Source organism: Lycium barbarum, chromosome 1 (assembly GCF_019175385.1).
Source record: "Lycium barbarum isolate Lr01 chromosome 1, ASM1917538v2, whole genome shotgun sequence".
Classification (NCBI taxonomy): domain Eukaryota; kingdom Viridiplantae; phylum Streptophyta; class Magnoliopsida; order Solanales; family Solanaceae; genus Lycium; species Lycium barbarum.
Window position 1 is genome coordinate 100,605,452 of NC_083337.1, and position 144,179 is coordinate 100,749,630.

Genomic DNA, 144,179 nt, shown 5'->3' on the forward strand with positions numbered 1-144,179 from the left:
ATGGGAGAGCCGTACGCGGCGTCTGTATATATATAATGCATGCTACCTATATATGATGTAATGTGTTGGGACACCGTTGGGGAGGGGGCTTGGGAGAGCCGATGTATTCGGCGTCTGTAAATGTGAATCAAAGATACTGTTCACTGAAATGTACTGTTTTCTGTACACGAGAATAAGTAATATATAAATTTTAATTCCTATGCTTCTGAAAAGAAACGTTTCAAAGACGAAAGGACAAGCCTACATGACAGCCGGCCTGAAAAGGGGCCTTCCTATGCACAGGTTACTTTCCCGCCTCGTTATATGCCCTGTGACTCCATGATATTATTAATCGTACTCTATGTCACTGCTTGTATTATTTTCTATGCCTTACATACTCGGTACACTATTCGTACTGACGTCCCTTCTTGTGGACGCTGCGTTTCATGCCGCGCAGGTCAGCAGACAGGTGGACTTGATCCTTAGGTGCTCTGCCAGCAGTACTCTACAGCGCTCCAGTCGTTCCGGAGCCTTATTTCAGTGGTACTATTTTGTGTATATATAATCTCGGGCACGATCGTACTCGGCCCTTTCTATGTATAAGTGTACTATGTCTAGAGGCTCGTAGGCAGATATGTACAGTCGGTCAAGTATAATTAGATATATGGTGTTTTGGCATGTTAATGTTGTTGTATAAAGTGCTAACGAAGTTTATTAGCCTATGTTCAGAATGACGCTGCTAATGTTAATGTTCAAAAAAAAAATATGGCTCTGTTTACACGGCTTGCTAAGAGGTAAAGGTAATATGATAGATAAGGAGTGCTCGGTACAAGTATCGGGTACTCGTCATGGCCCCTAGTCGGGTCGTGACATATGCTTTGGCTTTTTTGTTTGTGGAGTTTCTTGATAGAACTGCAGTGTCTTTGATCCAAAGAATGATCAATGTAGCACTTAAAGTGTTCACTTGATATCACCTGTTTGTTGCCGCATTTTGGGTCCTTGCTATGGCCAGTTTTATTGTTGCTATCTGTTGCTACCTTGCTGCTGATGAAAAGCCAAACTAAGGATATTTAGGCCTGAACCAATCTGCTATGATGTTTTGAGACATGTACTGCTGCATTGTGAAAACAAAATGGCTACTTTATTTTGGCCATTAGCCATAGCATTTCAGCCAAACTGTTTCCCTGTCTGGGCATGTGCTACTATTGCTTTTGAGAAACTGTTACATTTGGGAGAACAGATATTGCACCTTGACAAGGCTGTTGCCTTTTGCTTAAAAAATAAATAGATGCTACAAGAGAAATTTTACCACATTCTTGATTGTGGCTATTCTCTTGAAAAAACATAGCACTATATTTGATTGAAATTCACTGATTTGAGCTTGTGATACTACACTTGGGCCGATGAAGAGTTGTTTAACTTGAGGCCAGTTTTTAAGAATAGATTTCTATATTCGGTCTTACTGAAAGAAAAAATACTACATTTCAGATATTTCATTAAAAATAATAGATACTACAATTCGATATCTTACTGATTTGAATAGATACTTAACTTGAGAATGCCTAGTCCGGAAAGGATCTATCCCTTGGTGGGATAGGATGATGGCTCACCGGTGTCGCGAGGTAGGAACCGACATGCGCTCGGCGAGGCGACTAGAATGACCACTAGTTCGCAGCCACACATGCTTCGAGCTCCTTTGCCATATTCGGAACCGTGAGTCTAAGCCCTTCGTAATCAAAGCTCCCACAGTTTGATGCCAAACGAGGGATAATATATATATATATATATATATATATATATATATATATGTATGTATGTTTATAAACGTCACCCTATGAGGGTGGCGTATGAGCCAAGACGGCTTCATCATTAATCTCTGCATTATCCTTTCTTCATTTCACTATAACTGTATTATGATTTACTGACGATTATGGTTGAATCTCACAGGAATCATGCATCAAAAGATCAACAACGTCACTCGGCCGAGCATAATCACTACAAAACAGGCAAATCAAACATCAAGCCTTCAAAGACGATCGAAAATCTCAAAAGCCTAAGCCGAACGGCAGTATTCTTAACTCCACTCTCAAGTTTTAAAGATGACTTTGTCATCACTTTTTGAATACTAACGACTTTGCCTTGAAATCTTGCAGAGTCAACTTCAAAGCAATCAACGACTCCCTTTGGCCCGAAAAGGTAACCTGCTGAAAAGAAGGCCAAACCTTCCCAAAAATAGAAACTCCACGGAGAGCAAGACCTACAAAGAGAAAATAGTTGCTCAACGGTTTAGTATCTCTCTCTAAAAGTCCTTTTAAGATTATTTTTTATTAAAGTCGCCGGTAAAACGACTTCCATAAGATCAAAGAGCATCAGAGTTGCAACTTCCCCAGCGTCAAAGGGAAATTACTCAAGCCAAAAGGGCTATACATACGAAGCGCCACAAGGGCGACAATGTCAAGAAAGACAATGATAACCCCGTATGAAAACTGGGGCAGAATTGTTTGAGAAGGGATCTCAAAAAATTCCTTCAACGTTATGAAATCAAGAATCGATAAGTACACCCTTACACTGGGAATTTTTTTTTGAGGAAAGGTCTCAAAAATTCGCTTGACATGATGAAATTTGGTTTTGGTACAAAGTTGTATATAAACTGGGGCAAAATTTTCGAAAGGGATTCGAAAATTTTATTGAGAAACAAAAGAGAAAGGACTTTGTTCGAGTAACCAATGAAAGACTACATAAAGAAGGAAAGCATAAACATTTTTACACTAACCTGTTTGCGAGAAATGTTTGAAACAGGGACTACAATGGCGAAGCAAAGCAGAAAAGAAGACTATACCAAGGAGAAATCCAGAAAAATAGCGACGAAGGGTAACAAAACTACACTCAAAGTGAATTCAGTTTATGCTGATAAGTTTGTTCATTTTATAGGGAACGAAATTTTGAAAAAAAAAAGAGAGAAACAAATTGTTTTGAGAAAAATACTTCACATTTCTAAACGACGAAAGATATAATCACGTGAGATGAGATTCTACCTTTTCACGAACACTCTTGACGAAAACCTTTTGACGCGCACTCTTGACGAACACCTTTTGATGAACAATTGTTGACGATTTTGTATTTGACGGAAGATGTGAATCCTGCTGATAGGGTATTCTTCAAAAAAAATTGGGGGATGTGAATCCTGTCGACGGACGGGTATTCGCCCAAAGAATTTAAATATGGATAGATGGCTATGTCTCTGGAAGAATGAGTTATTTGTTCATATTGTAGTCAAAGATAGGTTAGCGCAACACCGACCCTGATTCCACGACTGTTGAAATACGGACGTGATTCTTGCGTCAGGATAATGGTCGTTGTTGCATTTTAGCCCAAGTTAACGTAAATCTGGACCAATGCGCGATATGCGGATAGGCCGCATTGAGAAAGAGGAGTCGTTAACTTGAAATATTCTAACCGAATGACGTATACCTGAACACCGAGATTAGTGACTATCACGAAGGAATGTGAGAAAGCACTCGAGGTACAGTTGTCATTTGGGTATCGCTTGACTATGGGTGGCGTTCGACTAACTGGTATACCGCGGTCATTCATATGCAGATAATGGGACCAGCGACACCAGATTAGACAGTCACCACGATATGCAGTCATGATGTAATTCAAAATTTTCGAGGGTAGTGGCGTAGTAAGAAACAAAAATGGCATCACACGAGAAAACACGGTTTTCATGATTGAACATATCGACAAAAAATATTTTGACGACGGGACTGGGGTGTGAAGTCACACAAATTTGCGGTAATTCCCGACCCATCTCCTAAAAGATTAGGACATTGAAAGAAAGATGAGGAAAGAGCCAACGGAATTCGTGATTATATTCAAGTAGTAGAAAATCATTTTTCAAAAAAATACACAAGCATATACACTTACAGGAAAAGAAGAAAACGGTAAAGCATTTGCAAAAAGATGGACATGACATCAGAAGTTGACGAATGGCGAAAATGTCGCTCAGGTATGACTAACTCAAATTTAAATACTTTAGACTAACCTGCAGGACTGGACATTTGAAGATGAGCTGGAAGCTACTAAAAGAAGGAAGCAAATCCAGACTAAAAATATGCGGAGCAATGTGGAACTTTTTCTCGGTAGCGAACCGGGGCAGTTCATAAGAGAGGAACAGACTCTTCGGGTGAGATTTGATGGACACCTTTCACCAACATAAAACTACACCCCTGTAGAAGCCGTGTAGGTATTTTTATTCAAAATAAAAAACACTAGCCGAAAGGCAAGAGTCGTTGTCTTTTGAGTTTCGCACACAGTATCTACGCTGGAGCATTCTCGTTCTTTTAAAAACCTAGGTGACAACATACTTAAGATATATGAAATTATGTCTGTGCAAGGACTTTATTATGAGTGTGAAGCATGCCAATTCATAACTTACAAATTGCAAGCCTCTTTTTCGTTCTCAAAAGTATAGTGTCATTTATCCCAAACAAAAGTGTACTTTCGCATAAGGAATACTCTTTTCTACCAATCGAGTCGAACTACATACGACCTGATTCCCAAGGGTAGGGATATCTAGGCGACCTTAATGACAGAGCTCGGTCGTGTTGCACACTCCCCCCAACTCATGTCCCAAAGTTCTCAGTCTAAGGATCCGAAATTGAAGATGAAAAATAAAAGAGGAAAAAGAGAGTTTTCAAAGAAAAGGGGGCAAGTCGAACTACAAGTGGCCTGAATTCTCATATGACCTGAGATATGTAGGAACCCAAAGACCAGGGTTCGGCCATACTTTTGCGCAAAAAGAGTTATAATTACAGTATTCAGCGAAAATTAGGTTCGTCAAATTCGTAGCTCAATGATGGCCTTGCCATCCTTGAACTCCAAAGAGGCAATTGTTGACACCTAATTTTCACCTCATAATAAGCGTATTTTAATTCTCAAAATATGCTCTCAAAATTCTACAATTCCAAAATCCCGAGAAAATTATAGAAATTGACAAAATTGACGATTACGAGTTATTTACTTTCGCAAACATGATTTGAAGATAAGATGCATATCCTGCTCCATCTAACTCAGGAAAATTATTAATTAAAACATTGTATGAATTACAACTCATTTTGACCACAATTTTCACATTATTTAAATATTGTCCAAAACTATGCCGATATTGAGCTCGTATTTTTGAACTATGTACTATGAATTTAATTTCGTACAAATGTTATTTTATGAGAGTGTCTTAAGTTAATACGTAGGTTTGGAACTATGTAAAGAGTATACTACATTTTAAAAGGGGGAGTTTAAGTTTTAATATTTCACTTAAACCCCTCCTAAACTGATCATCCCCTCAATTCTTTCCCTTTCCATTTTGGGAAAAGCAACGACAGATGAACCAAACAGACCCTACAAGTAGAAGAACAAAACAAAAACCAAACGACCCTTACGTACAACCACAACAGCAACCCAAACGATCCATGTACGATCCTCCTACCGATTTCCAGCTGTTCCAAACAAATTTTGGGGAAAAAAAAATTAAATCTGACTTATCCAGCTGTTGTTGTACGATTTCAGCACTATTGGCACTTTGCCCTCATTCTCAACGGTAACAGAATCTAACTTTTCATTTTACCTTTAGTTTTGGTACGAATTCAAGGTTTATCCAGCTAAGATTTGTCCTTTGGATTTGAATTTCAAATAAATTGAAAAGAGGGGGTACTGTACCGTGGAGGGGGATTTTTTTTTTTTTTGAGTTATGAATTTCAAAGGAATTTAGGAAAAGAGGGGGGAAATTGGAAAGTGAACAATCCCACATCGTTGGAGCTAAAAAATTGGGGCTTTCTTACTTTCTTTAAATAGAAGCCTTTACCTTTCAACAAAAGAATAATGAACAATGGTGTTGAGACCTAAATTATGGTTTCCACCATAAAAATGGGTTTTTTAACCCTAAGAGTTGAGAACACTCAAATTTTAAGGAAGTTCTCACTCTAGTATAATTTTTGGAAATAGTTTCCATTCGTCAGATTCGATTAAGGTGAAAGGTAAGTCATCGTCAACTCTCGTCGCCCCCATTCGTTGCTCGACAAAAAGGTAATCTTTGAATCCCTCTCCCTTTTAGTTTCAGTTTGTAGTTTTATATAGTTACTGTGATTACAAAGTAGTTAGTGTTTGTTTGTAAGTAGTTAGCATGTTATAACTTGTCCATTTAGTGTGAATATAGGTTAGTCGTATATATATATGATGGTAAGTTACCTTTTCTATGAGATCATCATCCTATTCAACTGTTGTTGCTAATTCTATGAAGAATGTTAGTTGGAAACCTGGTCAGGGTTAAATAACTAATCCATTTCTCCCTCGTACGTTAAAAAAATGCTTTACTTGGTTGATCTTAGCTGACTTGGACTGATTTAAAAATCTGTGACGGTGAATAAGGATATGGGGGAGGATTAAGTTAAATGCTTGAGGATGTAATGTTTGGGACAACTATTTAGTGGTGTTTAACTATGTGACTGTATAGTTGATCTTGCTTGGATTGAATAAGCTAATTGTTGTTTCCTGTACAGCTGTCAGCTGCTTTTTTTTTTTTTTTTTTTTTTTTTGTAGTTTAGCATATCCAAGTTCCTATTGTAGTAAGTTTCATTTGATCTTCTTAATTGTCTATGTGTTGCCAAAAGAAAATGAGGGCAGATTCCATAATTAGCTTAAAGAATAGATCATTATTTGATGTATATCATTTTTGTGCATTCTCACTTGAAACCGAAGTTTGATTTAGTTGAACCAAGATGATTAGGAGGCTATCCTAGGCTTCACCAACTATTAAACATTTTCTTTAACTGAATTAAGGGCTTGACCATGCTAAGTATAAATCTTGTCTATGGTAAATGATTTTTCACATTGGATAAGGATTCACTAATCTTATTGGAAGCTTATTTCTCTCTTTAGTTGAGATATATTATAAAGAAACTGATTATGAATAGGCTAAATTAATTTAGTCGATTGCATATCATGAAAACTATAAGCTCCCTGAATATCAATGTCTTGTGTGCTGGTATTTAGATTCAGATTTTAGCCTACTAGTTTTGAGGGCAAAGCAGCTTAAATATTTGTTACATAAGTTCCCTCCCTTTAGTTATTTTGAAAATATCTGTTTACTTGTTTTATTTAATTATCATCGGAACCCTTATAGATTAGAACTTGAGATTAATTCTAAATTTAGAGTTGCCAAAACAGATTTTTTCAAGCCTTGTATAAAACAGATATAAAAATACGAATTATTCTTAATGAAATTTTGTTTATTCATAATTTGACTATAAAATAAGGTTGATGCATTAACTTTAGGATTTTGAACATAAATGACTTAGATTTAAGAATTAAATTGAATTTAAGGAAGAATAAGGGATTAAAATAGAATAAGGTAAATTGACGGAATTTATAGCTGTATACCTTAATAAAAGGAGACCTTGAGATTGTCCAAAATACTTTTAAAGGGTGGGCTTATGTGGTGTTCTACTTAAGTTAAGTGCCTTCGGGTCTTGACCTAGGTGTCCAAGTCCGAAACCCGACATGTGATGTTTTTGCATGAATGATGACTAACCTTATTGTGGAAATCTAGACTTAAGCAATTTTTATCTAAAACAACTTATAATCATAAGGCACACTATTAGAACCCGTAGGTAAACCGCAATTGAGCGGATCCTTAATACCGGGGTGCGTAACACCTTCCCTGGGGGATCACCAAAACCCTTACCCAGACTTTGGTAGATTAGATTTCTTTTAAATAATAGTTTTAAATGAACCCTTTTCGAATCGATTTTCAAAATTTCGTAAAAATTAGGTGGCGAGTCTAAAATGTATCCTTTAGAGCACCATTAAGTAGTTGGTGGGTTTTTTTTTTACTTTTTCGATACGATTGACAACTGTACTTTCCCGCACACCTCCCTCCTTTTATGAGGCATGTACGAGTCATTAAAACTTTAAAATCCCAATGCCCGCTACACTTCCTACTCTGATGTCATATCGACGAACGATTTTTTGCGTTGGAAACTAGACTCGACGAACTTCATTTTAGGTTCTTGAAACACCTCAAAACTTCTGATATACTCGGAGATATACCTCTCGGAAGTTGACCCAAAATTTCTATCCAAAATTTTGCCAAATTTTTGACAAATTTATTTTCTTCAATTTGCTTGATCTCAGAACCTTTAGACACTTGCTTAATACTTGTTAAGAGTATTTATTAACCTTATAAGGGTTCCATGACCTCTCCGAGCTTACGTTAGTTTACTCACAATGCACACGACGCGAAATTTTTTGAGGTGTAACAACTTGTATGGCATTCATGTTGATATCTAACAACTTGTATGGCATTCATGCTTCAGCATATTTTGAAGCAAAAAGAGTTGAATTTGCATCAGAGGTGATGGATAGAACTATTGAAGGATTATGATGTCAACATCTTGTACCATCCTGGGAAGGCGAATGTAGTAGTTGATGCCCTTAGCCGCTGGTCCATAGGAAGCTTATCTTATGTTCAGCCTGAGAAAAGGGAGCTAGTTCGTGAGCTTCAACAGTTAGCTAGCCTATGAGTTCGATTATTAGACTCGGGCGATATAGGGGTTACTATTCAAAATTCAGCAGTCTCATCTTTAATAGTTGAGGTTAAGGAGTGCCAGTTGAGGATCCTATGTTAGTTCATTTTAGAGATACAACCCCTCAGAAGAAGAAGACACCATTCTAGATTTCTGCAAACAGAGTTCTCAGATATCGGGGCAAACTGTGTGTTCTTGATGTTGCAGGATTACGTCGTCAGATTATGGGTGAGGCTCATTACCCCTGCTATTCTATTCATCCGGGGACGACAAAGATGTATCATGATATTATGGAATTTTATTAGTGGGATGGAATGAAGAAAGACATAGCAGAGGTCGTAGCCCAGTGTCCTAACTGTGAGCATATGAAAATTGAGCATCAGAAATCCGGCGGATTATTGCAGGCTTTAGAGATTCCGACTTTGAAATGGGAAATAATAAATATGGATTTCATTACAAGCTTTCCCCACTCAGGCGTAAGTTTGATTCCATATGGGTAATTGTTGATAGACTTACAAAATCAACTCATTCTCTGCCTGTCGGGACTCTACCTACTCAGCCAAGGACTGTGTGAAGCTTTATATTTAGGAGATAGTACAAATCCATGGTTTTTCGGTATCCATTATTTCTGACGGGGGTGCGCAGTTTACAACTAACTTATGGAGGTCCTTCTAGCAGGGTTTGGGGACTCGGGTGAGTCTTAGAATCGCATTTCACATGCAGACAAACGAGCAGGCTGAGCGTACTATTTATACCCTTTAGGATATGCTACGGGCATGTGTGTTAGACTTCAGAGGTAACTGGGATGACCATTTTTCGCTTACTGAGTTGGCATATAAAAATAGTTATCATTCCAGTATCCAGATTGCCCCGTATAAGGATTTATATGGGCAGAAGTATAGGTCACCTATTGGATGGTTTGAAGTTGGGGAATTTAAGTTAGTAGGGTCAGATTTGATTCAGCAAGCGATAGAGAAGGTCAAACTCGTTCAGGATCAGTTGTTGGCCGCTCAGAGTCGTCAGAAGTCTTATGCAGAAAATCACCGATGAGACTTAGAATTTTAGGTTAGTGACTGTGTATTCCTAAAGGTATCACCTATGAAAGGTGTTATGAGATTTGGTAAGAAGGGTAATCTTAGCCCTCGGTACATTGGACCTTATAGGATTGTACGTAGAGTGGGAAAGGTGGCCTATGAGTTAGATCTACCTTCAGAGCAAGAATCAGTCCATCTGAATTTCCATGTATCGATGCTTCATAAGTGTATCGGAGATCCCTCCAGAGTCATAACCGTTGATGATGTTCATATCACCAAACGATTATCGTATGAAGAGGTTCCCATTACTATATTAGATAGACATGTTTGGAGATTAAGGGCTAAAGATGTAGATTCAGTGAAAGTCCTTCGCAAAAATAGGAATATCAAGGAAATGACTTGGGAAGTTGAGGAAGATACGAGATCTAGATATCCGCACTTGTTTCCACTCCTAAAGGAGGTCCAGATAGAGGCACCATTGTGTTCAGGTGCGTATTGTCTCATTTCTTGTGAGGCCATTACTGTTATTGTTTATTGTGGTCCTGTGTGGCGTTGTATATTTTGGGTTGCTATGTCATAAGTTGGTAGTGCTACAGTTACAAGGGAAACTCTGCCAAAATTTTTATATGACCCCTAGGATTTTAACATTCGTGGACTAATGTTCTTAAGTAGGGAAGAATGTTACACCTCGTTTTTCGCGTACATTAAAGTTTCATATTAAGTTGGTTGTCGTAGATTTATATTAGAAATCGTTTGGGAAGCTGTGTATAAGGAATACGGGTGCATCTCAGTGTTATCTAAGTTCTTAAACAGGTTTGGAAAAGAGTAGGAAGGTTGATCGTCAAACGAATTTCGGAAAGAATACGTTTTATCAAACAATTGGACTGACATATTTCACGACCACTTGCACGGACCGTGAATAATTTCACGGGCCGTGAAAGTGGTGGTTGGACACTGTGAAATGGTGGCAGTTTGGTGGACACACTGCGATGGTTTCACGGCCACTTTTACAGCCCGTGAAATAATTCACGGTCCGTGAAATTGAGGCAGTGGAACTTTTCCCTTTTGTTATAAATTAAAAGGCCACGACTTGGGGCTCATTTTTCATCAAATTTAGATACCTAGTACCTCTCCAAGATCTCTCAACCATCCCTAATCATCCATAAACATTCAAAACCATTTTAAGAGAAGATCAAGCTTTAAAATCCTAAGTTAGTTCATGGAAGGTGATTGTCCTTGCTTCTATTTAATGTTGTGGTGAGGTTGGTCGTGAAGCAAGTTGTGTGAGTTGAAGATCTTCAAGATATAAGGTATGTTCTTCATCCTATTTCTTATATTGAGTTTATTTGAAGGTTTAGCAAGTCTTAAAGGTGAAGATAGTTATGGAGGAAAAGGTCATAAGGTGTTGTGTCAAAGTTGTTGTTATAGATTGATTATGAAAGGAAGTTTTGGGACTAATTTGAGTTTAATTTGAATATAATCTTTTGGTTATGGCACTGTTGATGTTGTTATTAATGTTTTGGGAGCTGTGTTTGAATTTTATGGAAGTAGATGATATATGGGAAATGCTGCCCAAATTTCGTTAACTCACATATTAGTCTAGCTTGACCTTATGAGTGTTTCAACGACTTAACCTTAGCGTGAATCGTCTTGAATGTAGATTTGCTAGCTCGGGAGGATAGACATAGAGTGGTTAAGTGGACGACGAGGTATGTTAAGGTTGTCCCTTTCCTTCTTTTTGGCATGATCCTTATGAACAAGACGTATATGTAACGTTAATTCATAATGATTCTATTCTTAGAGCTAGGAATGATCCATTTGATTCATGTTCCATAATGTATCTTCAGGAAGTTTCCCTTCAGATTTAGTATGATCTCGAGAGTTACTTGCACTCTTATCTTGTTTGCGCATTGCATTTGATTTATATATATATATATATATTTGCAGACCTATGACCCCTCGGGCGTTATATACGTGTATATTATGTATTATATATATGTATGGGCCATGGGGAAGTTGAGAGTGTTATATACGTAATACTACCTGATCAGCTGGTCATATTATGATAATGGTGATGATGATGATGATGCTCAAAAAGGCCGATACGATACGATGGGATTCATATAGAGGCATTACAGGTGTTATATATACATATATATATATATATGTATGACCTTATGCATTCATGCACAGTATTTATGCATATCATTTACTCTCAGAAGTAGTTCACACGTACAGGTTGCACTCATTTACCCTATGTTTTCTTATGTCTCTCTTATGTTACTCTCATGCCTTACATACTCAGTATTTTGTTCATACTGACTTCCATTTGTTTGTGGACGCTGCGTTCATAGCCGCATCTAGACAAGGAGACAGTTCAGACCCTTAGGTTGTCATCTCAGCGTTGGTACAGGAGCATTCCACTTGTTCCGGAGTTGCAGTTCAGCTTGGTCTGATTCTTTTGGGTACATTTGGGCATGGCGGGGTCCTGTCCCGTCCTTACTATGTTATGCACTCCAGTAGAGGCTCGTAGACAAATGTGCATAGTTAAATGTTATATGACCTTCTCGGTCCATATTTTGTTATATCATTTAGTTAGCTTTGTCGTGAAACATGTTGGTACCTACACTGTCCCCCCAGGTAGGCGAACCATTCCCAAATAATTTTAGTCATTTATAAGAATTATGCAAAAATAAACAATAATTAAGCTAATAAGTTCAAATTATATATATGTTAAGTGCGGAAGTATTAATAACCCCAAAATCTGGTCTGGACTAGTACAAGAGCCACTATTATATAGATACAAGTCTGATAGAAAGTAAAAATCCATATCAATACCGTCCCAGGAATACAAAGTAGACAGTTAAATACAAAGAAGAATCTCCGGGTTGAGGAACTAGTCCAAAAGTTCACGCTGGAATCTCTGTCACGTACACTCGGATCACCCTTGACGACAGTAACTGAGACTAGTAGTAAACTCTGCACTGAAAAGAAGAGTGCAGCAAGAGTAGCATTAGCACATACAACACACACTGAGTAAGCATCATACGCTAACTAAGTTTAGTTCATGCATACAAACATAAAATTAACAAGATAAGCAAATAGACACATAATACTCAATCCAAGGTCACAAAATATCCCATAACTGAATCACAACCTAAGAGGAAGCTTCTAAGACCACAAGTCTCTCGAGTCTCCATAATCTTAATTGATAATTGCGAATCCAAGCCCTGAACCTGGGCAGAGTCACTGCTCTGCAATCTGACCCAGTCCATAATCCGATCCATGCCACCATAATGATACTAACAAACCATACCAAATCAGAAATAAGAGTTATATGATGATACAAAATAAAATGGTATGATGTGCAATGCAATGCACTGACCAAATACCTCAAACCTGTACACACATGCTAATGGTAATATTTACCCAATAGTCATGACCCATGGGGGACTCGCAAAGTCTATGTACCCCTCGCTCCAGAACAGACCTCGGATCACGAGTTCACAAACAGGTCATATCCTCACCCCCTATCAAATGTGCCCTATATACATATATCAGAATAGGCCACATCCTCACCTCCTATCAGATGTGCCTTTATACATATGTTGTATGCAAAATGAATATTCAAAATATGGTTCAAGTCTAGAACCTCAAGATGAAACATCCACTCAAAGTAAGCATGATTAACAATGAAATCAAATACCAATGAAAGTGCAAGTCGCAATGCCATAACCATATCAGGATATAGAATAATCACCTCATCCTTGGAAGAATCATACAATTCCTCTCGATCAACATAAGAGTATAGCATTCCCTTTACTTCCACATATAGCAAGTAACCCTCACCACTAAGTCTTGCATCACCAAAGTGTTCCATTTTCTTTCGTAGTTTCCATAAGTCTTTCATCAATCATTTTCGGACCATTTCCATCATATAAGAATTTATGAATGTAGGAATGAGGAATCAGTGCAATGAAAGAAAATGAATATGCTATGATGATCACAAACACCATAAGTTGTATCAAATCTTGCATAACTTCGTTACCATCAGCAAATAATAATCAAGATCTAATTCGAGCCTTATCTCAAGTACACACCCAATTCAAGCCTAATCTCATTATCTTATCACAATATGAATCTCAACGTATTTCTAGTTCAACAGTTAATAGGGAACATGATCAGCCAATAATATCAAGGTAAATGAGTACAAGGCATCATGCCACAAGTCATAACATGACTTATATAAATCACTAAACAACAGGAAGTATATGTAACCATCTCAATCAACAAGAAGAGTATATATTGACTCCTTCCTTCTTATATCACAGCAAATACGCCACAGGTTTCAGTACATAAAGTAATGGCGACAAGCCCACATAATCAGAAATCACACCAATCTAAATAATATCCAACCAAACACTATGTCTGGAGACCTAATCATGCTTTCTCTCGTCAATTACATATAATAAATATGTTTCACTAATCAAAGTCTAACTAAAGTAAGCCGTAACCTACCTCGAATGCAGAACAGGAGCCACAAACTACTCCACATGAGCCTTCTATTTCCGAAGCATCTCAAAACGATCAAAGTCTATCAATATAATGCTAAGTGACCAATAGACCTTCTAATAAATATAGGGACAACATTGGGGAAGAGGACCCAATTACTACTACCCTTTTTAAATGGTGAAATCATCATTAAATGGTAAATTTATCATAATCTCAATCCCAACAATCATTGTTGAGACCTAATTTTCACCGCATAAGATGTGTATAATAATTTTTGAAATTTCCCGAGTCAAAGAGGGAGTAAGGATATTCTCTTTCAATTTTAATATAGTAAAAATTCAGAGAAAATTGCAAAAGTGATGTTCAATTATTATTTCCTGAAAATTTACAAATATAAGAAATATGAGTTATTTACTTTCATCCCGCTCTGTCTAGTCCAGGAAAATCGTTAAATTAAATAACGTGTTAATTACGGCTCATTTTAATTGCTTTTTCACATTTTTAAATAATGCCTAGAACTATGTCAATATTAGGCTTGTGTTAAAGCCAATATTTAAATTTGCGAGTTTTAAATTTTAATTAGCCTAAATAATTATTTTACTTGGTAATACGCGAATTTATAATATATAATTTCTAATTGATTTAAATTAGGGAAGGGTTCCTATTAATTATTTTAAAACTAAGGGGGGGGGGGGGGGGTTTAATGTTGTTTTAAAACAAAATTCACACCCCCACATTATTATTTCCTCCCACTCCCTTGTCTCCTTCACCAGGCGATTTGCGATCTATTAGGGTTTCCTTAAACATGGCTAATTCATGGCGATTTGCGGCCATTTTTGGCCAAATTCTTGAGGGCTTTTGTGCCCAATCATGAATACTCGTGATTTCCAGGTTTATTTTCATTCGAATTTCATTTTTTCATGCCTAAATTGAATTACTAGATTTGTTACTCAGATTCCTTATGTGTATGGTTGCCATGGGCAGGGCCTTGAGCCCTTGGCCATCTTGTGCACCATGTGCATTTAAAATAAGGAATCTAGGGGGAACTTCCTAGATGCTTCACGGTTAAGGTGTAAATTTGGGGATTTTATATTCATTGTACTATTATGTACAATTGTACCGTTAGAGTGCTGCAAAATTTGTTGTATTCGTACTATCCTAGTATTTCCAATTTTTATTGGATTTTTTTTGTGGATTTTAAGGTACAACTAGTTGTCATTTTTGTTGTCTTATCTATTGGAAATTCAAATTCTAGGAGAGATGCAAAAAATCTGGGGTTTGGGGGGGAAAATCTAGGGCTAGGTGTCCATTTTCCATTCCTAGGATTCCTTAAAATGTGAAGTCTATAAATAGAAAGAGAAAAGTTGAAGAGGGGGATCCTTCTTTTTTTTTTTAAAATTCAGGAGGATAAGCCTTAAGAAAAAACCCTAAGAGCTACACCAAATCATATACTATATATATTCTACTATACATAGGCAGTCAAGAAAAAATACTAAAAAATACTAGGAAATATTCAATCAATATACATAGATATATAAAAAAAGGGAATTATTAAAAAGGGGATTTTTGAAGATAAAGAAGGGTTTTTGATTGCTTGAAGTTGGAGTTTGAATCCTTCTTTGGTCTTTAGGTTGCCCTACAAAAAGTTAATACTCATATTCCTCCTTATTTACTCTATTTTAAGTTTTTTTTATGTATTGAAATCTGTTTATTGAAGTTTGGATTATGTTTGGTATTTTTCTGTGTTATTAACTGTTTAATAGCTTACCTATGCTATAAGGATGATATTATGTAGTTTGGGCTGTTATTTGTTGATATTGGTGTTTGAAAAGGGTTTAAAATGAGGAGAAAGGTCTGTTTTAGCATATATTTTACTGTTACATTGGATTTTTTGAGATATGAACTTTTCATGTGGGTTTGCTGTGAAGTTTAGTGTTGTAGTGAAGGTTATTAAGGTGATTCTTCTCTGATTCTGGTTGTGTTGTTACTGTTTTCATTAGATTCTGAGGTCCTTAGTTTGTAGTAGCTTTTGGTTTCTTGAGTTTAATCAACTTAGTTATTGATTCTAGTTTAAAGGATAGAGATTGATACTTGCTTATTATAGCTTAGAGTTCAAGAAATGAGTTTTAAGGGTCGAAAAGTTAAATAATGGTTTTTGAAAATGAATCCTTTCATTCTTTGTTTGAAACTGTCTTGAGACCAAAAAATGAGTTTGTTTTCCTTCACTTGTTGATAATGGCTAAAATCTGGTCCAAAAGATGTCTTGTAATACTTTGTGTCTTTTGAAATGACTTGAAAACCTTAGGTATAAATCTGGTTGAAAAATGATTTTCAAACAGAGGTTGCTTGTGTTTTGGTATGTTTAAGTATCCCTGGAGTTTCTTGTTGTTTTGAGTATATAGCAGTGTTTGTTGTATGTCGACTCTATCACACTCTCTAAGACTGATCTTAAGCTCAAAGAAAAAATGACTTCGAAAATCTAAAATATACTCTTTTTTCTCTGTGTCAATTGTCTAGCCTAAACTAAAGATGTCCATGGCCTTTGCTACTTGGCTTGTTCTATCTTGTAACCTATAGCCATTGTTTTATAGAAAATCACCTTCCAAATTTTCCCAATATAACTTGTAACTTGGACTTGAAAGGTACTTGAAAATTATGGAACTTATTGATGCTGAGAACTTCTAAAATGAGCCTTGATTTCTTATTTTGGTCATTTGACTTTCAAGACTGTAGGAGAAGGACTTGTGTTCTTGACTAAAAAATAGAATAATTGATCTAGGGAAAGGATTAGTGTTGTTGGTGATTTTATCCTATTCCTACCCTATGTCCTGTTTGCAACTTGACTGCAGTGTCCACATAACTTGCCATTTGTGTCTTGTACTCCCCTTATACTGATGTTTCTTATAGCTTTCTTAGTCCCTTTGCTTAACATGACCACATAGTAGGCTAAAGTGGATCTTAAAACTGAAACCATGTTTAGGTGGCCCCGTTTGTGCTTGACTCACTTGTAGTGTCTAGTTACTTGACCTTATTTTTTGTTTGAATCAAGTTCTATCTAATGAACCATCTCTTGCACCTAGGACAGTGCCATTAATTTCTTTGCCTCAGTTTTTGGATTTTTGAAACCTGTCACACCACGTACTTGAAGTCTCTTTTTCACTTCTGATTTGCTTGTGTCTTACATACCATTATCCTGTCTCATATTGGTTACTTGTTTGCAATGCTCACGTTGGTTTGTCACTACTGACTTGTATTTTACACTTGGATTGCTTATAGATTACTTGGTTCTCTTTACCTAATATGATCACCTAGTAGGCTAGGTGTATGGAGTCTAAACTACGACTAAAGCTATTTTAAAGGACTGAGTGTGATAATTGCTTTTGTGATACACCTCCCCTTGCCATTTGCTTGTGAAATATGAGATTATCTCATATGAATTCTTTCCTATTTGCTTGAACCATGTTTGATATTGTTAAAGGCCTAGGACAGTTTCATGCCTCTTTAACATGATCTTTGAGACTTCTGAATACCCTTGTGGATCCTGTCCTTGCTGAATTAGTCATAGGATGCTGTCCATGCTTGACTTTACATGTGCTTGCACCCCCTTGCCAACTTTTGAACCATGCTAGGACTTGAGAGTTGGCTTAAGGCCAAACTTTCCCTTTCAAATTCTGCCTAAGTGTTTGGAATTTGTGATAGTTGCTATGGCTTAAATTCATATCTTTACTTACACCATTATTTTAGACTTAAATTTTATCCAAATCTGTTTGTTTGAAGCCATATTATGAACCTGTAAATTCTAGAATTTGTTGAACCTAGTGTAAAGCCAAAAACTGAAGTCAAAGATGCTTTGAAAGAACAAATATAACATCTACTTATATGTGCCTATTTTTATAACTTGATGGTGAATTCATGTGGTTCGTATGTATGGTTTCCCATTTCTGTTTGCTTGTTTGAATCAAGAAATGTTTAGTATAATGCTTTTGGAACCCAGAATGGTATCCTGACCCCTTCTAACCATAGTCTGGATTCGTATGGACCTGTAATTGTTTCCACATGAGTTCCCTACAACTGGAAGCCTGTTGTGACTGCAACTAAGACCATGTTTACACTTAGGGTAGTCTCATGCTTTCCTTTTACTTTATTATAGCTTTGGATCCTGTCTTAACTACTCATTGCACCTTAAGGCCTTGCCTGTTTTCTGTATTTGTGCATATGCCTATCTTGAGAATGGAACTAAGCTAAACCATCATTTTAAGAACCTGTTAATAGTTTCTATAAAATTGTTAATTAGTTCAACATCTTTGTGAGAAATGACTGAATCTAAAAATACGATTTAGAAGTTTAGGGAATATTAAGGAACTTACACTTTGAGTCCACTTGATACTGATACCTGCCTAATCTAAAAATAATTAAAGTGAATTCAGACGATGAAGTTTGCCTCTGTTGACTCTTTGGTAAGTGGTGAATGGGTAGAAGATGACTTTCTAGCATTTGGTTTAAGTTCCCTATTTGACTGAAATGAATTTTGGGCTGAATAATTCATCATCCTATCTTTGATAATTACTAGTAACTTGAACTATGTTGATTAGGACCTAGGCCTGATTCTTCTCTCCACATCTCAATTCTATACTACTTTGTTTCTTTACCCCCTCTACTATGGTGGCTACTTGTCTGCTATCTTGAAACATGTTAGGCCCTTCCTAACTGTGCCATTGTTGTTTTCTAAGTCTCACAACACTTGTTGTGTCTTCTCTTAGCTATCCTTGCACTGCATGAAGCTGTTTGTTTCCTCATTTGGTGTTTGTTTAATTACTCTATGGCATTTTTGTTTTGTGATGGCTAGCTTTGCAACTCGCTTGATTGTTTAGCCTCACATAATAAGCTAAAGCATGAGTTTGGGGGTTGTGGGATTACTGGGTAGATTTGAAGTTTCATGTGAGATCGAAGTTAGTATTGGAGGATTTATATGTGTTGGGCATATGGTGTATATTGAGGTGTATAGAGGGTATGCCTCTCATGGGTTTTGCTCTCTAATCCTAGTAAGTATATCCATGGTATACTACGTATACTGCAGCTAGGTACTTAGAAAACTTGGGGAAAGAAATAATTTTAACCCTGCTGCTTGGGCTTTTAATTCGCATTTCGCACCCAGGCTATTATTATCCCTATTTTGGGCCTAATTCTTACTTGGACCATCTGATTGTCTACCGCTACTAGTTTTAATAAATGGGCTTTGCCCAATAATGTCGTGATTCATTTTTGGCTATGTTATAATTATTGTAGGCTTTAGTTTGTGCATTTAGTTTGGTTTATGAGTGTATTATAATATTTTGTATACCCGGTTGTATTCTTGTCCATCCAAACCTGTTGGTGGGTCCCAACGAGGCCCACTAACGTATCTAGATCGAGTTAACCCAATTTGGAGCAATAATGGAGCATACGTTTTGGACCCGAGGATTTTCCGAAATGCATAAAATATTCTTATTGGCCTTGGTCGGCCCAATATCCCTATCTCTTTATTTATGCGTTTGAATTCTATACTTGTGTATTCAATTATAAATTGGAACCCTTAAATGATTATCCCTGTTTAAAGTCGCCAAAACTCAATTTTTATACTATGCAAAACCGATTTTGGTAAATTAATATAACGTGTAGTTTTAAAAATAAAAACATACTGTTTTAGTATGTATATTGGACTGAAAACGATCAATTTTATAAAATAGGGGGCTGATTTGGATTTTTTTTTTTGAAAACCTGTGGACTGTTATAAAGACTGGTGGACTATTGACTATAAGGACTGATTTAGACTTATTGGACTGATTTTGACTTCCAAAAACTTGGACTAAAATTGGATTAAAATTAATAAAAAATGTAGTTGACAAATGGACAATAATATTATGCCTTAAACTATTTTCTACACTTAAATAAAACTCTTTAAAAACTTAAAACTTAAACGGGTGGGCTTACGTGGTGTTCTACTTAGGTTAGTTTTAACCTAGGTGTTCTAGTCCGAAACCCAAAATGCCCAATTTTCGGCAAAACTCTACAACTTTTATTTCTTGAAAGTGTCATATTTTGCATGAATGGCTAAACCTTTCATTACGGGAATCTAAAACAAAAGCAGTTTTTTATCACAAACAATTTATATCTACAAAGGCATACTATTAGAACCCGTAGGTCAACCGTATTTTACGGATCCTTAATACTGGAGGATCACCAGAACCCTTACCCGAACTTTGGTTATATTAGGACTCTTTTAAAATTTAACCGTTTTGAATGAATCCTTTTCGAACTGGTTTTCCTAATTTTCTAAAAGTTAGGTGGCGACTCTAAAATAAAGTTCATTTAGAGCACCATCCACGTAGAAGTATATTTTTTCCTTTTTCCTGGTACAATTGACAACCGTACTTCCCCAGGACACTTTCCTTTTTAAATGAGGCAAGTACAAATATGAATTGAAAAAAATACGACCCGCTACAGATGGCAACTCCACTGGGGAAAATTTAAGGTTCTAACCATAAGGGTTCCAATAATTTGTGTGTTTATATGATATAAATTGTTTAAGTGATATAAATTGTTTATTGATTTAAATTTTCGCAAAAATATAACTGTCATTCATGCATGCATACTCCGCTACTCCTGACATTTATCTTATATTTTTCCAAGGGTGACGACGTGGGGTGAGTTGTGGTCATACCTTTACTAAAAAACCCTTTTGCTATATTCTTTGGAGGTCTCTAAGGTCGAGTGGGCATGCGGTCATCCCACAGCCTTAGAGAGCTCACCCCCAGCTTGTTCGCTTGGGTAACCTGTGTCATTAGCTTGAAAAACCACTCTAGAATAATTAGCGTAGAACGAAGCCAAATCCTTACTGATATAGCGCATGCTGACCATAGACTGGTTTGGGTATCTCAAACCTACCTGAATCGGACAGGATAGACACCTTACTGTGTTCGGATGATGTAAAAAACCTGAAGACATTTCATCCTACTATTTGCTATTTTGAAGCATTATTGTGCCTTGTGTGAAATAACTTACTGTTTCTGGGGGCAGGGAACTAACAAAGTTCTATCTTGCAGATGTCTCCTATTGTGCAGTCTGATATAATTGTAGGTCCACCACTAGGTTTAGTGATATGGTGGGAAGGTTTGACTAATGATCAAAAGAAAGAGGTAAAGGGTTGCATAGGGCATCTGCCCTCGTTAATGAGTATGAATGGGGATCCGGGTCTGCTAAAGATTATTACTGGTTATTGGAAAAATGACCGAATGGTATTCAGATTTGGATAAATAGAAATGACTCCCACTTTAGAAGAGATTAGAGATGTCTTGGAAAGCGTAGGAAGCACTAACAGGTCCAAAAAGAAGTTAGCTCAAAATATCCTCATCCCTCACAAACCTACCCCAAAAGAAATCAAAGACATGTTTGCTGTCAACAAAGCTGACTGGCCACAGGGACCCACTATAGCTTTTAGAGAGTTATATGGGAGGTATTAATCCAAACAGGGGTACGAAAACCACATTCTTAAATTTTCTTCACTCCAATCCTGGGAAGCTAACCAAACGCTAGCCTTTATCACCTGCTTATTGGGAACCATGGTATTTCCACAAAATGCCTCCCTAGCTATTAACACCCGGGTTGTGTTTGTTGCCCATGTTGTTCTTAGGGGAGTTACAACGAATGGGCTTACCAAATATTTTGACATCATCCCTATTATCCTATTAGATATATACCGAGCTTTGGGAAACTGCCACAACCATTATTATTACTTCCAGGGTTGCAACCTCTTAGTCCAATGGTGGATACTACAACATTTAGATAGGAATGGTTTATTTTTTCCTGCCGAGATCCGGCCATAAAAGTGGATGATTTGGGAATCACTGTTGTGCCTTTTGGGGTTCAAGATAAAAGAGGATGGTCTCACATCTTTTCCAGACTGAGAGAAGAGCATATCAGGTGGAGAGTACCTGATTTTCATGCCAAGACTATTTGTGCTAAGAGTCGTAGGCGTCCATATTTACCGCTTATGGGCATTAGGGGGATCAGACCATACGCATCATTGAGAGTACTTAGACAGTTTGGTATGAGACAGGTTATTCCAAATGTGGGAACTATGAGAGAGTTTTTATGAGATTACGAAGAAGGTCATATCGAGGGTATAAAGGATGCCCAGAAAGATTGGAAGAATGTGATAAGAGAAGATAAGTTAGATGAGGATCCAAACAATCCAAGTCATGATGAAGACTACTACGAGTGGCTTAGGGTTGAGCTGGCTGGTACTGCTACTCCAAGACCAAATTTGTACAAATTTCCTATAGATAGAGAAGCCGCGAATGCAATTCATGTTAGAAGAATGAAATGACGGGTGGAAGGAAGAGAAGAGGATCATCATGCAAAAACAGAATGTGGGATCAGACCATACGCATCATTGAGAGTACTTCGACAGTTTAGTATAAGACATGTTATTCCAAATGTAGGAAATATGAGAGAGTTTGTATAAGATTACGAATAAGGTCATATCGAGGGTATAAAGGATGCCCAGAAAGATTGGAATAATGTGATAAGAGAAGATAAGTTAGATGAGGATCCAAACAATCCATGTCATGACGAAGACTACTACGAGTGGCTTAGGGTTGAGTTGGCTGGTACTGCTACTCCAGGACCGTATCTGTACAAATTTCCTGTAGATAGAGAAGCCTCGAATGCAATTCAGGTTAGAAGAATGAAACGATGGGTGGAAGGAAGAGAAGAGGATCATCAAGCAAAAACAGAATATGACCAAGAGATAATTCAGAGTTTGACAAACGAAGCGGATGCCTCATTGAAGAGCTTAGAATGGCTTGACACTTTTGGTAAGGGAGCCATATACACAGGGACGTAGTTGACCGACGATCAGAGGGGTCAGTGGATCGGGACAGCATTGATGCCAGGCCACGTAGCCATTTAGACAGCCCTTCGAAGGGCTAAGAAAGCACAGACTGAGAGAGAGCAGATTTCGATCCGAGAAGTGGACTTCTTTTGATGTTTTACATTATTTACCTTAAAAGCCTTGTAATCCCACTTGGGAAGATATTATTAATGAAAACATTGGGATTTTGTTTTTGGGAAAATCGTCAGGTTATTTTACACATAGCACAATTTTACTTCATACGCTAGTAGCCTCGGAGCAACGGGGTATAGCAAATTCATCCAAAAATGCCACAAGTGTCAAATTCATGGAGACTTGATGAAGGTCCCTCCAACAAAACTGAATGCTATGACGTCACCTTGGCCATTTGCCGCTTGGGGCATGGATGTCAGAGGACCAATTAAGCCAGCTGCGTCATACAAACACCGTTTTATTTTGGTCACTATAGACTACTTCACCAAGTGGGTGGAAGCAGCATCTTACGCATCAGTAACAAAGAAGGTAGTAGCAAATTTTGTGCACAACAACATCATATGCCGATTCGGCATCCCAGAATCGATCATAACAGATAATAGGGCTAATCTGAATAGCCACTTGATGAAAGAAATGTGTGCGCAATTCTGAATCACCCACTGGAATTCGACCACATACCGGCCGCAAATGAATGGAGCTGTGGAAGCCGCCAACAAAAATATCAAGAAGATCCTAACAAAGATGATTGATAACTACAAAGATTGGCATAGGATATCGCACTACTGCTAGGACTTCAACTGGGGCCACCCCATACCTGTTGGTGTATGGCACTGAAGCAGTAATACCAGCCGAAGTAGAAATCCCTTCACTTCGAATCATACAAGAAGCTAAGTTGGATGATACGGAATAGATCCGCAAGAGGTATGAACAATTAGCTTTGATAGATGAAAAGCGAATAATTTATGTTTGCAATAGTCAATTGTACCAACAAAGAATGGCACGAGCTTTCAACAAGCATGTAAGAACCAGGGATTTTTCAATTGGGCAATTGGTTCTCAAACGAATATTCCCAAATCTAGAGGAATACAAAGGAAAGTTTGCACCCAACTGGCAAGGGCCCTATATGGTGCGAAAGGTACTATCAGGAGGAGCAGTGGTACTTGCTGAAATGGATGGTCAGGAGTGGCCAAGATCAATAAATTCAGATACCATCAAGAGATACTACGTGTGAAGAAGAAGAAGACTACGAAGATCCAGAGTTTTTTTTTTTTTAGTTTTTGTTGCTTTAATTGCATTCCTTTTCTTGTAATTTTGCATTTTTCTTAGAAAAACCAAATCCAGAAATAGGTATGAACTACGCGAGGACCTGATTCCCTATACTTATAAGGGGATACTTAGGTACTTTTCCAAGCTCGGTCGCTTTAAACCAAAGAACCCAAAATATGTATTTAGAACTACGTTATGACCTGATTCCCATTTGGGATTCGTAGGCGCTCTTTTGAGTTCGGTCTCACAAAAAAAATCAATATGTTTACCCTGAACTACGTTTTGACCTGATTCCCGAAACGGGATATGTAGGCGCTCTCCCGAGCTCGGTCAGTCCAAATAAAATTCCCAATAAGCCTTAGGAAACCTCAAAATTGATCTAACAAGAGAGAGATGAAAGTAACCCCACATGGAAACTGGGGCAGAATGTTTGAGAGGACCTCAAAAATTCTTTAAATATATCAGTACAAAGGAACGAACTGATTAAAACTTCTAAACTGGAGCAGAATTTTTGAGAAGGATTTCAAAAATTCCTCAAATACAGTAAAATTCAGAATCGATAATTACACACTTACACTGGGGCAAAATATTTGAGAGGGTCTCAAAATTTCCTTCGACATAGCGAAATTCGAGTTGGTACAAAGATGCATACAAACTGGGACAAAATTTTCGAAAGGGATACGAATATTTTAGTACAAGACAAGACCAAGACGAAAAAAAGTGATAGAGGACTTTGTTCGAGTAACCAACGTCATGACATTAAAAGGCTGCGTATAAAATATATCATTTTCAAAATATATATATATAAACCACTACTACAGATTTATTGCTACAGATATATATATGTTTTTTCCAAAATCATCGCCAAAAATTTTCAACTTTGCTAAAAAATAAAAGGATTCTTAAGGAAAATGAGCATTCGTTCCTGCCAAAGTATGAACGAAAGAAGTCCATGTGCAGGGAGAGCAGTAGACCATATAGGAAACTGATGAATTTTTTTGTGGATGTAGGAACAAACAAGCATGGATGCTTTTACACTAACTTGTTTGCTAAGATGTTTGAAACAGGATAATGACAATGAGCAAATTGAAGAAGAAACTTCAAGGAATAGCGGCAAAGAAGAGTGTATGAAAGGAATGAAGCCCTCCCTAAGTAAAGTTTGTTTTACGCTGACAAGTTTGTTCGTTTTGCAAAGCACGGAATTTTTTACAAAAATAAAATTTTAAGATTACAAAAAGATATAATCACGATTTACCGAAGTCTGGTCTCTACTAAATAGTATTGTATCAAAGTATTGAGACCCCGGCCTAGACGTCGCATGGCTTGCCTTGATACAATGATTGATTAGACATCTTAAATTTTAAGCACAGTCTTCACCTGAATCAGGTGACGTAATTCTGACATCAAATTTAAGATCGTCGACACAGAATGTCAGCAAAGATGGGTTAATTTGGACCGGAAAGGTGGTCACAATTTTCATCCTGAAAATCTGTGATTTGAAGACGACGCGTTGATATCGACATTGAAATGTCGTATTCACAATAGAGTCTAGTCCTTTCGGAAGATGTGAACCCTATCGACGGGCGGGTATTCTTCTATGGAGTCAAAAAAGGAAGGTGTCAGTTTTGCCACCGAGGTAAGCTTCATTCCTCAAGATAATGATATGGATTAAACAACTACATGCCGAAGGGGCTGAGCCGTCATCCATAGATATAGCCAAAAATAGGAAGCATAATTCCGAGGTTGATGTCCATAATCGTTGAAATACGAATGTGATTGATACATCAAGATTTACGGTCACTACTACAGTTTATTTCAAGTTAATGTAATCCTGGTTCAGGGATATTGGTAGTCATGAGAAAAGGCTCTACACTTGAGCATGGAGAAGTTAACTTGAATATTCTGACTAAATGTTGCAATTCTAGACACAGAGGTTAGTAGTCATCATAAAAGGAATATGATACTGCACTCTGATGTGTAGTCTACATTTGGGTATTTTTGACTATAAGTGATGTAGTCCCAAACTATTATACCGCAGACTTCATATGAGGATAACGATGCAGTCGATACCAGATTTGCGACAGTCACCGCAGTATGTGAAAATGATATAAGTCCAAAATTTTAGGGGTGGCAGATGTCATAAAAAACAAAAATGACCCCGCACTTGAAAACATGATTTTCATTAGTAGCATGTTGATGACGAAAACGACAATCGGACTGGAGTTTAAACGTTTCGCAAAATGCGGTATCGCCCGACCTAGATCCCAATGGAAGTTATCATTGAAAAAATGAGAACATCTGAAAATAGCAAGAAAAGAGCCAAATGAAGTATCGTGATTATTATTCAAAATTATTTCAAAAAAAAATACACGAAAGCACACACTTACAGGAGAAGAAGAAATAAAAACAGACAAGCATTTGCGAAAAGACAGACATAATATCGGAGGATGACAAGCCAATGTCAGCAAAATGGCAAAATGCCGCTCAGGTATGACTACCTCAAGATAAAATTTTGGATTAACTAACACGCAAGACTCGACATTTAGAGACGAGCTAGAAGCTATCGAAGACGGAAGCAAAAAGCCAGATTCAAAACATGCGGAGCATACGTGGAACCTTTTCTTGAGCAACCGGTCAAAAACCGTGTACGAAAGTCAAGCTTTCTACACCAGGATTGAAACATCACTTCAAGTATCTAAACCCTAATAAATCCTTTTCAAAATCGCTTCTTGTTCGGATTTTCAACCGAAAATATTCAAAGATATTCCAACATAAAGGATATTTCTTTTCGGGCTATCGAGTCGAACTACAATTGGCCTGATTCCAAAAGCTTTGGGATATGTAGGCTACTCAAATTTCGAGGATCATCCATATTCCTATAATTATTCCGGGACATTCCGAGATAGTTTAACGAAAATTCTTTACTTTATAGTCCTCATGGAGTCAGAACTACAAACGGCTTGAATTCTCATATAACCTGAGATATGTAGGAAGCCCAGAAACCGGGGTCCGGCCATACTTCCGAAATTTGCGCAATGTGAGCCATATTTTCTATTATTCGGTAAAAATTAGGTTTGTCAAAATTCGTAGTTCAAGGATGGCCTTGCCATCCTCGGACTCCAAAGGGGCAGTTGTTGACACCTAATTTTCACCTCATGAGATGCGTATATTAATTTTTCAAATTTCCTGAGTCAAAGACGGAGTAAGGATATTCCCTTTCAATTTTAAAATTGTAAAATTCCCGAGAAAATTGCAAAAGTGATGTTTAATTATTATTTCCTGAAAAATTGACAAATATAAGAAATACGAGTTATTTACTTTCATCCTGATCCGTCTAGTCCAAAAAAATCGTTAAATTAAACAACGTGTTAATTACGGCTCATTTTAATTGCTTTTTCACATTTTTAAATAATGCCCGGAAGTATATCAATATTAAGCTCGTTTTAAAGCCAACATTTAATTTTGCGAGTTTTTAATTTTAATTAGCCTAAATAATTATTTTACTTGGTAATACGCGTATTTATAATATATAGTTTCTAATTGATTTAAATTAGGGAGGGGGTTCCTATTTATTATTTTAAAACTAGGGGGGGGGGGGGGGTTAACGTTTAAAAAAAAGGGGAGTGAAGTTTGTTAAAACAAACTTCACACCCCCCACATTATTATTTCCTATCACCCGACTCCCTCGTCTCCTTCACCAGGCGATTTGCGATCTATTAGGGTTTCCTTAACCATGGTTAATTCATGGAAATTTGCGGCCATTTTGGCCAAATTCTTGAGGGCCTTTGTGCCCAATCATGAATACTCATAATTTCCAGATTTATTTTCATTTGACTTTTGTTTTTTCATACCTAAATTGAATTACTAGGTTTGTTACTCGAATTCCTTACATGTGTATGGTTGCCATGGGTAGGGCCTTGAGCCCTTGGCCATCTTGTGCACCATGTTCATTTAAAATAAGGAATCTAGGGGGAACTTCCTAGATGCTTCACGGTTAAGGTGTAAATTTGGGGATTTTATCTTCATTGTACTATTTGGTACAATTGTACCATTAGAGTGGTACAAAATTTATTGTATTCGTACTATCCTAGTATTTCTAATTTTTATTGGATCTTTTTTTGTGGATTTTAGGGTACAATTAGTTGTCGTTTTTATTGTCTTATCTATTGGAAATTCAAATTCTAGGAGATATACAAAAAATCTGGGGTTTGGGGGGGAAAATCTAGGGCTAGGTGTCAATTTTCCATTCCTAGGATTCCCTAAAATGTGAATTCTATAAAGAGAAAGAGAAAAGATGAAGAGGGGGATCTTTCTTTTTTCGAAATTCAGGAGGATAAGCCTTAAGAAAAAAAAACCTAAGAGTTATACCAAATCATATACTATATATATTCTACTATACATGGGCAGTCAAGAAAATATACTATAAAATACTACAAAATATTCAATCAATATACATAGATATATATAAAAAAAAGGGAAGTATTAAAGGGGGGATTTTTGAAGATGAAGGGTTTTTGATTGCTTGAAGTTGGAGTTTGAATCCTTCTTTGGTCTTTAGGTTGCCCTACAAAGGTAATAATCCTATTCCTTCTTATTTACTCTATTTTAAGTTGTTTTTATGTATTGAAATCTGTTTATTGAAGTTTGGATTATGTTTGGTATTTTTCTGTGTTATTAACTATTGAATAGCTTACCTATGTTATAAGGATGATATTATGTAGTTTGGGGTGTTATTAGTTGATATTGGTGTTTAAAAAGGGTTTAAAATGAGGAGAAAGGTCTACTTTAGCTTATAGTTTACTGTCACATTGGATTTTCTGAGATATGAACTTGTCATGTGGGTTTGCTGTGAAGTTTAGTGTTGTAGTGAAGGTTATTAAGGTGATTCTTCTCTGATTCTGGTTGTGTTGTTACTATTTTCATTAGATTCTGAGGTCCTTAGTTTATAGTAGCTTTTGGTTTCTTGAGTTTAATCATCTTAGTTATTGATTCTAGTTTAAAGGATAGAGATTGATACTTGCTTATTATAGCTTAGAGTTTAAGAAATGAGTTTTAAGGTTTGAAAAGTTAAGAAATGGTTTTTGAAAATGAATCCTTTCATTCTTTGTTCGAAACTGTCTTGAGACCAAAAGATGAGTTTGTTTTCCTTTACTTGTTGATAATGGCTAAAATCTAGTCCAAAATATGTCTTGTAATACTTTGTGTCTTTTGAAATGACTTGAAAACCTTAAGTATAAAACTAGTTGAAAAATGATTTTCAAACAGAGGTTGCTTGTGCTTTGGTATGTTCAAGTATCCTGGAGTTTCTTGTTATTTTGAGTATATAGCAATGTTTGTTGTATGTCGACTCTATCACACTCTCTAAGACTGATTTTAGGCTAAAAGAAAAAATGACTTTGAAAATCTGAAATATACTCTTGTTTCTCTGTGTTAATTATCTAGCCAAAACGAAAGATGTCCATGGTCTCTGCTACTTGGATTGTTCTATCTTGAAACCTATAGCCATTGTTTTACAGAAAATAACCTTCCAAATTTTCCCAAAATAACTTGTAACTTGGACTTAAAAGGGGTTTGAAATGTATGGAACCGATTGATACTGAGAACTTCTAAAATGAGCCTTGATTTCTTATTTTGGTCATTTGACTTTCAAGATTGTAGGAGAAGGACTTGTGTTCTTGACTAAAAAATACAATAATGGATCTAGGGAAAGGATTAGTGTTGTTGGTGATTTTAGCCTATTCCTACCCTATGTCCTATTTGCAACTTTACTGCAGTGTCCACATAACCCATTTGTGTCTTTTACTCCCCTTATATTGATATTGCTTATAGCTTGCTTAGTCTTTGTCTTAACATAACCACCTAGCAGGCTAAAGTGAATCTTACAACTGAAACCATGTTTAGGTGGTCCTGTTTGTGCTTGACTCACTTCTAGTGTCTAGTTACTTGACCTTATTTGTTTGTTTGAATCAAGTTCTGTCTAATGAACCATCTCTTGCACCTAGGACAGTGCCACAAATTTCTTTGCCTCAATTTTGGGATCCTTGAAACCTGTCACTCCTCCTACTTGAAGTCACTTTTTCACTTCATATTTGCTTGTGACTTACAGACCATTGTCCTGTCTCATATTGGTTACTTGTTTGCAATGCTCATGTTGGTTTGTCACTTGTGACTTGTATTTTACACTTTGATTGCTTATAGATTACTTGGTTCTCATTACCTAATATGATCACCTAATAGGCTAGGTGTAGGGAGTCTAAACTAGGACTAAAGTTGTTTTAAAGGACTGAGTGTGATTGTGATACACCTTCCCTTGTCATTTTCTTTTGAAATCTGAGATTATCTCATATGCATTCTTTCTCCTGTTTGCTTGAACCATGTCTGATATTGTTAAAGGTTTAGGACAATTTCATGCCTCTTTAACATGATCTCTGAGATTTCTGAATACCCTTGTGGATCTTGTCCTTGCTGAATTTGTCATAGGATGGTGTCCATACTTGCCTTTACATGAGCTTGCACCCCCTTGCCAACTGTTGAACCATGCTAGGACTTGAGAGTTGATTTAAGGCCAAACTTTCCCTTTAAAATTCTGCCTAAAGTGTCTGGAATTTGTGATAGCTGTTGTGGCTTAAATTCATATTTTTACTTACACCATTATTTTAGACTATGTTTGATCCAAACATCCTTGTTTGAAGCCATATTATGAAGCTGTAAAGTCTAGAATTTATTGAACCTAGTGTAAAGCCAAAAACTGATGTCAAAACTGCTTTAAAAGAGAAAATATAACACCTGCTTATGTGTGCCTGTTTTTATAGCTTGATGGTGAATTCATGTGGTTCATATGTATGGTTTCCCATTTCTGTTTGCTTGTTTGAATTAAGACATGTTTAGTATAATGCTTTTGGAACCCAGAATGGTATCCTGGCCCCATTTAACCATAGTCTGGATTCTTATGGACCTGTAATTGTTTCCACATGAGTTTCCTACTACTGGAAGCCTGTTGTGACTGCAGCTAAGATCATGTTTACACTTAGGGTAGTCTCATTCTTTCCTTTTACTTTATTATGGCTTTGGATCCTATCTTAACTACTCATTTCACCTTAAGGCCTTGCCTGTTTTCTGTATTTGTGCATATGCCTATCTTTACAATGGAACTAAGCTAAACCATCATTTTAAGAACCTGTTAATATTTTCTATAAAATTGTTAATTAGTTCAACATCTTTATGAGTAATGACTGAATCTAAAAATAAGATTTAGAAGTTTAGGGAATATTAAGGAACTTACACTTTGAGTCCACTTGATACTGATACCTGCCTAAGCTAAAAATAATAAAAATGAATTCAAACTATGAAGTTTGCCTCTGTTGACTCTTTGGTAAGTGGTGAATGGGTAGAATATGACTTTCTAGCATTTGGTTTAAGTTCCCTATTTGACTGAAATGAATTCTGGGCTAAATAATTCATCATCCTATCTTTGATAATTACTAGTAACTTGAACTTTGTTGATTGGGAACTAGGCCTAATTCTTCTCTTCACCTCTCAATTCTATACGACTTTGTTTCTTTACCCCTCTACTGCTATCTTGAAACTTGCTAAGCCCTTCCTAACTATGCCATTGTTGTTTTCTATGTCTTAAAACACTTGTTGTGTCTTGTCTTAGCTATCCTTGCACTGCCTGAAGCTGTTTGTTTCCTCATTTGGTGTTTGTTGAATTACTCTGTGGCATTTTTGTTTTGTGATGGCTAGCCTTGCAACTGTTCTTGATTGTTTAGCCTCGCTTAATAAGCTAAAGCATGAATTTGGGGGTTGTGGGATTACTGGGTAGATTTGAAGTTTTCTGTGTGATCTAAGTTGGTATTGGAGGATTTATATGTGTTGGGTATATGGTGTATATTGAGGTGTATAAAGGGTATGCCTCTCATGGGTTTTGCTCTCTAATCATAGCAAGTATATCCATGGTATACTATGTATACTACAGCTCGGCACTTGGAAAACTTGGGGAAAGAAATAATTTTGGGCCTGCTGCTTGGGCCTGTCATTCGCATTTCGCACCCCGGCTATTATTATCACTATTTTGGTCTTAATTCTTACCTGGACCATCTGATTGTCTACTGCTGCTAGTTTTAATATATGGGCCTAGCCCAATAATGTTGTGATTCATTTTTGGCTATGTAATAATTATTGTAGGCTTTAGTTTGTGCATTTAGTTTGGTTTATGAGTATACTCTAACATTTTGTATACTCGTTTGTATTCTTGTCCATCCAAACTCATTGGTGGGTCCCAACGAGGCCCACTAACGTATCTAGATCGAGTCAGCCCAATTTGAAGCAAAAATGGAGCATACGTTTTGGACCCGAGGACTTTCTGAAATTCATAACATATTCTTATAGGGCTTGGTCGGCCCAATATCCCTATCTCTTTATTTATGCGTTTGAATTCTATAATTGGGTATTCATTTATAAATTGGAACCTTTAAAAGATTATCCCATGTTTAAAGTCGCCAAAACTCAATTTTTATACTAAGCAAAACCGATTTTGGGAAATTAATATAACGTGTAGTTTTAAAAATAAAAACGGATTGTTTTAGTATGTATATTGGACTGAAAACGATCAATTTTATAAAATAGGGGGCTGATTTGTATTTTTTTGAAAACTTGTGGACTGTTATAAAGACCTGTGGACTATTGACTATATGGACTGATTTCGGCTTATTGGACTGATTTTGACTTCCAAAAACTTGGACTAAAATTGGATTAAAATTGATAAAAAATGTAGTTGACAAATGGACAATAATAGTATGCCTTAAACTATTTTCTACACTTAAATAAAAACTCTTTAAAAACTTAAAACCTAAACGGGTGGGCTTACGTGGTGTTCTACCTAGGTTAAACACCTTCGGGTTTTAACCTAGGTGTTCTAGTCCGAAACCCAAAATGCCCAATTTTGGGCAAAACTCTACCACTTTTATTTCTTGAAAGTGTCATATTTTGCATAAATGACTAACCTTTCATTACAGGAATCTAAAACAAAAGCAGTTTTTTATCACAAACAATTTATATCTACAAAGGCATACTATTAGAACCCGTAGGTCAACCGTATTTTACGGATCCTTAATACCGGGGTGCCTAACACCTTCCCCTGGGGATCACCAGAACCCTTACCCGAACTTTGGTTAGATTAGGATTCTTTTAAAATTTAACCGTTTTGAATGAACCCTTTTCGAACTTGTTTTCCTAATTTCAAAAAAATTAGGCGGCGACTCTAAAATAAAGTTCATTTAGAGCAACATCCACATAGAAGTATATTTTTCCTTTTTCCCAGTACGATAGACAACCGTTCTTCCTCGGGACACTTTTTTTTTTAAATGTGGCAAGTGCAAATACGAATCGGAAAAAATATTACCTGCTACAATCATAATCTTCCAATTTATGGGTTTCTAATCAATTTAAACCTTCCAAAACAGATTTTAGTACAAAGTTCCCCCTTTTATTAGAACCTTAAGTTTCAATACACAATTAACTAATTTCCCATCCTAGAAGGGGATTGCCCACCCTCCTAGATGATTAAACAACAATAAAATCAACAACCCATCAATTATTCTAGGGTTTAACAATTCTTGGGTTCGAGTCTTTTCATTCACCATTAAAGAACCTTAACTAGCATAAGAACTTAACAATGATAAGGGAATGAAAAATGAAAAGGGTTAAGACTTACCTTTAAAGGAGAACTTTATCCTAGCCTTAGAAAGTCGCCTTTCACTTTCTTGGGAACTGTTTTTTGGGGTTTTGTGGCTAATGACTTTGAAATTCAGTGATATAAAAGTGGGTTTCTGTCTCCTGTCGATCGCGGTAGCGGTCACTATGTTCGTTGCAGTAGTCTGACCCACCGCAGTGATCGTCTCCCCACTGTGGTGGATTCACTGCAGCAACATCCCGCTCGCTGCAGTGGTCGCATTCGACCGGTAACCTCTGGTTTTTCACCTAATTTTTACCCAAAATCCCATCATCATTCCGAGGCCATACAGACACAAACCAAACTTGCACACATAAGTAAAAACGCGCTACGGACTCACCCATGGTCCTAGAATTCCCAACGGAGGTCTAATTTACTAAGTCACCCCCCAACGAAAATAAAACCGGTTTTGAAACAATGCACAACATAAAACCAAATGCCTCAACTTTTAGAATTCTAACTCTTTAAGTTTTCATTAGGCTTACACCTAGTCTCTGAAATGAACCGGCAAGGGTAAATGGTGAAAACGCTCCTCGTTACATCAGAGACCAATTAAACAATCGTTCGTCCTTGAACGGAAAAAGGGAGTGTATGATAACTACCGGAAGCCTCTATGGCAAGAAACGCACCAACACACTTCCCGTTCACCCTATCAATCAAACTTCTTTAATTTAGCTCAAAGATCCAATTTCCCATACTCGAATTTCTTTGACAACTGATCCCCGAATATAAGGACTATTTCTGCTGGAATTCTCTGGTTAGATATAACCATACCTTTGAACGTAACCAATGGGTCCCATAGCTTTTCTCAACCCTTAATCTCCATACTGAAAGCATAACCATTTATTACCTTGCCGAGTCCAAACTCGTAAGGAACCCCCTGACTACTCACAACCATAGTACCTCCTCAAATCGTTACTAAGCCTCGACATAAATCACTAGAGTTGTCCGAATAACTGACCCCTGGAAGTGAATGCACATCTTCCTGAATACCACCAATAGTCACTCAAAACAACCCAAACTTTTCGAAACCAATCACAGTCCCACCACCCATCTTGGGTGACTAATTCTAGTCCTTTAATATTCTGAAAATGCCTAATCTAGCTATCCGATTAGTAATACCCACAACATAACACACTACCACGAATACGGTCTCATCCCCAAAATATAACTCTAGTCTTCACACTATAAGGATTTCCAGATTCTCTTTCCTTTAAATCACACTAACTCCTCCATGGAAGAGTGCTACGAAATTACCTAACTGGATACCACACAAGCCACTTCCCATAAGCCTTAACATGCCGATTACTCAAAATTTGCTTATCACTAGTCGCTAATCTCGAAACCTCACGAAACTATGTCATATCACTTAGTCCATTTTTGTAGACTCATTTTCTTAAGCGCACTCAACAACCACAACCCACCTGAAATGTGCAAGAAAACGGCACCACAATCCATACAGATCCAAGAAATTCTGAAGATGTGCCTCATCCTTACCGATTCTCGATTAACCATACCTTTTCTTGACTTTTCAATTCCCAGTTTCAATCACATCACAATCATCATCACTGTCTAACCATTCTCGAACCGTCTTGCCAACTTACCGGTCAATCCTAGAGATAGTAGCATGTCACACACTCTACACCCTATAGTTCCCTTAACGCATTCAACCCTAGATCTAAATACACTCTAGATCTAGAGTATCACATACACCGTCCTAGTAATGTCCCCACGTACCTCCCCCAAGGTGCCTTTGCTCAAATTTCAAAACGTTCTCTACAACTAGAAATAATTCAAACCTCATCGTTAATTTACCACTTCGATGCCTTACTTGTCTAACCAAAACCCCCTTAACCATTCGTGCGATTATCCATTTCATTCGATTAACTCAATCGAGTAGTAACACTAGTAGTAGTAGGAACTAGCCGAACTTACACAATAGATACAAGGATCTTAGCCCTAATTCATTATTATAAGCAACACCCAATAATTCTTTGAGTACTAAAACTTTATACTTGACCAACACTAGAGTCGTCCTTATTAGTCAACCACCGGCTCCCATTGGCCCACGGCATACCCAACTTACTGACTCCACACTAAACCCTTATGTCTATTCAAGCGTGTATGCCTGCAACATAATCCTCAAATCAACTAGCTATTGATTCCATGATATCCTTATAATTCCGCTAAACACGAAGAATCGATGAACATACCCTTTACTGAAGGACTAAGACCACAGCTGTCCAGCATCTTAAGTCTCCACTTGTCACAAGTAACATTGCTTCCCGATCTAAAATTGATAGCCACCTTCTTGAAAGAACCCACAAACTACTACCATATAGACACGTCTAAACCCAAATTAACTTTTCACAACTGAATACACAATCCACTCTCGTACAACTTATAACCTTAACCTGACGAACACGTCAGGTACTAATTGTTCCCTTCTTAATGGCGGAGATTAATCTATCCAGATCCTTCTTCTTACGCCTCCATCCCATTAACACGAAAATTACTTATACCAAAATACCGTAAGAAATCTTACCTCGTTACACTAACCCAAAAAGTGGCCTTTCAATGCCCTTATCCTTAATGTTTTAATCATGGTCACTATCCTTTAGTCAAAACCAGCAATCCTTTCCGAGCTTGCACTTGTTTCCATATATTGACATCTATACTCTGCCATTGCTGAACTATCTACTTGCCTTAGATACAATCATGCCACCCAAACCATCATAATACACTTCATGATGCTGAAATTTATTCCCAAATCCAATGATATCTCTAAAAATCATACTTGTTAAGTCATAACTGTACTTCTGCGACTTTCGAGCAACCTAACACTGAAAACATGGAGATCATGTGACCCTTTGTACCATCTCCCCTATTTCTCAAGAAAACCCACACAATGAACGAGTCTCAACCACCATCCCACACAACGGAAACCTCAAGTCATAGCTGGATACTGAACTCAGTTACGCGTCCGAATCAAGAAGACACATCTAGTACCATACCCGGCCATGTCATAAAAAAAATCGCTCCCGCAAGAGTTTAGGAAATGAGTTTCCACCATTCGTGGGAGAATGACAAGGAAATGCAGATACCAATTGGAATCGACTAGATACCAATTTGAATGAACTAGCAAGAAAGAATGAAAGAATAGGAAGTTTCCTAAATGTTCTATAGCCTCTTGCAGATAAGTATGGAGCTCATCGTACTGATCCGCAAAACTCTACTAGACATGCTCTTGTACTTGTAAGACTGGTAACCTAGGGCTCTGATACCAACTTGTCACAACCCAATTCGTGAATCATGATGGCACCTACACTGTCCCCCCAGGTAGGTGAACCATTGCCAAATCATTTTAGTCATTTATAAGAATTATGCAGAAATAAATAATAATTAAGCTAACAAGTTCAAATTATATAAATAATAAGCGCAGAAGTATTAATAACCCCAAAATCTGGTATGAACTAGTACAAGAGCCACTATTAAATAGATACAAGTCTGATAGAAAGTACAAATCCAAGTTCTATATCAGTACCGTCTCAGGAATACAAAGTATACAGCTACATACAAGAAAGAGTCTCCGAGAAGCGGATCTAGTATAAAGCTCACCCTAGAATCGCGGTCACGTAGACTCGGATCACCCGATGACAGGAACTGAAACTAGTAACAAACTCTGCACTCAAAAGAAGAGTACATCAAGAATAGCATCAGTCCAAACAACATTTACTGAGTAAGAATCATACGTCGACTAAGATTAGTTCATGCATACAAGTATAAAATCAACAAGATAAGAAGATAGGCAATTAATACTCAATCCAAGGTCACAAAAAATCCCATAACTGAATCACAACCTAAGAGAAAGCTTCTAAAACCACAAGTCTATCGAGTCTCCAAAATCTCAATCGATAATCGCGAATCCAAGTCCTGAACCTGGGCAGAGTCACTGCTCCGCAATCTGACCCAGTCCATAATCTGATCTATGCCACCACAATGATACTAACAAATCATACCAAATTAGAAATAAGAGTTATATGATGATGCAAAATAAAATGGAATGATGTGCAATGCAATGAACTAGCCAAATACCTCAAACCTATACACAGATACTAATGGTATTGTTTGCCCAATAGTCATGACCCATGGTGGACTTGCGAAGTTCATGTACCCCATCCTCCAGAGCAGACCTCGGATCACGAGTTCATAAACAGGCCACATCCTCACCCCCTATCAAATGTGTCTTATATACATATATCAGGATAGGCCACATCCTCACCCCCAATCAGATGTGCCTTTATACATATGTTGTATGCAAAATGCGTATGCAAAATATGGTTCAAGTCTAGAACCTCTAGATGAAACACCAACTCAAAGTCAGCACGATCAATCAAAGAAATCGAATACCAATGAAAGTGCAAGTCGCAATGCCATAACCATATTAGGACATAGAATAACAACTTGAACCTTGGAAGAATCATACAATTCATATCCATCAACATAAGAGTCTATCACACCCTTTACTTCCACATATAGCAAGTACCCCTCACCACTAAGTCTTGCATCACCAAAGTGTTCCATTTTCTTTCATAGTTGCCATAAGTCTTTCATCAATCATTTCCGGACCATTTCCATCATATATGAATGTATGAATGCAAGAATGAGGAATCAGTGCAATGAATGTAAATGAATATGCTATGAAGATCAGAAACACCATAAGTTGTATCAAATCTTGCATAACTTCGTTACCATCAGCAAATCATAATCAAGATCTCATTCGAGCCTAATCTCAAGTACACACCCAATACAAGCCTAATCTCATTATCTTATCACAATATGAATCTCAACACATTTCCTGTTCAATAATTAATATGGAACATGATCAGGCAATAATATCAAGGTCAATGGGTACAAGGCACCGTGCCACAAGTCATAACAAGACTCAGATAAATCACTCAACAACAGAAAGGATATGTAACCTTCTCAATAAAAAGAAGAGTATATATTGACTCCTTCCTTCTCATATCACAAAAAATACACCTCAGGTTTCAGTACATAAAGTAAGGGCGACAAGCCCAAACAATCAGAAATCACACCAATCTAGATATTATCCAACCAAACACCATATCCGGAGAGCTAATCATGATTTCTCCCGTCAATTACATATAATATATACGTTTCGCTAATCAAAGTCTAACTAAAGTATGTTGTAACCTACCTCGAGTGCAGAACAAGAGCCACAAACTACTCCACACGTGCCTTCTGTTACCGAAGCGTCTCAGAATGGTCAAAGTTTAGCAATATAATGCTAAGTAAGCAATAGACCTTCTAATAAATATAGGGACAACATTAGGGAAGAGGAGACAACTACTTCTACTCTTTTGGAACGGTGAAACCATCATTAAATGGTAAATTTATCATAATGTCAATCCCAACAATCATAATCTTCCAATTTATGGGTTTCTAATAAACTTAATCCTTCCAAAACAGATTTTAGTACAAAGTTCCCCCTTTTATTAGAACCTTAAGTTTCAATACACAATTAACTAATTTCCCATCCTTGAAGGTGATTACCCACCCTCCTAGATGATTAAACAACAATAAAATCAACAACCCGTCAATTATTCTAAGGTTTAACAATTCTAGGGTTCGAGTCTTTTCATTCACCATTAAAGAACCTTAACTAGCATAAGAACTTAACGATGATAAGAGAATGAACAATGAAAAGGGTTAAGACTTACCATCAAAGAAGAACTTTACCCTAGCCTTAGAAAGTCGCCTCTCACTTTCTTGGGAACAATGTTTTGGGGTTTTATGGCTAATGACTTTGAAATTCAGTGATATAAAAGTAGGTTTCTGTTCTCCCGTCGACCGTTGCATCAGTCACTATGATTGTTGCAACAGTGCAACCCACCGCTGCGTCGGACCTCATTAACTCCCCCAGCCCCGCCACAGCCCTCTGTGGCAGACTCGCTGCAGCGGCATCCTGCCCATTGCAACAGTCATATCCGACCAGTAACGTTTTGTTTTTCACCAGATTTTCATCCAAAATCCCAACATCAATCTGATGCCCTACAGACAAAAACCAAACACGCACACATAAGTAAAAACGCGCTACGGACTCACCTGTGGCGCCAAAATTCCCAGCGAGGTCTAATTTACTAAGTCACCCCCTAACAGAAATAAAACAAGTGTCCAATGCACAACATAAAATCAAATGCCTCAGTTTTTAGAATTCTATCTCTTTAAGTTTTCATTCGGCTTACACCTAGTCTCAGAAATGAATCGGCAAGGGCAAAATGGTCAAAACACTCCTAACGACCTAGTTGGTCGTTACATGTACACACATGCTAAAGGCATTGATCGGACAATAGTCATAACCCGCGGGGGACCCATGGCGTCCATGTACCACTCGCTCCGGAACAGATCTCGGATCACGAGTTCGCACAATAGGTCACATCATCACCCCCGTCAAATATGCCTTATACATATCATAAAATAGGCCACATCCTCACCCCCTGTCAGATATGCCTTATATATATATATTATGTATAGAAACCCCAATTTGGAACGTCAGCACAAATGTAAGCATTAGGAATGAGAATGAATGCATAATACTCAACCATGGAATAAATCAACAAACCAGTTCAATCAGCACAGAGATTCTATGACACCCTTTATTTCTAAATATTGCAAGTACACCTCACAACTAAATCTTGTGTCACTAAAGTGCTCCATTTTCTCATTTATCATCCTCGGTACCAAGTCATAATTCGATATCAATATACATGTGAAATGCGAATGTATGCCATGCATGATATCATCATCAACAGTATATCATAATCAAGATTTCAACCGTGTATTATCATAATAATACAATACGATTCAGGCCGAATATCATTATCTTTCCTTTCTACGATGATAAATGACACAACAAGAGAGAAATGAGTGCAACATGTATCACAACACAACAATTAAGGCAACAAGCCTAATCACAATAACAGGGCAACAAGCCATAATCAGCAACAACCAACCTAATAGAATTTCATCCCAAATACATACCCAAAGGCCTAGCATGCTTCCCCTTCAATATCTAACTCCCACATATGTTTCACTAATTGGAGTCTAACCGAAAGGTAAGCCGTAACCTACCTCGATGACGAGCTGGTGCCACGAACAACCAAATATGAACCTTGCCCATCCTAAGTGCATCGGATCGCTCGTGGTCTAACAATAACAATGCTAAGTAAGCAAATGACTACAATAAACCGATTAATCAGAAGAAGAATCGAATCGGGGGAAATTACTCGAAATACCGAAATACCTCTAACGAATCATATGGGTTAGAGCAGAAATTAAGAGTGAAATTACCCTAACCATAGTCCCAGTAGCCATAATCCTTAATTACATAGGTTTCTAATCACATTAGACCCTTCAATATCATCAAATTAACCAAAAACCCCAATTTGGGCAAAACCCTAAGTTTCATGAATTGATTCTTGAAATTAGGCAGTGATTCAATCCTAGAATGTGTCAATCTGCAATTCTAGATGATATAGAGAGTAATTTAAGCAACAATAACCAATTTATAAAAAGGGTTTCATGTTAATACCCTAGGTCTCATAACCCATCATTTTAAGGCCATAATCTCCCATGGAATCTTAAAGAGTGTAGCGGTTCTATATTTTTTCTGATTCGCATTTGTACTTGCCTCATTTAAAAAGGAAAGTGTCCCGGGGAAGTGCGGCTATCAATCGTACCGGGAAAAAGGAAAAATATACCTTTACATAATGGTACTCTAAATGGATAATGTTTTAGAGTCGCCACCTAATTTTTAGGAAATTAGGAAAATCAAATCGAAAAGGGTTCATTTAAAACGGTTAAATTTTAAAAGAAACCTAATCTAACCAAAGTATGGGTAAGGGTTCTGGTGATCCCCCAAGGAAGGTGTTAGGAACACCAGTATTAAGGATCCGTAAAATACAGTTGACCTACAGGTTCTAATAGTATGCCTTTGTAGATATAAATTGGTTGTGATAAAAACAGTTTTTGTTTCATATTTCCGCAAATAGAAATTAGTCATTCATGCCAAAAACACTCCTTTTCAAGAAACAAAAAATGGTAGATTTTTGCCCAAAATTGGGCGTTTTTTTGGATTTTAGACTAGAACACCTATGTTAAAACCCGAAGGCTTTAACCCAAGTAGAACACTACGTAAGCCCACCCGAGTTTAGAAAAAGATTTTTTTTTCTTTTAGAAAAAATGTTTTTAAATTTAGAAAATAGTTTTTGAAAATAGTTTTTATAGGCATACTAATATACTCCATAGGTTAGCCATATTTATAGAACCTATCCAATTCTTGGTCTTAATCTTTACGAAAAGTCTCAAAGTTAACTCATTAGCCTTTTAAATAGTCAAAACAGTTCACCCAAAATGATAATCCATGTTTACAAAACATCTTTTCCAACTCAAGTTTCAAATCAATAATCAATCATAGTAGTCCTAACGTTTGCCTATAAGTTCAAAATCATATCAAAGGTATCTAAAATCCTCAAAACCATCCGCAATCCTAAATTTGCCTAAACGGTTTTTTTTTTAATTTTGAAAATCAATTTTAGCAAATCTTATGCGTGATAATCTCATTCAGGGTTCCAATCTATATGCAAGCATACATATATATAATCAAGTAAATAATATAAAGAGTAGGGAATTGGGCTGACCAAGCCCAATAGAAAAATGCATAAATCAATATTTCCGCCTTAGTCCTTCCATGATAGGGGTTAACTCAATTTAGAAATGTTAGTGGGACTCGAAAGATCCACCAACAAATTGGGGAGGTCATAAAAGATAGGTGTACAAAACATTAATAATAGGCCGAGGCCAATTATTTAATTTACAAAGCAAAAAAATGAATTACAATACTTTTAAACCAAACCAATAATTATCATACTTATAAATAAAAGGACAATTTGTGCAAAAGACCAAATAGTTGCTATGAATTAGTAAAAAACTCACAAGAACTAAGATTTTTTGTTTTTATTTTTATATATCAAAAGCTAAATGAATGAATAAATCACACTAAACCTATCAACACAATGTTAAAATTCTAACTTAAGCTACTATTTTTCTTATTTTTATCAATTTTAATTAACCTAAAATCACTTAACATTGTCAAAAATAGTAATAAATCCGTAGGATACTCACTTAATCATGTAAACAAAGTTAGGTTAGCACATAGTCCTTTTCAACTACACAAGCATCATAAATAACATATAATCATAACTTAAAATGAAATAAGAGATGAAATCTCTTTTTCTTTTCTTTTTTTTTATTTAACTAACCTAAAATCAATTAACATTGTCTAAATCAAACTTCTAATTTATTTTCATCTTTTCAAATAGTTATAAATCCATAGGATACTCACTTGATCATATAAATAAAGTTAGGCTAGCACCTAATCCTTTTCAACTACACAAGCATCATAAACAATATATAATCATAACTTATAATGAAATAAAGGATGGTTTTTTTTTTTATCAATTTAACTAACCTAAAATCACTTAACATTGTCTAAATCAAACTTCTAATTTTATTTTCATTTTTTTCAAATGGTATCAAATTCCATAATATCCACTTAATCATCAAGCAAGATTAAGCTAGCAAAGAATTATTTTTAACTAACACAAGTATCATAATAAATATATAACTAGAAATGAAATAAAGGATATCAATTTAACTAACCTAAAATCATTTAACATTTTCTAAATCAAACTTCTAATTTATTTTCATTTTTTCAAATGGTATCAAATTCACATAATATCCACTTAATCATCAAATAAGCCTAAGCTAGCAAAGAATTATTTTTAACTAACACAAGTATCATAATAAATATATAATCATAACTAGAAATGAAATAAAGGATAGAATGAGAGGTTACCTTTTGATGGGGCAACCTAAAGATCGAAATGAGAATGGGTTCAATCTACTTCAAGCACCAAACACTTCACAAATTTTTAAACCCTTTTTCTTTTAATTGTTTTTCTTTTTCTATATGTATATCTTATATTTGTATCGTTTGCTGCTAAGCTTTGAATATATAAATCAAACTTTAGCTTTTAGGATGCCAGATTTGAAATCTTTTTTTTTTCGTTTTTGTCTTTTTCTTTTTTTTCGTTATTTTTTTCTCTTTTTTACTTCCCCCCCCCCCCCCCCCCCCCCCCAAATCCTTATTCAAATTTTTAAAATCATTCAACTAAGCATTTAGAATTCTATGGACAAAAATAGGCCACTTGGCTGTACTTTCCCCCCAAAATCCTATTTCAAATTTTCAAAATCATCCAACTAAGCATTTAGAATTTTATGGATAAAAATAGACCACTTGGCCGTACTTTCCCCCCAAAAAGACCTTATCCAAATAGTACCAACAAAGGTATAAATGGATAAAATCCCCTTCTTATTTTTTATAAAAATGTAGCATAGTTTTTAATAGTTTTAGATTAATTAGTCTAATACGCCCCTTGTAAAATAATATTTTGACGAAATAAAAATTATAGTACGTCGTTTTAAAATACGAGCTTCAAAACGAGCTCAATATTGATATACTTCGAGCAATATTTAAAAATGTGAAAAAATGCGGTCAAAATAAGTCGTAATTCATACGTTATGTTTAAGTAACAATTTTCCCAAGTTAGACGGAGTGGGATGTGTATCTTCTTTTCAAATCATGTTTGTGAAAGTAAATAACTCGTAATTTCTTATAATTGTTAATTTTTATGAAAATAATAACTAAACGTCAATTTTTGCAATTTTCTCAGGATTTTTAAATTTTAAATTTTTTAAGGGCATCCTGACTCTGTCTTGGACTCGGGAAATTTAAAAATTAAAATGCGCATTTTATGAGGTAAAAATTAGGTGTCAACAAAGAGGAAGGTAAATAAGCAAGATTATAGGTTACAACTTACCCCAATAGATGTTTTCTCCAAAATCTTTCAAGAATCGCATTTACTAGCTCTTAGAATAAGGTTTTCGAGTGCTTTGGACTAATGATTCGGACATAGCGTATTAAAATAAGGAACTGATCTGGTCAATTCTCCACGGCGGTCATAAGGATCACCATGGCAGTCCTGACATGGCGGTCAAGCCATCCGCCAGGACAAAACTCCACTTAAATACGTACCCTCGCCATAGCGAGCAAGACCCCGCCGTGACGGGCACTCTATGGCGTTACTGGGCTCGCCATGGCGAGAATACCAGCAACCAAATTTTTTAGTTTTTCACAAGTCCCATCCCAAAATTCTGACATAAATCCGAGGCTTCCTAAACACAAACCAGATATGCACACACTTAAAAACACGCTACGAACTCACCCATGACCTCGAAATTCTCAACGGAAGTCTAATTCACCAAGTAAACCCCCAAATGGAGAAAATCAAGTTTCCAACCAAGTACCCAAAATGCAACCAAATGCCTCGATAACCGAAGCATCCACCCCCACCAAGTCATAATCGGCATTCCAGACCTCTCGGAATTGACGAATTTGCAAAAAAGGTCTGTTTACCCAAAAGTCAACTATTGGTCAAATGCTTTTCTTTTTAAGGCTATATTTCACATAAGTCATCATAAACTCGCCTAACTACTTCAAGAATCGTACCACCCATCCCCGCAGGTCAAAATCATACTAATAGGGCTCAAGAAAGGGTTAACGAGGGTAAATGGGTCAAAACTGCAATAACGACCAAACGGGTCGTTACAGAGACAATGAGTGGAACATAATCTCATACTCTGTCACAGACATCCCACGCTACTCTAACCTATCAAACTGCTCACGCCTCTCATCTCTCAAGCTACGGGGGACCCATTTCTCCAGAAGCACGTGAGAAAACTCAGCCCAAGTAAGTGGAGCTGACCCAGTTGGTCTAGTCTCAATGGAAACCCTCCACCACTGCTGGGCGGGCCCAGCCATCTGCATCTCCACAAAATCAACTCTGTTAGACTCAACCAACCCGAGCAAGAGCTCATGACAACTAGCCAAAAATCATAGACGTCGTCATCCGGACGCCCATCATACTGTAGTAGCTTCATCTTCTCAAAATTACCCTACCTCTCCTGCTTCTCAACTGTTATAGTAGGCTGGGAAACTGGGTGAATAACAACACCCGAACTGGCAATCCCTAAAACTGAGGAGCCACAACAACAGTTAGCTGTGCCCTTGGGGTCCTATACCCTGCACCAACTACTGGGTTAGGAGTCTGAGCTCTAACTCTAGTTTAGGAACCCTGTGGAGTAGTCGGTAAAATGCCTGCCTGGTTCATACCCTCAAATAAACTCAGAATACGCACCAAAATGTCCTGAGTAACAGGAGTAGCAATGAATCCTGCTGGTGCTTGAGCGGGTCCAATCTCATCTACCTGAACTGGCTCCTCATCTGGAATCTACATTGGGTCTGGAGTAACATCTCTAGCATGGGTCTAAGCAGCAGTAGGTGCTCGGCCTTTGGCAGGTGTAGCAATGCGGGCTCTAGGTCTGCCTTACCTTCTACCGAGTCCCCTGCCTATCCCCATGAGCAACTGGGGCAGTGGTTCCGGGTGCAGGCTCCTGATCTCCATCCTTGGTTGATCATGCCCTCACCATCTGTGAGAAAGTGAAACAAAGAACTCTCAGAACCCATAAGAATCAAGTACGCTAGATAAGGAATGAAAGATAAGAGTTTTCCAAGATGTCCTATAACCTCTCAAAGATAGACAAGGATCTCATTTTGCCGATCCTCAAGACTCCACTAGACATTGTTCTTGTACTTGTGAGAGCGATAACCTAAGGCTCTGATACCAATTTATCACGAATAAATTTAATAATCCGTGAAGGCACAAACTCTCCCATGAATGCACAAACTCTCACCAAGTTAGTAAGCCATTCACAACCCGTTAAGACAATTTATAAAGACATTAAATGAAAGAAATCATACAAGTCACTTTAAAGTCTAAATAAGGAGATGGTCATAGAAAAACATGATAAAGTGTTATAACACCAAAATATCAGGTGTCACTTGTACAAGAACGGACTAAATAACACAAGTCTGAAATACAATGTGAAATACTGTCCAAAAGTAAAAGACAGAAAATAAAGGGATGGAGGGAAAATCCGATGCTACGGATCGCCATGTAGCTCACCCCGAACTCTCCAGAATAGTCTCCTCGATGAGCAACTGGATAATCTCGTGGACCACAGGTACTAGGCACCAAATCTGCACACAAAAGAGTGTAGCGTGAGTACAAAGAACAATGCGTCCTCAGCAGCATCGTCGATCGACCCTAACGAAAATGGAGACGAGGGCTGGTCTACGATTACTACTGCCACACTTAACCGCTATAAATCCTCAATAATAATAAAGAAAACAACATCTCATAATACTCTCAGTTATAAGACTAAGTGAAGCTTATAATCCACAAGTCTGGCAAGATCAAAAGTATACAGTTAAGGTAAAGCTGGCAATCAACTTAACAAACCACAATAAGCAAACAAGGAGATGATCAGATATTATATGATAAGGAATATGATGCAACGCAGGGCCTTTTTCCATAATCCGGTACACACACATTCAAATTCAATGAATCGTGACCCATAGGGGACTCGCGAGGTCCATATACCAATTTGACATTCTTAGATTTCCTAGATCACATCGGTTCTTAACCATTTTAGGCTTTCAATCACAACTCTTAGCCCTGTAGGCTCCAAAACAACATGCTCGGCCCTTAGGCCTACCTTACCTATCATTTTGCCAATCTGGCCTATAATACCATCATCACTTTGTCCGGAATAATTTTACCTCGAACTTCACAAATGTACCCTCAAAAGCATATGACATACTTTATAAAGCATGAATATGATATGTACATCCCAAATGTATCCTAAAAACCACATGAGATACGACATAAAGTATGAATATGCTATGCACAACCATAAGAAATCAATTTAAGTGATACAGACTCAATCCTTAGCTCTTTTCCACTTTTAAATGAGTATTAAGAGTGATGAGAAACACATAATCACAACAAGATAGGCAATAAGCACAGAAACATGTATATAACGGACCTCATATCCCATTCACAGACACTATCAATCTACGCTACTAACTAGCGCCCAAAGCATGGCATTCGGACCAGACTATACAATTTGAAAATACGCAAATTCCCTTATCATGACACCGTATCCGATACAAGTGCTCGTTAGCTTACAGTATCGGAACCCCCTTATGTTGCCCTATTGTCCCCTCTTATTAGTCCAATTTTAACCAGCTAAAAACGCTTAAGCTAAATTTCACAGTCTCCACATGCCTAGTAAAAAGTCCAACAAATCACAGCAGAGCCTTGCCCTTCCGCAGAGCCTCCAAATGATCCAAATCTATTCAAATATAGATTTTACGAAAGAGTACGAGTCAAACTATACCCATATTTCCCTCTAAAGGATTCAGTTTAGAAAGTCAACCCTATAGACCTCGTTCTAAGCCCCAAAGGTCAAGTCCATAATTTATTTGGAAAATCAGGTCCAATATGGTCTAACTATTATTCTAGGAAGTCATACGAATCTAAAGATATCTATATTAACATACTTTAAATTCGAACCCAAAAAGTCACCCAAAATAGGATTCCGAGCCACGAAGCGAAAAATAGGAAACTCAATCCCAAATTAGTTTACCCATGACTTACAGAATCTATTTACCAAAAAACAATCAAATCCATCCACAATTTCATAGTTAATTGAAGAATCTCTTAATTAAGCCTAGGGTTCATAAAACCCCTAATTTACTACCTGTAATTCATGAATTCTAGCATGGGAATCTCCACTAATTAAAGAAATAATCATAAAAGAAGGGTTAGAATCTTACCCACAGGATGTATCTTGAAAAATCTCCCAAATTCCTCTCTAACCGAGCTCCCAAATGATACTTTAGTGAATGAGGAGTCGAATCATGACTTTTTGTGTTTTAAAACTTGTCCAGAATAAATCCTTTTTCACGAATGTAAGACACTCCCGCGAACGCAGCCAGACCATCGCAAATGCGATGGTTGGTCAACCCGGCCCAGACCCCATTTCCTCTACGCGAATGCCAGGGGTTTATGCAAACATAACCCTTCTGGGTCTACTGAGCCTCGCGAACGCGATGCTTCTACCCCGAAATCCCGAGACTCACCCGGAACCTCCCGGATACAAACCAAATACGCATCTTAACTAAAAAGCACGCTACAAACGTATTTGCTCACTTAAAATCTTCAAAAGAGGTCGTCTTGACCCGGTCAACCCCAAACATCTTAAAACTAACTTCCCAACCAAAAGATCAAAATACCCCCAAGGACCTCGAGAACCTAACATCAACCACTCTACCAAGCTATAATCAACATTTCGGACCTAATGAAACCGTCAAAAATCTCAAAAAGACACTATTACCCCGATGTTGACTTTGATCAACCTAACACTTATGAAATTTCAAAATTTCCATTTTCTCACTCAAAATCACACCCGATTGCCTCGGGAATCGCACCAACGCTCCCCACTCGTTAATTTAATTAACCCATTTCACCCTTAACACTCTCTCTCTCTCTTCACTCCTCGTCAGTGACCTCACCGAAAAAACCCTAACTTCATTTATGTTGCGATTTTAGTGAATTGAAGGCTCGAATGTAAATTTTCCATCATTAAATATTGTCCATTTCTGTATTTAAGTTCTTTTATTGTTTTTATTTTAATATTTTTAAATATTGTCCTTTTATGTGTTGCCTTTTCGTTAAATAATAGTTTCTGATTACAACTTTATCCTTAGATTCTGTTAGTTATTAGGGTTTGGTTTTCATTTTTCTTTTAGTGGCTTTAGGGTTTGTATCAGGTGTTGTGGGATTGTGGTCCTGATATTAATGTGGGGTTGTTGTTTAAAGAGTGGTATATTGAAAGGATGTATATTGAAAGGTGGTATTGCTTAGTTTTTTTTTTTTTTTGACATATTCTTTAAGGTTTTGTGCTGGCTTATGTAAAATACATTTTGTCAAATGTTAGGGAATGTTGTCAATGTTGGGTACATGATTTAGGATTTTGGGATATATGTTAAGCAATTCAATGTTAAGTGTGTTCTTTGAGATATATGTTAAATAATTCCCTATCAAGTATGTGTTTTGGGATATATGTATGTGTTTTGGGATATATGTTAAACAATTCCCTTTATGTTTCTTATACTTTCTTCAGAATTTTTAATGCTTAGCGTGTGTTGAAATTTGTATTGCTTAGTGTGTGGTTTTTCTTTGGTTATTTGGAGTCTAGTAGTCTTGTGGGGCCCCTATTGTTATTCTATTATTTGTGGTCCCAAAAGTTGAATTTGTTTTTTCATTTTTGCTATCTGTTTTGGTTGTCTTTTTCCCTCAGTGTGGTGTTTTTGTTTATTCCTTTACTATTTGGTTTTCTATTTTTCTAATTGGTACTTTTGTTTACTCATTTACTTACAAATTAACTTCAAGTTAGAAAGATGGTAAATGTTAACTTATTCTTCTATCATGGTGGTGAGTGGATTAGAGAACCACATGTGTTGTATGCCAAGAAATGGGTTCACTATTGGAGAGAGTATGATCTCAATCTCTTATATTTTATTCACATTATGAATGAGTTCATTTCTCAGTTAGGATTTGTAGGTGTCCAGCAGCTAATTGTTGCTAGACCTTCTGGAAAGTACTTTGAAATAGAAGGGGATGATGGTATTGTGAAATTATTGCCATTTGTCTCTGAAGAATACCATGTCATTTATTTCTATGCTACTGATGAATGTGAATTAGCTGTACCTATTCCTAATATTCTATAGAATGATGAATCATTTTTCTTAGTAGCTAATTTAGTTAATGAAGTTGAGATAGATTGTAGTGATAGTGACAGAGATGATGAAAATGGTATGGTGATTAATTGTCCAAAATATGACAGCGGTGAATTAGAGAGACATTCTACCCAAAAGAGAATGGCTGTCACTGAAAATTTGAATGATTATAGGGAGTTAGTTAAGGGTATGACCTTTAAGGACATACTGAAAGCAAGACATTACTGTAGACTTTATGCAATGACAAACAAGATAGAGTTAGTTGTTGAAAAAAGGTGATACACAAAGGGTGAGATATTCATGTTCTGATGTAGGCTGCCCATTTATATGCCACATATCTGAGGATGGGATCATTGCTTGGGTGAGTGTTAAGACTTTAATTCCTCATAATGAATGTGCTAAAGTATATGATAACCCACTAATTGACTACAATACCATAGCTCAATATTTTAAGGAAAGTTACAAGATAACCCAAAGTATAAGGTTAAAGAGATGAGAGTTGTCTTACAAACGGTTTTTGAGTTAAATGCAAGTGAAGGAAAATGCAAGAGAGCCAAAATTAGTTCTAGAAATTGTGAAAGGTAGCTTTACAGATAATTACAATAAATAGAGGCTTATGCTAATGAATTGACAGAATCAAATCCTGGAAGTGATATTGTGAATAATTTACCTAAGGAGGTACTAAATCAGGGTAGAAGAAAATTTCTTAGGATGTATATTTATCGAGGCAAACATACAAACACAAGTTGCAGCTAGTTAGGGGTGTGCAATTCTGGATTGTTGACCCTGCTCAAGCCATGAAACCAACAGATTTGATCAAACTTGCTGGCAAACCCAAGCTTAAGAGAGATAGAGCGAAAGATGAGGCTCTTAAGAGGTAAGGTGAATGGAAGATTCAAGGAAAGGTGCGTGATTACTTGTAGAAACTGTGGAGTGCTCAATCATAATGTTAGGGATTGTAACAAGATAATTTAACAATTCTACGAATTGTTGTCTATATGATTTTGTATATTTAACTACTTTCTAACGAAATGTTTTCTTTTTGGTTTGTAGCCAAAGAAAGGAAAACTGCCTTTTAAAGGAAAACAACATACTAAAGAGAAGCAGCAAGTAAGGAAAAGCAGCCTGTTATGGGCAAAAGGAGGTAGACTAGGGGCTTAGTTGATGAAGATGGAGATCTCAAATTGAAGAAGCAATCAACTTAACAGCCCCCCAACCAACCTAAGACAATCAGCCCATGCCTTCTGACAGCAACACTTTTATACTTCTAGCTGCAACACTGTAATGACCCCGTTTCGTCGTTACGGTGAATTTTGGAAGATTCATGACACCGGCTCCCGAAGACATGCTTGAGCCTTCCCTTGCAACTTGGGAACCGTTAACTTGATTGGGAAATTATATGAGTTGCGCGTAAAGAATTAGATCGAGGCCTTCGAGCCCAGCTTTGACCGCTTCAGCTGAATACACGTCGCCCTAGCGGTGCCGTAGTAGCCGCTTGTTTGCTGCAAAAGCGGCAGCACAGAGAATCCCATTCGACCGCCCCAGCGTCACCTTTGATGTCGAAGCGGTGACAAGACCGCCCCGGTGGTCACGTACAGTGGTTCCACCTATTTAAGTGACATTTTGGGAATTGGCTTCATTTCTCAAAACCCTAGAGGGTCCAGCCGCCTTTGGAGTAATTTTGGGGCAAAAAATGATACTTCCTTGGGAAAGGTTATTCCCCTAACCTCTTCTATCCATTCTCCCAACATTGATTCTCATTAAGGATCCTTGTCTAGAATCACAAATGGCTAGCTCAAATCTCTTAAGTTCTAAAATGTTGAACCCTTGTCCTTCTTGATTTTAAACTCCTTAGAATATTTTCCTATGCTCATCATCCTAACATGATTCCCAACCTAATCCTTCACCTATCCCATTAAAATACATATGGGTCTCTATTTTATGTCTTGGAAATGAGTTTCTTGAAATAAGCCTAAAATAGCAATTTGCCCAAACTAGTGACTTGAGTAGGGTCATGAATGTCCTAAATAAAGGTTGATTGATCAACTAGCGTTGTGATAGTGAATTTTAAATAAATGTTGATTGATCAACTAGCGTTGTGATAGTGAATTTTTTGGTAGGATAAAATTCCATATCTATATTAGCAATTTTGAAGTCCTTAAAAGGGACCATAATGATGAATTCTACTCTTGGGTCTCGTGGTTGTTTCCGAGCTTTTCACATGGTTTACGCGGTGGTGATTAATTGAGGCGTCATTGGATGTACGTGGCACCCGTTCGGCCATGAGGTAGATTATGGCTTCCTTTCGGTAAACTCCGGTTAGTTTCCCGTATTGTTGTATAGAAGAAATGAAAAATGCATGCGTAGGAACTTGGAGATATGGGATGGTATTTGTGTGTGACTTGTTTGTTCAAGCTTGTGGCCTGCAGACTCCTTAGGTGTTGATGTGGTCTATTTCTCGATTATCGATGGATTTATTTGACTTGGGAGTAGCGAATGAATTCTATTTGTGTTTAACGATGAAAACTTCTCATAATACGTGACTACTTGTACTGAACTTACATGCTTAGTGAATGGATAAATTATGTTATGGTCGTGAATGAGTCCCAAATCAGTAGTGGCAAATAACTACGGCGTGAGTGAGAAACATGTTCTAAGACAATAGGCTGGGCTAGGAATGTGGTAATAATGTATATAAATGGTAGACCTGATATGTGTTGGGACTAGCCACCCCATTATGTGTGTGTGTTGTTCCATTTTGATAGTGATGCTATGAGTAGTGCTAAATATCAGAATCTGTGTTACTATCCTGATTGAGATATGGTTGACATACCGTTGTTGGTATTTGCATTGTGATACATTTTTGACATACCCATTATTGGTACTAGTAATATTGATATATTGTTGGGATACCCTTGATGGTATTGTGATATGATATATTGATGGCGTACCCCTTCGTGGTACTTGTGATATTGAACTTGATTGTTGAATACTTAATGTACGCATTGCACTCATTCTCACACATCCATAATGCATGGTTGATACCCAGTGATGATCTGGTATAGTTGATTGGTAAATTGATATTTGATAAACTCCTTATTTGAGTGATTGTAAAGGTCGATGTCCGAAGATCCATTCTGGAATCGTTGATTGTTTGAACTGATGTTTGATAAACTCTTTTACTTGAGTGATTGTGAGAAGGACAATATTCGAGGTTCAATTTCGGAATTGTTGATAAGTGCATTGCATACATTCCCTCGTATTAATGATGCATGGCCGATAGCCGGTAAGTATCCGGTTTCGTTGATTGAGCGACTCTTTTACTTGAGTGATTGTGAAAGGTCGATGACCGACGATCTATTTCGGCATCGTTGTTGCATGGCCGATGCTGAAGTTATTCCAGAATCGTTGTCAGTGCATGGGCTATACGGGTCCCCCAGGGTGGTGCCGGTGAGACCCCCATATGAGTAATTAGACACGGTCCCGTCTGTCTGTTGGGCAAAGATCCGGGTCGGGTGGAACTTAGACATCGCGAGTCACGCTGGGTTGTGTTACTAAGACGACGATATTTCCGTCCGGAGTACATATGTACACCTCATTTGCATGGCATGCATCGCATTCATACCATTATCGCATTGCATTCCATTATGACTCGGTCGGGATGTATGTGACGGTTGTATTGTGATGATTCTGTTGTGTTGATTGGATTATGATGAATCCGTTGTAATGATCGTAATGCAATGATTCTATCGAAGTGATTGGTTGGATTAAATATACTCGGACTTATCATATGGGGTTTAGATACTATACATAGGCAATGACGAACATTTGAACTCGATTCTTGTGACTTATATTGTTGACTTGTGCCTGTTAAATAAATCTAAAACTAGTAGTGTATTGTGTTAAACGAGGTTGGGCATGAAGGTGTCATAACAATGAGTTCGCTCCTAAAACACGAACGAGCTACTTGGGAATGGTAAAGATGTTGACAATTTGTATAGGTGTTTGGCCAACTTATAATTTATGGTAGATTAGTTGTGACTTAAGTTATATTGAAGTTGTGATCTGTGACTTGATTTAGTGATTATCATCATTATTCGTGAATTCTTTACTAATATGTGTTACTAACCGTTGTCGGCCTATGATACTTCCTCAGTACGTGTGGTTGTACTAAAATTGCACTTGCTACACCCCTTTTGGGTGTAGATTATTTCAAGTGATTGATCGGAGTATATGCGGAAGTTATGCGGTGCTTGTCTGCAAGGCCTCCTCCCATTTCATTCCGAGATTGAAGGTTGAGTCTTAGAATATGATGTCATTCTAAAATTTACTTAGTCGCTCTTGTATTAGCCTAGACCAGGTATTGTTAGATTATGAAACATTCGAGTTAGTATTTATAAATGAAATTCCGTTGTATTTTCTTAATTTCCTAACGTTTTTGAAAGGAATCTTGTGTGATTGAAATGTTATATAAATGAGAGGGTTCGCCTACCAAGGTGGGAAGGTAGGTGCCCGCACGAGCCTAAATTGGGTCGTGACAATTTGGTATCAGAGCCTAGGTTACCGGTCTACTAGGTACAAGAGAAATGTCTAGTAGAGTCTCATGGAATGGTACGTAGACGTCCGTACTCGGCCACGAGAGGCTATAGGGCATCTATGAAAATTTTCTTTCTTTCTTTTAAATCATGCTACTCCGATCAAATTGGTATCTCGGTGTGCCCAATTGGTATCTAGACAATTCTAATTGGTATCTATACGCGAAAATCAAGATGTAATTGAAATGTGGTGTGATGTGTGTGGAGCGTGGTCGAGTTAATATTTTAGTCACAAAACGATCCAAGTTAGTATAATATAGCAGCCAGGTATTACGCCTCAGTGATCAACTTACCGCTGTAGCGGTACCGCTGCAGTGGGTAGGTCACCGCTGAGGCGGCTCCTTCAATTTCCCCTCGACCGCTTCTGCAGCCTACACACCACTGAAGTGGGACCGCTGTAGCGGTCTGAGAGACCGCCGAAGCTGTAATACCAGAATCAGAGACTTGGACCCTTCCCCTATTTCCAGTTGATTTCCCCTATTTCAGTCAGTTAATAGACCGGATAAACAGCAGTAACAATTCAAACAACAGTTACGTCACAACAAGCCCGACAAGGGAAAGAATCATTAAAGTCACTACTACGAAAACGATTACCATTACCAAAACAAAGAAGCTAAGCAGTCAACATCACAAAACAATTATCCAAACAAGAGCCATGAACCAGGCTAACTGAAAACCCCCAAAACAATATCATCCAAATAGGAGAAACAAAACAAACCAAAGAAAAAGAAAGATTGTCTGACACTGCAGAACCCAACCTAGGCAACCATAACATCATCAAAAAGGAAAGGGGGGGGGGGGGAAGGATCTCTAATTCTCCATCTTGCTCATGGCATCATTATCATCAGAACTGCCAACTGCCTCCACCTGCCCAACTGCACCGCCAGCCTCACGGGGCATCTCCAGGAAGGAATACCTATCAGAGTCATCCTCGTCGCCCACTGGAATCGGCACGCCAGGGCGCATGGTGTCCCATATGGCATTAGTTCCTCTCCAGTTATAGATAAACACTTTATCCCGGGATCTATTCCTGGCAAACTCAGCATCGAAGACCTCCCGAAGTTTCCTGTAGTCTGTTGCCAAGGTAGAATAGACTGTCTGCATGGAGGCAAGTGACTCTCCCATAGTCTTCTGGGTATTGAAATAACCCTTCATCTAGTCCCTGGTGACAAAGGCGGCAGTATCACCTGATGAACTGGAACCATCAGCTGGCATGGGCATCGCTAGGAACATGGCCTCCATCTCATCAAAACGCGTCCCTATGCGCTCAAAGGGACCCTGAAGGCGAGAGGCCCCGGTCCCAGTCCCCTGACCGGCCTCATCATTAGCCCCAGCCCCACTGCCTCCCTCTCGGGCATCACTAACCTTCATCCTCTTGCTACTCTCCCTACTAACCACGGCAGTACCCCAACCCTTCCCCAGAAGTGGGTGAAATAAATTATTAGTGGGAACCTACTCATCCGTCGCATTTTCTTTTGGCACCTTAAACCTCTTGCAAAGCGAGGTGATCAAGGACAGAAACATCAAACTTGCACCCTTGTCCCTCAGGAAGTCCTTCCACTCTGCAACCACCTGAGAGCCGACATTAACTAGTATGTCCGCAAGGACACAAACAACAACCAAAGCATGAGGGAAAGGCATATCCCGGACATGCTTCGATGGTCGCACCCTACGAGCGACATTGTATAACCACCGCTTTGCCTCTGTAGTAAAATAGTCACTAGAGATCGCAACCTTGCCATCGGCCCAAATGGCATACCTCATCTCACTCTCATGAACCAACACCAAAGCCAACCACCTCGAATCCTGCTCCGCCGCCTTGGCTACAAAAGGCTCCTCTGGATGATTGTCAAGTTTGTACATCCTATTGATGGCCTTGGGCCACACCTTCACCCTAGTACCCCGGATAAAAATCTCCGGGCTAGGAGAATCCCAGTCCATTGTAGGAAACATAGCGTAAAACTCCCTCACCCAGTTTTGGTTGCAAAGCCTGCGGTCCTCTACTAAACGGTTCCACTTGATTCGATTTAACCGAGCAAGAAAATCCGAAGCCCATTTGTCCACATTGGTTATATGGAAGCCCCGCTCCAATAGTGAGGACATGGCCAGCTGCTGCAAGTACAACTGGTAGCTATTAGGCATGGGAAACTTCTCGTAGGCAGGAACCTCCTCCTCACCTTGAACTTGTTGAATTTCTTCTAGATTCTGTGCCATTTTACCTGCAAGGGATTTAGGAACGAGTTAGATTCATATCATAGCAATTCTGTATCAGTCTAGAGGGGAACAACTTGAAACGAACGAAATTTCCCCGCCCCCCGGTCGCAGAATCTGCCAGTTGCAGAAACTACAGGTACCGCTACAGCGGTCTTCAGACCGCTACGGCGATGATGCTGTTACGGTAAACAGGCCGCTGTACAATTCCCCACTGACCTCTAAAGCAGTAGGATGACCAATCCAGCGGTACCGCTGCAACAGTAATCCAACCGCTGAAGCGGTATCGTCATCCCCAATAGACACATCGAGAAATTTCAGTTCCCGACCCAAAATTTCGACCCAAACATCATTTTTCAGCCCGGATCTAACAAAAAATCAAGGTGCATGAAGTCTAAGCCCATTAAGGGACTGTTCTAACAACAAACTAACATAGATTTTGGGATAATCTAGTTAAAATCTTGAGTAAAATTTCTTTACTATGTTTGAGATTTTAGGTCCAAATTTTTTCATGAACTACGCATCACTCGATGTTTAGACGATCCTAATGCTAAATTAGTTGTAAAATTCAGCTTATCAACACCCCATGGACCCATCAACCAAAAATCCAAAAACCCCAACTTTGGCAGTTAATAAACCCATTAATCTAGGCATAAGGACTTACAAATCATGGTTACCTATTCTAATACAGGTAGAGAGGAGAAATTTCTTACCTTGAGGGTTAAAACATTGGGTGTGGTTGGAGATGATCGTGAATGGCCTGGGAAACCCTCTATTTCCTTCCCCTTAAGGAACAATTTGTTGCAGTTAAGTTTGGGATTAAGTGAGGGTTGAAGTTTGGGCTATTAAGGGTGTTTTATGGGGATGAGAGGGGAAGTTGAGGGTTTGTAACCGATTGGGAATGGGAGACGAATCGTGGGTGAGGGGGAGTATATGTGGAATGGAAGAGGTGGAGTAGAGAAAGAGGTTTTAGTTTTTTTCTATTTCTGTCGACCGCTCTAGTGGCAGACATACCACTTCGGTGGTAGCGCTGAAGCGACAATTATACCGCTGAAGCGGTAAACCGTGGCAAAACTTCCACCAGTCTACTGATAATGACATTAAGTCTCACCCATATGTTTTCCCCATGGACCTATGTGTAAAATTTATCTAAGCTTACCCGATTCATTACCCTCAGTAAGCCCTTACCGTTCAGGGACGAACGGTTGTTTAATTGGTATCTGATGTAACGATCCGTTCCGTCGTTATGGTGAATTTTGAAATATTTGTGACACCGGCTCCCGAAGACATGCTTGAGCCTTCCCTTACAACTTGGGAACCATTAACTTGATCGGGAAATCATATGAGTTGCCCGTAAAGAATTAGATAGGGGCCCTCGAGCCCAGCTTTCACCGCTTCAGCGGCATACACGTTACCCCAGTAGTGCCGTAGTGGCGGCTTGTCTGTAGCAAATGCAGTAGGGTAGAGAATCCCATTCTACCGCCCCAGCGTCACCTTTGATACCGAAGCGATATCGCCAAAGCGGTGACGAGACCGCCCCAGCGGTCACGTAAGTGGTTCTACCTATTTAAGTGACATTTTGGGAATTGGCTTCATTTCTCAAAACCCTAGAGGGTCCAGCTGCCTTTGGAGTAATTTTGGGGCCAAAAATGATACTTCCTTGGGAAAGGTTATTCCCCTAACCTCTTCTATCCATTCTCCCAACATTGATTCTCATTAAGGATCCTTGTCTAGAATCACAAATGGGTAGCTCAAATCTCTTAAGTTCCAAAATGTTGAACCCTTGTCCTTCTTGATTTTAATCTCCTTAGAATATTTTCCTATGCTCATCATCCTAACATGATTCCCAACCTAATCCTTCACCTATCCCATTAAAATACATATGGTTCTCTATTTTAGATCTTGAAAATGGGTTTCTTGAAATAAGCCTAAAATGGCAATTTTACCAAGCTAGTGACTTGAGTAGGGTCATGAATGCCCTAAATAAAGGCTGATTGATCAGCTAGCGTGGTGATAGTGAATTCTTAGGTAGGACAAAATTCCATATCTACATTAGCAATTTCGAAGTCCTTAAAAGGGACCATAATGGTGAATTCTACTCTTGGGTCTTGTGGTTGTTTCCGAGCTTTTCATGTGGATTATGCGGTGTGATTAATTGAGGCGTCATCGGATGTTTGTGGCACCCGCTCGGCCATGAGGTAGGTTATGGCTTCCTTTCGGTAGACTCCGGTTAGATTCCCGTATTGTTGTATAGAAGAAATGGAGAATGCATGCGTAGGAACTTGGAGATTTAGGATGGAATTCTGGGATGGTATTTGTGTGTGACTTGTTTGTTCAGGCTTGTGTCCTGTAGACTTCTTAGGTGTTGATGTGGTTTATTTCTAGATTATCAGTGGATTTATGTGACTTAGGAGTAGCGAATGAATTCTATTTGTGTTTAACGATGAAAACTTCTCGTAATACGTGACTACATGTACTGAACTTGCATGCTTAGTGAACGGATAAATTGTGTTGTGGTCGTGAATGAGTCCCAAATAAGTAGTGGCAAATAACTAAGGTGTGAGTGAGAAACTTGTTCTAAGACAATAGGCTGGGCTAGGAATGTGGTAATAATGTATACAAATTGGAAGACCTAATATGTGTTGGGACTAGCCACCCCGTTATGTGTGTGTATTGTTCCATTTTGATGGTCGATGCTACGAGTAGTGCTGAATATCAGAATCTGTGTTACTATCTTGATTGAGATATGGTGGACATACCGTTGTTGGTATTTGCATTGTCATACATTGTTGACGTACCCGTTATTGGTACTAGTAATATTGATATATTGTTGGCATACCTTTGATGGTGTTGTGATATGATACATTGATGGCGTACCCCTTCGTGGTACTTGTGATATTGAACTGGATTATTGAATACTTGATGTACGCATTGCACTTATTCTGACATATCCATGATGCATGGCTGATACCCAGTGATGATCTGGTATCGTTGATTGAGTAAATTGATATTTGATAAACTCCTTATTTGAGTGATTGTAAAGGCCGATGTCCGAAGATCCATTTTGGAATCGTTGATTGTATGAACTGATGTTTGATAAACTCTTTTACTTGAGTGATTGTGAGAAGGCCGATGTCCAAGGTTCAATTCCGGAATCATTGATGAGTGCATTGCATACATTCCCTCGTATTCATGATGCATGGCCGATAGCCGGTAAGTATCCGGTATCGTTGATTAAGCGACTCTTTTACTTGAGTGATTGTGAAAGGTAGATGACCGACGATCTATTCCGGCATCGTTGTTGCATGGCCGATTCTGATGTTATTCCAGAATCGTTTTCAGTGCATGGGCTATACGGGTCCCCCAGGGTGGTGCCGGTGAGACCCCCCCCCCCCCCTATGAGTAATTAGACACGATCCCGTCTGTCTGTTGGGCAAAGATCCGGGTCGGGTGGCACTTAGACTTCGCAAGTCACGCTGGATTGTGTTACCAAGACGACGATATTTCCGTCCGGAGTACATATGTACACCTCATTTGCATGGCATGCATATGCATTCATACCATTATCGCATTGCATTGCATTATGACCTGGTCGGGATGTATGTGACAGTTGTATTGTGATGATTCTGTTGTGTTGATTGGATTCTAATGAATCTGTTGTAATGATCGTAATGCAATGATTCTATCGTAGTGATTGGTTGGATTAGATATACTCGGACTTATCATATGGGGTTTAGATACTATACATAGGCAATGACGAACATTTGAACTCGTTTCTTGTGACTTATATTGTTGACTTATGCCTGTTAAATAAATCTAAAACTAGTAGTGTTTCGTGTGAAACGAGGTTGGACATGAAGGTGTCATAACAATGAGTTCGCTCCTAAAACACGAACGAGCTACTAGGGAATGGTAAAGATGTTGACAATCTGTATAGGTGTTTGGCCAACTTATAATTTATGGTAGATTAGTTATGACTTAAGTTATATTGAAGTTGTGATCTACTGTTTCGGGATATGTGACTTGATTTAGTGATTATCATCATTATTCGTGAATTCTTTACTAATATGTGTTACTAACTATTGTCGGCCTATGATACTTACTCAGTATGTGTGGTTGTACTAATATTGCACTCTCTACACCCCTTTTGGGTGTGATTGTTTCAGGTGATTGATCGGAGTATATGCAGAAGTTATGCGGTGCTTGTCTGGAAGGACTCCTCCCATGTCATTCCGGGATTGAAGGTTGAGTCTTAGAATGTGATGTCATTCTGAAATTTACTTAGTCGCTCTTGTATTAGCCTAGACCAGGTCATGGGAAAATTGTGTCGAGTCTGTAAAAACATATTGTTGGATTAAGAAGCATTCGAGTTAGTATTTTTAAATGAAATTCCGCTGTATTTTCTTAATATCCTAATGTTTTTGAATGGAATCTTGTGTGATTGAAACGTTATATAAATGAGAGGGTTCGCCTACCAAGGTGGGAAGGTAGGTGCCCGCATGAGCCTAAATTGGGTCGTGACAAACACTTTTCATGCTTCTAGTATAGCAATTTTCTTGACTTTGACTACCCTACTTGGAGGTGTCACACCCTAAGCTTGGGAGATATGGCCGACACCCGGCACCCGAAGGCTCGAGTGAACCAACCGTGATATTTGTACTTCATAACATGAACCGTGGGCCGTCTAGGCCGCCAAATGATGACAATATGAATAAAACATGATAAACCATAAGCAGAAAAGGCCCAACCAGATATACATATGCATAGCTAGGGCAGACAAGTCCACAACCAAGAAAGACAACAAGTTAGAAGGCTGGCAAGGCCAAACATGACACTTGTACACTGACTAATAGTCAGTAAGCCTCTAAGAGTACTACAATACGTCAACAGGTCAAGACGGGGCCCCTACGTACCCATATCCATACTCATAATATATATACATGCATGCATTCCTGCACAGGACTCTGACCAACAACTCCGGAAAAATGGAGTGCAACAACCAACCGGTGAACATCCAGTACCCTACCGGGTTGGCACACCAACCTATCTATCTGTACCTATGGGCCTGATCACAGCGCAAAAAAAGGGCATCAGTACAAAAGATGTACCGAGTATGTAAGGTGGTAAGCATAAACGTAACATAAACTGAAGAGATATAGATAACATAAGAAGAGTTACGGATAGACAACCTGAAACTCAGAAAAAAGCCACTGTGGGAACCAATAACTCTGATATGAATATAAATACATGCTTGTAAAATCATTCCTCACTATGGAGACATCTATCATAGAATATAATAATAAATTCCCCTGTGGGGTGAGCTCAGCATCATCTCTGCCCAACTGATCAGTGGCAATGCACAGCTACGTACCTACCCGGCCGTCTACGATACGACTCGGTAAAGAAAGAAACATGTCTTGGTGCACATATAAGTGCCTACTCGACCGACTATAGTGCGGCTCGAAAATGAATATATATATATATATATATATATATATATATATATATATATATATATATATATATATATATATATATATATATATATATATATATAAGTGGAATGCAAGACTGACCTCAGAAAAGATATCATAAGAAGAGTCGGAGTGACCTATCGACGTTATCCTCCGACTATCGTTATTGTCGCTACGTTCTTTATCTTTTCAATTCAAGAAACAACATATGTAGAAAATAGGAGATATACTTCAATAAAGATTACCTAAGTGATAAATATCAGCTCAACTGAATAAAATACCTTTAGCACAACTTCAACATGAAGAATAACATAGTGAACAACCTTTTTCTAATTGATAATAAAGATATGAGGTGCGGGAAAGAACTACAACACAAGCCATACATAAATCAAGGAAACAACCTTCACCATTAGGGAGTTAAATCAACTCAAAATTAATGGGAAAAGTATCACGATGAACATTATACTTCTCTCCGTAAACAAGAAGGATAAGGAATGTGAGAAAGTATTTCAATGTAGACTATTCATGAGAAGAAGTAAGGTTAATCATTTTGGAACACCCTTGATACATGTTTAACGGAAGACCTTTCAAATGATAACCAAACGGAATATGCAAGCATGGAGAGTTTTTTTTATATAAGTCATATAGAAAGTAGAGATTAGCACGTTCATTCTTGAATATGATCGACACAAGTTAACATGATAACGTTTCGAAAAAACGCATTTGAATTCTAGTCATGCCAAGAAAAGAAGAGAAAACCCTACATACCTTAGCAACAAAGTTTTCCACATTCCACGAGTCCTCGAATATCTTACAAACTATTACCTACATCATACGACCAATTTGGGATCAATTCCAAGTTCATAGCTTATGGAAATACTCATTGAAGCATTGCGTCGAACACTTGCGGGCGTAAGTTCGTAGGGTCATTTGTAGTTTAATTTCTTCATTCAAGACTACCATTTTCTTCTCTTTTAATCCTATTCTTCATTATCAATCCATTCGTAACTTCACAATCCCAAGAAAATACATTTAAACCACATAAATCAGCTCAACTAATCAAGTTCATCCATAATAGTTTGTATTAGTTCATAGAGTTGGTATTCATGGGAATTCTTCCATAATTTCTAGTCTAAATACTTGTAGAATCATAAGGAGACCATAATAAGAGTAAAACATACCTAAAATCCTAAGAATCTATCCAAAATAAGAGTAGCTTCAAAATGTCATTTTATTCGAGAAGCGAATTGATGGAGGAATGAAGGTCTTGTGATCACCATGATCTTTGTCACGTTGAATTAGCTTGTTTAACTCTTGAATTCACCCATGATTGATGAAGAATGGTTTGTGAGAGATTAGGGTTTGGACTTGACAGAAAATAGATTTGCAAAACGTTTGGAATGTTTTTATATAAGTTGGAACATTGTCCATTGACTTTGGGGCTTTCTATCCCGCGGCAGTTTACATCCTTGGACAGAAATGCGAATATCCCTCTACTCCGATGTCATACCGATGAACAGTAAAATGCGCTGGAAACAAAACTCATAGAGCTTCAATTTGGTGGGTGGATCACCCTGTAAATCCAAGTATATTGAGAGAAAAGTCTGCAATATTTGACCCAAATTTCAGTGAAATTTACAAACTTAACTTGCGACGCCCTTTGTTGACTTTCGTATTACAAATCGTTTGACTTCCAATATTATCAAGAGACCATTATATGATTCAAATACTTCATATCATTACTTTCTTAGCATGTGAAGCCCTCCTAATCTCACCCAAAAGTACAAGTTATCGTATTCCCAACTTGCCGACTTTTGACGAAACTCATCCTTATTTGATTCATTCACCCTCCAAACCTTCCGACACTTACTAATCTTATTTGTAGACTCTTATACCCATTTATATAAATAAGCTCAATCCCTTTTAACCTCAGGATAATTTCTTTTGAACTTGTGTCGACTAACTCATGATGCGACTTTAATGTGCGAAAATCCGAGGTGTAACATCCTTCCCCCCTTAAGAGCATTTGTCCTCGAATGTTGAGGGATATTCTAACACTCGGGATTTTCAAATTTTTTGGAAGAGTTTCCTCGGTAAATAGGACAATCCAAAACATGTCAAACAGCCCAAACAAATGTCCAAAGCCACACAGTCCCACACAACAACATAACAATATCAATTTGGCCCCTCACAACTGTCTATTTATACAAAAATCATAATAGGTTAGCCATAACTTACCTCAACCATCCTTTGCAGAAGTCTGCAATATACTGACCATATTTGTCTCAACAATAAAAATAACAATATGTATAAAAGTTCAATATATATAACTGGAAAGGAGGTATCGTATCACATGAGTGTCAGTATAAATCAGAGGTCTGAAACAGATGGGGGGTATCCAGCCTATACATCTTCCCTTGTCTCCTTATGTCGTTTTCATCTACGTTATCACTTCGTTAGAATGCTTTTAACAGAAGTCACATTCTTAGTGTGCAACTCACAGACTTGCTAGTTACAAATGGTAATGGGGTTTCTCTTTAGAATGGATCTTCCTCCATAGACGGGTCCTTTTCCATCGATGGGTCTCCTTCCATAAAATAACTCAAAATGTACAGTAAATCACCCCAAAATTGAAGTACCAGACTATAGCAGGAAACCTCAAAATGAGTACAGCCATACATGTTTAAACACAACAGTCATTCAAGAGATTTGCATTGAATCTAAACCTCAATTTAAGCCTTTAAAGACAACAACGAGACAACCTCGAAATGCAGCAATTACTCATCAAACATTCAGCAGTAAGTTGCAAAATGCAGCAGTGATTTGGCTTAAATTGCAATGACATTTTAATTCAAAAATATGTAGTACTAATCTGCCTAAAGTACAGCAGCAGAAACGTCAAAATATAGCAACAAATTGGCCCAAGATGCAACAGCTCATGGCCCCAAATAAAGCAGTAAAATGGAACAGCCAACCATATCAAAGTATAGAGAGTATTTACCTCAAACACAGTCATTGTTTTACCTTAAAATGTGGCAGCAAACATAGAGAAACAAGAGTGACAGCTAACAGCTATTTCTACATTAGGCTCAGTAGCATCTCAAATACATTTGTGATTTGAAACTCCCCAAGTCATGGAAGAAAGAGAGGGGTGAAGAATGAGTATACCGGGGTGAGTAGTTTCGATAAAAATAGTAACAAAAGGCATTTCATTTCTTAGGTAATTGTCACAGCTTAGTCGAGCCTTTACACATCAGGTAATTGTCACAATTTCTTAGGTAATTGTCACAGCTTCTTGTCATGCCAAAGTATCCAGACCTCACAAGTCACAAGAGACATAGACCTTTAATGCTAGGAATCTGTCAAGAACTTAACTTAAGAGAATGTTTGGTAGTCAGTCATTTGGAGTAGTTGCCAGCAAGTAACCAGACAATGACAACGACCCAACTTAGTAGGCTTTCACTCTATGATGTAACCAGACAATGACAACAGTTCAAACAAGAAGAGGGAAAATCCAAAACATTGATGAACCACTTCACCAGTCTTTCATTCTCAAGTATTTTCAAAGAATAACAGTCTCAGCACATTGTTTGCAAAACGTTATTCTCTTTTCATAGGCAAACATCAGGACATAAGGAATAGGTTTCAAATCTTAAATCTGAAACTATATGTTTAAACAAGTAAAGACAAATCGAACATATTTGAATATGCTGCAAAACAGTCTGGGATCTAGCTAAACACCTCTTATTTAAGAACAGACAGAAACGGGTAATATGGCAGTACTCTTCAGGAACTAACATTAAGCAACATGGTTGAAAAACACATAAACTACTAGAGAGAGGAAATCATCCCTAATGTACTGCAAGCCCCTTTATTATTTAAATAATTACAACAGTCTTCTACTTGTAAAATATGTTTTGAACTTAAAAGCTAGAAACAACAACTACTCAAATAGTAAAATTAAACCCAAAAACATCTCCCAGTAATAAAGAAATTAGATTTCCAGCCTCTATTTTGGTTGAAGAGCTTTCATAGCCAAGAGCATAAATAATTGCCATGCACTCCTGACTCCTTTAAAAAAAAAACTTTGACCTATCAATAGAGTGAAGATGGTCTCCAAAGTCCAGCCTGAAACCCGGTTGCTGTGTTGGTGGGCTGTAATAGGTACCCCGTGGAGTTCAGCTCTTTGTTGCATAAATTAGATGGCTCTTCTTTACAAGTGTCTCCACCATAAATATTTGTCCGTTTATCAAGTAAAACAAGGCTCTCTTTGTAAGTATTAACATAGAGTGCACCGTGAAACAGTCAATTGGTAGTGCTATGAATGCACAGACACTTTTTTTTTTTTTTTTTAACTGCAAGATCATATGAAACCAAGAAGGGGTGGTACGCTCTCCACAAAATTTCACCATTTTTCCTTGACACCACTGGCTGAAACAAGTAATGAGTAACTTGAGGCTCATGTGGAAGAGACCCACCATAAAGCATCGAGAAAATTCATTAGCAACTACACTGAATGTAATGCGTAGAGAGAGAGGTTGAACAATTTCACCTACAATTGTGGGTCACCATACACTTGCATCATCCAAACATCATTGTCTAACCATTATCATTATGAGCCAAACAAAGTGACTGCTGTGATTCGAAAAGGATAAATTCCCAATCTTCTAAACAGAACTTTTCAACTAAACTAGCAGGTAGCATTATCTCTCGGAACATCTTATCATGCATATCAAATGGGAAAATCATAGGGTGAGACTTTCCATAAAAACCCAAGTCGTGTTGCTCTCCCTTTAGAGGCAACCAAATGGAAAGCCCCATTAACATACAACCCTGCTAGTACGCGCAGAAAGAAATCATCACATGGAGCAATAAGAGTAATGTCTTTCCATACACCTGTGCTTAGCTTATAAAGCTCAAAAGTGGGTGACTCGAAATCAATACCATGACGAGTGTTAACTATTCTTACCACCTTATAGTCTTAGTAACAGAATCACACCCAAAACCCAGCATATGATGAACCGGAGCACGAGTTCTTTTTTTTCTGAAAAAGCGGCTGTTGACACTTAATTTTTGACTTCTCATAATTTATTTTAATCACTCATAATCCTTGAATATCAAATGGAGTTTAAATACATATTTCCTGAAGCCAAAATGATTTTTATAAAAATATTCAGATAATATTTTACCATTATCATTTGGTAAAATAATTTCTAAATATTATAGATTGCTTGGGAAATGATTTACATATTATTATAAATATTAACCGCAAATTATAACACTTATCTTATTGCCTAAATTATCAAGTATTTGTTTTACTCCATTTAATTCAACCAAATTGGCTAATTAAAATAAATAACCATTTTACCCCTTAAACTTGGATTTTATGCATAACCAAGTTGTTTGTATAAGTTTCAAATTAATCATAATTAATATAAAGTAAGTTAATTATGATCATATTTGCAAATTTGGCCTATTGGTGTCTAATTACGGCTATATATGAAATAATCAATTAATTAGCTAATTAGGACCATAATTAAAATAGTTAAAATTCATTATTTAGTTAACTTGAGTCATTTGTTTTTTTTTTAATTGCAACCCTAATTACGTTTAGTCCAACTTATGGTTTAAATTTAATTAAGGACATCTTTGCAAATTTAGTTTTTAATTGGGTCAATATGGCTATAATTGAAATGTCCACCAAATAGACATTTTGGCTATATATTTAATGTGCCCAATATCCTTCCCATATACATATATACATGGACATACACTCGTGTATACATATACACGTGTATATCACGTGCATACATGTATATTAGGCCTTCCCTTCCTTTCTATTCTTTTTTTCAGACCAAGCCCAGTCCACTTAGGACTGATTCGGCCCAAAAACCCCTAAATATAAAAACCCCTTTCAACGAGGCCAAATAGACCCTATAGGGTCATTTGTAGTTCGTTTGCTAGGGTTTCTATTGAGACCTTGCGCCGCCAGGCGGCGACCTCTCTCTTTCCTCATCATATTGCCATTTCCGACAAGTTTGCAGGTGGACCAACCCTTCTCCAGGCTTGGTGTGACCAGATGCTCTACTCGTTTCTCACCAAACACCGCCCAAACAAGGTGCTATTCTTCCTTCTTTCTTACTTTTTTCACTTTAACGTCTCTAAAATTCTGCAAATCTTAATGGGTTTTGTTTGCATGTGTTTGAAATGCTTGGTTTTAATTGGTTCACGAAGAACATCTCGGATCGACCAAGTTTGGGGTCAAATCTGGTCCTCTATATGTTTGTTGGATCGATTTCTAGCTGTGGATACTTTTGAATGTTGAAATCGTGACCCTTGAAACGGTGTGAGGAAACCATTGTTGTTTGTCCCACATCGATTGAAAAAGCTAGGGTTTTGAGATTTGGGGTTCTATAAATAGAACCCCCAAATCACATTATTGACCAGTTCGCAACATCGAATATTACAATATTCACGAAAGAAACTCGGAACTCTTAAGTTTTTGGGCATATTTAGCTTTCAAAAAAACTTTAACCTTTCTTGAATTAAGTTTAATTTTAAATATTTTATCTTTTCTTTTGTCTGTGTGGCAGTGAAGAATTTGGGGTTGGCGGAGCAAGAGGCATCTTGCAAAATCCATTCTCTATGATAGGGTGCACATCAAAAAGGTATGCTTAGTCCCTTTTAGTTTAATTTTTGTTATTTTCTGCATTTTTGTTACATGTGATTTATTGTTGTTATTTTCTGCATTTTTTGTTATGTATGATTTATTCCAGTCTTTTATGTGAATTTCTGTAAATTAAAATTTGCCTTTTTGTTTTTAGATAATATGTGTTTTGCTTAATGGTTATCCCTTTGTTTAGTGTTGGTTTTGGTTCAGATTAGTAATTAATTATTTTTTGTATGATTAACTATGGTTAAATATTCAAAGCTTTGTTAAATCTTGTTTAGGGGATGCTTTAGCTTAATATGGCACAAACATTAGTCTTGTTTTAAAATATATTGATTCTTTGTCAAGCAGTGTAGTATCATTTCATCTTTCCTTACTTATTTATCTGAGAAGTTGTGAGTTTCATAATTGTTGGGACACTCAGTTATGCATTGGAACTTGTTGGTACTTGACTGATTAATCTTGCTCCTATTTTCCTTAATGAGTCATTGACCTTGTTGTTCATCACCCCCTTAATATAATACATCATTGTAAAACTAAAGTGATACCTATAGTTGAATCTATATTGTTTTTTCCCTTGATACTTTTAAAAGTGATACTTGCTCTACTTAAATTAAAATATGGAAAATTTGGGTTCTTTATTCCTACTTGGTACTGTTTGGTGTTGTTTGGTATATAGAAACATAATAAGGATACCTAGATTCTCTTTCAACATGTTTCCCCTATTTTGAGACTCAGTACTGCCTCTAAAAGCTAAAACAATACTTCTGTGTGTGTTCAGCCTTATACTGTTTGTTGTTAGGACCTGCAATACCTAGCTTGCTCTAGTTAACCTCAGTATATTAACTTTGGAGTTTACTTTTTTAAACCTGGATTAGTATTCAGTTAAAGTGTTAACTTGTTGAGAAGAATGTATCCTCATCCACTTAGAACTTTGAAACATGTAAGTTTAGCATACTTAAATATGTAATTAAGATTCTGGTCATGTGTAGAGAACTGGTTATCATCCTAAGCTGTTATTAAAGGCTGTCACTTGAGGTTTGTTTGGATCATGGGTGTGACTTACCTAGGACTAGAAAGAGAGTGAACAAAGCTTGGAGTTTCTAGCCAAACTCAGCCTAGTCATCCTCCTTCAAGTTGCTAGGGTTTCCTTATGTAAGAACACACCTCATGGGACCCTTAGAGGATAAAAGGAGTAGAAGTATATGTAAAATTCATGATACAACTATCTGCTAATTTGTAAAAATGGCTTAGAGATACTACCTTAAAAATGGTGTTCTGTATGCTTGAAGTAATATGTTTGGCTTAATCATATTATCACATAGTAATTTGGTTTAGCACATCAACTGGTTTATGACTGTTTTATCACACTTAGAGTTGAGAAATTTAGTAAAAAATGATTTAGGTTCTCAAACCATTCTTAGGATATAAGACTATCTTCTTTAAATGATTTTAAAACTATTGTGCCTTAGGGTCTGGATTGCAGCATTTTAACTATGAGTGGTATATCCTATTTGAGTTAGAGTCACTTTTTCCTAAAACTTTGTATTTTCCTGCCGCTATGTGTTGCAAACAGTTTTTGTTATATGGGGAGTATATGTAATATACTTGTCTTGTACCTTGGTGTATACAAGAAGTATACCTCATATATTTCTTTGGGTTGGGTTCTGGCACTTGCTAGGAAAGCCAATGAGTTGGGCCTATTTTCTTTTCTTTCTTGTTCTGATATGTTATCATATGGGCCAGTGTTTGAATGTGGTTTAAGTGGAAACCGGATTTACATGGGTTTTGCTTTTGCTATTTCCAGTCTTTGAATCATATTGATTTTCATTTGGAAATTTGTGACATCTGTTATGTGAAAATATATGTTTCTCTATCTTTGATGTTTATTTAGGTTTACTTAAACATTCTAAGTGAATTTAGACACCCACTAATCTTTATCCTCTTTGTATTCTATGTGATTCAACGTGGGCCACTTGGGCCGTGTCATTGCATTAAAACCTGTTAGGCTAAGAGGTCCAACCCCATTCTTGATCTAGTCCAGAGGAGAACTAAAAAGGAAGCAAATATTTGTGAAGGCCTATCCATGGGTGAAAATGGAGGCTGGTGGCGACTCTGCTAGGGATTTTATAGGTTCTAACCATAAGGGTTTCAATATAATGTGATTTTAACAGTATTTATTTGCCTATATGTTTAATTCCGCAATTATAACGGTCATTCATTCTCATATCATAAACTCTGCCACTCCCGGCAAAAAGCATGGTTTTCAAAGGGGGACATACGGGATTGCGGTCTTGCCTTCTCTAAAAAACCCAAAACACCCTTGCTTTGGAACACGTTGAATGTTAAGTTGGTGTGCGTTCACCCAACGGCCGACAATGGTTCACTCGGAGTAGTCCGTTTAGGTCCAAGGTCAATTCGAAATATTCATCTTGCATGTGCCTAGGTTAGAGCTAAGCCAAATCCAAATGTGAAATAGATCAGGTAGCTCGGATATTTTAGACGCATCCAAACCTGATAGGAAGACTACCCCATGTCAAGTACGGTCTATGACCCGAAAAACACTGCATCTCATATTATGTGCAATTTGGAAACATATAATGTGCCTATGAAGGAAACCATTTCCTAGTGGGGGGGGGGGGGGGGGGGATTAGCCTTGACTTCTGTTTGTAGATGTCGATCGTCTTGAATTTTGACATGGTTTTGACCACACCAGAGTTATTGCGTATTTGGTGGGGCCAAATGTCCCCGGAAGAGAAAAAGGGGATTTCATATTTAGGAAATCTGACATCCATCATGACTATGACGGGTTGCAAAGAATTGATAGAAGTAATTACCGAGTTTTGGGACAGTGATAGGATGGTTTTCCGATTTGGGGACGGCGTCGAGATGACATCGAATTTAGAGGAGTTCAGGGATGTGTTGACTATCTTAGGCTCGGGATAGAAAAGAAGAATGAAATCCGACCAAAATGCCTTAATCCCAGAAAAATCCACCTACTCGCAAATTTGCAAAACGCTTTCCTTGAACTAAGCCAATTGGGCCCATGGACCAACCATACCCTTTAGAGAGTTATACAAAAGGTTTGGAAGCCTAAATGGATTTGTGGAGCATCTCAGGGAGTTCAAGACTTATGCCGAATGGGCGGCCACCAGACCTTTAACTTTCGTCATTTGCTTTCTGGGAACCATGGTTTTTCCCATAGATTACTCCTTAGCCATAGAAACTCGAGTCATTTCGGTCACCCATACCATCTTCTACGGCATAACCCAACAAGAAAAAACTAAATATTTTGACCTGACCCCAATCATCCTAGTCGATTTGTACCGAGCCTTGAGCCTTTGCCGAAAACACTACAAATACTTCAAAGGTTGTAACTTACTCCTACAATGGTGGATCCTCAAGCACATGATCAAAGTTAAGGGTGAACAACACTTAAGTAAGCCAGTCAAAATGGATGGTCTTCGGAATTTTTTCCCGAACTTCGGAGAACGAAACAGACAAAGTTGGACATTCACCTTTTCAGGTTGAAAGAGGAAAGAGTTCAATGGATGTTCCATGATTCATGTCCGATAAATTTGTGGTTAAGGGTAGAAAGTGTACATTCTTACCACTTATGGAAATTCGAGGGATTCACCCTTATGCGCCTGCTAGGGTCTTGAGACAATTTGGGAGGATCCAAGTCGTACCCCGGGTCGGAGGCATGAAGACTTTATCATTGACTATGACATCAATAGACCGCCGAGGGCATTAGATTGCGTACGAGAATGGAAGGGTCACATGATTTGGGGTCCCGACACCTTAGACGAAGATTTGTTTCGTCCGGGTTATGTCACGGAGTATAAAGATTGGTTAAGGGCTGACTTATAAGGTACACTTCCTCCCAGACCTATTCTCTACAGTTGTGTGAAAGATAAGGATTCGCAAGAAGAGATTTGAGCCCGTTTGGTTCAGAGGAGAGCTGACGACAGAGATGCCAAGTAGTTGGAGAAAATTGAGCATGACAAAGTCGTCATAAAGAGTCTAAGACATGAGTTGGAGTTTACTAATGACTGTTTAGTTGAGCTTGATGATTGGATGAAGAAGATTTTAGATGATGTTGCTCCACTGACTTTCACACAGAAGGTTTATGGAAGCCACATTGACATCAGCCCATCTTCATATCCAGACTGCGCTCCGAAAGGCAAAGAAGGCCAAGACCGACCAATATCGGGCTTCATCATCCTCCACCTGAGGACGCTTTTATTGATTTACTTTAGGAACTGTCTTTACTTTATCTTTTGTACCCCTTCGAGGACGAATATTATTATTAATGATTATGGGGATATGGTTTGATTCAAATGGCACATTTATGTTTCAAACGATTAGTATGTTTAGCAACACAAGTAGTGTAAATTTTATAACTGCTTTGGGTGACTTACTTGCTTTCATATGTTTCGCTTAAATGCTTAATTGATCTCAAGTACCGCCCACTCTCTCGAAGAAAAACAATGAACAACAAATACACGTACTAAGTCTAGCAAGATTCTTAGAATCTGAAGATGAACACCAAGAACGCACTAGAGTTGGACGCTATGAGGAAGAATGAGGTCTCTCTTCGCCGTAAGATTCAGGATCTCGAAAAGCAAATTTGAGCAGTCAAAGCTAAGATCAGAGAAGCTGATGAGTTAATGGATTGGGTGGAAAGTCCGCCCAAGGAACCAATTAAAACTCAAGGAGAGAACGTCCTGGACAAGGAAAAAGGGATCCTTCCCGAATACATCCCGATAATATAGGAGTCCGAGGAGGAAGATATGGAATCGGACCCGCAGGAACCTACTTGGCCATCAAGGGAAGTTGCCTCTGCTGCGCCACTTAGCCCAAAAAGGGAAGGAACTTTTGTTGCGCCGTCAAGTCCTAAGAAAGAGCCCGAGGAACTGATAGAGCATGTCCGACGAGCCTTGCTCGAATAGTAGGCCATTGCGCTTAAGGCATTGGATTGTGCCTACCGCATTTTGCCTAAGCACATAACAAGCGAAGAGATGATGATAAGTTTCGAAGAAAAGGGATAGTCAGTATCAGCTTCGACAGGTTGCCACGGTGTGCTCCGATCTTCTGTTACACCTCGAAAAATTTCCCGTTGATGCACACTGAATGGGCTAACGAAAAGCACGAAGTGTATGGTATTTCAATAAGTAAATAATGACATTTTATGACCCTAAGTAAGATTTCAAAGACATCCGATGTTAGACAAGAAAGTTACCAAGAGAAGGCAAGGCATACGATAGGTATCAGACGAGAATTATGAGTAACAAGTTGATGACAGCTTAATAATGTTTGGGGAAGAGTTATAACGTCCCTTGGATTGTTAATGAAGTGTTAAACAAGTGTTGAGAAGATCCCATAAGAATTGGAGATCAAACGAAGTAGCGAGAACACGTTCAGTGGACTGATGGGTTATACGGCTCATTATACGGACCGTATAATGGACCACAGAACCATCACAGTGAAGATCGCTCACTGGTGGGATTATACGGTCAGTTATATGGACTGTATAAATTTATACAGCCCGTATAATGGTCACAGAGGCGAGTGAATGAAAGGTCCATTTCACGGTCACTTATACGGACGGTATAAGTGTCCTTATAATGTCCTGACAGATCAGATTTTTGGGTTATTAAAAAGGAGACCAAGTTCATTATTTCATTTCCACATTTCACTCCTTCTCTCTAGAACTCTCTAGAACGTTTCTCCCACACAAATTCAAGAGATATTAGCGATCATCTACATCAAGCTAAGTGAATCAAGTGTAAGAAACCCATTAAAGTTCATCCAAAGCAAGAAATCCAAGTGAAGGTGAAACTAGGGTTTTTATCAAGTGAAGTGTTTACACCTAAGGTTCATTCCTACACCATCTAAGATAAGTTTTATGACATTTCCTTATTGTTTAAGGTACTTGAAAGTTGAAATACTTGGATTATATGAGGAAATAGTAAATGGGTCATGAATGTGGGAATAGTGTCACTTTTGAGTAAATGTTTGTATTGAGTTAGGACTCTTGATACATTATGATTATAATCATGTTATAAATGACATTGAGAACGTGGACTAGACTTTGTATATGAATGAACGAAATTGTGTGATATGGCCATGAATATGGATGAATTGGGGTGAAATGAGAAGTAAGGATACTGTAGGTGAATAAAGGCTATTGTGATGATATTGTGAATATTATTATTGATGTTTGGGAGTTGATATATGATATGGAGGAAGTCGTATAAATAAAGGAGATGTTGTTCAATTTTCCCTAGCTTTAGTCATGAATGCTAAGCTATCAATTCTGTCACACCCCAATCCTGATAGGGCATGATGGGCACCCGACCCTTACTTAGAGCCGAGCGAACCCGTTGGTTCTCGTTATACTCATAATCTCACAGGACTCTTAAGTCATGAAATGAAACGCATAATGGAAGCTTTTCGAAAACATTCTTTTCGTCTTTCTCGAATCAAATAAAATCTGTAATCATATGAATCTGTAAAGTAATGCATCATGATACATCGGCTTAAATAGCCGCTTACAAGACTGGCATACTGTATACATGACTCTATCTGCAAAGTCTCTAACATAAATTAATATACCATAACATAGATACTCTGACTCGGCAACACTCCGGAAAGAAATGGAGCTCGCCAATCCAGCTGGAACATCTTCTAGCAATATCTTCTACTCATATGTATACACATACGTGGCATGAAACGCAGCGCCCACAAGAAAGGGCGTTAGTACAAATAATGTACTTAGGATGAAAGGCATGAGTAACAACATAACACAAATATGAAAAGTAACAAGGAATAAGAGAGATAACCTGTACATCTGAAGGCCTCGTAAGGCGGGTGTCATGCATGGTTAGCCTTTTAAAAAAAACATTTCTATATGTATACATAGTACCATGCCCGACCATTAAGGCTCGGTGTCATATATATAGTATCATGCCCGGCCAGTAAGGCTCGGTGTTATCATCATTATCCCGCGTCCGGGGCGATATCATAACATGCCCACTGCAGTGGTGTGCACATCTATGTGCCATGCCCGGCCGACTATAGCGCGGCGCGGTGTGAGAAAATACATATGTATATATAAAGCATGCATGAGAGCCAAATAAAAGCTATGAGTACATCAGAGTGACGTAAGGTCGGTAACCTCCGATTATATTATGGAATAATCATCGTCGCTTTGTCTCACCTTGAAGGAACAATTATTATAAGGTGAGACCAAAAACAATGAATGAAATTAAGAATGGTCAAAAGATAACTCAATATTCTCATATCGTCATTGAAATCATAAACTTGGAACCTTTGAACATAAAATCGTTCTCATCATAGTCATCATAATAATGTAAAGCTCATGTACATGGAAATCTCTATGAATAAAATAATCTCATAAAAACATTGATCTCATAACTTGAGACTTTTAGCCATAAAATCATCATCGTCATAATCATCATAGAAAATATCCTCATATTTGACATCATCATTATCATCGTAAAAACATGCTCATCGCTGTTATCATAAGAGCTCACAGAATCATAAATCTCTGGTTTGGAAAATACGGCATTTTGAGAAAACAACTATGAATTATTAGGAAAGGAATTATGCCTTGGAGTCGTAAACATTTAACTTTTGAAAACGAGGAAGATATGGAAACATTAATGAAGCCATAGTATCGAAATCATGCCTTTAGAAGCTCAATAAGATTATAAGGATCATGAAATTCGTGGACTTCTAGCATTTGCGGAACCAATGATATTATGAGTACGACACAAAGATTTATAACGAAAGGACCATGCCTTTAGAAAGAAGGGGACTAGCCTTAACATACCTGGAAAATAATTTCTCGACTTCCAACTTACTTCCTGTCTTGCAATTCACTTAAGATTATTCGTAGCTTCGTAATATACATATACAACCATTCATATCATTGTTAGGTTCGTCATCATGCTTGTCTCAAGACTTTAATAAAAATCCTTTTAGATTCTGTCAAAATTCGGGCAGCATCTTCCCTGTTTATAGGCCTATCTCGAAATCATAATATCAACAACCAATCAACAACAACAATACCAACATCATCAATACCATTATCTGTGCCAATATATCTCCTAAAACATCCCACACGATGTTTTTCTAAATTTCTCAACTAACCAACTTGTGATACGACTATTTAATAACTTTATTTCCGTAAAGAAGCCAAAATTAATACCAATAATAACTACAATAATACCCTCAGCATTCTACAAGATAATTATACATATTTTCATCCAAAATTCTCTTCAAACCTCAATCCATAAGCCAACAACAACAACATAACAACTATAACTTTTATTTCTTGCAAATATTCCTTAATCAAGGTTGATAAAGAGAAAGATTCAATGATTCATACCTTATTTTTATAAAGGTAGCAAAATCTTCATCATTTTCTTGTCCCCAAGCTAACTCCAACGCCAAACGAAATTATAATCGTGTCTACGTGTTGCCCGGACCTCGATTGATATTCCGTAGCTTGAAATTTTGCTCAAAATCTTCACTTTTATGTGAGATTAAGAGCCCTTTTGATGCTGAAAATTCTGGAACATTGGAGCATTTTTTTGATGATGAAAATGGGGGTTTTTTGCTTTTTTATAGTGGGTTGGGCCGGTGGTACCGTAGCAGTACTGTAGCTCCCTGTTTCTGCGTTGACAGCTCAGTTTGTAATGTTTATAATTCTCTACTCCGATGTCCTATCGATGAGCGGTTTATTGCATTAGAAACTAGACTCAACGAAATTCATTTTAGGCTTTTGAAACGCCTTAAAACTCCAAATATACATGGAGATATACGCCTCCAAAGTTGACTTGAAATCTGCCCAACATTTCTCAAATTTTCGTCAAACTTATTTTCTTCAATTTGCTTGACCTCGAAACTTTCCGAAACTCTCCATAAATTATATTTATCATTTATTATATATGATAATGGCCAGGTTCTTGTGTTTCAAAATAGTCTTTCCCGATTACGACTTACGAGATCATAATCATCCTTTACTTAAACAATATACTTAATAATGCCTCGTTCCTCATACTCCAAGGTTGTTTTACCTAGTCGTAACTCGACATACTTACATTCAAATTTAACCAGTGCTTCTCCGAGGTACGGGGTGTAACATTCCCCCCCCCCCCCCCTCCCTTCAAAAACATTCGTCCTCGAATGTTGAGTTAGAGTTCGCTCCGAGGTAGATGTCAATGTTTTTACCCGTATTTGTCGGTCTTTACTTTACTTACTTGTAGTCTTACTTGCTCATTAAAACTGAACTTATTCGAGTTATGCAGTTTATCCTTCCTCTTTTGCAGAAAACATTTATGCCTGCACTCAAGGTCATCCCTTTTCTTATTATTAGTCTATCTACTAACTCTCCATGCTTTATCGCTTTCATTGTCTCTTCAGCCTTCGTTGTTTACATTCTTTTATGCCCTTTCATCCCATTCTTACTACATACTTTTATCCAATTTTGATCTCATCTTCTTTTTATTCAGAAATTCTTGTTCTCTTCGATCTCCACACGCCTTTCTTATGTTTCACAGATGTCCCAAGCCTTTGTCTTCTTGGAGTTGGCCTATTCTTATTCTTACTTCCTTAAAGGTAACCTCAAGACTGGTCCCACTTAGCATCCTTTGCTTTCTATAGCAGTCGAATTAATCTTTGCGGTACTTTATCTTTAAACTAGTTTAACACAGAAATGTCTCACTTAATTTCTCTTCCCTTCAATTGGACTTCTAGCACTTGGCTAACTAACGGTAAATTTCTCTTTCCTTCCATTTACTCTTAAAGTTTCTGATCCTTAGTTCGGCTAATAAATTAGGGGTGAATTCAGATGTTTTCCAAAAATAACCAAGATTCTTAGTTATGCAGCGAATTCGGATCTTTTCATTTTTTTTTCTTTTGTCTGTAACCTTCATTTGTTTTTTTTTTCCAATAAGAGCCATCATGTTGCTTGTTCCACAGGGTTTCATTGTCACCCTCTTGCTCCAATCAAAAGTGATATCCTTTGATCATTTCCTTTGGGGTTCTCCTTCTACTTTTAACCTTTTCCTGATTATCACTTAATAAGTCTTTCCCATAGTTTGACGCAATTATCTGTCATTTCGATTTACTAATCAAGCGGATCTCTTAATTCCTCACATGTCCATATCCTTTAGTTATATCCTTGAATCCTTTTCTTGCGATCTTGTCTTCATTTACTTCCATGACTTCACCTTCCGTTGACTTAGTCCGTCCTGTTTCGCAGTCCTCTATTTCTCTACTAGTGGACGACTTTCTTATTTAGCTGCGGCACTTTTCCTTGCTTGCTTCTCTAGTGCCACTTTATATTGTGCTCTTAGCATTAATCGATTTTATATACACATCATTCCATCTCCTTTTTAATGCTTTTGTCAAACTCCTTAATTCCCTTCAATGTCATCATGGTTCCACCTACGGTAGCGCACAGATGGTTTGCAATAGCATTTCCTTGTCGATGCTTTTATTATTCTCATTAATTACTTTACTTCAGATTACTCATCCAATGCGTCAAAAATACCATAGCCACGGGATCTATATTCAAATGGGACTCCATTCGACCCGTACAACAATCTTCAGTACCATTCCTTATACTCTTGTATACAACATTTTCTTATCATCGTTGTTATCTCCTAGCACAAGATTATACTTACAATATACTAATCCACTATTCAAAATATTTTCAAATCCTTGTTTGAATCTTTCCTCCAATTTCTTCTGCTCTAACCTTAACATCATTACAAAATAACTCATTAGCATGAAACAAAAATAAAATCTTACTTAATCACAACTTCCTTTCAATACAAGTGTGCTTCCCTCTTTAAGTCCTTGGCTCTCCTATAGCAGCGGCTAATTGAGACTTAACTAGCTTTCATTCCTCTTCAAATATTTATTGTCGTCTCCACACCATTTTCCTAGCCATTCCATCAGGACGATTATTTATATGGTCATGTGACATATACTCTCACGATTTAATATAAATGGTGACTTATGATTTCACGATGCAGGAGATATTTTCTAGTTTCAGGCACTACTGTCGTCATGCTATCCATAGGCATACTGTCTTTCTTTCTTCTAACGATCATTGAAATTCCTATAAATATCCTCTTTCAAAACTCTCATCTCTTCCAACGCTGCGATTTTTCTTTAGTAATCCCGTCTGTCTCTGATACTTATTCTTGATCACTTGTGGCATTCTCACTTCCTTCGTTACCTTTTTGGGGTACGTCTATTGCATATTTACTTGTAACAAAAATTTCTCTGGTACGAGCGATTCGAATCATAGCCCGGGACACCACGTATTGCATTGACAAAAACTTATTTCCTTTGAATTGCTAAACCTTTGTTATCTTGTCATGCCTCCTTTCCCATGTCTGTCTCATAATATACTTGCATGTAGTCCATTTTCACTTTTTTAGCACATCCTTGTTGTATTAGTTCATCTCGAATTTCGACTCCTTCAAGCCAGTACATTTCCTTCTTCTGTACTTGGTGATATTCTAATTCATCTAAGAGTGTTCTCATTTACCGGTAACATTTGAGTATTGACTGCTTCGATAGTCATTCGGCCGACCCTAGCGATCCTTTAACTCCTCTAGTCCATACAACGTCGGAGTTACTTTTATCACCTGGTTTAACTTATTTCTCTTTTGCTAACCGGATTCTTGTATCAAGTCATATGTCCACACATATTGTACACAACTCAACCCACTTCCTTCCTTCATGCCTAATAGGCCCCGAGGTTAATGAATCAATGGTGACACTAGAATTCGTTAAGCTCCTTATATAATGCCTGACTATATCGTGCTCCTTCAGTCGTAAAATAGTGCATTACATTTATTCATACGTGTATACCATTATTGGTCTGGTCCGAAAAAAAAACTGTGCAGGATTCCGCTTTTATTCCGCGATGCGGAAGGAAAGCACAATGTCCTGACACCTTCCTCTTTCCTTCCGCGATGCGGACGAAAAGCGTAAAGTTGTGAGGCCTTCCGCTTTCCTTCCGCGATGCAGACGGAAAGCGCGATTCCCTGAGGCTTTCTGTGCAGGACTCCGCTTTTCTTCCGCGATGCGGAAGGAAAGCGCAATGCTCTGTGGCTGGTTTTTGAATGAGAAGTCAATGATCTAGCCTTGGCCTTTCGGAGTGACATGAGGTCGATAGTCTCCGAATAGCTTATGGAATTCGTATCGAGTTCAAAGGAGTAACCGATATGAGTAAAATAATATTTCCAAGAATCAATCAAATAACAAGACATTAAGATTTGATATATCAAACATGGGAATGGAGTGGGTTTATTACGGAACTCTCATGTTCATGTTCTAGTTGGGTTCATACCATATCAATAAAAGTCGATACTTCCTCTCAAATTCTCGCAATTCATCCTTTTCTTAATTTCGCTCATAGCGTCCCATAGTTTCTCTTAACTAATTGATTGTATCATAATCATGCGTCATAGTCCTTCTAAAGTCCCGCCGATTCTTGTTCTCATCATGAAATTTTAGTGAAATACGCCATTTTCTTTCTTCCTTCGTTCATTTCTTATTTCCCTTTACGATAGCATAGCTTGCTCGTATGTATGTTTATTTCTCGTACATTCGTCGTGTTTCCTTAATATTGTATCTCTATCCCAAGTCCACTGTCGTATGCCATCACTGTCTATCCTTGGACAGCCTTATTAAGTTATTAAACTTCCTCTCATAGTCGCCAATCACATAACTTCCTTTAATCAATTCATAACCACATTTCCTCGTACTTCTGTCCTGAAGGTCCTCCTAGATTTCCGTTGCCCTTAAGGTGCTCTTTTCCCGTTTGCCACTTAATAGTATCTACTTAGAAGTTTGCAGGACATTCCACTATGAGTACAACCCGCCTTGACCTCATATATATATATACATACATACTTCTAGGGTGAAACTTTCCCGTACTCGTTAACTTCCTTTCCATATCGATCTCTCTTTGTCATCACTTACTAACCAATCCAATCTATAAATCGTAATACTGTATTTGAGTTCATGATGTCAACTTTCTTTATGTTTTCAATAGGTCCCAATCCTTCGAAATCTCGGATACTACTCATCCCAGTTTCTTAACTACTAATCATTTTTTGCCTCCAGGATTCCTCCCTTAAATTAGATTAAGATCATTCTAAAACTTTTTTTGAAAACCTCACATAGTTGTTCCTTCAACCATGGCTTACCAAATGGCTGATGGTCATATTTTCTCTTTTACTCTTTCACTATAGACATGCAAACAATTCAATTTGCAAAAATTTTGGCAGAGTTTCCTCTATAATTCTTACTGCCTCATTCCTGCACACAGCCCAGAAAACACATCCAATGCTCACAGAGCAATCACAAATACCCATAATATCTTGCTCAAGTTCTTATATCAACATCTATCTACATTAATCAAACAGGAAACATACCTTTCAAATGAACAGCTTCAATTCGAAGCAATTTCCTCGTAGCGACATAATCAACTGCTTATCCATGATCAAAGCATTTGGGATTCGAATCAGGGGCATCATATCCTATGATTTAGCTCTATGGCACGATCTACGATAAGAAAGAAAGGTCAATTTTTCCTAAATGCCCTGCAGCCTCTTGTTTATAAGTGTGGCGCGCTTCACACCCATAAACAAGACTCTACTGGACACGACTTTGCAAACATCCCCTAGGACGAACTGCTCTGATACCAATTTGTCAGACCCCAATCCTGATAGGGCATGATGGGCACCCGACCCTTACTTAGAGCTGAGCGAACCCGTTGGTTCTCGTTATACTCATAATCTCACAGGACTCTTAAGTCATGAAATGAAACGCATAATGGAAGCTTTTCGAAAACATTCTTTTCGTCTTTCTCGAATCAAATAAAATCTGTAATCATATGAATTTGTAAAGTAATGCATAATGATACATCGGCTTAAATAGGCGCTTACAAGACTGGCATACTGTATACATGACTCTATCTGCAAAGTCTCTAACATAAATTAATATACCATAACATAGATACTCTGACTCGGCAACACTCCGAAAAGAAATGGAGCTCGCCTATCCAGCTGGAACATCTTCTAGCAATATCTTCTACTCATCTGTATACACATGCGTGGCATGAAACGCAGCGCCCACAAGAAAGGGCGTCAGTACGAATAATGTACTGAGTATGTAAGGCATGAGTAACAACATAACACAAATATGAAAAGTAACAAGGAATAAGAGAGATAACATGTACATCTGAAGGCCTTATAAGGCGGGTGTCATGCATGCTTAGCCTTTAAAAAACATTTCTATACGTATACATAGTACCATGCCCGACCATTAAGGCTCGGTGACATATATATAGTATCATGCCCGACCAGTAAGGCTCGGTGTTATCATCATTAGCCCGCGTCCGGGGCGATATCATAACATGCCCACTGCAGTGGTGTGCACATCTACGTGCCATGCCCGACCGACTATAGCGCGGCGCGGTGTGAGAAAATACATACATATATATAAAGAATGCATGAGAGCCAAATAAAAGCTATGAGTACATCAGAGTGACGTAAGGTCGGTAACCTCCGTTTATATTATGGAATAATCATCATCGCTTTGTCTCACCTTGAAGGAACAATTATTATAAGGTGAGACCAACAACAATGAATAAAATTAAGAATGGTCAAAAGATAGCTCAATATTCTTATATCGTCATTGAAATCATAAACTTGGAACCTTTGAACATAAAATCGTTCTCATCATAGTCATCATAATAATGTAAAGCTCATGTACATGGAAATCTCTATGAATAAAATAATCTCATAAAAACATTGATCTCATAACTTGAGACTTTTAGCCATAAAATCATCATCGTCATAATCATCATAGAAAATATCCTCATCTTTGACATCATCATTATCATCGTAAAAACATGCTCATCGCTGTTATCATAAGAGCTCACAGAATCATAAATCTCTGGTTTGGAAAATACGGCATTTTGAGAAAACATCTATGAATTATTAGGAAAGGAATTATGCCTTGGAGTCGTAAACATTTAACTTTTGAAAACGAGGAAGATATGGAAACATTTATGAAGCCATAGTATCGGAATCATGCCTTTAGAAGCTCAATAAGATTATACGGATCACGAAATTCGGGGACTTCTAGCATTTACGGAACCAATGATATTATGAGTACGACACAAAGATTTATAACGAAAGGATCATGCCTTTAGAAAGAAGAGGACTAGCCTTAACATACCTGGAAAATAATTTCTCGACTTCCAACTTACTTCCTGTCTTGCAATTCACTTAAGATTATTCGTAGCTTCGTAATCTACATATACAACCATTCATATCATTGTTAGGTTCGTCATCATGCTTGTCTCAAGACTTTAATTAAAATCCTTTTAGATTCTGTCGAAATTCGGGTAGCATCTCCCCTGTTTATATGCCTAACCCGAAATTATAATATCAACAACCAATCAACAACAACAATACCAACATCATCAATACCATTATCCATGCCAATATATCTCCTAAAACATCCCACACGATGTTTTTCTAAATTTCTCAACTAACCAACTTGTGATACGACTATTTAATAACTTTATTTCCGTAAAGAAGCCGAAATTAATACCAATAATAACAACAATAATACCCTCAGAATTATACAAGATAATTATATATATTTTCATCCAAAATTCTCTCCAAACCTCAATCCATAAGCCAACAACAACAACATAACAACTAGAACTTTTATTTCTTGCAAATATTCCTTAATCAAGGTTGATAAAGAGAAAGATTCAATGATTCATACCTTATTTTTATGAAGAAAAATGTTCATCATTTTCTTGTCCCCAAGCTAACTCCAACACCAAACGAAATTATAATCGCGTCTACGCGTTGCCCGGACCTCGATTGATATTCCGTAGCTTGAAATTTTGCTCAAAATCTTCACTTTTATGTGAGATTAAGAGCCCTTTTGATGGCTGAAAATTCTGGAACATTGGAGCATTTTTTTGATGATGAAAATGGAGGTTTTTATCCCTTTTATAGTGGGTTGGGCCGGTGGTACCGTAGCAGTACTGTAGCTCCCTGTTTCTGCATTGACAGCTCTGTTTGTAACGTCTACAATTCTCTACTCCGATGTCCTATCGACGAGATGTTTGTTGAATTAGAAACTAGACTCGAGCAACTTCATTTTAGGCTTTTGAAACCCCTTAAAACTCCAAATATACATGGAGATATACCCCTCCAAAGTTGACTAGAAATCTTCCCAACATTTCTCAAATTTTCGTCAAACTTATTTTCTTCAATTTGCTTGACCTCGAAACTTTCCGAAACTCTCCATACATGATATTTATCATTTATTATACATGATAATGGCCAGGTTCTTGTGTTTCAAAATATTCTTTCCCGATTACGACTTACGAGATCATAATCATCCTTTACTTAAATAATATATTTAATAATGCCTCGTTCCTCATACTCCAAGGTTGTTTTACCTAGTCGTAACTCGACATTCTGACATTCAAATTTAACCAGTGCTTCTCCGAGGTACGGGGTGTAACAAATTCTCTAATGTTAGTATGCACTCTAATGAAGGTAGAAATGTGAGCATTGAAGAAGCACGTGCGAGTGATAGAATAGTCGAACGGACAGGTATGTAAGGCTAACCCTTTCTTTCATAAAGCATGGTTCTTTGGCCAATCATCTAAATCTTCTATAAGTCTATGACATATTCCAAATGATTCTATCTTCAAAAGCTACTAAGCTTATGACCCTTGATATGTATTACGACTGTACTAAGTTCCTCATATGACGAGTAATCCTATAAGGATAGATGTAATGAACGACGATGATAGTGATAACGATAATGATAACGATGATAATGGCGATGACGATAACAATGACGATAATGATAGTGATGATAATAGTAAAATGCTTATGAGCTATTATGTATGTGTATCTATGTATGACTATTATGGAACCCCGAGCTTATGAGGCCGGGTAGGATATGTATCTATTTACGTAACGCGCGCACACCTTTGCAGATGGTACGGATAACCCTGAAGCCTTGGTAGGGCCAGGTAGATATAACCCTGAAGCCTTGGTAGGGCCAGGTATGTGTAACCTTGAGCCTTGGTTGGCCAAGTATGTATGAAACACCGATCCTTCATGGTCGGGGATGCTATGCAAATGTTATGTATATGGTATGATTATGTATATGATATAGATATGAGTATGAATACGAATATGATACGAATATGAATAAGACTATGTATATAAATACGGCGATGAACGCAACGTAAATGGGTACGGATATGAGTACGGACACGGATATGGATGCATGTACACAAATACGCATTAGAAATGGAAAGTTCCTATGAAAGCCAAGTAAGTGCTTATGACGATGATATTACTATCTCCCACCCTTTGCTATTTCTTATGTTCTATATTATGCTTCAATGTTGATATTGATCATGCTTTACATACTCAGTACATTCTTCGTACTGACGTCCTTTTGTTTGTGGACGTTGCGTCATGCCCGCAGGTGCACAGGGAGACAAACTTGATCCATAGCTATATTCTCAGGGACTACATAGCGGAGCTCCATTTCATTCGGAGCTATAGCTTTTGGTAGTGATTCTTTTGTGTACATAATTATGGGCATAGCAGGGTCCTGTCCCGCCTATATGTTATGACATACTCTCCTTGGAGGCTCGTAGATATGTGTATATGGTTAGATATGCCTGGCCTTGTCGGCCTATATTTTGTATATCATTTTGTTAGCCTTGTCGGCTTATGTACATTGATATGCCATAGATGCCAATGATGATATAAAAGCATTGCTGTCCAATAAAACTAGCATGATAGATGAATAGAAATATATGTTTTATTATGTAAGCTCACCTAGATATAAGTGTAAAGGTACGTTAAGGGGTGCCAGGCTGGGCTAGCACCGGGTGCCCGTCGCGGCCCTCCGGTTGGGCCGTGACAAAAGTGGTATCAGAACAGTTCAGTCCTAAGGTGTGTCTACGAGCCGTGTCTAGTAGAGTCTTGGTTATGGGTGTGTTGCGCGCACACTTATAAACAAGAAGCTGCGGGCATTTTAGGAATAAATGACCTTCTTTCTTCATAAGAATCGTGCGATAGAGCTATGATATAAGAATTTCCTGTTCATTAGCTTGAACCCTCCAGAATTCTTTGGATCAAAGCCGGATGAGGACCCTCAAAACTTTATTAATGGGATGTTGAGGACGCTTCGTTTGATACATGCTTCGGACACCGAATCGGTGGAGCTTGCGTCATATAGATTGAGGGATGTCTCGAACCATTGGTACACAGTTTGGATGGTTTCACGGGGAGCCAATGCACCTCCCTCGGTATGGCAAGAGTTTTTTGATGCTTTCCTCCAACATTATATGCCTCCAGAAGTTCGGCGAGCTAGAGCCGATAAGTTCTTAAATTTGAGGCAAGGTAGCATGAGTGTTTTGGAGTATAGTCTCCGCTTCAATTCTTTGGCTAGGTATGCTTCGGCCATGGTAGCGGATATGGGTGACCGAGTGCACCGATTTTTAAAGGGCCTAGGGCCACATTTGATGGATAGGTGCTTGACTGCGTCCCTTCAGGACAATATGGATATTGCACGCATTCAGGCTCATGCTCAGAACTTAGAAGAAAGTCTGCAACAACAAAAAAGTGAACGTGAGCATGATAGAGGACATAGCAAGAGGGCTAGATCTTCGGGTCCGATGAGTGAGTTTAGAGGCGGGCACAGACAACAGTTTTCTAGACATTCGAGCCATTCTATGATTAGTGTGCCTCCACGGTTTTCAGGCCAGAGATTTGATAGATCCACTCATTCCGGGCCGAGTCAGTGCTTTTCGGGATCTCAGTTTAGAGGTGATTCGAGTCAGGCGAGATCACACGTGCCACGATGTTCCCAGTGTGGGAAGTTACATTGGGGTCCATGCCGATCGGGTTCAGATGTTTGCTATTCATGTGGTCGACCAGGCCATATTATGCATGATTGCCCCTCAGTTCATGGTAGTGGTAGGACCCAGCCATCAGGGTCAGTAGTCGGGTCTTCAGCATCTGTACGCCCTATGGGGCCAGGTTCACATGAGCCAGTCGGCCATGGTAGGGGCAGAGGGAGAGTTCCCAGTTCTAGCGGTCCTCAGCACCGTATTTATGCTTTGGCTGGACACCAAGATCTTGAGTCTTCTCCTAATGTTGTCACGGGTATATTATCGGTATTTTCTCATGATGTATATGCTTTGATAGATCCGGGCTCCACATCATCATATGTTCCGTATGTTGTGGGTCGGTTTAGAGTCAAACCGGAGTCGATCAAACCTTTTGAGGTGTCCACACCCGTTGGTGAATCGGTAATAGCTAGCCGAGTATATAGAAATTGTGTAATTGTAATTTGTGATCGTCGTACCATGACTGAATTGCATGAGTTAAAAATGGTGGATTTTGATGTTATTATGGGTATGGATTTGTTGGCTTCTTGCTATGTCAATGTTGATTGTAGAATGAAAATGGTTCGTTTCCAATTTTTAGGAGAACCAGTTTTAGAATGGAAAGGGAATACAGCGTCACCAAAGGGTAGGTTTATTTCCTATCTAAAGGCAAGGAAAATGATTACAAAAGGTTGCATTTATCACCTAGTTCGGGTTCAAGATGTAGAAGCTGAATCGCCAATACTTCAGTCAGTTCCCGTGGTGAATGAATTCCCGGATGTGTTTCCGGAAGAGCTTCCAGGCCTTCCTCCTGAGCGGGAGATTGATTTTGCCATTGATGTGCTACCTGGCACTAAGCCTATATCTATTCCTCCTTATAGAATGGCTCCCGCAGAATTGAAAGAGTTAAAGGGGAAATTGAAAGACTTGCTTGAGAAAGGCTTTATTAGGCCTAGTTCATCCCCGTGGGGAGCACCCGTATTGTTTGTCTGAAAGAAAGATGACTCCTTGAGAATGTGCATCGATTATCGGCAATTGAATAAGGTGACGATTAAGAATAAATATCCTCTTCCGAGGATTGATGACTTGTTTGATCAATTACAAGGAGCCAAATGGTTTTCAAAGATAGATTTGAGATCCGGGTATCATCAGGTGAGAGTTAGGGAGAAAGATATCCCTAAGACAGCCTTCAGAACAAGTTATGGCCATTTCGAGTTCCGAGTGATGTCGTTTGGGCTAACTAATGCACCGGCAGTATTTATGGATTTGATGAACAATGTGTTCAGGTCCTTCTTAGATCTGTTTGTGATTATATTCATCGACGATATCTTGGTGTCCCAGACCCCACATGGTGGGATTATACTGGGCTTGTTGTTGTTGTTGACGATATCTTGGTGTATTCTAGATCCGAGGAGGAACATGCGGAACATTTGCGTACTATCCTCAGAGTTCTTCAAACTCGAGAGTTGTTTGCAAAATTTTCCAAGTGTGAGTTTTGGTTTAACTCAGTGACATTTCTGGGGCACATTGTTGCAGCCGATGGTATTCGGGTAGATAGCCAAAAGATTGAGGCCGTGAAGACTTGGCCAAGGCCCACAACCCTTACGGAGGTTCATAGCTTTCTGGGCTTAGCAGGTTATTATAGGAGGTTTTTCTTCTATCTCTGCACCACTAACAAAGCTGACCTAGAAATCAGCAAAGTTTCAATGGGCAGATGCTTTTGAACGTAGTTTCCAAAAGTTAAAAGGTAGATTGACTTCTGCCCCCGTCCTGACACTTCCAGAGGGATTGGACGGATATGTTGTTTATTGTGATGCTTCAGGCGTTGGGCTAGGCTGTGTATTGATGCAACATGATAAGGTGATTGCGTATGCTTCAAGGCAATTACGGAAACATCAGAGGAATTATCCAACGCATGATCTAGAATTGGCTGCCGTGGTTCATGTGTTAAAGATATGGAGACATTATTTATACGGTGTCCATGTGGATATTTATACAGATCATAAGAGTCTTCAGTATATCTTCAAGCAGAAAGAGTTGAATTTGCGGCAACGACGATGGTTGGAACTGCTAAAGGATTATGATGTTGATATCTAGCATTACCCCGGAAAAGGGAATGTTGTGGCTGATGCTCTTAGCCGTAGATCTATGGGAAGTTTGTGTGATGTTCAACCAGAGAAAAGAGAAATGGCTCGTGAGCTCCAGTAGTTAGCTAGCCTAGGAGTTCGAGTAGTAGACTCAGGTAATAGGGGAACTACCATTCAGAATTCAGCAGTCTCGTCGCTAGTAGCGGAAGTGAAAGATCGACAATACGAAGATTCCATGCTAATGCATTACAGAGATACACTCCCTCAGAAGGAGGAGTAATCATTTGAGCTTTCAGGAGACGGAGTTCTTCGATGCCAAGGCAGATTATGTGTTCCCAATGTGGCATGTTTACGCCACCAAATATTAAGAGAAGCCCATTGCTCCCGTTATTCCGTCCACCCTGGAGCGACAAAAATGTACCATGATCTTAAATCGATATACTGGTGGAATAGGATGAAGAAGGATATAGCAGAATTTGTAGCTCAATGTCCCAACTGTCAACAAGTAAAAATCGAGCACCAAAAGCCGGGAGGATTCTTGCAAGCTATAGAAATCCCAACTTGAAAGTGGGAAGTGATTAACATGGACTTCATTACAGGCTTACCCCGTTCTCGACGTAAGTATGATTCCATATGGGCGATTGTGGATAGACTCACTAAGTCAGCTCATTTCTTACCAGTCAGAACGACGTATGTGGCAGAATACTATGCAAAGCTCTATGTTAAAGAGATAGTGCGACTTCATGGTGTTCCAGTATCTATTATCTCAGACAGAGGAACCCAGTTTACGGCTAATTTCTGGAAGTCCTTCCAAGAGGGTTTGGGGACTCAGGTGAGCCTTAGCACAGCATTTCACCCGCAAACTGATGCACAAGCCGAACGTACCATTCAGACTCTTGAGGATTTGTTACGGGCATGTATGTTAGATTTTGGAGGTAACTGGGATGATCACTTACCACTCATTGAGTTTGCTTATAACAATAGTTATCATTCTAGCATTCAAATGGCACCGTATGAAGTGTTATATGGGCGAAAATGTAGATCCCCAATTGGGTGGTTTGAAACAGGAGAGGCTAAATTGATAGGGCCAGACTTTGTCCAGCAAGCCAAGGTTAAGTTAATACAAGATCGGTTGTTAGCAGCCCAAAGTCGTCAAAAGTCCTATGCGGATAATCGTCAAAGGGACTTAGAGTTCCAAGTTAAATATTAGGCATTCTTGAAAGTGTCGCCAATGAAGGGCGTTATGAGATTTGGAAAAAAGGGGAAGCTTAGTCCCCGATACATTGGGCCTTATGAAATTGTGCGCAAGGTAGGCAAAGTGGCTTACGAATTAGATCTACCTCCTGATTTAAAGTCAGTTCATCCAGTTTTACATGTCTCGATGCTTCATAAATGTGTTGGAGATCCCACTAGGATCATCCCAGTAAATGATGTTCAAGTGACAGGAAGGTTAACTTATTAAGAAATACCCATTACCATACTAGATAGGCAAGTACGGAGGCTTAGAAATAAAGAAGTGGCCTCAATTAAAGTTTTGTGGAGAAATAATAACCGACAAGAGATGACATGGGAAGTGGAAGAAATTATGAAATCCCAGTACCCACACTTATTTCAGCCCCTGGAAGAGGGCCAAGATGAGACATCAAGATCATAACGTATGTATGTTTTCCGTTTTACGCCTTTGGGTCGTGTGTGGCCAAATTCCATTGCTATTATGTTGTGGCCCTGTGAGGCATTGTTATTATGGGTTGTTGTGACAGGATGGTAGTGCCATATTATAGGGGAAACTCTGGCGAAATTTTCGTAGAATCCCCGAGTGCTTAACATTCGAGGACGAATGTTCTTAAGGGGGGAAAAATGTTACACCTCGGAAAATTTCCCGTTGATGCACAATGAATGGGCTAACGAAGAGCACGAAGTGTATGGTATTTCAATAAGTAAATAATGACATTTGATGACCCTAAGTAAGATTTCAAAGACATCCGATGTTAGACAAGAAAGTTGCCAAGAGAAGGCAAGGCATACGATAGGTATCGGACGCGAATTATGAGTAACAAGTTGATGGCGGCTTAATAATGTTTGGGGAAGAGTTATAGCGTCCCTTGGATTGTTATTGAAGTGTTAAACAAGTGTTGAGAAGATCCCATAAGGATTGGAGATCAAATGAAGTAGCAAGAACAAGTTCAGTGGACTGATGGTTTATACGGCTCATTATACGGACCGTATAATGGACCACAGAACCATCACAGTGAAGATCGCTCACTGGTGGGATTATACGGTCAGTTATATGGACCGTATAAATTTATACGGCTCGTATAATGGACCGTATAATGGTCACAGAGGTGAGTGAATGAAAGGTCCATTTCACGGTCACTTATATGGACCGTATAAGTTTATATGGATCGTATAAGTATCCGTATAATGTCCCGGCAGATCAGATTTTTGGGTTATTAAAAAGGGGACCAAGTTCATTATTTCATTTCCACATTTCACTCCTTCTCTCTAGAACTCTCTAGAATATTTCTCCCACACCAATTCAAAAGATATTAGTGATCATCTACATCAAGCTAAGTGAATCAAGTGTAAGTGTTTGCACCCAAGGTTCATTCCTACACCATCTAAGGTAAGTTTCATGACATTTCCTTGTTGTTTAAGGTACTTGAAAGTTGAAACACTTGGATTATATGAGGAAATAGGAAATGGGTCATGAATGTGGGAATAGTGTCACTTTTGAGTAAATGTTTGGATTGAGTTAGGACTCTTGATACATTATGACTATAATCATGTTATAAATGACATTGAGAACGTGGAATAGACTTTGTATATGAATGAACGAAATTGTGTGATATGACCATGAATATGGATGAATTGGGGTGAAATGAGAAGTAAGGATAATGTAGGTGAATAAAGGCTATTATAATGATATTGTGAATATTATTATTGATGTTTGGGAGTTGATATATGATATGAAAGAAGTCGTATAAATAAAGGAGATTTTGTCCAATTTTCCCTAGCTTTAGTCATGAATGCTAAGCTATCAATTCTCTAATGTTAGAATGCACTCTAATGAAGGTAGAAACGTGAGCATTGAAGAAATACGTGCGAGTAATAGAATAGTCGAACGGAAAGGTATGTAAGGCTAACCCTTTCTTTCATAAGGCATGGTTCTTTGGCCAATCATCTAAATCTTCTATAAGTCTATGACATATTCCAAATGATTCTATCTCCAAAAGCTACTAAGCTTATGACTCTCGATATGTATTACGACTGTACTAAGTTCCTCATATGACGAGTAATCCTACAAGGATAGATGTAATGAACGACGATGATAGTGTCACGACCCGACTAGGGCCGCGACGAGCACCCGGTGCTAGCCCACCCGGGCACCCCTTGACTTACACTTACACTTACATCTAGGTGAGCCACATAATTAAACATATAATTCTATAAATTCATCATGCTAGTCCCATTGGACAGCAATGCCTTTATATCGTCGTTGCCATCTATGCCACATCAATATACTTAAGCCGGCAAGGCTCACTCACCGGACCCGAAAATCTGGCCATCTTGCGATGTCCCCTATCATGCTCGCGTTCACTTCGTTGCTGCTGTAGGCTTTCTTCTAGGTTTTGAGCATAGGCCTGAATGCGTGCAATGCCCATATTGTCCTGAAGGGACGCAGTCAAACACCTATCCATTAAATGCGACCCTAGGCCTTTCATAAATCGGTGCACTCAATCACCCATATCCGCTACCATGGCCAAAGCATACCTAGCAAAAGAATTAAAGCTGAGACTATACTCTAGAGCACTCATGCTACCTTGCTTCAAGTTCAAAAATTTATCGGCCCTAGCTCGCCGAATTTCTGGAGGCACATAATGTCGGAGGAAAGCATCAACAAACTCTTGCCATACCGAGGGAGGTGCATTGGCCCAACGTGAAGCCATCCAAACCGTGTATCATTGGATCGAGACATCCCTCAATCTATATGACGCTAACTCCACCGATTCAGTATCCGAAGCATGTATCAATCGAAGCATCCTTAACATATCATCAATAAAATCCTGAGGGTCCTCATCCGACATTGATCTAAAGAATTCCGAAGAGTTCAAAGTAATGAAGTCACGGGCCCTTGCACTAATAGCCCTATCACCTTGCCCTGCACTTTGCCGCTGAGTTTGGACAGCAACCAACTGAGTAAGAAAATGTATGGCCTCTTTTACATCTTGGCCTAAAGTATCTGGTGGAGGAGCAGGAGGTGCTGGAGCTGGGGCTGAGGCTCCCTCACGCTCCTCTAATATAGGTACTGAACTGGAGGACTGAGATTGATCCGCACTCTGGGACTCACTTTCCTCTACTACCGGTGGCTGTGCTCTTTCGGCCCGCTTTTCTGCCACCGTTTTGCCCTTTTGGGCTGCTATAGCCTTCTCTTTACAGGCATTTCTGAAATACACAACACACGGTTAAGGAACAGGAAATTCTTATATCATAGCTCATTGGCACGATTGTTATGAACAAAGAAGGTCAATCATTCCTAAAATGCCCGCAGCTTCTTGTTTATAAGTGTGGCGCGCAACACACCCATAACCAAGACTCTACTAGACACGGCTCGTAGACACACCCTAGGACTGAACTGCTCTGATACCACTTTTGTCACGACCCCGACTAGGGCCGCGACGAGCACCCGGTGCTAGCCCACCCGGGTACCCCTTGACTTACACTTACGCTTACATCTAGGTAAGCCACATAATTAAACATATAATTCTATTCATTCATCATGCTAGTCCCATTGGACAACAATGCCTTTATATCGTCGTTGGCATCTATGCCACATCAACATACATAAGTCGGCAAGGCTAACAAAATGATATACAAAAATATAGGCCGACTAGGCCAGACATATCTAACCACATACACATGTCTACGAGCCTCTAAGGAGAGTATAACATATCATATAGGCGGGACAGGACCCCGCTATGCCCATAATTACGTACAGAAAATAATAAGTACCCAATACCTATAGCTCCGAATGAAATGGAGCTCCGCTACGTAGTCCCTGAGAATGTAGCTATGGATCAAGTCTATCTCCCTATGCACCTGCGGGCATGACGCAGCGTCCACAAACAAAAGGACATAAGTACGAAGAATGTACTGAGTATGTAAAGCATGATCAATATCAATATAGAAGCATAATGAGCATCATAAGAAATAGCATAAGATGGGATATAATAACATCATCATCATGGGCACTTACTTGCCTTACATAGGATCTTTCCAATCCGCTTGCGTGATTGGGTACATATATCCGTATCCGTATCCATATTCATATCCATACTCATTACGTATACTTATTCACATTCATATCATGTACATACTCTTATTCGTAATCGTATCATATTTGTATTCCTTCTCATATCTATATCATATATATCATCATATCATATACATAGCATTTACATAGCATACCCGACCGCGAAGGATCGGTGTTTCGTACATACTTGGCCAACCAAGGCTCAAGGTTACACATACCTGGCCCTGCCAAGGCTTCAGGGTCACATCTACCTGACCCTGCCAAGGCTTCAGGGTTATCCGTACCATCTGCAGAGGTGTGCGCGCATTTCATAATCATATACATATTTATTTACATATCCTACCCGGCCTCATAAGCTCGGGGTTCCATAATGGTCAAACATAAATACATATACATAATAGCTCATAAGCATCTCTACTACTATCACTACTATCATCATCGTCATCGCTATTATCATTATAGTCATCATCAATATCATTATCGCTATTATCGTCATTCATTACATCTATCTTTATAGGCTTTCTCGTCATATGCGGAACTTAGTACAATCGTAGCATATCAAGAATCGTGAGCTTACTAGCTCGGAAGATTGAATCATTTGAAGGACATCATAGTCTTATAGAAGATTTAGATGTTTGACCAAAGAACCATGCCTTATGAAAGAAGGGTTAGCCTTACATACCTTTCCGTTCAACTATTCTACACTTGCACGTTCTCCTCCAACGCTCACGTTTCTACCTTCATTAAAGTCATACTATCATTAGAAATCGATAGCTAGTATACATGACGGAAGCTAGAGAAAATCGGACAGCATCTCTTTTATTTATACGACATTCCCTCATAGCGTATATCAACTCCCAAACGTCAATAATACATTCACAATACTATAATAATAGTCATTATTCATCCACATTACCCACATTTCTCAGTTCACTTTCAATCACCCATATTCATAGTCATAACACACGACTACGTTCATTCACATACAATGTCCATCCCATGTTCTCAACGTCATTTATAACATGTTTATATCACAACTCATCAAGAATCATGACTCAATTCAAGCTATTACTCAAAATGACACTATTCCACATTCATGACCCATTTTTCCATATCTTTCTACAATCCGAGTATTTAAACTCTCAAATACCTTAAAAAACATAGAAATACCATAAATCTTACCTTAAATTTTGTAGGAACAAGCCTTGGTTGATACTACTCTACTTGAGCAAAAATCCTAGTTCATCTCCAATGAGATTTCTTGACTTGAATGATCTTCAATGGGTGTCCTTACACTTGATTCACTTGATTTATGTTGTTGATCACTAATAACCCTTGAATTCTTGTGGAATAAATGTAGAGAGATGTTTTAGAGAGAAGGGGTGTGATGTAGAAGTGAAATGTAATAAACCTTGGTCCCTTTATTTATTAAGCAAAACAGTCCCCGACCGTATATACGGACCAACATACGGTCCGTATAATTTATACGGGCTATATGTTTGGCCGTATATTTGGTCCAGAAACATATGCCATTCTGGGTTGATTATACGGTCCCAAAGATACGGACCGTATAATTTATACGGCCAGTATGTTTGGCCGTATAATCCCCAGTGATTCCGAAGCTCGTTTCGTCAACTCGTTTGATCTCCAATCCTTATGGAACCGTCTTATCACTTGTTCAACACCTCAATACCAATCTAAGGGACGTTATCGCTCTTCTCCAAGACATCATTAAAGCCACGTTAACTCGTTACTCGTATTTGCTTTCCGATACCTATCGTATGCCTTGCCTTCTGTTGGCCAACTTTCTCGTCTAACATCGGATGTCTTTGAAACCTCACTTAGGGTCATCAAATGTCATTTCTTACTTATGGAAATATCGTAAACTCGTACTCCTCACTAGTTCATTCACTTGTGCATCAACGGAAGATTTTTCCGAGGTGTAACATTCTTCCCCCCTTAAGAACATTCGTCCTCGAATGTTAAAGTCTTCGGGGAATCTTATCACCGGAGTTTCCCCTATAATATGGCACTACCATCCTATCACAACAACCCATAATAGCAATGCCTCACAAGGCCACAACATAATAGCAATAAAAATTGGCCACACATGACCCAAAAGCATAAAAGGACTACATACATACCTTATGATCTTGATATCTCATCTTGGATCTCTTCCAAGGGCTAAAATAATGCGGGTATCTGGATCACATACTTTCTTCCATTTCCAATGTCATTTCTTCTCATTTACTGCTTCTCCATAAAACCATAACTGAGGCCACTTCTTTGTTTCTAAGCCTCTGTACTTGCCTATCTAATATGGCAATGGGTACCTCTTCATAAGTCAATTTCTCTGTCACTTGTACATCATCTATTGGCACGATCCTAGTAGGATCTCCAACATATTTTCGAAGCATCGAGACGTGGAAAACTGGATGGACTAACTCCAAATCCGGAGGTAGATTTAATTCATAGGCCACTTTGCCTATCTTTCGTACAATCTCATAAGGCCCAATATATCGGGGACTAAGCTTCCCCTTTTTGCCAAATCTCATGACACCCTTCATCAGTGACACTTTCAAGAATACCCAATCTTTCACTTGAAACTCTACGTCTCTTCGACGATTATCCGCGTAGGACTTTTGACGACTTTGGGCGGCTAACAACCGATCTATGAGCTTGACTTTCTCTATGGCTTGCTGGACCAAGTTTGGCCCCATCAACTTAGTCTCTCATGTTTCAAACTACCCAATTGGGGATCTACACTTTCGCCCATATAAAGCTTCATACGGTGCCATTCGAATGCTAGAATGATAACTATTATTGTAAGCAAATTCAATGAGTGGCAAATGATCATCCCAGTTACCTCCAAAATCTATCATACATGCCCACAACATATCTTCAAGAGTCTGAATGGTGCGTTCAGCTTGCCCATCAGTCTGCGGATGAAATGCCGTGCTAAGGCTCACTTGGGTCCCTAGACCCTCTTGGAAAGACTTCCAAAAAGTAGCTGTAAAGTGAGTCCCTCTATCGGAGATAATAGATGCTGGAACACCATGGAGTCGCACTATCTCTTTAACATAAATCTTTGCATAATCTTCCGCTACATACGTCATTCTGACTGGTAAGAAATGAGCTGACTTTGTGAGTCTATCCAAAATCACCCATATGGAATCATACTTACGTCGAGAACGGGGTAAGCCTGTAATGAAGTCCATGTTAATTACTTCACACTTCCAAGTTGGAATTTCTATAGCTTGTACCAATCCACCCGGTTTTTGGTGCTCGATTGTGACTTGTTTACAGTTGGGACATTGAGCTACGAATTCTGCTATATCTTTCTTCATTCCATTCCACCAATATATAGACTTAAGATCATGATACATTTTCGTCGTACCGGGGTGAACAGAATAACGGGAACAATGAGCTTCTCTCAATATCTGGTGGCGTAAATTTGCCACATCAGGAACGCATAATCTGCCTCGGCATCGGAGAACTCCGTCTCCTGAAATATCAAATGATGACTCCTCTTTCTGAGGGAGTGTATCTCTGTAATGCATTAGCATGGAATCTTCGCATTGCCGCTCTTTCACTTTTTCTACTAGCGACGAGACTGCTGAATTCTGAATAGTAGTTCCCCTGCTACCTGAGTCAACCACTCGAACTCCTAGGCTAGCTAACTGCTGGAGCTCACGAGCCATTTCACTCTTCTCTGGTCGTACAACACATAAACTTCCCATAGATCTGCGACTAAGAGCATCAGCTACAACATTTGCCTTTCTGGGGTGATATAAGATATCAATATCATAATCTTTTAGCAATTCTAACCATCGTTGTTGTCGTAAATTTAACTCTTTCTGCTTGAAGATATACTGAAGACTCTTATGATCTTTATAAATGTCCACATGGACACCATATAAATAATTTCTCTATATCTTTAACGCATGAACCACTGCGGCCCATTCTAGATCATGGGTTGGATAATTCTGCTCATGTTTTCGCAATTGCCTTGAAGCATACGCAACCACCTTACCGTGTTGCATCAATACACAGCCTAGCCCAACACCTGAAGCATCGCAATAAAAAACATATCCTTCCGATCCCTCTGGAAGTGTCAAGACCGGGGCGGAATTCAATCTATCTTTCAATTCTTAGAAGCTACGTTCACAAGCATCTGTCCACTTAAACTTAGCTGACTTCTGGGTCAACTTTGTGAGTGGTGCAGAAATAGAAGAAAAACCTTCAACAAATCTCCTGTAATAACCTGCTAAGCCCAGAAAGCTACGAACCTCCGTAGGAGTTGTGGGCCTTGGCCAAGTCTTCACGGCCTCAATCTTTTGGCTATCTACTCGAATACCATCGGCTGCAACAATATGCCCCAGAAATGACACTAAGTTCAACCAAAACTCGCATTTAGAAAACTTTGCAAACAACTCTCAAGTTAAAAGAACTCTAAGGACAGTACACAAATGATCCGCATGCTCTACCTCGGATCTAGAATACACCAAGATATCATCGATGAATACAATCACGAATAGATCTAGGAAGGGCCTGAACACGTTGTTCATCAAATCCATAAATACTGTCTGTGCATTAGTCAGCCCAAATGACATTACCCGGAACTCAAAATGACCATACCTTGTTCTGAAGGCTGTCTTAGGGATATGTTTCTCCCTAACTCTCACTTGGTGATACCTGGACCTCAAATCGATCTTTGAAAACCATTTGGCACCTTGTAATTGATCAAATAAGTCATCAATCCTCGGAAGACGATATTTGTTCTTAATCGTCACCTTATTCAATTGCCGGTAGTCAATGCACATTCTCAAGGAGCCATCTTTCTTTCGGACGAACAATACGGGTGCTCCCCACGGGGATGAACTAGGCTTAATAAAGCCTTTATCAAGCAAGTCTTTCAACTGCTCCTTCAACTCTTTAAATTCGGCGGGTGCCATTCTATAAGGAGGACTAGATATAGGCTTAGTGTCTGGCAACACATCAATGGCAAAATCAATATCCCGCTCGGGAGGAAGGCCTAGAAGCTCTTCCGGGAACACATTCGGAAATTCATTTACTACAGGAACTGACTGAAGAGTTGGCGATTCAGCTTCTACATCTTGGACCCGAACTAGATGATAAATGCAACCTTTTGTGATCATTTTCCTTGCCTTTAGATAAGAAATAAACCTACCCTTTGGTGACGCCGTATTCCCTTTCCATTCTAAGACTGGTTCTCCCGGGAATTGGAAACGAACCACTTTCATTCTACAATCAACGTTGGCATAGCAAGAAGCCAACCAATCCATGCCCATAATAACATAAAAATCCACGATTTCTAACTCATGCAAGTCAATCATAGTACGACAATCATAAATCACAATTACACAATTTCTATACACTCGGCTAGCTATTACCGATTCACTAACGGGTGTGGACACCTCAAAAGGTTTGATCGACTCCAATTCGACTCTAAATCGACCCGCAACATACGAAGTAACATATGAAAATGTAGAGCCCGGATAAATCAAAGCATATACATCATGAGAGAATACCGATAATATACCTGTGACCACATCAGGAGAAGACTCAAGATCTTGGCGTCCAGCCAAAGCATAACTACAGTGCTGGGGACCGCTAGAACTGGGAGCTCTCCCTCTGCCTCTACCATGGCCGACTGGCGCATGTGAACCTGGCCCCATAGGGCACACAGATTCTGAAGACCCGGCTACCGACCCTGACTGCTGGGTCCTACCTCTACCATGAACTAAGGGGCAATCACGCATAATATGGCCTGGTCGACCACATGAATAGCAAACATCTCTACCCAATCGGCATCGACCCCAATGCAACTTCCAACATTGGGAACATCGTGGTATGGGTGGCCTTGCCTGACCCGAATCATCTCTGAACTGAGACCCCGAAAAACTCTGACTCGGCCCGGAGCGAGTAGATCTATCGAATCTCTGGCCAGAAAACCGTGGAGGCGCACTACTCATAGAATAGCCTGAGTGCCTAGAAACCTGCTGTCTGTGCCCACCTCTGAACTCACTAACCGGACCCGAAAATCTGGCCCTCTTGCTATGTCCCCTATCACGCTCGCGTTCACTTCGTTGCTGCTGTAGGCCTTCTTCTAAGTTCTGAGCATGGGCCTGAATGCGTGCAATGTCCATATTGTCCTGAAGGGACGCAGTCAAACACCTATCCATTAAATGCGGCCCTAGGCCTTTCACAAATCGGTGCACTCAGTCACCCATATCCGCTACCATGGCCGAAGCATACCTAGCCAAAGAATTAAAGCCAAGACTATACTCTAGAGCACTTATGCTACCTTGCTTCAAGTTTAAAAATTTATCGGCCCTAGCTCGTCGAATTTCTTGAGGCATATAATGTTGGAGGAAAGCAATAACAAACTCTTGCCATACCGGGGGAGGTGCATTGGCCCCACGTGAAGCCATCCAAACCGTGTATCATTGGATCGAGACATCCCTCAATCTATATGACGCTAACTCCACCGATTCGGTATCCGAAGCATGTATCAATCGAAGCATCCTTAACATATCATCAATAAAATCCTGAGGGTCCTCATCCGGCTCTGATCCAAAGAATTCCGAAGGGTTCAAAGTAATGAAGTCACGGGCCCTTGCACTAATAGCCCTGTCACCTTGCCCTGCACTTTCCCGCTGAGTCTGGACAGCAACCAACTAAGTAAGAAAATGTATGGCCTCTTTTACATCTTGGCCTGAAGCATCTGGTGGAGGAGCAGGAGGTGCTGGAGCTGGGGCTGAGGCTCCCTCACGCTCCTCTAATATAGGTACTGAACGGGAGAACTGAGATTGAACCGCACTCTGGGACTCACTTTCCTCTACTACCGGTGGCTGTGCTCTTTCGGCCCGCTTTTCTGCCACCGTCTTGCCCTTTTGGGCTTCTATAGCCTTTCTCTTTATAGGCATTTCTGAAATACACAACACACGGTTAAGGAACAGGAAATTCTTATATCATAGCTCTATCGCACAATGATTATGTAGAAAGAAGGTCAATCATTCCTAAAATGCCCGCAGCTTCTTGTTTATAAGTGTGGCATGCAACACACCCATAACCAAGACTTTACTAGACACGGCTCGTAGACACACCCTAGGACTGAACTGCTCTGATACCACTTTTGTCATGACCCGACTAGGGCCGCGACGAGCACCCGGTGCTAGCCCACCCGGGCACCCCTTGACTTACACTTACACTTACATCTAGGTGAGCCACATAATTAAATATATAATTCTATACATTCATCATACTAGTCCCATTGGACAACAATGCCTTTATATCATCGTTGGCATCTATGCCACATCAACATACATAAGCCGGCAAGGCTAAGAAAATGATATACAAAAATATAGGTCGACTAGGCCAGACATATCTAACCATATACACATGTCTACGAGCCTCTAAGGAGAGTATAACATATCATATAGGCGGGACAGGACCCCGCTATGCCCATATTTACGTACAGAAAAGAATAAGTACCCAAAAGCTATAGCTCCGAATGAAATGGAGCTCCGCTACGTAGTCCCTGAGAATGTAGCTATGGATCAAGTCTGTCTCCCTGTGCACCTGCGGGCATGACGCAGCATCCACAAACAAAAGGACGTCAGCACGAAGAATGTACTGAGTATGTAAAGCATGATCAATATCAATATAGAATCATAATGAGCATCATAAGAAATAACAAAAGATGGGAGATAATAATATCATCATCATGGGCACTTACTTGCCTTACATAGGATCTTTCCAATCCACTTGCGTGATTGGGTACATACATCCGTATCCATATCAATATTTATATCCATACTCATTACGTATACTTATTCACATTCATATCATGTACATACTCTTCTTCGCAATCGTATCATATTTGTATTCCTTCTCATAACTATATCATATACGCCATCATATCATATACATAGCATACCCGACCCTAAAGGATCGGTGTTTCATACATACTTGGCTAACCAAGGCTCAAGGTTACACATACCTGGCCCTATCAAGGCTTCAGGGTCACATCTACCTGGCCCTGCCAAGGTTTCAGGGTTATCCGTACCATCTGCAGAGGTGTGCGCGCATTACATAATCATATACATATTTATTTACAAATCCTACCCGGCCTCATAAGCTCGGGGTTCCATAATGGTCATACATAAATACATATACATAATAGCTCATAAGCATCTCTACTACTATCAATACTATCATCATCGTCATCGCTATTACCATTATAGTCGTCATCAATATCATTATCGCTATTATCGTCATTCATTACATCTATCTTTATAGGCTTGCTCGTCATATGTGGAACTTAGTACAATCGTAGCATATCAAGAATCGTGAGCTTACTAGCTCGAAAGATCGAATCATTTGAAGGACATCATAGTCTTATAGAAGATTTAGATGTTTGACCAAAGAACCATGCCTTATGAAAGAAGGGTTAGCCGTACATACCTTTCCGTTCAACTATTCTACACTTGCACGTTCTCCTCCAACGCTCGCGTTTCTACCTTCATTAAAGTCATACTATCATTAGAAATCGATAGCTAGCATACATGACGGAAGCTAGAGAAAATCGGACAGCATCTCCTTTATTTATACGACATTCCCTCATAGCGTATATCAACTCCCAAACGTCAATAATACATTCACAATACTATAATAATAGTCATTATTCATCCACATTACCCACATTTCTCAATTCACTTTCAATCACCCATATTCATGGTCATAACACACGACTACGTTCATTCACATACAATGTCCATCCCATGTTCTCAACGTCATTTATAACATGTTTATATCACAACACATCAAGAATCATGACTCAATTCAAGCTATTACTAAAAATGACACTATTCCACATTCATGACCCATTTTTCCATATCTTTCTACAATCCGAGTATTTCAACTCTCAAATACCTTAAACAACATAGAAATACCATAAATCTTACCTTAAATGTTGTAGGAACAATCCTTGGTTGATACTACTCCACTTGAGCAAAAACCCTAGTTCATCTCCAATGAGATTTCTTGACTTGAATGATCTTTAATGGGTTTCCTTACACTTGATTCACTTGATTTATGTTGTTGATCACTAATAACCCTTGAATTCTTGTGGAATAAATGTAGAGAGATGTTTTAGAGAGAAGGGGTGTGATGTAGATGTGAAATGAAATAAACCTTGGTCCCTTTATTTATTAAGCAAAACAGTCCCCGACCGTATATACGGACCAACATACGGTCCGTATAATTTATACGGGCCATATGTTTTGCCGTATATTTGGTCCAGAAACTTATGCCATTCTGGGTTGATTATACGGTCCCAAACATACGGACCGTATAATTTATACAGCCAGTATGTTTGGCTGTATAATCCCCAGTGATTCCGAAGCTCGTTTCGTCGACTCGTTTGATCTCCAATCCTTATGGAATCTTCTTAGCACTTGTTCAACACCTCAATACAAATCTAAGGGATGTTATCGCTCTTCTCCAAGACATCATTAAAGCCTCGTTAACTCGTTACTCGTATTTCCTTTCCTATACCTATCGTATGCCTTGCCTTCTCTTGGCCAACTTTCTCGTCTAACATCGGATGCCTTTGAAACCTCACTTAGGGTCATCAAATGTCATTTCTTACTTATGGAAATATCGTAAACTCGTACACCTCACTAGTTTATTGACTTATGCATCAACAGAAGATTTTTCCGAAGTGTAACAGATAGTGATAACGATAATGATAACGATGATAATGGCGATGACGATAATGATAGTGATGATAATAGTAAAATGCTTATGAGCTATTATGTATGTGTATCTATGTATGACTATTATGGAACCCCGAGCTTATGAGGCCGGGTAGGATATGTATCTATTTACATAACGCGCGCACACCTCTCCAGATGGTATGGATAACCCTGAAGCCTAGGTAGGGCCGGGTAGATATAACCCTGAAGCCTTGGTAGGGCCAGGTAGATATAACCCTGAAGCCTTGGTGGGGCCAGGTATGTGTAACCTTGAGCCTTGGTTGGCCAAGTATGTATGAAACACCGATCCTTCATGGTCGGGGATGCTATGCAAATGCTATGTATATGGTATGATTATGTATATGATATAGATATAAGTATGAATACGAATATGATTCGAATATGAATAAGACTATGTATATGAATACGGCGATGAACACAACTTAAATGGGTACGGATATGAGTACGGACACGGATATGGATGTATGTACACAATTAAGCATTAGAAATGGAAAGTTCCTATGAAAGGTAAGTAAGTGCTTATGCCGATGATATTACTATCTCCCACCCAATGTTATTTCTTATGTTGTATATTATGCTTCTATGTTGATGTTGATCATGCTTTACATACTCAGTACATTCTTCGTACTGACGTCCTTTTGTTTGTGGACGCTGCGTCATGCCCGCAGGTGCATAGGGAGACAGACTTGATCCATAGCTATATTCTCAGGGACTACATAGCGGAGTTCCATTTCATTCGGAGCTATAGCTTTTGGTATTGATTCTTTTGTGTACATAATTATGGGCATAGCGGGGTCTTGTCCCGCCTATATGTTATGACATACTCTCCTTAGAGGCTCGTAGACATGTGTATATGGTTAGATATGCCTGCCCTTATCGGCCTATATTTTGTATATCATTTTGTTAGCCTTGTCGGCTTATGTACATTGATATGCCATAGATGCCAATGATGATATAAAGGTGTTGTTTTCTAATGGGACTAGCATGATAGATGAATAGAAATATATGTTTTATTACGTAGGCTCACCTAGATGTAAGTGTAAAGGTACGTTAAGGGGTACCCAGGTGGGCTAGCACCGGGTGCCCGTCGCAGCCCTCCGGTTGGGTCGTGACATCTTCGCTCACAAGAGATTCCCCTATCATCGGGATCAGGTCGGGCACACCATCAACAACGGTTTGTCCTTCAAGAGAAGGCACATCGAGCTGATAGATAAGAAAAGCATCACCAACATATGGGGCCCACAATCATTTTGGGTCCACGACAATATCTCCCCAACCGAAGGGATTACGCTAAACACTCATATTTGGCATTATGACTTTAAGGTAAATAAGGACAGTTACGCCAGCATCTTCCAGAAGTTGGTCAACATCGAAAAGATTAGTCCTATCAGAACTAGAAGAGCTCAAACTGAAGGACTTAGCCGCTGCAAAATGTGCCTGTACCACTCTGGAGCTTTGGGGCATGACATAGAAGAGTGTGACGCATTCAAGTTTGAGGTAGAGAACCTGGCCCACAAAGGGGCCATTTGGTTAGTGCTCCCACCTCAGTATTAGAATTTTAGGGCCGGAAAAGGGTTGAATAGACAAACAACCTGTTTTAACCTCAAAAGAAAGGTCACCTTTTGGGTAATTTTAGGGGATCCCATTTTGTGTACTTAATACGGATTTGTCCCCCCCCCCCCCCCCCCCCTCAATTTTGTGTAAATGAAACTGCACGATCTGATGTCCCGAGGAGGGATACGCAGGAAGCCCCTATCTGGCCTGGTCACACGTAGGTTTTAAGGTAAAGAGTCTTATCTTATGTAAACCGAACTACGGAAGGGCCTGATTTCCCGCGGACGGATACGTAGGCAGTCTACGTAAGACTCGGTCCCTATATATTATAAATATTATATTTCCCTCACTTAATAAAGCCCAAGTACCCAAGACCCAGTACAAGAGATCAATTAAGCATTTAAATCAAACATATGAGTATTTATATGCTAAGTGTTTTTAACTGCCATCTACGTGTGATATCTTGATTATATTTCTATTACCTAACGAACTAACTCTTTTTCCTTGGAGTTATTCTTTTCTTATAGAAAGAGAGGTTGATTCGTGTTCACACTGGCATACTTCACAAGATCCAAAGCTGTAATAACATCCCTATTCTTGCAAGATAAAGGCAAAGCAAAAATGACTGGTACATCAGAGAACGAAACCACCCCTACTGACATTGCTCTTAGAGAATCTCCTCTGCACGAACTGCCTGAGCCATCACCTACTGAAGATGTCTTGAAAATAATGTTTGAGAAAATCGCCCATCTTCAAGAGGAAAGGGCGCAAAACAAAGCTGCTAAGGCTGGCGAGAGGCCCCTGCTAAAGCAAGAAGGCCTCCACCGTTTTATTCATCTCTGAACTCACCATTACCTGATCGCTTTCCCACAAAGTCCACTCTGACTACCATACCATTCACCCCAATTCACGAGGGTCACATTAGTATTTATTACCATACCCCAACACCACTAAACACTACCCAAATTCCCGGAACCACTCACTCTATCCCCTCTTACCCAGCACCACAAAACACCCATCCCGGCATCATTATACAGCCAAGCATCATCTCACTACAAACCACTAAAACTACCCCTCCTTACCGAACTCGCCCTGCTGTTTCTTTCCGCACGCCTGTCACCCCAGGTACCTTTTCACTCGATCAAGAAATTGATCACTACGGTGAGGTGGAAAAGGTGTGGAAGGCCGAGCAGGAAAAGTATGAAGAAAGGCTTGAACGGAAGATGATCACAATGTTGGAACGGTCCATGAGAACCATCCTCACTGGCACGGACTTGAGCTATGACGACTTGTGTATGCATCCAAATTTGGATTTACCCGAAGGCTTCAAGGTGTCGCGTTCTGAGCTATTTAATGGGACGGGTAATCCGAAAGTGCATCTACGGGCCTACTGTGACCAATTGGTCAGCGTCCGAGACAACCAAGCCCTCATTATGAGGCTGTTCAGCCAAAGTTTGACCTGAGAAGCCTTAGAATGGTTCACGGCACAAGACATACGTCGTTGGATCACATGGGAAGACATGGCTGCAGCCTTCATGGAAAGATTCAACTTTAACATAGAAACGGTAGCAGACAGGTACTATTTGGAAAAGGCCAAACAGAAATCCACCGAGAACTTCCGCGAATATGCAAGTAGGTAGAGACCAGAAGCTGCTCGGGCATGCTTACTCTACTTAGCTGCCGGAAGACCATTCTCCGAACTGGTCAAAATAGGAGAGGCCATAGAAGATGGTCTCAAAACAGGCCAAATCATAAGTATGACCGAAAATTCCGTTGGGTCAAGCTCGACCGGGTTTATAAGAAAGAAGAAGGAAGAAGTCGCAAGCATATCCCACACTCCTAGCCTAAAACCCAAAGGAAGGGAAGAATTCCAGATGGAACCACATGCTTCACCTCCCCCAAACACTTACATACCTGCTTCTTATAATATGGTGCCCGTATATTACACGCAACCGACCTTCCAATTGTAGCGTGTCGTATTTTTTTTATTCGTATTTTCACTTGCCTCATTTAAAAAAGAAAAGTGTCCCGGGGAAGTACGGTTCTCAATCGTACCGGGGAAAAGGAAAAAATATACTTCTACGTAATGGTACTCTAAATGGACTTATTTTTAGAATTGCCACCTAATTTTTAGGAAATTAGGAACAATCGAGTCGAAAAGGGTTCGTTTAAAACAATTACTTTATGACCATTTTAAAAGAATGTTAATCTACACAGAGTTTAGGTAAGGGTTCTGGTGATCCCCCGAGGAAGGTGTTAGGCACCCCAATATTAAGGATCCGCTCAATCGCGGTTTACCTACGGGTTCTAATAATATGTTCATATAGATATAAACTGGTTTGTGATAGAAAATAGTTTTGTTTAATACTTTCGCAAATAAATATTAGTCATCCATGAAAAAATAGCGCGTTTCAAGAATAAACAATGGTAGATTTTTGCCCAAAATTGGGCGTTTGGGGTGTCGGACTAGAACACTTAGGCTAATACCCGAAGGCTCTTAACCTAAGTAGGACCCTACGTAAGTCCACCCAAAATAGTTTTGAAAAAAGTGTTTTAAGTATAGAAAATATTTTTTATACAAAAAATAGTTTTGTATATAGTATATAATTATACCAAGTCATTTATACTAAATTATTTACATTAGGTTATCCAATTTTATTCCAACTTTTATCCCATTTTTATCCGTTTTATACAAGTCTTAAGAATATCAAAATCAATCCAATAATTCCAAAACGGTCCATGTTAGCCCCAGTCCTTAAGTTGTTAAAATGTCAATTTCAGCCCCAAGATTCTCTAGATTAAACAGATTCGATCCTTTTAAAGTCAAACAGTCCGCTTTTCCCAATTTTTGTACCATGCTTATCTTAATTAATTTATGAAAATTGTTTTAGGCAACTCTATCGAGCGGTTTAATCATATGGGTTCCAATATAAAATTTAAAATGCATATAATGATAATATAAAGAATGAATTGTGAAGTTAAGGAAGTTGGGCCAACCAAGCCCAACAGAAAAATGCTCATCAAAATTCTAAGTCCATTCCAAATCCCGCTCCAAATGCTTTGCTCGTCCATGATTCGTGTTTGACTCAATCTATACACATTGGTGGGCCTCGTAGAAACCCACCAACGGGTTTTGAGCATTATGAAATGCAAAGGGTATGTTCAACATTAGTATGCATCCACAATTTAAGCTAAGTGCAAAAATAAAGAGGTATAACAATTATTACAAAGCAAAAGTGAATTACAATTTGTTGGGCCTAGCCCACTTAATGATTCATGACATCAAATAATCAGATGGTCCAGATGTGGACCAGGCCCAAAATAGCAGTGACAAGTCAAATATGGAAACACAAGTGACAAATCCAATCAATAAGCCCAGGCCCTTCTCTTCCTAAAAAAAAAATCTAAGTATTAGGGGCTGGTATTCATGATATACTTACTGGTATACTCCCTGTTTTTCTCAAAATTTTCTAAGTGTTGAAACTCTAATATACATGATATACTGCCAATATACGCCTCAATCAAAAGAAATTCTAAGTGTCAAGACTGTGTATACAAGATATACCATCAGTAGACTTCCCAAAAATGAAGAGCAAAACCCTTTGAAGGGCATACCGTTTGTATACACTCGCTAATATACTGTTTATTATTCTAAATCACAAATCACATAAAACTTTCAATTTTTTTTTAAGAAATCCCCAACATCTCTAAATTGAGTATGCCACTACCAATTAAGGCTAAACAAACAGGTCAAAGCTGTATAATATGCAATCTCCAAACCATTTATCAATACAATTTGAACAAGGATGCCACAGGAGGACTTGACTAATGCAAGAAGAAGAGAAACAAGTAGTTTTCAAACAAGTCCTGTCATGTCAAATGCTACAACTTCTGAAAGCAGTTATAGAATAACCAAGAGGGGCATAGCACATCTTTAGGGTCATGTAGCAAGTAATGTTAATAGTGGAGGGGGGGGGGGGGTAGTGAAGCAAAGTAGCACAAAATTGAGAGATTGAGCAGAAAGAGGGAAGAAACAAAATATAGGCCATGGTCATCACACTTGGAATCCTAGTTCCTAAAATCTTAGGGAAAAATCATCAATTAAGAGGTGATAAGATGTTGAACTACTCAATCAAATGCTTATTTAAGTAGACAGAAAGCTAGAAAAAATGCTAGAAACTCTTGCCACTGATCAAAGGGTAACAGAAGCAGGTTGTAAAATTCAAGGTCATCTTGTGTTAATTTTAACTTAGGACAGTCTAAGTTGTAAGTAAATTCAGGGCACAAATTTACAAATGATTCCCAAATTTCCAAATCATAGTTTAGATTCAATCACAAGTCATGAAGGGTTTCAATTAAACATAAAGATTATCTCATATAGGTAGTCACATGGGAAGCATTGCCAGAATTTCAAGATGGCAGTTTGTACTCAGTTTAATTCTTAGAGTTCAAGCACATAAACTTCATACAAATGTAAAGTTAGACAGAGAATGCCATGGGTAATCAACAAGTCCATGATAAGATGAAGAGGACATAAGCTATCCTAGGTGCAAACATGACTCAAATGTAGTTAATTAAGTCACAAATGACAGAGAACTCATGTAATAAAGGTTACGAATCCAGGGAAGCCCAAATCATAACTAGAAGAGGTTGATACCACTTATCCTAGGTAAATCAAGGGTGAATCAAGCATGTTTTAACTCAAACAAACAAACAAGAGTAGGAATCAAATACAGGAGAAACTCAGAAATTCCCAAGCAAACTACAAAATGGGCACAAGTATACAAATGTTATATCTGCCTCCTCAAAGCCATTTTAGTTTCAATTAGCATTGCATTCAACAAAGTCCAGTTCTAACAAATTCATATCATGACTTCAATAGGGAAGTTTTGACTAAGGATCCAGTTCTTAAGCTAGAATGCAAGTCAGGGCACAAGCTCAAATTATAATGAGTATCAATCACAGGCTCTAAACATTTTAAGTAAACCCTTAAAGGACAACTTGGTCATAAACCAACTCCCAAGAACTTAGCATGGTTCGATAATTCCAAACAGAACCCAGGTACAGTTTGTAACAAGCACACTGTTAATGATGAGGTAGAAAAAATGGCTTAGTGTTCATGTGGCAAACAATGAAGGTGCAACCTATTTCTCCTAGGTCAAATGATGGTATGTTCAAAAACAATATGAACAAAATAGTGAGTAGGGAACAGTGTATGCAAGTTCCAAGTTCAATCACCCAAAAAAAAAAAAAAAGGACCGAAGTTATCATATTGCTTAGTCTCAAACACCCTTTTAAGTTTAGTTTTAGTTCCAATGTGTCTTTAACTTCTGTATGATCAACCAAGTAAAAGTGTTTTAAATCTCCTTAATCAAGGCAGCCTCAGTAGGGGATGTTACACTATAATCTAGACAAGTGATTGGCACACACATAAGACATAAGAAGACTCACACCATTCTAAATAGATTAACAAGACAATTTATAGATTCATCAAGTCCCTATCTTGAACAAGTTCCCAGTTTTAGAGGCTTCAAATCCACACTTAACAATTTTCAGGATCCATAAAGCAAATTGAGTGAATGATTTTTACCCTTTCAAGTGCTTAGCAAGGTCTAAGGATGACAAAATGTATACAAGTGGACCCAAACAGTTATATGGACATACAAATCATTTTCTTGTTGTCTTAACACTCATTTAATAGAGAATAGAAGAATCAGAGGATTAAAACTTTTAAAGGTTCATAAGATTTTATAGACAGACTAATTGGTTTAGGGATTTGAAAGCTATTTAAATTTGCACTGACCATGGGGGGGAGGGGGGGGGGGAGTTCTTATAAGTCTAATACAAGCGACAAACCTCACAATCTCAAAAAATATACTCAACAGACCACTTCAAGGGAAGATAAATACTTAAACTTATTTGAACTCAAGTATATGTAACCATACAGAACAGGTAATACATTTCAAAATTCCAAGGTGATTTTTATGTCAAAACTGATCTTAGAGGATCACACAGAGTTCGGACATATCGCATATATCAACAATCTCAAGAATATACTCAAACAAGTAATTTTGAAGCACAGATGAGGCTCAAGGTCATTTTCAGGACCAATTTTCATTTCAAAAGATCATTTACCATTTGTTAAGGTCCTTTTAAGATGTTCTTTTATAGTAAATCCCCATTATTATCAATAATACATGAGACCAAAATCTAGTTTTCAAGATTACACACAGCTTCTAGATGATGATCAAAGATAACTATCTATAAGTCAAGTCAAGTGGTCTAGCACCAATCAACAAACTTGTAATGAACTTAATGCAAACAAAACAAGACCATGGTTGTACAAGAATCATACAAACAATTGTCAAGTAATTCTAAAATTACACTCCAGCCCTCAAAACTACAAATGAAACAGTAAACCAAAACAACACAACACAGAAAAAAAAAAAAAAAAAAAAAAAGAGGAATCAAACTAATACCTACCCCATTATCAAACTTCATTTTTCTATATTAAAACCACTAATTAAGATTTAAGGGCCCCTCTTATCATTCCTCATTATAACACAGCAGCCTTAAAACCTCAAAGAAATAGTATCCAAACAAGATTTGCACCAATAGATCAAAGAAACAATCACATATGAATAGATACAACATTAAGTTCTTTAAATGAAACCTTAAAAATTTCAGAATCACATAAAGGCAAACAATGCATTAAACAAATTGAAATAATGATTATAAGAAGGCTAGGATAAGTTAGTACCTTTCTATGGGGCAACCAAGCGATCAAAAGGGAGATTGGGATCCAAAGCTTCAACACCAACCAAAACCTTGAACTTTTTCTTCAATCTTTTCAGAAAATATTGTATTTTTTAGTAGTGTAGGTTATCTAGTAAAGTATATTAGTATTGTATATTATAGTATATCCAGGGTATATTGTAGGAATATAGTGATGTATAGGCTCGTATACTTAGTATATTTTCTAGGGTATCCCAAAAAGTCTCCTCTATAATGAACAAAACTTTCTATTTATAGGCTAATTCCCTCAGCCCAGGGTAAAAATGGTAGGGAAAATTATATAAAACAGAATTTCTCCCCATATTCCAATATTTCAAAATTTTGGGTATAGGATCAGGGATTCTTTTTTGCAAAATTATACAGTTAGTACTATTATCCTCTCAAACAATGTACACATCATGCAAACAAACAACAATCCAGCCTATTCGTACTATACACAAATTCAAAATCCCTAAAATTTAGGGGAATAACCGAATAGGATGCCTAGTCATTACATAGGGCAAACAAAATGAAAACACAGTACTAAAAATGGATAGAAACCTTGAAATAGTACCCGAATTCCAACGGTTTTTTACCCTAGGCCCCTGTTTTTGGGGTCTTTGGTGCACAAGATGGCTAAAGGTTTTAAACCTCACCCATGGCAACTAAAGGACCACAAGCATCCGGGAAACAACCCATTAAATCGATTTAATTTTGACGAAATTGAACCTAGAGTGATGATAAAATGAGACGAAGGGTTAAAACCCCCAAAAATCCAGCCAAAAATGGCCGTGAGACAACCATGGAGGCGGAACCCTAAAGCCGCCTCAAGTCGCATGAACATGAGGAAAGGAGTCAGGTGTCAATGAAATGAAAATGATGGGGGGAGGGTGGGGGGGCAGGGGGCGAAGTTTATTAGGTTAAACTTCCCCCCTTCAATTTATTAGATTCTTCCACCCCCCTTTCTTTTAATATAAACCATAGAATAACTAAGTGATATTAAATAAACATAGTTATTTTCTAGGTTAATTTAAAATTCGCAAATTTAGAAAATTAGCTTCAAAACGAGACTAATATTGATATAGTTCAGTATAATTTTTAGGAATGTGAAAAATGCGGTCAAAATGAGACATTATTCAGTCGTCATCTTAATTAACAATTTTTCCGAGTCAGACGGAGCGGGATATGTAGTTTCTTCTTGAATTATATTTATGAAAGTAAATAACTCGTAATTTCTTGCAGTTGTCAACCTTTTTATAAGAAATAATAATTAAACGTCAATCTTTGAAATTGCCTTGGGATTTTTAAATTTTTAATTTTTTAAGGGCATGCTTACTCCGTCTTGAACTCGGGAAATTTGAAAATTAAAATATGCGTTTTATGAGGTGAAAATTAGGTGTCAACAATTGCCCATTCGAAGTTCAAGGATCGAAAGGCCATCCTTGAGCTACGAATTTGACAAACCTAATTTTTACCGAATAATAGAAATTACAGCCCTTTTTGCGCAATATTTTGGAAGTATGGCTGGACCCTTGTTTCCAGGCTACCTACATATCTCAGGCTAAATGAGAATTCAGGTCGTTTGTAGTTCTGACTCTATGAGGACTATGAAATAAAGAGTTTTCTTTAAACTATATCGGGATGTCCCAAGATAATTATAGGAATATGGCCGAGCCTCGAACCCTGGCTTTGGGAATCAGGCCAATTGTAGTTCGACTCGATAGCCCGAAAAGGAATATTCCTTTATGTAGGAACCCCTTTGGCTATTTCCGGTTGAAAATCCGAACCGGAGGAGATTTTTGGAAAGGACTTATTAACGTTGATGCTTGAAATAATCTCTAATCTCTGGTGTAGAAAGCTTGACTCACGTATACGGTTTTTGACTGGTTGCCCAAGAAAAGTTCCACGTATGCTCCGCTTGTTTTGAATCCGACTTTTGTTTCCATCTCCAGTAGCTTCTAGCTCATTTCCAAATGTTGAGTCCTGAGTGTTAGTCTTTTAAAAAATTTCATTTTAATGTAGTCATACTGGGTGGCATTTTACCATTTTGTTGACATTGTAGTCATCCTCCACTATTTCATTCCTCTTTTCGCAAACGCTTGTCCGTCTTCTTCCTTTTCTCCTGTAAGTGTGTGTTTTTCGTGTATTCTTTGAAAAGATGATCTACTCTGGACAGTAATGACGATACTTTGACCGGCTCATTTTTCGTCATTTTTCAGATGTTTCCATCGTTCAATGATATCTTTCGTTGGGATCTGGGTCGGGCTATACCGCATTTCTGCGAACCTACACACCCCAGTCTGGTTGTTATCTTCGTAGGTCGATATGTCAATCATGAAACCTATGTTTTCTCGTGCGGGGCCATTTTTGTTTCTTCCGACATCCACTACCCTCGAAAATTTGGCGTCACATCATGTTTGCATATCGCAATGACTGTCCAAAACTGGTGTCGCATGTCCCGTTATCCGGATACGGTGACCGCGGTATACCAATTGTTCTAACATCACCTATAGCCAAAAATACCCAAATGTAGACTGCACATCAGAGTGCAGTACCATATTCCTCTCATGATGACTGCTAATCCCTATGTCTAGAATTACAACATTAGTTAGAATTTTCAAGTTAACTACTGCACATTCAAGTGCAGAGCCTTTTCTCATGACTACCACTATCCCTGAACCATGATTAAGTTAACTTGAAATAGACTGCAATAGCGACCACAAATCTTGATGTAGGAATCACATTCGTATTTCAATGATTGCGGACATCAAGCTCGGAATTATGCTACCTATTTTTGGCTATATTTATGGATGACGACTCAGCCTCTTCGGCACGTAGTCGTTTAATCCATATCGTCATCTTGAGGAATGAAGCTCACCTCGATGGCAAGACATACACCTTCCTTTTTTGACTCCGGGGAAGAATACCCACCCGTCGACAGGATTCACATCTTCCAAAAGGACTAGACTTGATTGTGAGTAACGATATTCAATTCCGCTATCAACGCGTCATTTTAAATTTTTAGATTTTTGGACGTCCACTCAGCCAATGTATCAAGGCAAGCCATGCGACGTCTAGGCCGGGGTCTCAATACCTTGATACAAAAGTTTTTTTAGTGGAAACCCAGCTTTTGGTACCGTGATTATATCTTCCAGTAGTCTTTAAAGTTTTTCTTTTGTAAAAATAATTGTGCTCTGCAAAATGGACAAACTTGTTAGTGTAAAGGAAACTTCACTTGGAAAGGACTTCGTTGCCCTTTCGTGCACTCTTTGTGCCGCCATCCTTGAAGCTTTTTCTTCGCTTGGCTTGTTGTTGCTATCCTGGTTAAAACATTCTAGCAAACAAGTTAGTGTAAAACATCCATTCTTCTTTGTTCCTGCATCTACAGAAAAATTTGTCAGTTTCCTCTATGGTCGACCGCTTTTCATGCGTAATGGACTTCCTCCGTTCGTATCTTGGTCATAAAAGGATGCTCATTTTCCTTAAAATATTTCATTTTCTAGCAGAGCTAAGAAATTCTTTTGTGCGATGATTTGAAAATATATGTGTATTTTTTTTTTTTAAATAATATTTTATATACGCCCTTTTAATGTCATGACATTAGTTACTCAAGTAAGGTCTTCCGTTTCTTCTTCTTCTTCTTGATCTCGACTCGTGAAAATTTTCGAATCCTTTTCGAAACTTTTTCCCCATTTTGTATATGTCTTTCTACCAACTCGAGTTTTTTTATGCCGAAGGAATTTTTGAGACCCTCTCAAAAAAAATTCCCCAGTGTAAGTGTGTATTTGTCATTTCTTGATTTTGCTGCGTTTGAGGAATTTTTGAGATCTTTCTCAAAAATTCTGCACCAGTTTCCTTGTGGGGTTACCTTTATCTCTCTTTTCGCCAAATCATTTCTGAAGTTTTCTAAGGTTTATTGGGAATTTTGTTCGGAATGACCGAGCTCGGGAGAGCGCCTACGTATCCCCTTATAAGTATAGGGAATCAGGTCCTTGCGTAGTTTGTACATAATTTTGAGTTTGGTTTTTTCTAAAAATGCAAAATTACAAGCAAAGGAATCGTAATCAAAGTAGCATAAACTATAAAAACTCTAAATCTTCGCAGTCGTCTTCTTCTTCACACGTAGTATCTCTTGATGGCATATGAATTTATTGCTCTTGGCCACTCTTGACCATCTATTTCATCAAGTACTACGGCTCCTCCTGATAATACTTTTCGCACCATATAGGGCCCTTGCTAGTTTGATGTGAACTTTCCTTTGTATTCTTCTTGATTAGGGAATATTAGTTTGAGCACCAATGGCCCGATTTGCTAAAACCCTAGTTCTCACATGTTTGTTGAAAGTGCGCGCTATTCTCTTTTCATCTATCAGAGCCAGTTGCTCATACCTTTTGCGGATCCATTCTGCATCGTCCAACTCAGCTTGTTGTATTATTCGAAGTAAAGGATTTCTACTTCGGCTGGTATCACTGCTTCAGTGCCATACACCAATAGGTATGGGGTGGCTCCAGTCGAAGTCCTGGCAGTAGTGCGGTATCCCAACAATGCATAAGGTAACTGTTCCAGTCCTTGTAGTTATCAATCATCTTTCGGAGGATTTTCTTGATGTTTTTGTAGGCGGCTTCTACAGCCCCATTCATTTTTGGTCGATATGCGGTTGAATTCCGGTGAGTGATCCGGAACTGCGTACACATGTCTTTCATCAAGTGGCTATTCAAGTTAGCCCTATTATCTATTATGATTGATTCTGGGATGCCAAATTGGCATATGATGTTGTTGCGCACAAAGTCTGTGACCACTTTCTTCATCACCGATGAATAAGATGTTGCTTCCACCCACTTGGTGAAGTAGTCTATGGCGACCAAAATGAAACGATGTTTGTTTGACGCAGCTAGCTCAATCGATCCTATGACATCCATGCCCCAAGCGGTGAATGGCCAAGGTGATGTCATAGCATTTAGTTCTGTTGGAGGGACCTTTATCAAGTCTCCATGAATCTGACACTTGTGGCATTTCTGGACAAATTTGCTACAGTCATTTTCCATGGTCATCCAGTAATAACCTGTTCTTAAGATTGTCTTTGCTAACACATACCCATTCATGTGAGGCCCACAGGTCCCAGCATGAATTCTTCGATCAATTTTGTAGCTTCAAAAGAGTCAACATATCTAAGAAATCCCAAATCTGGAATTCTTTTGTACAGGACATTCTTGTTGAAGAAGAAACCATTTGCTAACTTCCTGATAGTCCTTTTCTGATTTAAAGTGATTCCTTTGGGATATTCTCCTTTCTCCAAGAACATTTTAATGTCAACGTACCAAGGTTTTCCATCAGTCTCAGCTTCTACAAAAACATAGTGGGCTGGCTGATCTCTGATTTCAATTCTGATAGGATCAATGTATCTACTGTCGGGATGTTGAATCATAGATGCTATTGTTACCAATGCGTCAGCAAACTCATTCTGGGTTCTTGGTATATGTTTGAACTTGACTTCTCGAAAACTATCTGCCAATCTTTGTACAAGTCTAACATACGGTATGATCTTTTGTCAAAGGGCCCATCGCTTCTTCTCGCTCTTGTAAAGACAACGAGGCGACGGTGCTTTCTACCCCTTGAATATCTGGACTAATTATAGTCGGGTTCTCTTCCCATTCATCACCTTTTTCTATCATGTGAATTTGGTTTCCTCAATGCTTTGGGAGCATATTTGTGTCCCCATTTGAAGGTGTTGGCTCTACGATGAGCTCACGATTGTCAATCATATCTTGTAATTTGTGCCTTAGGTTTATGCAATATTCGGTGGCATGGGCAACTTGGTGAGAATGGTAGGCGCAAATGAGATCTGGCCTGTACCATCAATCCATGGGATTAGCAGGTTTAGGTAGGACAGTGCTTATTCAACCGGCATCCCTTAGTTTGGCAAATAAACTTGTCCTTGGTTCTGGCAAAGAAGTGAATGCTTTCATAGGTTTCCTTTGGGATGCCTCATAGTTTGCTGGCGGAGGCTTATTCTGGAAAGTTTGATTTTGTGGAGCTTGACTATTGGGTGCTGGCATTCGATAATTTGGTCGTGGAGTTCGGTTGTGGAGCTTGGTAGCCAGGTTGTGCATAGCACACAGACATTGGGATATATTGGGGTGAAGTGGTTATATAGTTGCTTGGTGGAGGTGATTGGTAGTTATCTGAATTTTTGTGGGTTATCTCTTTTCATTGGCTTTTCTGGCTAGTAGCTCTAGAAACATAGGGTATATCTTTTCTTTTCTTTTTGCCACCCATGGCACCAGACGCACCTGATCTATTCATTACACTAAAAATTCTGCCGGTCTTGAGGCCATCCTCTATATCTTCCCCAACAGCAACTAAATCTGCAAAGGAACACCCTTTCATAGTTATCATCTTGTCAAAGCAATCAGCTTCTTGGTACCGTATGAATGCGGCTACTAGCTCAGCTTCAGTTATGGGTGGTTGTACATGCGCTGCTTCGTCTCTCTAGCGACTAGCATATTCTCGGTAGGTTTCGGTCGATTTCTGACTAATTTTCTCCAATGAGAAGCGATCAGGCACATTTTCCATATTGAAGCGGAATCTTTCCATGAATGTACTTGACATTACTTCCCATGTTTTCCATCTGCTAATGCCTTGAGAGATAAACCATTCCATAGCCATTCCTGACAAACTTCGACTAAACAACCTCATGAGCTGGGCTTCATTTCTGCCATTTCCAACCAACTGGTCGCAGTAAGCCCTTAAGTGGGACTTGGGATTGCCCGACCCGTTAAAGTGATCAAACTTGAGAATTTTGAAGCCTTCTGGTAGACCCAGGTCTAGATGTATGCTCAAATCAGAGTATCTTAACCCCTCTTTATTTTTAGAGCCATGTTCCAGTTCAACAATTTTCTTCCCCATCTCCTTCTCTATTTTGTCTATTCATGCTTCAAAGAACATTTCTATGTTCTCCAATTCTGGCGAAGAGTCAATATGAGTGACATGGTCTTGAAAAGTGACATTTAGTTGTATGTGATGGTTCACATGAACTCCTATTGCCCGAGGGGCTTTATAAGCATTTGTGTTTATAGCGTGAGCTGGTGTTAGAAAAGCTGGGATTTGGTGGGAGGAACTCCCTATATGGGTGGAATTTTGGTGTAGTAGAGTTTGGAAGGTAGCCCCAGTCTGGGTTTGAGGGGAAATGGTCAGGAATTGGTAAATCTAAATTTGGGAAAGTGGGTGGAGGTCTCCTAGCCTCAGCATTAGTAGCATTTTCTTTCTCGGCCCTCAGGCGGTCCGCTTCTTCTCTGGCCTCAGCCAATTGTCTCATCATCAGACCGACAGCCTCTTCCAAAGGCATTCCGGCTATGTCTGCTATTGGGGTACCTTCTACTAAAGCATTAATGTTCGGCAGTGGAGTTTCAGGCATGTTTTCTTCTTGAAAGTTTAAGGACGTTGCGGCAGATTTTGATCAAGTAACTGGTGCTAGTTTTTCTACCCTGACCAGGCCTTATATGGACTTCCCACGTATCCCCAACGGGACATCAGGTCGGTGTGGTTCCGTTTACATAAAAGGAAAAGGGATACTCTATCTTATTGAAAGCAGTAAACGGATACTTATGTTTTCTACCCAACCATACTAAGCCGATCTTCATTGTCTTCTTTATCTTCATCTTCATCCTCGTCCCCCGACAATCCAAACATGCCCTTCATTCACAAGGTGTACCAGCTCAAGCTTGAAATTCACACATTCTTCAATGTCGTGGCTAGGGCGGCCATGGTGATACACATAAACCCTTTCTTTCGGAGATCCTGGGCGACCTTGATAGGTTTATGGTACTGCACTTATCTTTTTCACGCTACATAATAGGGAGTGGATTCTGGCATACGAATCGTTGAATTTGGAAAAGTCGCTCCTCCAGAACCTAACCTTTCATATCTTTTCTAGGTGGTTTCTTCCTTGATCATGAGTCAGGAGAGAGTAGGGTCCCCATAGTCCTCTAATTCTCCCTTGGTCAATCCATTGGATAAGCTTCCTTTCCAATGCTCCACACTCATTGGCTGTATAACTTGACTGACTTCGGTGGTAGAGGCATTTTTTATAAATCATAGAAGGAGCGCATAGTGGCAACAGATTTGGGATCTGCGCGTATACTCCAAAGCTCCCCAAAGTCTCAAAGAGTTCTTGTTTGGACAACTCTACCGACGTACCCTAATTGTGTGATCTTGTGCCTTTAAGAACAATTGTGCACGAAAATAAAAGGTCTTCGAGCTGAGATTCGTGCGGGTCTCTATAGGCTTTCAGATTGGGGATAAGTAGCTCGTCATCTCTGTATGGTATGGGGTCAAGACCTTGTTGTTGGCTGAGTGGGACATAACTCCCAAGTGGTGCTTCAGGTGCCTTTCCCCATATTACCCGATTGGCAGGGTGTTGCTTTGTTAGTTCCTCAATATAAGCTAGGAGAGTTTCTGCTTCTTTCATTTTCTCATTGGCTGCCTTAGTGGTTTGTACAACCTCTTTCATTCTAGCAGTAGCTAGGGCCATTCTATCATCCCATTGTCAGTTTTTCTCACTTGTTGCTTCCATGTTCTCGTCGTCACTGACCAGGTTGACGTAAGGTGAAGTTGCACTCATGCTGTCTGGAGTCTCCATTTCCTATTAGCAAATCAACCCTTTAAAAGTGGATCTAAATTTGTTTTGATGGTTATTGTCTTTGGTTTTTCTTTTGGGTAGTGACCGGAATGTGGACCAATCAAGAGTTTCGACAATATATGATTTTCACACAAAGCAGTTACATCAAGTAAGCATTTAGGCAATATATAATCCACTTTCCTATACCTCGTTGCTCCAAGGCTACTAGCGTACGAAGCAAAATTGTGCCATATGTAAGACAAATGTCTTGTTCCCAAAGATAAAATCCCAATGCTTTTCATTAATCATCTTCTCCCAAGTTGGATTACAAGGCTTTTAAAAGTAAATGCAATAATAAAAAAAAATCCACTCCACGGACAAAAATCTGGTCTCTGTCATCTCGCGCCTTCTTAGTCCTTCGAAGGCCGTCTGAATGGCTACATGGGCTGGCATCAATGTTGTCCCGATCCATTGACCGCTCTGATCGTCAGTCAATGACGTCCCCGTCTCTATGGCTCCTTTGAAAAAAGTGTCAAGCCATTCCAAAATCTTCAATGAAGCATCTGCCTCATCTGTAAAACTCTCAATTATCTTTTGATCATATTCTATCCTTGGGAAATTTGTACACATATGGTCCTGGAGTGGCAGTATCAGCTAACTCATAGTAATTTTCATCATGACTTGGATTGTTTGGATCCTTATCCAACTCATTTTCCCTTATCACATTATTCCAATCTTTCTAAGCATCTTTTATACCTTCGATATGACCTTCTTCTTAATCTCGTACAAACTTTCCCATATTTCCCACATTTGGAATAACCTGTCTCATACCAAACTGTCTAAGAAATCTCAATGGTACGTAGGGTCTGATTCCCCTAATGCCCATAAGTGGTAAATACGGGTGTCTCCGGCTCTTAACACAGATAGTCTAGGAGTGAAAATCAGGTAACCCTCCACCTGATATGTTCTTCTCTCAGTCTAGAAAAAATGTGAGCCCATCTTTTTTTATCCTGAACCCCATAAGGCATAGCAACGACTCCCAAATCATCCTTTCTCAGGGCCAGATCTCGACGGTTGGTAGGCCATTCCTATCCAAATGCTTAAGTATCCACCATTGGACTAAGAGGTTGCAACCTTGGAAGTAGTAATAATAGTCGCGGTATTTTCCCAAAGCCCGTTATATGTCTGACAGAATAATGGGGATGATGTCAAAATATTTGGTAAGCCAATTTGTTGTGACTCCCCTAAGAACAGCATGGGCAACCAAGACAACCCGGGTGTCAATAGCTAAGGAGGTATTTTGTGGAAATACCATGGTCCCTAATAGGCAAGTGATAAAGGCTAGTGTTTGATGGGCTTCCCAGGATTAGGGTGAAGAAAACTCAAGGATGTGGTTCTCGTACCCCTGTTTGCATGAATACCTCCCATATAACTCTTTAAAGACTATAGTGGGCCCCTGTGCCCACTCGGCTTTGTTAACAGCAAACATGTCTTTGATTTCTTTTAGGGTAGGTTTATGAGGGATAAGGATGTTTTGGGTAATTTCTTTTTGGGTCTGTTAGCACTTCCTACGCTTTCCAAAACATCTCTAATTTCTTCTAGAGTGGGAGTCATCTCTATTTCTCCAAATCTGAACACCATTCTATTATTGTCCCAGTAACCAGTAATGAACTCTAGCAAACTCGGATCCCCAGTCATATCCATCAACGAAGGTAAATGCCCTATACAACTCTTTACCTCTTTCTTCTGATCATTAGTCAATTCTTTCCACCATATCACTAAACTTGGTGGTGGGCCCATAACCATATCAAACTCCACATCATGAGACATCTGCAAGACAAAACACTATTAGTTCCTCGCCCCCAGGAACAGTAATTTATTTCACACACAGCATAATAATGCTTCCAAATAGCAAATAGTGTGATGCAGTGTTTTCAGGTTTTTACACCATCTGAACACAATAAGGTGTCTTTCCTATCCAATTCATGTAGGTCTGAGATACCCAAACCGGTCTATGGTCAGCATGCGCTATATCAGTAGGGATTTGGCTTCGCTCTACGCTAATTATTTTAGAGTGGTTTTCAATCGAATGACATAGGTTACCTAAGCGGACAAGCTGGGGGTGGGCTCTCCAAGACTGTGGGATGACCGCATACCCACTCGACCTTAGAGACCTCCAAAAAATATATTAAGGGTTTTTTAGTGAAGGTATGATAGCAACTCATCCCGCGTCGTCATCCTTTAGAAAAATATAAAATAAATGTCAGGAGTGGCGGAGTATGCATGCATGAATGACAGTTATATTTTGCGGAAATTTAAACACATAAACAATTTATATCATACAAACACACAAATAATTGGAACCCTTATGGTTAGAACCTTAGAAGTCCCCAGCAGAGTCGTCATATGTAGCGTGTCGTATTTTTTCCGATTCGTATTCACACTTGCCTCATTTAAAAAGGAAAGTGTCTCGGGGAAGTACGGTTGTCAATCGTACCGGGAAAAAGGACAAATATACTTCTATATAATGGTACTCTAAATGGACTTATTTTCAGAGTCGCCACCTAATTTTTAGGAAATTAGGAAAAACCGAGTCAAAAAGGGTTCATTTAAAACAATTATTTTATGATCATTTTAAAAGAAACCTAATCTACACAGAGTCTAGGTAAGGGTTCTGGTGATCCCTCGGGGAAGGTGTTAGGCACCCCGGTATTAAGGATCCGATCAATCGCGGTTTACCTACGGGCTCTAATAATATGTTCATATAGATATAAACTGGTTTGTGATAGAAAATAGTTTTGTTTAATACTTCAGCAAATAAATATTAGTCATTTATGCAAAAATAGCGCGTTTCAAGAATAAAAAATGGTAGATTTTTTTCCAAAATTGGGCGTTTGGGGTGTCGGACTAGAACACTTAGGCTAATACCCGAAGGCTCTTAGCCTAAGTAGGACCCTACGTAAGTCCACCAAAAATAGTTTTAAAAAAAGTGTTTTAAGTATAGAAAATATTTTTTATACAAAAAATAGTTTTGTATATAGTATATAATTATACCAACTCATTTATACTAAATTATTTATATTAGGTTATCCAATTTTATTCATAGTTTTATCCTATTTTTATCCATTTTATACAAGTTTTTCTACAAGTCTTAAGAATATCAAAATCAGTCCAATAATTCCAAAACGGTCCCTGTCAGCTCCAGTCCTTAAGTTTTTGAAATGTCAATTTCAGTCCCAAGATTCTCTAGATTAAACAGATTCGATCCTTTTAAAGTCAAACAGTCCGCTTTTCCCAATTTTTGTACCATGCTTATGTTAATTAATTGATGAAAATTGTTTTAGGCAACTCTAACGAGCGGTTTAATCATATGGGATCCAACATGAAATTTAAAATGCATGTAATGATAATATAAAGCATGAATTGCGAAGTTAAGGGAGTTGGGCCTACCAAGCCCAAAAGAAAAATGCTCATCAAAATTTTAAGTCCATTCCAAATCCCGCTCCATATGCTTTGCTCGTCCATGATTCGTGTTTGACTCAATCTATACACATTAGTAGGCCTCGTGGAAACCCACCAACGAGTTTTGAGAGGTATGAAATGCAAAGGGTATGTTCAACAATAGTATACATCAGCAATTTAAGCTAAGTGCAAAAATAAAGAGGTATAACAATAATTACAAAGCAAAAGTGAATTACAATTTGTTGGGCCTAGCCCACTTAATGATTCATGACATCAAATAATCAGACAACCCGGATGTGGAACAAGCCCAAAATAATAGCAGTGACAAGTCAAGTATGGAAACACAAGTGACAAATCCAATCAATAAGTCCAGGCCCTTCTCTTCCTAAAAAAATCTCTAAGTATTAGGGGGTGGTATTCATGATATATTTACTGGTATACTCCATGTTTTTCTGAAAATTTTCTAAGTGCTAAAACATTAATATACATGATATACTCCCAATATACCCCTCAATCAAAAGAAATTCTAAGTGTCAAGACTGCGTATACAAGATATACCCTCAGTATACTTCCCAAAAATAAAGAGCAAAACCCTTTGAAGGGCATACCCTTCGTATACACTCGCTAATATACTGTATACACATCTAAATCACAAATCACATAAAGCTTTCAGTTTTTTGTTTTTTTTAGAAATCCCCAACATCTTTAAATTGAGTATGCCACTACCAATTAAGGCTAAACAAACAGTTCAAAGCTCTATAATATGCAATCTCAAACCAGTTATCAATACACTTAGAACAAGGATGCCACAGGAGGACTTGACTAATGCAAGAAGAAGAGAAACAAGTAGTTTTCAAACAAGGCCTGTCATGTCAAATGCTACAACTTCTGAAAGCAGTTATAGAATAACCAAGAAGGGCATAGCACATCTTTAGGGTCATGAAGCAAGTAATGTTAACAGTGGAGGGGGGGGGGGGGGGGTAGTGACGCAAGGTAGCACAAAATAGGGAGATGGAGCACAAAGAGGGAAGAAACAAAATATAGGCCATGGTCATCACACTTGGAATCCTAGTTCCTAAAATCTTAGGGAAAAATCATCAATTAAGAGGTGATAAGATGTTGAACTACACAATCAAATGCTTATTTTAGTAGACAGAAAGCTAAAAAAATGCTAGAAACTCTTGTCACTGATCAAAGGGTCACAGAAGCACGTTGTAAAATTCAAGGTCATCTTGTGTTAATTTTAACTTAGGACAGTCTAAGTAGTAGGTAAATTCAGGGAATAAATTTACAGATGATTCCCAAATTTCCAAATCATAGTTTAGATTCAATCACAAGTCATGAAGGGTTTCAATTAAACACAAAGATTATCTCATATAGGTAGTCACATGGGAAGCATTGCCAGAATTTCAAGAAGGCAGTTTGTACGCAGTTTAATTCTAAGATTTCTAGCACATAAACTTCACACAAATAGAAGGTTAGACAGAGAATGCCATGGGTAATCAACAAGTCCATGATAAGATGAAGAAGACATAAGCTATCCTAGGTGCAAACATAACTTAAATGTAGTTAATTAAGTCACAAATGACAGAGAACTCATGTAAGAAAGGTTACAAATCCAGGGAAGCCCAAATCATAACTAGAAGAGGTTGATACCACTTATCCTAGCTCAATCAAGGGAGTATCAAGCGTGTTTTAACTTAAACAAACAAACAAGAGTTGGAATCACACATAGGAGAAACTCAGAAATTCCCAAGCAAACTACAAAATGGGCACAAGTATGAAAATGCTATATTTGCCTCCTCAATGCCATTTTAGTTTCAATTAGCATTGCTTTCAACGAAGTCCAGTTCTAACAAATTCATATCATGACTTCAAAAGGGAAGTTTTGACCAAGGATCCAGTTCTTAAGCTAGAATGCAAGTCAGGGCACAAGCTCAAATTATAATGAGTATTAATCACAGGCTCTAAACATTTTAAGTAAACCCTTAAAGGACAGCCTGGTCATAAACCAACTCCTAAGAACATATCATTGTTCAATAATTCCAAACAGAACCTAGGTACAGTTTGTAACAAGCACACTGTTAATGATGAGGTATAAAAAAAGGCTCAGTGTTCATGTGGTAAACAATGAAGGTGCATCCTACTTCTCCTAGGTCAAATGATGGTATGTTCAGAAACAATATGAACAAAATAGTGAGTAGGGAACGGTGTATGCAAGTTCTAAGATCAATCACCCAAAAAAAAAGGACCTAAATTATCATATTTCTTAGTCTCAAACACCTTTTTAGGTTCAGTTTTAGTTCCAATGTGTCTTTAACTTCTATATGATCAATCAGGTAAGAGTATTAAAAATCTCCTTAATCAAGGCAGCCTCAGTAGGGGATGTTACACTATAATCTAGACAAGTGATTGGCACACACATAAGACCAAACAAGACTCACACCTTTCTAAATAGATTAACAAGATAAGTTACAGTTCATCAAGACCCTATCTTGAACAAGTTCCTAGTTTTAGAGGCTTCAAATCCACACTTAACAATTTTCAGGATCCATAAAGCAAATTGAGTGAATGATTCTTACCTTTTCAAGTGCTTAGCAAGGTCTAAGGATGAAAAAATGTATACAAGTGGACCCAAACAGTCATATGGACATACAAATCCTTTTCTTGTTGTCTTAACACTCATTTAATGGAGAATAGAAGAATCATAGGTTTAAAACTTTTAAAGGTTCATAAGATTTTATAGACGGACTAATTGGTTTAGGGATTTGAAAGCTACTTTTTGCAAACCTTTTGAAGAGAATCAATCTTAAAAGAGTGAGAACAAGTTCATAGACAAAACAAATAGGCCAAAGACCTAAATACCTTCTTAGTTCAATATAGGTAGACAATACAAGATCAAACAACATATTTCAAATCTTCAAGGTCATTTTAAATCTGAACTGACCATGGGATTGGGGGGGGGGGGGGGGGTCATAAAAGTCTAAAACAAGTGACAAACCTCACAATCTCAAAAAATTATACTCAACAGACCACTTCAAGGGAAGATAAATACTTAAACTCATTTTAACTCAAGTATATGTAACCATACAGAACAGGTAATGCATTTCAAAATTCCAAGGTGATTTTTAAGTCAAACCTGATCTTAGAGGATCACACAGAGTTCGGACATATCGCATATATCAACAATCTCAAGAATATACTCAAACAAGCAATTTTGAAGCACAGATGAAGCTCAAGGTCATTTTCAGGACCAATTTTCATTTCAAAAGATCATTTACCATTTCTTAAGGTCCTTTTAAGAAGTTTTTTTATACTAAATCCCCATTATTATCAATAATACATGAGACCACAAGCTAGTTTTCAGGATTCCACACAGGTTCTAGATGATGATCAAAGATAATTACCTATAAGTCAAGTCAAGTGGTCTAGTACCAATCTACAAACTTGTAATGAACTTAATGCAAACAAAACAAGACCATGGTTGTAAAAGAATCACACAAACAATATTCAAGTAATTCTAATTACACTCCAGCCCTCAAATCTTTAAATGAAACAGTAAACCAAAACAACACAACACAGAAAAACAAGAGGAATCAAACTAATACCTACCCCATTTTGAAACTTCATTTTTCTATATTAAAACCACTAATTAAGATTTAAGGGCCCCTCTTATCCTTCCGCATTATAACACAGCAACCTTAAAACCTCAAAGAAACAGTAGCCAGACAAGATTTGCACCAATAGATCAAAGAAACAATCACATATGAATAGGTACAACATTAAGTTCTTTAAATGAAACCTTAAAATTTCAGAATCACATAAAGGCAAACAATGCATTAAACAAATTGAAATAATGATTATAAGAAGGCTAGGATAAATTAGTACCTTTCGATGGGGCAACCAAAAGAACAAAAGGGAGATTGGGATCCAAAGCTTCAACACTAACCAAAACCATGAACTTTTTCTTCAATCTTTTCAGAAAATATTGTATTTTTCAGTAGTGTAGGTTATCTAGTAAAGTATATTAGTATTGTATATTATATATTATAGTATATCCATGGTATATTGTAGGAATATAGTGATGTATAGGCTCGTATACGTAGTATATTTTCTAGGGTATCCCAAAAAGTCTCCTCTATAATGAACAAAACTATCTATGTATAGGCTAATTCCCTCAGCCCAGGGTAAAAATGGTAGGGAAAAATATATAAAACAAAATTTCCCCCCATATTCCAATATTTCAAAATTTTGGGTATAGGATCAGGGATTCTTTTTTGCAAATTGTACAGTTAGTACTATTATCCACTCAAACAATGCACACATCATGCAAACAAACAAAATTCCAGCCTATTCGTACTGTACACAAATTCAAAATCCCTAAAATTTAGGGGAATAACCGAATAGGATGCCTAGTCATTACATAGGACAAACAAAATGAAAACACAGTACTAAAAATGGATAGAAACCCTGAAATAGTACCCAAATTGCAACGGGTTTTTACCCTAGGCCCCTGCTTTTAGGGTCTTTGGTGCACAAGATGGCTAAAGGTTTTAAACCTCGCCCATGGAAACCAAAGGACCACAAGGACCCGAGCAACAACCCATTAAATCGGTTTAATTTGGACGAAATTGAACCTGGAATGATAATAAAATGAGACGAAGTGTTAAAACCCCCAAAAATCCGGCAAAAAATGGTCGTGAGACAACCATGGAGGCGGAACCCTAAAGCCTCCTCAAGTCGCATGAACAAGAAGAAAGGAGTCGGGTGTCAATGAAATGAAAATCAATAGATTCTCCCCCCCCCCCCCCCCCCCCCCCCTTATTTTAATATAAACCATATAATAGCTAAGTCATATTAAATAAAAATAGTTATTTTTTAGGTTAATTTAAAATTTCAAATTTTCAAATTTGGAAAATTAGCTTCAAAACGAGCCTAATATTGATATAGTTCCGGATAATTTTTAGGAATGTGAAAAATGAGTCGTAATTCATTCGTCATCTTAATTAACAATTATCCCGAGTCAGATGGAGCGGGATATGTAGTTTCTTCTTGAATTATATTTATGAAAGTAAGTAACTCATAATTTCTTGCAATTGTCAACTTTTTTATAAAAAATAATAATTAAACGTCAATCTTTGCAATGGCCTTGGGATTTTTAAATTCTTACTTTTTTTAAGGGCATGCTTACTCCGTCTTGGACTCGGGAAATTTAAAAATTAAAATATGTATTTTATAAGGTGAAAATTAGGTGTCAACACCAAGCGTCACCCCCAAATTACCAAACCCCACAAAATACCTTCCAATCACCTCCCCCGAATTACCAAGCTCCACAGCTGAATTATTAAACTCCCCCATCCGCTTACCGTCCTCCAAAAAATAACCACCCCAATACCTACCAAAATCAGCCACCACCAAATACTTATAATATGCCACGTCGGAACTTTGAAAAGAAGCCTGCCCACGTGTTCACTCCGCTCATGGAATCACGGACTGATTTGTTCAAAAGATTGAGCGCGGCCGGGATGACCCAAACGCTTCCCCTAAAGGTCGTTGACTCAAAGAACCGGTTCTACCGAGCTGACCAAACTTGTGCCGACCATTCTAATTGCATAGGACACAGTACTGAGGACTGCATTAATCTCAAGTATAAGATACAAGACATGATTGACTGGAATAACTTCTCCAAATGTGAACACCAACCCCTTGTCAAACCATGGCAGCAACATGATTCATATGATCGAAAGAGAAGAGGACTGGGTCGGAAGAAGGCATACAATCCGTGAATCTGTGAAAGAACTTGAGCGCACAGTGGCGTCTCTTTCTCTACCAGAACGCCCACGATTCAACGTGCTAATCCCTGCGCTGGTTGTTGCGCATGTGGCCCTACTAACCCTTGCACTGCCTCAAAAATAATTTCTATTCCAAGTCGCTGCTGTCCATAGAATTACAAGATCGGGAAGGTGCTATACTCCCGAAGATATATCCCAAGGGGCACCTCGAAGAGAGGGAAATCAGAAAAGGGCGATCACTGAAGGTGAACCTGAAGATTTCTAGCGCCGGATGCAGCCCAAAGAATACTCCATTATAGAGCACCTAAAGAAAACACCGACCCAAATTTCAATGTTGGCACTTTTACAAAGTTCACCACAGCATCGCTTGGCTCTAATAAAGGTGTTAGAGGAAGCCCACGCCCCAGATGGGACGAGTAGCGAAAATCTGGCCGAAATGGTCGCCCATGTTATGGAGGAACACTGAATTACCTTCACGGAAAAAAGGTTTCCTAGGAAAGGCACAGATCACAACAAAGCACTACACATCACTGTCATATGCGCAACAAAGTAGTGACACATGTGCTGATCGACAATGGAGTGGCACTCAATATTTATCCCGAGTCTACCCTAGCGCAGCTGGGATATGACCTTGGAAAGATTTGTCAAAGCCACACTAATATAAGAGCATTTGACGGAGGCCGATATGATGCCACCAGAGCAATAGACTTGGACATTCAAAGAGGTCCATCAGAGTTCACAACCGAGTTTCAGGTTACGGAAATACCTGCCAACTACAATCTACACTTGAGGAGGCCATGGATCCACATGGCTGGAGCAGTACCATCTTAACTTCACCAGTCTCTGAAATTCGTCTGGGGAGAACAAGAAGTGATAATCCATGGAGAGGCAAGCATGCATAATTATCCGGATAATTTTGTGCCTGTCATCGAAGTGGCACCCAAAGGAACGGATTTCCATGTAATGGGACTCGTAGGGGCTGCCCATAAAATAGAACACCCCGAGACTCCCATGCCGGCAGTATATAAGATGATTGCTTCGACTATGCTCTTGAACGGGTTCAAACCCGGTAAAGGTCTGGAAATAATTTGCAAGGCATCACTGAGCCAATTCCCTTTCCCCAAGACAATTTTCATTTCGGACTAGGATATATCCCAACTGAGGATGACATACCTACCAAGAAGAGGCAAAATGTCACAGATCTCCGCAAACCCATTCCCAACCTGTACCAGCCATTTTCTAGCGGAATGTCTATGCCAAACGATGCTGACACTGAAGAAGGGATATGGATGCTATTCCAAGAAGAAGATTGCTCAGTCATCTTAGAAGAATATGTAGAAGCGCCCACCATCAGAGATGCAGATCCGGGCGAGCAGCTGTCCAATTGGACCTTTACTCGATTACTGGCTCTTCGGTAGAGAAAGATGAATTTATTTAGAAAATAGGGAGAATCGGTCGAGCCCTGATTACTCACTTTTTATCATTCTATGTACCTCGTAATGTTTTCAAAAATTGAAATGGCTTGATGTTGATCCAAGCCAGGACCACAGTTGGTAATTTTATCAATATAAATCAAAGAAAGCCTCGGTTTAATCAAAACAATTTTATTTATTTATTGCGCATGCATGTTTTACACTAACATACTTCACTTTGAATTTTTCTGTAATAAAAATGATAAAACAACCCTAAATGTCATGACATGTTGCGAAACGAATGAGTCGAACAACATAGAGGAAGAAGAGTACGAGGAATACGACGAGACCACAATGTTATCCGAGGGTCTCGCAGAAGATTTAGAGTAGTTAGAAAGTCAGCAGAAACCAAAAATGGACAAAATAGGAGCCATAAATTCAGGTGACAAAGAGAATGTCAAAGAAACAAGAATAAGTGCGCACCTAGAGGAACCTTTAAATGAAGAATTGATAAACCTACTAAAGGAGCACGTGGATATCTTCACGTGGTCATATGCCGATATGCCAGGGCTAAGTTCCCACAAGTTACCTATCAACACAGGTTTTGTTCCTGTAAAAGAAAGAACTCGACAATTCAAGCCGGACCTCAGTATCCTCATCAAGGACGAGGTAGAAAAGCAAATCAAGTCCGGGGTAGTAGAAGTAACCTCATACCCAACCTGGTTGGCCAACATAGTATCGGAACCAAAAAAGGATGGAAAGATAATGATCTGTGTGGATTATCAAAATCTCAACAAAGCCAGTCCAAAGGAAAATTTCCCACTGCTAAACATCTACATACTTATAGATAGCTGTGTCAAGCATGAGTTACAGTCATTTGTGGATTGTTTCACCGGTTACCATCAAATCCAAATGGATAGAGAAGACGCGGAGAAAATAGCCTTCATCACTCATGGGGAGTGTACCATTACAGAGTAATGCCCTTCGGCCTAAAAAATGCCAGCGCAACCTATATGAGAGCCATGACAATCATTTTCCTTGACATGATTCATAGAGAAATTGAATTATACGTAGACGATGTCATTATCAAGTCAAAGGAAAATTCGGAGCATACTACTCATTTGAGGTAATTCTTTGATAGGCTTCAAAAGTTCAACTTAAAATTAAACCCAGCAAAATGTACATTCAGGGTACCGGCTGAAAAATTGCTGGAGTTCATAGTCAGCCGAAGGGGCATAGAGCTAGACCAGACAAAGATCAAAGAAATCCAAGAATTACCTCCTCCCAAAACCAAGAAGGAATTCACGAGCTTCCTGGAAAGGGTAAATTACATTGAACGATTCATAGCTCAATCCACCATCATTGTGGAGCCCATCCTCAAGCTTTTAAAGAAAGACGCTCAAACAAAATGGACAAAAGAGTGCCAAGAGGCATTTGATACTATCAATAGATACCTGTCCAATCCACCGGTCTTGGTACCGCCAAGGCCCAGGAGTCCACTGTTGCTATACTTATCGGTTGCTGAAAATGCTTTCGATTGCGTGTTAGGAAAACACAATGAAGAAGGGAAAAGGGAACGTGCCATCTACTATTTGAGCAAAAAGTTCACTGCCTGTGAGAAAAGATATACGCTAGATGAGAAAACCTGTTGTGCTTTAACTTGGGTGGCCCAGAAATTGAGACATAATTTGTCTTCTTACACCACCCACCTCATATCCAAGATGGATCTATTAAGGTATATATTCCGTCAGCCCATGCCCATCAGGAAGTTGGCAAAATGGCAATGCTATTGAGCTAATTCGACATTGCATACAAAGCACAAAAAGCTGTTAAAGGACAAGCCTTGGCCGACCTGCTAGCTGAAAGTCCTGTGGACGAAAAGGTTGAACCCCTCCGTACTCATTTCCCAGACGAAGGGATATTCGCAATAAAAAAGGAAGCAACGAAACCATACACAGGCTGGAAATTGTTCTTCGATAGAGCATTCAACTACAAGGGTTTCGGGATAAGAGCAGTTTTAATATTAGAAAATGGGCAACATTACCCAATGGCCGTGAAGCTCAAGTTCTGTCGCACCAACAATACGGCTGAACACGAGGCCTGTATTCCAAATCTCAGAATGGCACTAGATATGGACATCGATGAATTGCTGGTCGTTGGAGATTCTGACCTACTAATTCATCAAGTACAAGGTGAATGGGCTACCAAAAATGAAAAGATCTTGCCATACATAAACTTGGCACAAAGACTGTGCAAGAAATTCAAAAAGATTGAGTTCCAACATACTCCAAGAGCTCAAAATGAGTTTGCTGACGCGCTCGCCACAATAGCGTTAATGATCCAACATCCTGAAAGTAGTCACATCGGCCCGTTGAAGATAAGATTAAAAGAAGAGCATGCTCATTGTTGCCATGTAGAAGGAGAGTCAGATGGCAAGCCATGCTACAGTGATGTCAAGGTGTATTTGGAAAGACGGGAATACCCCGAAGGCATCACAAATGGACAAAAGAAGACCGTCAACAGAATGGCAAACGGTTTCTCCCTAAACAAAGAAGTGCCATACAAACGGACACTGGATTTGGGTCTGCTTCGATGTGTAAATGCCGGCGAAGCCATCAAACTTCTAGATGAAGTACATGCTGGGATGTGTTGACCCCATATTAACGGATTTGTACTAGCAAAAAAGATTCTACGAACTGGATATTATTGGATGACCATGGAAAGTGATTGCTACAAATATGCGCAAAGATGCCGTCAATGCCAAATCCACGGTGGTCTAATCAAGGCTCCTCCGAGATATGAGCTCAACATGGCCTTTCGTTTCCTAGGGCATGGACGTCATTGGACCCCTTGAACGTGCAGCCACAAATGGGCATCGATTCATTTTAGTCGCTATTGACTACTTTATCAAATGGGTGGAAGAAATATCACATAAGTCAGTGACAAAGGAGGTGGTAGCCGATTTCGTGCGAAGCAATATCATATGCCGATTCGGCGTACCCGAGTCCATCATAACTGATAATGGGAACAATCTGAATAGCCATCTGATGAAGGATATCTGTGAGAAATTCAAGATCACTCACCTAAACTCGACAGCCTACCGTCCACAAATGAACGGAGCCGTAGAAGCAGCCAACAAGAATATCAAGAGGATATTGAGGAAAATGACAGAAAATTCCAAAGTTAGGCATGAGCAGTAGCCTTATGCGTTACTGGGATGCCGTACTACGAACAAAACATCAACAGGAGCAACTCCATACCTACTGGTCTATGCTACTGAAGCGGTTATACCTGGCGAGGTCGAGATACCTTCCTTAAGGAACATCCAAGAAGTAGAATTGGACAATGCTGAATGGGTTTGATCTCGATATGAGCAATTGGCTTTAATTAACAAGAAAAGGATGGTTGTCATATGGCAAGAGCCTTCAACAAGCAAGTCCCGACTCGACTTTTCCAAATTGGGCAGTTGGTGCTCAAAAGAATTTTCCCACATCCAGATGAATATAAAGGGAAATTGTCTCCCAACTGGAAAGGTCCTTATGTGGTCCGCAAAGTACTCTTCGGATGAGCAGTAGTACTGGAAGAAATGGACGGACAAGAGTGGCCAAAGACAATCAATTCATATGCAATCAAGCGCTACTATGCATGAAGACAAGATTGTTCAATCTGTGATAGTATTTTTGCTTGTAATCGTTATGTTATTTGCTTGTATTAGCTATTCCCTTTAGCTTGTAATCATTTTGCGATAGATAGGAAAAACAAAACAACTTTGTAATATGAACTAAGGAATGACCTGACTTCCCCATAGTAGGATACGTAGGCAGTCCATTTGGGAGCCGATCGCATTATTAGTAAAAGCCAAAAACTCATATACTTTTATTCTGAAGCGACAAGATACGTAGGCACTCTTTGAGCTCAGTCGCACCAAAAGAAAAACCCCAAGAAACCCCTAGGAAGCCTCAGAGATAGGACTTCACAAAGGATTCAAGGATTGCCGCACGTCCAACCGGAGCAGAATTTTTTAGAAGATCTCAAAAATTCACGTCATCAATTCAATACAAAGAGTCGGCTAACCCAGAGTTTTAAATTGGGGCATAAATGTCTACCAGCCGTGTGCAGTAGAGTCTTGTTTATAGGTGTGTTGCATGCCTCACTTATAAACAGGAGGCAGCGGGCATTTTAGGAATGGATGACCTTCTTTCTTCATAAGATCGTGCGATAGAGCCATGATATAAGGATTTCCCTCTATTTCACTATGTATTGTTTGTTTCAGAAATACATGAAAAGAGAAAAGCGACAGCAGCCCAAAAGGGCAAGACAGTGGCAGGAAAGCGGGTTGAAAGAGCACCGCCAACGAATATAGAGGAGGGTGAATCCCATAATGCGGCTCAATATCCGTCCTCCCATTCAGTGCCTATCTTTGAGGAGTACGAGGGAGATTCAGCCCCAGCTCCAGCACCCCCAGCTCCTCCACTGGACACTTCAGGACAAGATGTCAAATAGGCCATTCGTTTACTTACTCAGTTGGTTGCCACTCAAACTCAGCGGTAAGGTATGGGGCAAGGTGATAGGGATGTTAGTGCAAGGGCCCGCGATTTTATTAGCTTCACGCTCCGAAATGCTTCAGGTCAAAGCCGGATGAGGACCCTCAAAAATTTATTGATGGGATGCTGAGGACACTTCGGTTAATGCATGCTTCAGACATTGAATCGGTAGATTTAGCATCCTATAGACTCCAGGATGTAGCGGTTCATTGGTATACGATTTGAATGGCTTCACGGGGAGTCAATGCACCTCCCCCGATATGGCAAGAATTTGTGGATGCCTTTCTCCGACATTACTTACCTCTTGAGGTTCGGCGGGCTTGAGCCGATAAGTTCTTGAATCTTAGGCAAGGAAGTATGAGTGCCTTAGAGTATAGTCTCCGCTTCAATTCTTTGGCTAGGTATGCTCCGGCCATGGTAGAGGATATGGGTGACCGAGTACACCGGTTTATGAGAGGCCTAGGGCCATATTTGATAGATAGGTGCTTGACTGCGTCCCTTCAGGACAACATGGACATTTCATGCATTCAAGCCCATGCCCAGAATTTAGAGGAAAGCCAACAACAGCAAAGAAGTGAGCGTGAGCATGACAGAGGGTATAACAAGAGGGCTAGATCTTCGGTTCCGACGAGTGAGTTTAGAGGAGGGAAAAGATAGCAATTTTCTAGGCATTCAGGCCATTCTATGACTAGTGTGCCTCCACCGTTTACAGGCCAGAGATTTGATAGATTTACTTATTCCGGGCCGAGTCAGAGTTTCGACGCTTCAAGTTCTCAGATCAGAGGCGATTCGGGTCAGGAAAGGCCACCCGTGCCATGTTGTTCCCAGTGTTGGAAGTTACATTGGGACCGGTGTCGACTGGGTTCAGAGGTTTGCTATGCATGCGGTCAGCTAGGTCATATTATGCGCGATTGTCCCTCGGTTGGTGATAGGGGTAGGACCCAGCCTTCAGGATCGGTAGCCGGATCTTCATCATCCATACACCCTATGGGGCCAGGTTCACATACGCCAGTCAGCCATGGTAGAGGCAGAGAGAGATCCCTCAATTCTAGCGGTCCTCAGCACCGTATTTATGCTTTGGCTGGACGCCAAGACCTTGAGTCTTCTCCTGATATTGGTATAGGTATATTATCTGTGTTTTCTCATGATGTATATGCTTTGACAGATCCGGTTTCAACATTGTCATATGTCACTCCATATATTGCGGGTCGGTTTGGGGTCAAATCGGAGTCGATCAATCCATTTGAGGCATCTACTCCCGTTGGTGAACCGGTAATCGCTAGTCGAGTATATAGAAAATGTGTAGTTGTGATTTGTTACCATCGTACTATGGTTGAATTACATGAGTTAAAAATAGTGGATTTTGATGTTATCATGGGCATGGATTGGTTGGCTTCTTGCTATGCCAATGTTGATTGCAGAATGAAAATGGTTCGCTTCCAATTTCCGGGAGAACCAATTTTAGAATGGAAAGTGAATATCGCATCCCAAAAAGTTAGATTTATTTCCTATCTAAAGGCAAGGAAAATGATCACAAAAGGTTGTATTTACCATCTAGTTCGGGTTCAAGATGTAGAAGCTGAACCGCAAACTCTTCAGTCTATCCCCGTAGTGAATGAGTTCCCGGATGTGTTCCCAGAAGAGCTTCCAGGCCTCCTTCCAGAGCGGGAGATTGATTTTGCTATAGATGTGGTACGGGTTACTAAACCCATATCTATTCCTCCTTACAGGATGGCTCCCACAGAGTTGAAAGAGTTGAAGGAGCAATTGAAGGACTTGCTTGAGAAAGGCTTTATTAGGCCTATTTCTTTCCCGTGGGGAGCACCCGTGTTGTTCGTGCGAAAGAAAGATGGCTCCTTGTGAATGTGTATTTGTCATGACCCAACCAGAGGGCCATGACGGGTACCCGGTGCTAGCCCACCCGGGCACCTCTTATCATACATTCACATTTACATCTAGGTGAGCCACATAGCTAAATCATAATTTCTATCCATCATTCATGCTAATCTCATTGGGCAACAATACATTTATATCACCATCAACAACTATGCCTATATCAATGTACATAAGCCGACAAGGCTATCAAAATGATATACAAAATATAAACCGACAAGGCTAAATACATCTAACCATGTACACATGTCTACGAGCCTCTAAGGAGAGTACGTCACATCATATAGGCGGGACAGGACCCCGCCATGCCCATAAGTATGTACACAAAAGAATAGATACCAAAGTTGTAGCTCCAAATGAAATAGAGCTCCGCTATAGACAATATAAGAAATAGTATAAGATCGGAGGTAGTAGAACCATCGTCATAACCACTTACTTACTTTTCATAGGGACCTTCCATTTCTAATGTGTGATTGTGCACATACATCCATATCCGTATCCGTATTTATTTACATTTTCATATCCATATTCATATTCATAATCGTATTCATATTCATATTCATATACATATTCATATTCATATTCATAGCATACCCGACCATGAAGGATCGGTGTTTCACATACCCGGCCATGGCAAGGCTCGGTGATTATACATACCTGGCCCTACCAAGGCTCAGGGTTATCTGTACCCAACTGCAGTGGTGCACGCACAATACATATCATACCCGGCCATATAAGCTCGGTGTTACATAATAGTCATACATAGACACATATACATAAGAGCTCATAAGCATCTTTGACATCATTACTATCGTCGTTTTATTACATCTATCCTTAGAGGATCACTCATCATATTTAGTAGAACCATAAACATGACGAGAACCATGAGCTTTAATAGCTTTAAAGATAGAATCATTTGGAGGACACCATTAGCTCATGATAGAATAGATATATGGCCAAGGAATCATGCCTTATTGAAAGAAGGGTTAGCCTTACATACCTTTTCATGTTGCTATTCTATCACTTGAACGTTCTCCTTCAATGCTCACGCTTCTACCTGTTGACACCCAATTTTGTCCCGCCTTTCTTCCCAAAATAATTATCTGCGCTTCTAATATTTTTGATAATTTAAGAACGATTATTTATATTTCATTACAATTTAGCTTTCATTAATGTCGTCGTTTCCATTATCCAACTACAGTCATTAGTCATTATCACTATTATTACCGCCATCATTATTATTGTTATTATTATTATTATTATTATTATTATTATTATTATTATTATTACGACTGTTATTATTATTAGTATCATTTTCATCATATTGCCCTCGCTTAATACTATGATCGTCATGATCATTTTTAGCTTTCCTATTTAAGCATCCTACACGAAAACGCATCGCATTTATTTTTACTACTTATTTTCGAACATTATAAATATTATCGCATGACTATTACGATATTGTGTAATTTTTATTTTTAGCACACGGTAGTATATAATTAACTAAAGAATGCAGATCAGCCCATTACCATTCAGCCCATCTAATTACCCCAAAATATTCAACAGCCCGACCCAGCCCATATTCTTTCAACTCAGCAGCCCACTAATACACTAACCCTTTAAACGACCTGACCTGACCCGGCCCACTACCCGTACCGACCCGGCCCATTTTTTCTTAATTTGTTCATCTTCTACCTAAGAGATCCGCCGCGCCGCGTCGCGCCGCGCCTCGTCCTTTTCCCTTTCTCCTCCTCTCTGTCTTCTTCGACGAACTTAGCAAAATCATAGAAGCCTTTCGCGATTACAGACCATGCATGGCCATTTGAGGGAAAGAAATTAATAATCTCGTTCTTTCTCCTTCAGAATTTCAATCGTTGAGAGGTGTGTTTTTGTTTTCTTCCCTTCCCCCTTGCTTTCGATCTGAAACCATTTTAATGGGTTTCTTCCATTTGTGAAGTTCAAATCTCTTTCTTTATCAGTTTCCTTTCATTTTCGGGTACAGGTTTTAATGGATTTTGTCCATTTCTCTCTTTTCTGATCGGGTGGGTGAAATACCCACAAAAATCCGAACGTTTGAACCAATCCCGCCCACAATTTGGAACCCCAGCAAAACCCTAGAGATTTTCATATAAATAATCGCATCCTAAGTCATTTTAAGGGGAGTTCTTTTTTTTAGCCGCCTCAATTCACCTTGAAAATAATTAATCTTCATCAGTCTCACTGTTTCTTGATATTCATCCTAAATACCAAATCGTTTTCTTTATTTCTCTTTGCCCTTGTTACTGTTTCGAATCCGAGTGCATGTAAACTCGGAGATTGTAGTGTTTCGAGCATAGATCCGAGACCCCCCGCACCCTGTTCACTGCACCCGAAAAAGGTAATTTTCCTTCCATCTAGTTTATTTTGGTATTTTTTACCTACTTGATGATTATGTGCGCCAAATTACTAGTATATTCATGTTTGTGTTAATTGCTCTTCCTGTTTAGTTAGATTTAGGTGTTTAATTACTACTTTAGGCATATTTATGCATGTTTTGATTCCTGTTTAACCATATTATAAGTGTTATTTGTTAGTTTAGTTCTTTTTTAGTTTAAGTTTAGTATGCTTTTGTTGTTTAGTGGATAATTTGGTCCTCATTATGTTGTTTGAATAATATTAGTATGGTATTAGCAGTTTTAGGGATACGTTTGGCCATTACTTTCTTTGTTTCAGGCTGGTTTATATTCTTAATGTACTTGTAGTTTAGTTACATGTGTGTTAATGTACCCTATTAACTGTTATATGCATTTGAAAGCATGTTTAGTAAGATTAATGATCAGTTAAGTTGGATAAAGATAAACGTTGACGTGTATTTGTTTGAACATCTAATATTGGGATTAGACGCAACATTTTCTAGTATACTGTTAGAGTATTATTGGTAATATTGATTCTGTTTGACCAAATAGTTAAGTGATAAGCATTTTAAGTCATTTATAAGCCTATTTACATCATCTTAAGGGTCAAGCACATGCTGCCTTATTACTTTAGAAATGAGAGTCTCAATATACTAGCATGCTCTTATCTTGTATTTGCCTGATAGTTTTGAAGAATGAAGTTGCACATGTGTGTGTTTGCCTAAACTACTTTGCATTTGTTTAGTTTGGCACTTAAGTCAACTTGGTATGCAAAATGCCTTCACATGAAAAATGATCATCTATGGCTTTGTAGACCTTTATTATGCCTATGTTAGTCAATACTAGTATGTACGTATATCTGATTTAAGCTCTGTCTGTTCTCCGATAAGAAATGTTGCTGTGAGGTTGAATATTTATTTGGAAGACCCTAAGATAGCATGAACATTTTTTTTATGAAGTAGGTATAGCATGTTTAGCTCTATCTCTTCTTTATATGTGAATTTAAATAAGCATAAACCTTAGGGTGCTCTATAGTTACCATAAATATATCAGGTATGAATGTATTTGACTGAAAGTCCAATCCTGTGTTTGGCCTGATTCATGTTTAGTTTGTCAAAACTGCCTGTATTTCTAAGTTTTAGCATGACTAATTTCCTGGTTGTCTTAAATACATTGCATGAAACTACTAAGGCATAGCATCTTCTATAAAGGTTATTTAAAGTTTATCCAACATGGCATCTGATCCTGTCTACATAAGTTCCCGATTTTGTATGCATTCAACTAATTACACTAAGTGCTAATGATCTTAGCATTAAGCATCTGTTAATGTCATTTCTTTGTTTCAATTTGATTGTTGTTCTAAGGGTTGTTTCTCCCCTTCTTATGATTAACTGCATGTAACTGTGCTTGTTCTTCTCTGAATATTGAGAATTATGCATCTCATCTATACCATATCCCTTTTCTCTTCTTCGGAATTCATCTTTGTATCCCTTAAATGATGTCATACTATGCTAAATGGAATATAACATGTCTTCATCTGAGTCCAATAAGTGTTTGTATATGGCAAACATGCCCTGTTTGGGCTCGGTATGTGTTTGTATATGTGAAGTATGTATATGCGTGTATGTGCTTGTAGATGGCCAGTATGTCTTATTATATTCAATAGGTGTTTGTATATGTGAAGTATGTATATGAGTGTATATTATAAGTAGGTTGTGGTTAGCACATTGATAGGGAGATTA

The 144,179-nt window shown here is 38.6% G+C and overlaps 1 protein-coding gene across 1 annotated transcript; it reads left to right on the plus strand.

Moving 5' to 3' along the window:
• The first annotated feature begins 134,629 nt into the window (after positions 1-134,629).
• On the plus strand, positions 134,630-136,260 carry LOC132613010 (uncharacterized). Its single transcript, XM_060327074.1, has 3 exons — positions 134,630-134,733; positions 134,797-135,221; positions 135,425-136,260. The coding sequence occupies exons 1-3, from the start codon at positions 134,630-134,632 to the stop codon at positions 136,258-136,260; spliced, it is 1,365 nt and encodes a 454-aa protein (XP_060183057.1).
• The last annotated feature ends 7,919 nt before the right edge of the window (positions 136,261-144,179 follow it).

What these genes read in the sequence shown, in the direction of transcription:
- LOC132613010 (XM_060327074.1), top strand. Translation starts at nt 134,630, where the DNA reads ATGACAATCATTTTCCTTGACATGATTCATAGAGAAATTGAATTATAC. An exon ending in GAGCATACTACTCATTTGAG is followed by an intron (nt 134,734 to 134,796) that starts GTAATTCTTTGA and finishes ATGTACATTCAG; the next exon opens with GGTACCGGCTGAAAAATTGC. An exon ending in GAGCAAAAAGTTCACTGCCT is followed by an intron (nt 135,222 to 135,424) that starts GTGAGAAAAGAT and finishes TTGCATACAAAG; the next exon opens with CACAAAAAGCTGTTAAAGGA.